Source organism: Danio rerio, chromosome 8 (genome assembly GCF_052040795.2).
Source record: "Danio rerio strain M-AB ecotype USA chromosome 8, GRCz13ab, whole genome shotgun sequence".
Lineage (NCBI taxonomy): Eukaryota > Metazoa > Chordata > Actinopteri > Cypriniformes > Danionidae > Danio > Danio rerio.
In genome coordinates, this window is record NC_141028.1 from 13,705,567 (window position 1) to 13,849,745 (window position 144,179).

At 35.3% G+C, this 144,179-nt stretch overlaps 2 protein-coding genes and 1 long non-coding RNA gene across 9 annotated transcripts in view; all 3 read right to left on the minus strand.

Moving 5' to 3' along the window:
• Positions 1-6,159, minus strand: part of LOC147842588 (uncharacterized) — an 8,101-nt gene extending 1,942 nt beyond the window's left edge. The window contains exon 1 of the long non-coding RNA XR_015497716.1: positions 5,807-6,159. This is a non-coding gene — a long non-coding RNA (uncharacterized LOC147842588). The remainder of the gene's footprint in view (positions 1-5,806) is intronic.
• Positions 6,160-8,546: 2,387 nt separating this feature from the next.
• rapgef1a (Rap guanine nucleotide exchange factor (GEF) 1a) lies at positions 8,547-76,631 on the minus strand. Of its 5 annotated transcripts, XR_015497636.1 has the most exons (26): positions 76,476-76,631; positions 64,922-65,067; positions 64,628-64,806; positions 64,390-64,546; positions 64,164-64,252; positions 63,483-63,638; positions 55,362-55,482; positions 53,019-53,199; positions 50,609-50,992; positions 44,572-44,768; positions 35,754-35,918; positions 32,368-32,460; positions 26,969-27,045; positions 24,972-25,077; positions 24,065-24,140; positions 22,069-22,153; positions 21,881-21,973; positions 21,018-21,203; positions 20,857-20,941; positions 18,742-18,836; positions 16,070-16,148; positions 15,568-15,669; positions 15,157-15,254; positions 14,926-15,054; positions 10,528-13,190; positions 8,547-10,264 (listed from the first exon to the last, which is right to left on the minus strand). XR_015497636.1 is itself a non-coding variant. In XM_087264361.1 (25 exons), exons 1-25 carry the CDS (start codon positions 76,501-76,503, stop codon positions 13,040-13,042), a joined length of 3,258 nt encoding a protein of 1,085 aa, XP_087120487.1. In that variant the 5' UTR covers positions 76,504-76,631; the 3' UTR covers positions 8,547-13,039. The 5 variants fall into 5 exon arrangements, 4 of the variants coding, with proteins under 4 accessions (XP_087120487.1, XP_087120489.1, XP_087120490.1 ...); XM_087264361.1 differs by having other exon boundaries at positions 8,547-13,190; XM_087264363.1 differs by lacking the exon at positions 35,754-35,918 and having other exon boundaries at positions 8,547-13,190.
• Positions 76,632-118,068: 41,437 nt separating this feature from the next.
• Positions 118,069-144,179, minus strand: part of med27 (mediator complex subunit 27) — a 129,619-nt gene continuing 103,508 nt past the window's right edge. For 2 of the 3 annotated variants that reach the window (XM_088651067.1, NM_200660.1), the window contains 4 exon segments: positions 137,198-137,305; positions 128,954-128,995; positions 124,414-124,491; positions 118,069-118,489 (listed from right to left, as the gene is read on the minus strand). In XM_088651067.1, coding sequence (XP_088507193.1) covers positions 118,355-118,489; positions 124,414-124,491; positions 128,954-128,995; positions 137,198-137,305 — 363 coding nt within the window. In that variant the 3' untranslated portion in view covers positions 118,069-118,354. 3 annotated transcript variants of the gene reach the window in all.

Sequence of the window (144,179 nt, forward strand, 5' to 3'; positions counted from 1 at the left end):
CATACTGATCATAATCTGCAAAGGTATTATCCCGCTCCACACTTTGGAACATTAAATCGACGGGTAACCTCGGAATGCGACCAAACATGAGGTAAAATGGTGCAAAACCAGTTGACTCATGTGCGGTACAGTTGTAGGTGAATGTCAAAGTTTGCAGCATACGTGGCCAGTCCTGTTTGGTTCTCGGGGGTAGCGCTCTAATCATGTTACCCAAAGTTCGATTAAACCGTTCTACTTGGCCGTTGCCCATCGGATGGTATGCTGTCGTTCGCGACTTCTGTACACCAGCAATCTGCAAGAGTTCCTTAATCAATCTGCTCTCAAAATTTGCTCCTTGGTCTGAATGGATTCTTTGTGGAAATCCATAGACACAAAAGAACTTGTCCCATAATTGCCGAGCAACTTGAGATGCGGATTGATTCTTGCACAGGAATGCATTGGCCATTTTAGTAAAGTGGTCTGTTACCACTAGAACGTCTACACTCTTGCCAGAAGAGTTTTCGGCAGACCAAAAGTCTATACAGACTAGTTCTAGCGGCCTGACAGTCCGAATACTTTCTAAAGGGGCCCTTCCTTCTGGTTCAGGGGTTTTGCTAACCACACAGCGTTGGCAATGTCTCACATATTCTCTAATGTCACTCTCTTGGCCAACCCATGAAAATCTCTGTCTAGCCAAAGACAATGTTCTGCCTTGGCCTTGGTGACCGGCTTCATCGTGGATGCCACGCAGAACCTCACTGACCAGAGAAGTAGGAACTAAAAATTGGCAACGAGCAACCTTAGTCACAGGATCCTTGCGGATACGGTAAAGTATGCCATCTAACAACTTTAATCTGTCCCATTGTTTCAGCAGTTTGAGCGCCTTGTAAGGCTCCTTTGCTCTTTCTCTCCGAGATGGTCTTTTTCCTCGGCACACATAGAAAAGAACTCTTGAGAGCACATCGTCACTTGTTTGTTTCTCTCGAAGTTCATCCAGAGAGTATACTGGTAAGGGGTTCTGACCTGCAGGCAAAATCAGATTCACTTCTTGAGCGAGCCAGGAAAGTGCTCTACCTTCTGCTCCTTTGTCCCAGTTGGTATGAGATTCAAAGACAGCTGAAACTTGATCAGAAGACAAGGAACATTGCTCAGTTGGATGTCCAAAACACTGACTGTTTGCACTGAGTCTAAACGAATCTTGTACTTTTTCTTCTTGTATCATTTCAGACTGCCTCAAGAGATGGTGATAAGGTTCAGTCACGAGTCTGTCACTCACTTGGACGAATGGCTGACGGCTAAGTGCATCGGCAACTACGTTTTTGGGACCAGGTATGTACTGGATGTCAAATGTGTACGGGGCTAGTTTAGCCACCCACCTCTGCTCACACGCATCGAGTTTTGGTTTCGTCAAAATATAAGTCAAGGGATTATTGTCTGTCCAGACTGTGAAAGGGTGTCCCTTGAGCCAGTGGCTAAATTTGTCACAAACAGACCATTTTAGTGCCAAAAACTCGAGGCGGTGGGCAGGGTAGTTGGTCTGGGCTCGTGATAGTGCCTTACTTGCAAATGCGATTGGCCGCGCCTTCGACTCTCCCACAGGGATTTGAGACAACACTGCCCCTATACCATCTAATGAGGCATCTGTTGAGAGAATAAATGGCCGGGAGAAGTCAGGGTGCGCCAGTACTACAGAGTTCAAAAGAGCAGACTTAAGTTGTTCAAATGACAGGGCACATTCTCTAGTCCAATCTGATGGGCTAAGCTTTCTAAAGACAGCACTACCCCTCGAGTGACCTTTTTTTCCTTTAGTTGCTGCAGTCAATGTGAAGAGGGGTTTAGCGATGCTGGAGCAATTGGGAATGAAGCGTTGGTAGTACATAATCATGCCCAGAAATGATTTAATTTTTCTTGGGGAAGGTGAAACTCCATCATCCATCATGAGGTCTTTTTCTGCAATTGCGGTAATAGCAGCAATTTTGTCAGGATCGGTTGCAACACCGTGCTCATCCACAACATGGCCAAGAAATCGAACACTCCGTTTAAGAAAGTAGCATTTCTTAGGTGCCAGCTTTAAACCGTGCGCACTCAGCCTCTCAAAGACCATCTCCAATCTCTCTAGTGCCTTTTCTTCACAGGGAGCCATTACCAGAAGATCATCCAGGTAGCATAAGAGGGTAAGAAAGTTTTGATCGCCAAACACACTCATCATTAGCCGCATGAAACTAGCTGGGCTGTTGCACAGTCCCTGCGGAAGACGATTGAATTCGTACAGCCCTAGAGGAGTGGTAAAAGCTGTGAATTTTTTGTCTTCCTCACACATAGGGATGTTATAGAAGCCGGACGTAAGGTCCATAGCACTAAACAACATATTTCCTCCCAGAGCAGCAAGGCAATCGGCTTGATGAGGAAGGGGGTGAGCGTCTTTTGTAGTGCGTGAATTCAGCCAACGGTAATCAACACAAATTCTGAGGTCACCACTTTTTTTCCACACAAGTACTAGAGGAGAGGCCCACTCGCTGTTGGACTTGCGAATGATGTCTCTCTCTTCCATTTCAGATAAAGCCTGTCGTAGCTTCTGGTAATGCCCTGGTGGCACACGCCGGTATGGCAACCGGAAAGGTCGGCTGTCAGAAAGATGGATACGGTGTACAAAGTCTTTTGCTGTCCCGCAATCTAGCTTGTGCTTTGAAAACACATGTTCGTATTTCTGAATTAAACACAACAGATTATTTTTACACTGGGTTGATACTTCACAAGAGTCAATATCCAAATCGCTTAATCCCATCTCCAGCAAGGCATCATTCAAATCTGGTTTGAGTGTTTTATCATGCACAGTCTGGCTCTGAATTTTGACAGTTTCGGGGGGACATTTGATATCAGTGTCTAAATCCTCCAATGCAACACAGGGTGAAACGTTGGCCACTTTAGAGTTTCGTCTCAGAGTGATGGGTTTGTCATATGAGTTCAACATACGAATTGGGACCCACCGGTCAGCAGTCATAGAAACCACCACACGTCCTACAATGATGTCTTTCTTATGCGTAGGTGACTTGGTAGGTTCAATCAACACAGCGCTGCCTTCTGAAATAGGAGCTGTAGGGGGCAGTCTAGCCCAAACCAGATGCTCCTGTTTGGGTAACAGTGTAACAGCCTGGGCCAGTTTTGCAGTTCCAATGACATCAGGCATCTCAGCACCCCTCCATCTGTTGAGGCCAGAAAGGATATTGAGGAATTGCTCGATTTCAGCATCTTGTGTTGATTCAGGCCTATTCATAACACGCCAATAAGTGGGGTTCTGCTTAAGCTGACTCAGGATAAATTTAAGAACGTTGGTGCCCAATATCAACTCATCCCGCTGTCCTTTAACAACCATTGTTGGCACACTGACAACATACTCATACACTCTGATCGTCAGCTGGTACATACACTTTGGTGCGACCTGAACTCCACCACATCCGACTAGCATAACATTAGCCTGCATCTCACATGGGTCTAGAGACACCCCAGCATCAAGTAGACGAGATTCAGCGAGTTCACTAATGGTACAAGCCATAGAGCCACTGTCTATCAACGCTCGTACAGGAACAGCATCATTGACTAGAACATCAGTGTAGAAAAGGCTGTCTGCATGTGCTAACTTGGTTACATTTTGAAACAAAATCACATCATCACTCTTCATTGACTTGCAAGTTGCCTCATATATGCTAGATGCATCATCTTGGAGGGTCTGAATTTCTTCACCCGCACTATCCCCTCCACAGTGCGGGTGTATCAGTTTCCCTGAATCTGGGAGTGGCCTCCGCTCTCAGCACTCCTCCTAGGACAGGACCTGCGCTGATGGCCAATGTCAAGACAATTAAGGCATCTTTTCTCTGACATGCAGTGTGACCGTGTAGAATGAGTTCTCTCACCACAGACACGACATCTAGATGGTCGGGACCAAGAGGGCGACTGAGATCTATCAGGAGTAGTCTGTACATTAGTGCGTTCAAGCACTCTCTCCAGCATGCTCAGTACTCGTTCCAATGTACCAGTGTCAGTCGAAGCAACGTGTGGGGATGCTGTGGTGATCTCAGGTTTGACATTCTGATTAATGGAAATGCACGCTGCTGCATTTACTGCAGTGTTTTCCACAATGGGTGTTTCTGTGTTGCTGACAGTAATATTGGATACTTTAAATGAATGGTCAGATTGAGGGTAAGAGTGCTGCTTCTTTGTTCTCAGCTCTCTTTGATGCTCATCAATCGCTTCTTGCACCTCTGCGAATGACCATTTTGTAGCAGGCTTGTATTTGAACACATTAGAAAGTCCAGTATCAGGACAGTTACGGATAAACATCATTGCAACTTCCTGTGAAATGTTATTCATTTGACTACCCTGTTTCAGCAGGTGCTTATCTGCGATTTCAGCTGCATTATTGAGACGGACCCAGTAATCGACAGGGCTTTCTCTGACAAACGGCAGTGTGGAATAGAAGTCTGCAAGTGGGAGACAAGACTCTGGGCTGTCACTGAAATAACGTAACAGTATTTCATAAATAACTTCAGCGGTAACTACTTTATCAGGTGAGCTACTACTTTTTAGTCCTACTTTGACTATGTTTTTTGCTCTACCCAACAGGTAGTTCTGAATTTCGCTGGAGTGTTCTGCTTTCGGGCAGTCACATTTCTCTAAGTATATCTCCATTAACTCAATCCATTCCTGAACAGCAATTTTATCTGTACCATCACCACGGAAAATGGGAGGTGCCCTCTTATCAGAGCGTACAACTAAGTTAAGCTTGGATAAGTCGAGTGTAGTACTCGCAAGCTCACTTTTAACTGCTGAGGGGTCAGCCTTATGCACCACATGAGGATTACGGTCAGCTAAGAGTCTGTCTAGAATGCTATCACCAATTTGGCTACCAAGCTCTTCAAGAAGCTCTGTTATTTGTACTCGGGAGTCATCAGTGACAGGAGGAGGTGTAAAAACAGCACCAGGATTAATATTTTCACCCTCACACGAATATTGCAGATTAGCATTAGGAGTTTGATCATTTTCTTTACGTCTCACCACACCATCAGTACTCATAAATCCTCTACCCCTCCCTAAGACTGGTGTAGATATGTTAAACATCTTGTAAACAGTACTGTATATTCTCATTAAAAAACACAATCAATTGGCCCAGTGTCCTAGTGATGCACTCCTATTATGCAAATGTTCAAATGAAATGAAAAAGTTCAAATGTCTAAATTCAATTGAAAACGAGTTTGTTATTTAGCGCTGAAAGGCAGGATACAATGCTGTGTTGACACTCAGCAGATGACGTAGCTGCTTTGCTGAATCAGTGGAAGTCACGAAAATAGTCTCGCACGGGCCAATCCCCCGGTGATCGGCTGCGGCTGATCAGTTGGATCCTGAAAGGTCACGGCACCAGTTTTATGTAGCAGATCCCAATCTGTACATAACCAATAATCACACCGGAAACAGCAGGACAGCTTTGCGTCATGTATTTATTGGTCCCTGAAACACATGTGGGACACTCAATAAGAAACTCTCCACGCTTTCCTCTCCTTTCACACACACAATGCAAACACAATTGCAGGAGAAACTTTTACACGTCTTTCCCCGTCAGCGGCTGGACTCCGACTGAGGCTGACGCAACTCTCCCGCGCTCTCCGAGAGCAAAGCGTGCAACACTAATTGCGGTCCCACTTAAACAAGTGTCGAAATAAGGTTCCAACGCCCGGTAGGCATATAATACATAAATGAATAGTTTTTTTAGTTTTGGGAAGTTCATTCCCGAATATTATCAAAAAAATAAACATTCCTCTTCCTTACTGGCTACACTCGCAGCGAGGTCCCACTACCGGCCCCCCGCGTTTCCCTGAGGGTCCTCGGGGGTTGTTTGTTCCCTGCTTAGGGCTCAAAGGCCGCCTCGCCCCAGGGAGTGCACGAGAAGACCGGGCGCCAGGCCGTGCCAGTATTCACTGGATGTTGCTCGGCGGCACATTTCGAGCAACAAACACGTAATATTCCTTGCGATGTTACGTTTATGTACGTAAACCACAAGGAACTACAGCACAGACGGGCCCGAGTGAAGCTTCACGAAGCGGACTTCGTGAGATTGGCGTGGCTCCACTCGTACCGTCGGTATTGAACTCACCTTGGTCAAGTACAAACAGCAACACCGAGCGAACTGACAACGCTGACAGAGAGCACACGAGCTTTATAGGAATGCAGATGCAAATTTTTACAAGGCACGTCACTGCTATCTCGTTGTCATGGCGAGCGCTGAAGAGGGCTCACCTGATTGGAGCACACTCGGGAATCTGCGTCACGGCGAGTTGTCGTCTGCCTTACACAAAATTACATTAAATATATTCAATATATATATATATATTTTTACATTTTTGGTGCTGTGTAATATTCTGGGATGCAGTAGAATATGGAGACAGATGAATATAATTGGGTATATGCCGAGCTAGTGTTGTTCCCATTTACTTATAAACTTCCGGTGACCGGTTATTGTAAGTTTTTTCCATTTTATACGGTTCCTTTTACAGCATTCATGTTGTAATGTAATTAAAATACATTCAGTTAAATAAACTTTGGCATTCATTAATAATTAGTTGTTATTAGTTGTTCAAGCGTAAAACGAGACAAAAGGCCTGGTAAAATAAATGCTCACATTATAAAGACATGGCGGGGAAAATGTAATTTTATGCAGTGCTTCTGGTAAAATCTGAGACCCACTTCATATCGGATATCACTCAGCCAGTGGAGATCGCTGATTTGTAAAGAAAACAGACATTAAAAACGTGCAGATTTTTCCTTTGGCATACAGTTCGCTGGAAGCGCTTAACCCAAGTTACTGGCAAATTAAAAGTCCTATTAGCATGCTTCAGCTAAAATCCCAGAATGTCTTTCGAAAAAGAATACGGGTTTAACCCCGGCATCCTGGCCAAATTTACCCACTGGCCTCTGTCGATCATGGCCTCCTAACCATCCCCATAGCATAATTGGCTTCATTACTCTTTCTTCTCTCTCTGTGGTGTGCGGTCTGGTGGAAAATGGGTGCTGTCGCTTCATCCAGGTGGATGCTACACTGGTGGTAGATGAGGAGATTCCTACCCAATATATACCAAACTAGCTAAATTTAATAACAATATTTCCCCTAAATGCTCATTTTGTACTCAGTATGATGAAACTCTAAACCATTTATTTTGGGAGTGTACTTACTGTAAAGTGTTTTGGGTTGACTTTTCCAATTTCATAAAAAAAATCTTATTTCCAAACGTCTGTATTTCCCCAAAAATTGTATTCTTTGAGTAGATCCTTCTCATTGTAAATTTATTATTGATTTATTGCTTTTTTAAACAAAATTTTACATCCATAAATGTAAATTTTCAAAGAAACACCCTTACTTTTTTATTTTCAGAAAGGACTTTGAAATTTATGTGAACTCTTTAAAAGACTCTAACAATTACACTGCATTTAAAATGCTGTCTTAGTGTAAATCATTTAAACTTGTTTAATTTGCTGGAATTCTATTTCCGTAGCGCCGGGCCGGATTTCTATGGTTATCTTGCGCACGTACATCCAAACTACATGTATGAATGTTGATGGCGAAAATAAATAAATTCTTTAAAGGATCCTTTCTTTATACATGGACTTTCTTTTATATATTTATATATATATATATATATATATATATATATATATATATATATATATATATATGCCCAATGGCTCTTTAAAAAATGCCTTTGCCAAAAAAAAATGGCTCTTTGCTAAAAAAAAAAAAGTGATGTATGAGTGTGAATAGGAGTGTATGGATGTTTCCCAGTGATGTGTTGCAGCTGGAATTTGAGTCATTGACTTCAATGAATCACTCAAAACAGTCGAATAATTAATTCAGAAACTAAGCAATTTCATGTCTTTATGAACGGATCACTGAATCATGGACTCAAATGAATCACTCAAAACAGTTAATTCAGAAACTAAGCAATTTCATGTCTTTATGAACGGATCACTGAATCATGGACTCAAATGAATCACTCAAAACAGATGAATAATTTAGAAGCTAAGCAAATTCCTGCCTTCATCAATGAATCACTGAAACATTGAATCAAATGATTCATTTAAAAACAGATTCATTCAGAAATAAAAAAAAACTGCATAGCACTGAAACTTAAAAATGTTTGGCTCTTAACTATTTTTGTTGACAAACAAAAAAACAAAAAAAAAGATACACTATTGTGTCTGAAATGTAATCCGCTCAATATAAACTGTGTAAAATAAATAATGCAACTACAATAGGAAATATGTTTAAAAAAATTAGCTTGTGTAATGTGATGCATCTTATAAGACATGAGAAACCCACACAGGGATACTTTTGCTTTCAGAACCTGAACTATAGAATCATTCAAACTGTTCAAATAGTGACCGCTTTTACACTCTTAAAGACGATTGTTTTCTTCCTCATTAAATGACACTGTCGATTAAGTCAGAGCACACGTGATTAAAACTCACAAATGAATAATATCACACACCCCCCATCCGCAGTCACACAAAAACAGACAATGTTGATATGTATATTGTTTTACCAGGTTTCACAGGGTTATGTTGTGTACAGAGATACATGTCAGTTGTATGACTTGAATGCAACTGAATCATCTTCTTCATCTTCTTCAGACAGTGGTGATATGCGGTCTGGGGTCTTTGGGATTTTGAAACCAACTTCAGTCCAATATGCTCTTAAAAAATCAGGTTGTCATCATCATCATCATCATAAGAATCAATGCAGGGCTCATTTACATCATGTCCACACGTCAAACCCAACAGTTTGTTTCTTACAATCAACTTCAAAGTGCACAATTGATCACATCTCACGACAACAGAGGAAAATCTCTCCGCAAATGTAAAATCCTTTTAAAAAACAAAAGGAAAACTGCATTATATCAAATAAATCACATTGACACTACCTCTTGAACAGCTTCGAGCGCTTAATAGTAGGTTTCGGATCATGAAGAAGGCTCTGGAAACTCTACAATAATGCTGAAAGAAACTCTGTACCTTGCTGATGTGCAAAGGGGAAAATGTTGAAATGTACCAGACAAACAGTTGTAACACAATTCTTAACCACAGGAATAAACGAGAATGTTAATCTATGCACATAAATATACAAATAAATACAGGTAACAAAATAAGCACTTTCCCTGATTATTAGCAATTAATAGTAACTGGAAGACAGATTTTAAATAGGCCTCAAAGAGCTGTGATGATGGATTTCATTTGGACAAAAATGTGAAAACATGGCCGTTGTTTGTGCAATAAAATCTGCACGCTATTGTTTCCAAGAAATTCAGAAGCTCAAATCCAGAAAAAGTGTCTTTTAGGGTGTGTTCACACTTGCAGTTCAGATATGGTGGTCCATTCTGAACATTATTCATAAACTATCCAGAATATGAATCCAGAATACTATCCAGACCAGTATTTATGCAGGCATTATTTTTAAAGCCCGAACAGAACTTAATCATTATCATTCGAAAATCAAAAAGCGTATAAATGTGTAAATAAGTCAAAAAAGCACCAGAAATTCCTTTGAAACACAAACAAAAATAAAGATTTACTGTGGGGAGACACATTTCTAATGCCTGTATTGAATTGAGACAGGTACCATTGTGATTATGATAAAAAAATAAATAAATAAATAAATAAACAGGTATAGTTGAGAATTCTGTCGCTTTTATTCACCTTATTCTTCACGTATGATCTTGCGCAGCCATTTGAATCATTTTGGCTTGAGACTTCCGCTCTCATTCACGTTTTTAGACGTAAAAAACTGACGTTTTCATTAACTGACGTATTATATTATTCCACTTCGTCTGTAAGATAGTCATGAACACACTTTATAGTTTGATCGTTTTCTGTCGTTTATTATTCCTAGTTATTTCTCCCATAAGCACCTAAATCGGAAGTTCTAAAATCGCAAAAAAAAAAACAAAAAAAAACAACAAAACAAAACAAAAAAAAAACAAAAACGAGCACACTTCCGCACCGAGGCATAGTTACATTTTGTGATACCATGTCGTGTTTTTTGTTTGTTGTCCACTGCAGGGTAACGCTCAATTGACGAGGCTTGTCTACTGTGTACTTTTAGTACCTCATACTTTTTTTAGTACCACCTAGGGTGAGGTTTCTGGCAAGCTGTACCATTACAAATTGTGATATAGTTGGCGCCAATAGTGTAGTGATTAAGTGTGTCGACATACCCACTTGTTAAGTCGTGATGTAAGGAATACTGTTTCCGGGTCCAAGCTGCTACTTGTTTGAATTGAGAAAATATTAGTTTATGACCACTTATTAAAGTGTTATTTCAATAAAATCATGGTGTACACCAGAATCTCAGTCTGGACAGACACATATATTTATATATATTTATAATATATATATTGCAATCGTGATTTTCGAAAGTATTACATCGCTTTGTAAACGTTTATTACCATGTATATTACCATTACCATATGTTAAGCCTCGCCATAGAGTTTAATATAGCGATTGGACCCGGAATCAGTTTGTGTGAAGTCACACTTAACAAGCCGATAGCACCAAGGTGCTCACGGTGACCCTAGCTTGATTCCTGGCTCGAAGTCCTTCAATCCTTTCCCTTTCTCTTGGCTCCCCATGATTTTCTGTCAATACTCTCCACTGTACCATCCACTAAAGGTTAAAAAAAAAATAAAAATTTGTGACATATAATGACTGCTTATCACCGAATGGTCTGTGAGAATAGTCACTAGCAGTGTCAGTGGATTTGCAACAAGACACCAAACTAATATACTGCATTTAAATAGTTAGCAGCTGCCCCTGCTGTATTGCTGGTTCGCACGACTAAACTATTTTTATATCATCGTAAGGAAAAGACACCTGAAATGGCAACATCATGGTCAGCAGAAGAGGTCCAGAGAGCCAGAACTAGATAGGACGACCCAAAATGAAAACAACGTCATTGCCGAAGAGGCGCACAGTCAGTACCTGGATACCTAGGTTGCTGCCGGGAGCGGTGTTAGTGAGACCAGCAGGGGGCGTTCAACCTGCGGTCTGTGGGAGTTCTAACGCCCCAGTGAACTGGAGGGAACTAGATACTGCTGAGTACTGCCGTTTTTCAGATGAGACGTTAAACCAGTGGTCTTTAAAAATCCCAGGATGTCCTTCGAAAAAGAGTAAAGGTTCAACCCCAACATCCTGGTCAAATTTGTCTACTGCCATCTGTCCATCATGGCCTCCAAACCATCCTGGTATCATAATTTGTCACCTCTCCACCAATCAGCTGGTGTGTGGTGTGCGGTCTGGTGCAATATGGCTGCTGTCACACCATCCAGGTGGATGCTGTACAATAGTGATGGATGAGGAGATTCCCCCCAATGTGTAAAGCACTTTGAGTGTCCAGGAAAGCGCTATATAAATGCAGGGAATTATTATTATTATCAATAATTCCAGCCACTTTAAGCTGTACTAAACTGCAGTGAAAATGCAAACTGAACCAAGAAAAAAATGAATGAAGCAAGCTCAACCATACAGTACCAAGCAGTGAAACAGCTTTAGGAGTCATTCACATATTGCATCTTTTGCGCACACAAGTTATTTTCAATGGAGTCGCGCGGCTGGTGCACGCATATTGGAAGCGAGGCGGAGGTGGCAGGACACGCTTTTGTTTTTTTCACCTAGTTCTAAAAATGTTAACTTTACAGAATGCCGTGAGCGTACTGCGAGTCAGGAGACAAGAACTGACCGATCAGCTTCATACTCCATATGGAATCTGCATATTTTGGTAGACTTACTTAAGACAAATACAGAGCATGCAAACACTGCAGTGCTTTTGATTTTCTCCATAAAAAAAAAAACTTGTATCAGAGCTGATACAACTGAAAATTGTAAAAACTGTTAATACTTAAGGCCAACTCATACATCTCAGACCCTTTGACCTACCCTGACGCACCCCTCAAAAAAATGAAACACACATCGCAACAAGGCGCAAGACCTGTGATTGTTCGGCCTGGTGAAAGGTGATGAGTGTGGGCGGGGCCAAGAGCTTTGGGGCAGAGCAAGGCTGCACTTTTGCTGCTTGTTCAATCTACTTATTAAAAATGAGCTTCAAACAACACGATTCTTATTTTTTTTGGGACAACATAATCCATTTATGTTCAATCCGCTTACAATTGTAAAGAAACAATAAAGTAAACGTATTAAATTTTTGTGGGACAACTCGAAGGAATCGTGCATTATTTATTAGTTTTTTTTATGAGTACCACAGAGGAGCTCCACACGGATACCTTTGTTTTGTGTTTATTTTATGATTAAAGTTCATTGAGCCAGTTCCCGCCTCTTTCATGAATGAGTGTGAAATACTGCAGCCTCACACACATTTCCAGCGTAAACTTACGACGATTACTCAACGCAGAATTATAAATGAGGCTTTATTCGCACCAGTTGGTTTTAAAACAAACCTGCCAAGTGTGAACACACTCTTAATATTATTTGCGCAGAACAAACAAAATCGTGAAGTGCTATTAATAACCGCATCGTGACCTATTATCGTCAATGCTCAAAGCTGTTCAATTCAGCAGATAAGCGTACAGCAATCCCTCTAAACCCAAAGAGTCTTAATGTGCATTTGTTACATACAAAATAAATAAATAAAAATATCAGTCTTTTAGGAACTTTAACACCCAAAGCGCCAGATCGGGAATTACGGTTGAACTCCAGATCGCACTGCAAACATCCAGATGGCGAGACGGTTCTGGCATATCAGCGTAAATCCCAGGTTATGATCTCAAAGGATTTAATCTCATGTTTGCTGTCTTGGCGCTGTTCCACTTCAAATGTCCACACAGGTTCAGACGCAGTGCAAGTATAAAATAAAATCTAATCATGTTTTTGTTTTGTTTTTTCTTTTAAAAAATGTTCTGTAAACTGTAACAGAAATACAGTATAGTTTCCAGTCTCGTAGCTGCCATTACAGTAATGTTTGATTGCTGTGTTCTGCAACTTCACCGGAGAGCCGTTTGTTTGTGAGCTATGTCTTTTCCTCTCGCTCTGTTTTTCGCCTGGTGATGTTGCGGGGTTTGATCTTTAAGGAAAGCTCCCACAATGCCTCCTCGGCCAGATGATCACTGAAGTCGTTGAAGAAGGAGACGATGTCATCGTTGTGTTTGAGGTCATAGTGCCTGGAAAGATGAGAAGTCACACAAATGACATTTTAATCTTTCTTATTTGGCCATTAAACACAGAGTAAGGTTTAAATATTAAATATATATTTTTAATAAAAATAAATAAAAATAATAGTAATTAGCATGTCAGATTAAATTGATTAGATATTCTTTTTTTAAATAAAGTGTTAATAATGTTTAATTAAATAAAACTAAACCCAACAAAATAAAAAGAATTAGGGAAAAACAAAAAAAAAAATATATAAATAAATAAATAATAATAATAATAATAAAAAATTCTAATTATATATTTATTTTTAAATCAGTTTTCACTGGTTCTCGAATCCAATTGGCTGATAGCTGTGCGATATTCTGCAATAACACATTGTAATCATCTTTGTGTATTACTCCGCCCACATAAAGTGACAGCAGATCAATAAACTCACTACAGTTTGACAAATATTGCAGATGTTGGACAACATAATGTACTTTTGAGTCAAGAATTTAGTTGTTTAGATTTCAACTATGCAGTTTATTTATAAGGATAGTGTCTATTTTAAATATTTATAATTTCGGAGATTCAGCGCGTCCGCGGCCATCAGCCTGTCACACTGAGCAGAGTAAAGACGGTTGATGTTTCGCCACAAGATGGTGACAGAGAGCGCATAATAATCCTTAGGGGAGAAAAACTTGTTTTATAATGTTTTATCAGCTGTTGTTTGAAAATTACACCAAGTAAATTACATTCTAAGTCGATTTCTCTCTTTTGTATGTTGTAGTGCTGTATTTATAACATAGTAATCTGGTGATGTTTGCTTTGCTTCGCTTTGCTTTTTTCATGGTTAATTATTGTGATCTCCCAATTGCAACAGAGAAATACTTGGAAAATCTGATTTTCCATTAAACCTTATAATCTAACAATGTGAACAAAATCACCTGTTTTGTCATCACTTTAGACATTATGCTAGAGAATCATTCAAATACTAGCTCTAAAGTGAGATGTGTGAATGAGCAACGGTTTTTGCTGTTCTGACGGTCAGCTGCAGATGTAAATGAACGGCGGAAGAAAGTAGTTCCTCTTACAAAAGGGTTTTTGAGACTTCCCGTTTTTGATTTTCTTTTTTTATACACACGATTATGCCATCGAACTGTTGTATAAATGCAATCTCACACTCGTAGCAGTGCAATATGGCTGTATATCGGCACTGGCGGGACACTAAGGCACTCGGACTGCAGCCTCAAGCCAACGCACGCCTCCCACCAGTGCCAAAATACAGCCATATTGCGATGCTACTTGTGTATACATACAGTGTGTATACATTGCAGTTTAACTGAATAAATATCATGAATACTAAAAGAAAAAAATGAAAAACAGAATTTAGAAAGAATATATATATATATATATATATATATATATATATAGAGAGAGAGAGAGAGAGAGAGAGAGAGAGAGAGAAATTGGATAAAACTTTCGGATTTCATATAACCCTAAAATGGATTTTTTTTTTTTAACTCGGAAGTTATAAAGTGTACAAATTTCAAAGTGACAAACATTTTATTTAACCATAAAATCCATTCAAAAAAATAATTAATGAAAAAAAGGAAAAGATAAAACTCTTGTCACAGGGCTCTATCTCTAATAAAATCAAAAACAAATTTTCACAATCCAAATTAATTACTTACTGAATATAAAAGCTAAATTATTATCATAAATATTATAAATGATATTTTTTATGTTGGTCCGAGTACTCACACTTGCTGGAAACGCCTCATAGTGTCTAAAATATTAAACTGCTGCCAGCGTTTGGAAAAGTTGATCTTTCCTTCAATGTGGTCAGGATTCCCAAGATGCACAAACGTTAAGTCCTGGAGGATGAGACCTCTGCATTTTTGTGGAAACATAGGAACATTACACACAGAACATGACAGCTAGATTACAACTTAAAGTGTGTATTTTTCTAAAACGACTGACATCTGTACTTACAGGTACGGTATACATGGAGGCTCCACGTCTGCCAAAGCTGCTCTGTACGCCCGGAAAGAGGACGAACTGTCAATTAAAGTGCAATATTCCTCCAAACCCTGTGAAGGCAACATCAGTTACAGTGACCATCATCTGAGAAACAAGGGTCAGTGATGCATAGATGAGACAACACCTATATGCTATATAACTGCACGTTAACTATGCTTATATACAACAACATTAACTGTTTAAAGCTATTAGTTACAAGTTAATTAGTTAAAGTTATTACTAACTAACGAAATTATAGTATCTAATAACACAAATTTTTCCAAATTTGATTTTAATGCATTAATGTGCATGTTTTGTAAAGCTGCTTTTGAAACTATAATTACTGTGAAAAGAGCAATACAAATAAACTTGAATTGAACTGACCTCAGACGTTTGCTTCTGCCATTCCAGTCTTCTGATAGGAGCTGAATCCAGCGCTGATAATATTGCCAAGTATGAGTTGAAGTTATTGAGCTTCCTTAAGTGCTACATTTACAAAGGGACACAAGTTCATTAAGTTTAGATATAGAAATTAAACAATACAGGGTCACACTTTACAATAAGGTTCATTAGTGAATGTTAATTAATGCATTTACTAACATGAACAAACAATGAACAATACATTTACTACTGTATTTGTTCATGTTAGTCAATGTTAGTTAATGAAAATACAGTTGTTCATTGTTAGTTCATGTTAACTCATGGTGCATTAACTAATGTTAATAAGCATGGACTTGGATGATAATAATGCATTGCTAAATGTTCAATTATGATTAATAAATGCTGTACAAGTGTTGTTCATGATTAGTAAATGTATTAACTAATGAACCTTATAGTAAAGTGTTACCCGATACTTTTAGCTTGGATGAATATGCTTAGTTTGTACCTTCATTATTTTGATGAACTTCAGGAGAAGTTTTTCCCGATCCTGGGCTTTCTCCTGCAGGATTATTATGGACCGAACCCTTTAAAAAAAAGATTATAAATAATGTATATGTACAGTTTACTCATAAGCATCCCTAAATATATTTTTTCCTCCATCAACATAAGATTTTAGGTTTCAGCTTTTATTAATTCACAAAAAAAAAATGTGTTGACCACAGATAAAGCTCCTTATTACTATGCGAAAATGGAGACTTATCTTGCATAGGAATATTTTTGGCAAGAGTCAATATAAATTGTATGTGTCAAAATTTTAAATGTACTTGGATTTAAATGCAATTGATTTTTAAAATAAATTTGTTCAGATTTCAAACTTTAAAAATGATTTTCTTTTTTGTGAGCCAAATCAAATTTCAGATTTTCATATAGCCAAATATTTTTCTATCCTAACAAACCATACATCAAAATTATTGATTTATTTTTCACGTGATGTATAAATCTGAATAAATCAATTGATATGATTATAATTAGTGATTGATTTTTATATTTGTTATTACATTGGTTAAATATATTATTTTATTTTATGTAAAACAGTGGCCTAATATAATTTAGCATTTAAATTTTATTATAGTCAACTTTGACTAAAATCATGGGCGTCATGATAAAATCATGGGCGCCAAACAGCAAGAATGTTGCTGGTTTGAGCCTCGGCTGGGTCAGTTGGCATTTCTGTGTGGAGTTTGCATGTTCTCCCTGTGATTGCCGGCTCATTCCGCTGTGGCATTCACAGATTAATAAAGTCGGTAAGGACTAAGCCGCAAAGAAAATGAACGAATGACTAAAATCATATACAAAAAGTAATTTAAGTTCACTACAATAAACACTGGCTAACAAATGCAAAAACAAACATTATATTAAAGTTAGTTGCCAAGGAACTATTTTCATTATCAGTAAGTTTAACTTAAAGCAGGTTAAATATAAATAAATAAATAAATAAACTATAAAAAAATAAATAAAAATAAATAGATCACAAAAGTCTCCACTAATAAAACAATAGCTTGGGAAAAAGATAACTGGTCCCACTTTATATTAAATGGCCTTAATTAATATGTACTTACAGTGAAATTAATAATTCTTTGCTGTGTACTTATTGTGTAAATACATGTTTTTACATTGTACTTATGCTTGATTGAATACCTGGATGTAATTACATCTGTAATTAATTTCTGTAAATACATTTGTAAATAGACTGTTGACCATCCCTTACACCTCAACCCACCCCTAAACCTACAATACCACCAAACCTGTCCATAACCATACCCGTATCCCAACTCAAGAGCACCACAAGTGTTCTCAAATACATCATCAACCCAGTAAGTACATTGTATTTATTTTTTGATGCCAGTACATAGTAGTTAAGAACAATTAATATAAAGTGGTACCAGATAACTGTATGGGACTAAAAATGTTAACTATACTACTAAATCCACGGTAAATATTGGTGTTTGGTGAACTGAAATGCTCTCTAAACTTGATTGTTGCAGTTTTCTCTCCATTTTTCCACTGAATTTGAATGCTTGCTGTGTAATGTCAGTTGCATGATCGAGATTAGTCAGTAAGTAAACTCCTTCACATTAAAGGCTTAAAATGTTGCTGTGTTGTTGTTTTTCAATGAGTTGATAAGTGTGGCTTTCTGTGCAAACAAGAACACTGTTTTGTTCTGCTTTTGCTGTTTAATGCTTCTCATTTGCAATAAAAATAGCATTTTTTTTAAGTTTGGCAAATTACAAGAAACACCAGTGTGACTTCTAATAAAATTCAGTTGCAATAACAGAACAAGTTGCAAAATGTGGTCATTTTATTGCAGGCTGGATCACGAAGACTTCAAGAGCATACTTTATGATATTAAAAGCCTTTCACATTCAAAATTTGACACTGAATTTAAATGCTACTTAATGTTTCTTTGCAATGAATTGTGAAATTTGATAAAAATACTTCTACAACAAATTTCTTTCAGTGTAGTTCATTTTAAAGCTTATGTGAGGTGCTTTGAAATGTGCAGTTTTTATTCGAGGTTTAATGTAAACTCAACTGAAACATGAAGACAGGGCGGGACATACAGTAGCCTCTTCACTTTATCAACTGTTAAATTTCAAAGCCAATAGTGTTTTGTTTTTGTGGTTGAGCTCAAGCGCATCAAATAAAAAGCAAATGAGAAGCGCCTTGAAAAGGGCGGGGCATGTCAGAAACTAGAGAGCATTTGATTGGTCAGAAAATTTGATAAGAAATTGGAGTATGAGGTGATGTTACGAAAATATTCATCAATTTTGGCAAAATATGACAAACTGCAAGCTTTGAATGTTTGTATCTTCTTAATGCATATTTTGTCAGTCTTATGGAGCATGTTAGCTTATAGATATCCTTAACATTAACATCTATGAAATTTCATTTTAATTTCACAGAGCTTTTAAATGTCCCCGTATAGACAATACAGTTTTAAAAAACACAAATACACAATAAAAACAGTGTCTTTGTGGGAAATTCTATCAGATTAAGCATTAATATAGACCACACTTGATGAAGGAACGAAAAGCTTAGTGTTCATCTGACTAGATTGTGTCTTCTAGTTTTAAACATTTCTAGTTTAACAGCAGCTTGACAATGGGAGCATCATACCAGTACGACATGTTGTTGAAGTGCTCTGTGAATTGGGTCAGGTTGGGGCTTTTCTCCTCATTCTGTTCTTTTGCCCAAAGTAAAACCTCCGGGATCTGCAAACAAACAGGAAACATATGTCGGCTAACACTCCATCTTTATTAGTCAAATGTCTGATGTGTGATATTAGAGCGATGGCTCCCAGACTAAGGGGCGAAAAAAAGATTTATAAAGCATCACTCTAGTTTGAGGGTTAAAAATAAAACAGATTGTAATTATAAAACAATTTATTGACAGTTAATGTCACCATTAAAAGAGTGCAAACCTACAGTAATCACTTTCCAGCATTAATCAAACTTCTTACAGAATGTCCTTTCGTTTTCATTCAGACTGTCTGCAGTTTTGTTCAGACCATAGACAGGATCACACAAAATGGAAAGTTCGACTTAGCTTCTTTTTGCCATATTTATTTATTAACATTTTGTGCAGATACAATATAATGTACAGTCGAAGTCAGAATTATTAGCCCCCTTGATTTTTTTCTTTTTTAAATATTTCCACATGATGTTTAACAGAGCAAGGAAATTTTCACAGTATGCCTGATAATATATTTTTTGTCTTATTTGTTTTATTTCAGCTAGAATAAAAGCAGTTTAGATTTTTTTTTAAAGCCATTTTAAGGTCAAAATTATTAGTCCCTTTGAGCTATGCATTTTTTCGATAGGCTACAAAACAAACCATCATTATACAATAACTTGCCTAATTACCCTAACCTGCCAAGTTAACTTAATTAACCTAGTTAAGCATTTACATGTCACTTTAAGCTGTATAGAAGTGTCTTGAAAAAATCTAGTAAAATATTATTTACTGTCATCATGGCAAAGATAAAACGAATCAGTTATTAGAAATGAGTTATTAAAACTATTATGATTAGAAATGTGTTGAAAAAAATCTTCTCTCCGTTAAACAGAAATTGGGAAAAAAAAATAAACAGGGGGCACGGTTCTGCTTTTTCACAACTAAGAACTAATGACCATGAAAAAAACAATATAGTTATTAAATAACAGTAAATGTAAAAATAATACAAAATAAACATATAAATAACAAAAAACTAACAATAAAAGAAATAAATAAATAATAATATTAATGTAAAAAGGCTTTATTCCTCTTCTGCTTTAGATCAAGTGTCAATATAATTCAACAAAGTTTTCCATGTTTTGTAAAAAGATTTTAAAGACCCTTTTAATGTAAACCTCATTTTTCCCAAATATACACAAAAAATGTATTTATTCATCCGTCATATGAAGGTGGAGATGTTTGTTTCCACTTAAGGAGAATAAGCCTTAAGTTAAATGCTTTTTCAAAAGTATCAACTATTTTAGACCCAAACAAAGTTTGACTAAGCTTTTATGCAATACTGCAGATCGAAGATTAAAAACAAACAAACAAACAAACAGATTTTACTAAAAAAATTTAACATAGTAAATCTTAGTAGTCAATGTTTATTAATATTTATCAATCAAACTTTTTTGTTGATTTAAAGAGGATTTATTATGCTTTTAACAAGATGTAAAAATAAGTCTTTGATGTCCCTAGAAGTTTAAGCAAAAATACCCCACAAATGTTTTATAACTCTTCGAAACTGCCTTAGATCCATTTTGGTGATGGTCACTTTAAATTTAAATGAGATTGAGCTTTTTTCAAAAGAGGGAGGAGCTACAAATGCCTATGTGTTAGCATAGTGGCAGATTCAAAAAACAAGACTAACGTAATATGCCGATGAGGGGAGATCATCACCAATGGGTGGTTCATTCACCCTCTGATGACGTGTACAAACAAAGAATGTCAATTAAAGTTAATTAAATTGAATTAATTAACTAATGTTGACCATTAGAGGCTGGATTTATCCACACACTGTTGCCACACATCTGTGTTTAAACCTCTTATAAAGTGATTTTTGCATAATAGGTCCCCTTTAAAGTTGAACGTTTGTCAATTACATTATTTGAATCTTTATGTAATTGTAATTAATAAAAAGCATACGGGTCTGCTAGTTTTTTTTAAAGGGGTGATTAAAGAATTTAAATATTAAATTAGGGATCTCTTGGAAAAAAGAAGATATTGGAGAATCTGTACCTCTATCTTATAAAAGAGCTCTGCATCGAGGAGCGTCAGCTGGTCTGCGATCTCATGGCTACGGAAGTCATGCAATGTGCCAGGCCTGATGATATAAACAGTCAACATCAGGTGGGTTTTCAAAAGCAAGATTTAATAAGCATGATTTAGATGAGGTTTACCTGGCGGCCACACCGCGTGCAGCCAGTGTTTTGAGGGAATTAGTGTACTGCAGCAACTTCTTCTGCTGGACTTTATCCAGGATGTTTTTGCGCAGAACCCGGGCCAAAGTAAGCTCCCCGTTACACAAGAGATTGAACACAAGCTCCATGAGCTGCTTCAGGATGTCTTCCGTCAGCTCCACCAAACTGTTTACACACACAAAAACAGTTTATAAGCAAATATAAAACATCATCAGCAACAATTATCAACCTTATTCTAAAATAAGGCTGCACAATACTGGAAAAATATGCAATATTCAATGTTATTTAGCAATATTTCTCATAATATATGTTTTCTCCAGGAAAATTCTATTTTTATTCGCTTTTTTTTTGTTATTACTTCAAAACTACAATCAAAACTAAAAAAGGCATATAACTGAAACCTCAGAGGGGTCACTGGATTGCTCTTGAGTTTAAGATTTGTCAAATAAATCAAGAAATTGACCCTAAGTAGTCAACAATTTTCCTATTGTAAAAAACAAGCCGTCACCTTGGAATTATAAGGTTCTATCTGCGTTCTGAATGATTTTGAGATATTAAAATAAATATATATTGAGATATTAAATAAAAAGTCTTAAAATGTTAACGATTTATATAAAAAACATCCCATAATGTAAATAAGAAGTCAATTAATAAGAAAATGTTAACAATTTAATTTTGACAAAAATGTCAGATAAAACCTTATAATTCCATGGTGACGAAATACGTTTTATTACATGGTTCATAAAAGACAATAGTCAAAAATTCTCAACAGAGGCATTTCAACAGCTTGCACAAGTGATAAATTTGCCTTTCAACTGTGATTGTAAAGAGTTTCAGCTCACCAAAGCTCATCCACGACACGCACCAGCACGAAGAAGGTGTTTTTACTAGCTCGTTGTTTGATGCTGTCAGAGCTGAGAGAAAATCTGGTATACGTGTTCAAAGTCAAGGGCAAAAAAAGAAAAAAATGCTTGGTGTACAAAGGTTAGATATGCAGAGACTTATAATGCAACCTTCCCAGAAAGGATATCTATAGCGGAGCTTTTTAATGAGGTCCTCTGGGGTTAGAAATGTTCTGTACGTGGTCAAGAAAGCTTCACAGTATAAAACCCGATCTACAAGAGAGCACACAGGGTACATTTATTTAATCAGAATTATAGATCAAGAGTTAACAATGCGACATAAATGTGAAAACATTGTTAGAAATGAATTCATTTGACAGTCAAAGGTCTGGGGTCAAAATCGAAGTTAAAAAAGCAGCAATATTCATTCATTTATTTTCTTTTCGGCTTAGTCCCTTTATTAATCAGGGGTCGCCACAGCGCAATGAACAGTCAACTTATCCAGCATATGTTTTATGCAGCGGATGCCCTTCCAGCTGCAACCCATCACTAGGAAATACCCAAACACTGTCATTCACAAACACATACACTATGGGCAAGTTTAGCTTACCCAATTCACCTAAACATCATGTCTTTGGACTTGTGGGGAAAACCGGAGCACCGGGAGGAAACCCAAGCCAACACATGGAGAACATGAAAACTCCACACAGAAATGTCAACTGACTCAGTCAAGGCTTGAACCAGCGACCTGCTTGCTGTGAAGTCACAGCAGCAGCAGCAGTATTTTAAAATATTATTCATTCATTTTCCTTCGGCTTTGTCCCTTTATTCATCAGGGGTCAACTTATTTAGCATATGTTTTACACAGCGGATGCCTTTCCAGCTGCAACCCAGTACTGAGACGCGCTAAAATATTATTAAAGTTAAAATATTGTCATTTATTTTAAAATGTAAATTATTTCTGTAATGACACCTTAATTTTCAGCATCGTTATTTCAGTTTTTATCTCAGTAGCTATGTATCCATCCACCTATTTTTATGCGCATTTTGGATATGTGCACAAAAAATGGTTGACAGAAACGCCAAGATGCGCATCAATTTTGAAAATGCACAAAAAAAAATGTATGCGCATCTTTGAGTGGAAACATAGCTAGTGACATGATCCTTTAGGAATCAATAGAATACGCTGATGGGGCGCCTAAAGCAGGTCGCACACCAGAAGCGCCATGCCTCGTATCGCCACGGAGCGCTATGCATTTTAGAATTCTAAACATAGGTTTCTATCAGGGTACACACACCTATCAGCGGCGCCCAGCCATGACTCAGGAAACTGTTCATATTTCTGCTGCGCCACAGAGCGTCATCTGAATAGTTTAATTTTAAATACCATGCGAATGAGTGCATCTGGTGTGTGACACTTTCAATTTTTTAAACCAGTAGGCATCTTAATATAATGTCCGTGGGGAGATTATTGCACGTAATGTATGCAATAGTTTTATATTAGTTTATATTGGTTACGTGGCGAATATTACGCTCTTTCGAGCTCTCTTTCTCTCTCTCTCTCTCGTTAACATTAAATACTTGTGCTACATGACAATATAAAAGCTTTTTTAGCCCCAGTGTATGAGATTTAAGGTTTGCAACTCTGCTGAAGTCTGTTTTTAAATGAAAGCGTCAGAGATGACATCATTCAATATGGTTTTTAATGACATGTGACTCGCATTGGCAGTTGAAAATTCGATCTCCCTGCTAACACTGCGAACACGAGGACATGGATCCGATTCATATCAGAAACATTTCCACAAATAAACAAGATCTGAATCTGATTTGTGTAAATCGGAATCCATGTGATTTTTTCCTGCTTACACGTACACGGGCCAAATCTGTGCCACATGAGAGAAATAAAATCAGAATTGAGTCACTTGAACCATGCAGTGTAAATGCAGCCTCAGTAACATTAAATGATTACTATCATATAATTAATTTTGACCAATTTACTGCATCTTTGCTGAATGAAACTATTGTAAATTGTAATAAAATAAATCTCTCCAACCCCAAACTTTTGAATGTCAGTTTAACATCACATTTGAAATCTTCTATTTTGTTTAGCACATCTATTGTTTTTTAAATAAACATTAAACACAATATATCTGACTGGCCCAGATTAGAAGAGATTATTCTTACCTTTGCGGTCGGTTTCAGTGGCATGAACTAATAAAATATCGCCTGATCCCGCTCTAACATCAGGGCCGTCATCGTTCTGAGAAACACAGATCATGAGGTTTTCATTACGTAGGTTAAAGTTAGAGCTCGTCCTGTAACCAGTTCCTAAACATAACTTGCTAAATAATGTTTCTAAAATCCACTAATAGACGGCTTGCTAGTTGGACTTTGAGAAGCATTATATAGTTGGGCTATTTACTGCTTAATAGTCCTATATGTGATCCAGGACAACCAAACCTTTATGTTGCATGGCTACATTTTCACCAATAGCCAAAAATATATTGAATAAGTCAAATTTATAGATCTTTATTTTATGCCAAAATGAATATTAAGAAAAGATCATGTTCCATGAAGATGTTCTGTTAGTGTCCTACTGTAATTTAATGACAACTCAATTTTGTATTAGTAATATGCATTGCCAAACACTTTAATTAGACTATTTTAAAGGCAAATTTCTCAACATTTTGATCTATTTGCATCATCATATTCCAGATTTTCAAAATGTTGCATTTTGACCATATATCCTATCTAAAAAAACATATTTTAATGGAAAGCTCCTTTATTCAGCTTTTAGATAATGTACAAAACCTGATCTCCAAACATTGACACTTATGACTGGTTTTGTGTTCCAGGGTCGCATATTGTCTTATTGTAGAGTGGTCTACTTATTAACGGTCTTGTCTATTTTTAATTCTCCTGACATTGGAGTTTTATATGCGCTTCAATTCATCACTGCAATGGCGTTAAGTCACAGGCAGATGGCAGCAGAGTAAAAACAAATGCTTTCACTATCATCATAACCTATGCATTTCAAAAAGCAAAACTGTATATGTGCATACTGTATGCAATAACGAACGCAAAAGTTTACCTCTTGCTTTAGTGTTATGCGAGACATGATCTCATCGTGGTCAATCAGACAGAGCTCATCCACCTCTTCTGAGGTCAAATCTGAGTCCACACACTTCTGCTTCCAGCTGCAAATCAAAGTACAGGTGATACAAATCTTTTTAATCAGATTTTAATCTCTGAAATAGTTTTAAAGGTGCAGTATGTAAGTATTTGACTCTAAATCATAGTAAATACCATAATATGTTTGAACTAGAAGTTGCTAAGTATTTTATTTCAGTGTGTTGATGTATTTCCAATCACTCAATATTTAAAATGGGATATTGAGTAGGGGCGAGGCTTTCTTTTGCACATCATTCCCTCATAGTAAACTACTGGTATGAAGGGTGTGGTTAAGAATATTGCAATGTAGTTGCTATGGAAGTCCACAAGTTGACATCAACAGAGAAAGACCGCCACTTCAGATGTACTGTAGAAGCAAATGGAAAGACATTGAGTAAGGATTACCAATACAAAGTCTTTTTTTTGTGGATTAACTTGCACTTATGAATTAGTGTAACACACTGTGTAAACATTTGTTTATCTGAAGACTCATGCTAAAGTGCCTTATTTTACTTTGAAAATGTGCATCCCGTGTCAAAATGTCTGTCTTTGTTTTGGTCTCTATAACCTGCCCACTGCCAATTTACACAATTGTATTTATTTTTGCACCCCAGGTTGTCTTGGTTGGAAAACACACCATATTTCATTTCAGTCATGCAGGCTCCCTTTATATATGCGGGTGCAGCCAAAAAGTGACCTCTAGAGGACAGTAGTAGCCTCCGAAATGAGAGGCAGATTAAGAGTTATAAAAAAATCACATGAGGTGGTTTTTATTTTGCAAACAATTGAAAAATTATAAATGTTAACATTAGCTGAGCAGCTTACAGTGTAAGTTTGAAGGGCTGGTGTCTTGCAGAGTTTAGTTCCAACCCCAATTAGACACATCTGAACCAGCTAATTAAGCTCTTTTTAGGTATGCTAGTGTGTTATGCAGGACACTGGCGCTCCAGTTTGGGCACCCCTGGTGTAATGGTGCGTTCACACCAGATGCGGATGACGCGTCCATCGAGAGTGATTTACATGTTAAGTCAATGCAAAGATGCGAATAGACATCCTGCGGCACTATTCCTGCAAATGAGGCAGCACAATAGACTCAGTTTGTACGAATGTGAAAGTGACACAAATTGAGAGTTTTGCGCAATTGAAGTGTGATACGCTCGACTTGGAAAATCTGAACTTTAGCAGACATTTATGCCACATTAAACCAATCAGGCTCTTGTAGGGGCATGATTATGACATTACAGTGCCTGTTGTTGGTGTCCCGGGGAGAAATCCTCCTGGTAACACTGAACAACAGCTTATCAAACTGGGCTTAGCTCAGTCGGAAGCACCGCTGAAAGCTTCCATCATCCAGGTATAGTGTCTGGAGGAGTTGATAAACTCACAGAGCTGAGTGCACCTCTGAAAGGATCTAGTGGACTTGAAAAATTAAATTAACGCTGTTTTTCAGCCTTCATAAAGCACAAAAAGCATTGCTTCTCTCTCAATAAAATCCATGTTAGGCATTTAACAAAGAAACTGAAGTCACTGGGCAGACAGAAGCCCGGCCCATGACACGAATCCTGGCCTATTGAGAAGTGAATTTCACTCTCAAATGAAGCAAATTTGATGCGCGAATGAAAAGAGTAAACTCAAAATGTTCACGCATGAATATCACGATTTATTTGTGCAAGCCGCATCTGGTGTAAACACCCCATTAGGCTTGACCTTCAGGCATGCTTGTGATCTGTTGGCGTTGTCAATCTGGCAACCTCTGTGTCATATCTAAAGCGGAGGGGCCGGATGGAAAAAGAACCCCTGTCCATTGTTTTGAACTTGGACTGGAATATCTATTTCAGCCACTGGGTGTCAGTCCTACATAATGCACTTTTAAAAGAAGAACAATAGAGAGAGAGAGTTTAAATCAAGGACTGTTACCCCTCTCTGTCAGCTGGATCTTTGCTGTGTTCAATAGCGGAGTCCTGGGGCGAATCTTCAGCACCGCAAAAAGAGTCCTGGCAATGACAGAACAAATATTTAATGATTATCACAACTTAACAACAACAATAAACAAAGAGACATTGCTGGGGAAAACATTTAATCAATAAAGGACAACTGGGCTGCATCTTGATATGATGCAAAATACAGGGAAGAGTACAAAGTGGCAGTTAATTTCACAAAATTTTCAAAACAAGACTGGGAAATATTGAAAACACAAGACAATATATTAGATTAAGTTTCACTACATAACAATCAACCATTCAAATGTTTAGGGTTGGTATGACATTTGAAAGAAGTCTATTAAGCTCATCAAGGCTGTATTTGCTGTTAAACAGAAATATTATATAATAGAACTGCAATTTATTAGGTCTTCAGTGTCACATGATCCCTGAGAAAAAACCATTGAAATGAGCAGCTTTGCATTTATTATTATTGTCATTATTATCAGTATTGAAAACAGTTCTTCTTAAAGGGATAGTTCACCCAAAATTATGTTATTCTTTGAAAAGAGGAATAAAATATTTCGTTAATGCTGAAAACCTGTGACCACTGACTTCTATAGTATTTTTTTTCCATACTAAGGAACTCAATGGTTACAGGGTTCCAACATTTTATTTAAATATTTAAATAAATAAATATTTAAATTTAAATTTAAATATCTTCTATTGTGTTCAAAGACACTCAAACAAACAAGTAAATACTATGTACACATACTAATCTTTAGGGTGAACTATCCCTTTAAGAAATCATGTTGCACTGATCAGTTTTCATCCTTTTAAAATATCATACTCAAAGATTTGAATGGTAGTGCATGTAATAAAACCACAGAAAATCAGCTTGACATAAAGAGCATGACATGCATCAATCATGAGGTTAGACAAATCATTCGGTAATTAATGAAATCACACACAAAAGCATCACTGAGGTATCACGAGTGTTTACGGTCTCAAATTATTTTTGCATATTTATCCATACCGGTGAGGTGACTGTGCAACATAACAATACAGTAGCTGGTAAACACTAAGACGACTCGCATCAAGATGATTCTGATGATCTGTTAAGAGGTTTAATAACTACTGCTTCGGCTGCAGGTTTTATTTTTGAAAAGCACACAATCATCAATTCCCCAATTCCTCTTTTTTGTTCTCGGAAGTTTTCAACCAGCTCGATTTCACAACAACATCTACATACAAAGTCATCTAAAAATGAGAAGCCTTTTTTTCGTTCAACTTTTTCCCCCCACACTGCAAGCAAATTTCTGCACAAAAAGACATGCTAGACAAGTGGTTTTCAACCTATTTTAACTCATGGCCCACTAAAACAAACACGTTTCCATGAAACATTTGAGTTAGATTTGAACAAATACATATTAGGGCTGCACACAATTTGGAGAAAAAACCTAAATGCGATTTTTCTGATTAAAATTGTGATTTACTACTGAAGAGCTTCAGTTTTAAAGTGATGGTTTTAACAGCACCAAAGAAAGACACAAAGTATGCTCTGCATGTTTTGGATGTCTTCTTTGTCTGTCAAATTCCTTACAGGTCTTTCGGTCTCTGCTGGTAAAGGAGACATGGAAAATGTGCAGAGCTGGTGGTCCTCCAGTAAGATGGTTGAGAAACACTACTCTATGCTACTGTATATTATATATAAAATCTCTTAAACACTGTTGCCATTTTTTTAAATAAAGTTGTCAACACACAAATTAAGAAAATAACTACAGTATGTTAAAATTATTATATATAAAATCTTCGATTTTAATAATCCATACACACTCTAAACTATTCTTTTTATCAGTAAAACACTGACGATAACCTACATTAACGTTGAAACAAAGACAGCAAACGTGTTGCCATTTAAAGTGCAAAGAACACAAATAATACTAAAGCTAAAAGGTCAACAAGGAAACGTTTAGATTGTGTTACATTTTTCATATTGCTCAGGGTAATGTCTTTTCCAACTGTCTGAAGCTAAAGTGTCAAAAACTAGATGCTTCTTATATTTGATAGTGTATCGAAATAATCGTCGCTTTTGGGATTTGAAAATCGCACCCTTTCAAATCGATTTCTGCTTATAAACAAATAAATCATGCAGGCCTAATGCAAATGTACCCTTGTTGATTTGATCCATTTAATATAACTATTATCTGATCAAAACTATTTAACTACATAATAACACATGCTATTTCCAAAGTAAAAGGGTATTTATAATGCATCCATGATGCATCAGTGAGTTAGATAAATCCCATTTTATTTATTTAATATTTACATGTATGCGTATTCGCCAATCAAATCTTGTCCTATTTGCGTCTAGTTCAGCAAGTGCAGGTAACTATTTTGGTCAAGCATTCAAAACTGACAGATAATTGTCGGACGGAACCCATTGACAGCTATGTATTTAGCAAAAAAGATTTTACATTAGCGGGTTGTAATTTAACTAATTGATAAAATTCAATTGTGAATGCATAGTAACGATTTTATTATTGCTTGTTATTTAATTATAAATCAAATTAGGACTAGACATTTCACATATACTGACAATATTATTTTTATTAAATAACATCTAGCCTCTACCCCCCCCTCCTTCATGACACGCTGGTTGAAAACCACTGTACTAGACCCTAGGGCTGAATGATAAATAGACCTAAAACCGCATTTGTGATAGTCTTGCATGTCATGTAAGGAAAGTATGGTGATGTGATCATCAGTAAATCTCCTTTAGAAGGCCAGAGGGCACCCAAAAAAACAAAAACAGGAAATACTAGTCTACATTGGATATCCTTATACCACTTGCAGGATAAACAGTGTATTAAACTGCTATCATTTTATTAAAAGCGATTGATAAACACATGACCACGACAACATATGATTTTTTATCAGTTCTTCTTGCAATATATTCTTTAATTTTCCAGATTATGGGTTCCCAAAGTACCAGTGGTCCAAAAAACCCCCAAGGGGTCACAGGACAATAAAGAGGGGGGTCGCCTGGAGATTTACAAAAATCAAATTCACTTCATTAAACTATTAGAATTACAATATTTTATCGATAACCTACAGAATAAAAAAATAGTAGCTAATATTTAAATAAAAAAAACAACAACATGTAAATAGAAAGCCATCGACCTTTCATAAAGGCAAATCTATTAAAGACACAGCACATTGATTTTACGGTACCATGTCAAACTTTGACACCATTACAGCACCCACGTACATTAAAAATAAATACAGCCAAAACTGAAAACGGAGGATGGTCTCCGAGTGGCAGTGTTCGAAATTAAATGATGAATAGATTTGGGCCTATTGGTATACAGTTGAAGTCAGAATTATTAGCCCCTGTTTATTTTTTTTCCCCAATTTCTGTTTAACAAAAAGAAGATTTTTTTTCACAACATTTCTAAACATAATAGTTTTAATAACTAATTTCTAGTAATTTATTTATTTTATCTTTGTCATTATAACAGTAAATAATATTTGACTAGATATTTTTCAAGACACTTCTATACAGCTTAAAGTGACATTTAAAGAATTAACTAGGTTGATTAGGTTTATTAGGCAGGTTAATTAGACAAGTTATTGTAAATTGATGGTTTGTTCTGTAGACAGTCGGAAAAAATTACCTTAAAAGGGCTAATAATTTTGACTTAAAATGGTGTTAAAAAATTAAAAACTGCTTTTATTTTAGCCGAAATAAAACAAATAAGACTTTCTCCAGAATAAAAAATGTTATCAGACATGCTGTGAAAATTTCCTCGCTCTGTTGAACATCATTTGGGAAAAATGTAAAAAACAAAAAAAAAATTCAAAGAGGGGCTAATAATTCTGACTTTAACTGTATGTATCCCTCAGAGGATATTGGGGGTCGGAAGTCACTGGTATTATTATTTTGGGGGTCGCGGGTTGAAAAGTTTGAGAACCCCTGTTTTAGATAATAAAGTATGTAATAATGCAACGTCTTTGCCACTACTAAATATGCTGTGTGTCTTATTTTGTGTAAGAAAACATATTGTTTAACAAATTCATTGATTTCAAAACAATCGACAGAAGCTACAAAGTGAGCTGAGTAAAATGCCATTATATATAACGTTGGGGTAATGCATTACAAATAACACACAATTATATTACTTTTAAAAAAAAAAGTAATAATACCCCTGTTACTTGTAACCAGGGCCAGACGGAATCTGGAGACGTTTTTTGCTATTTCTGCTGAGAATTTCGGTAAAAATCTACGGATTTCTGCGGAATTATTTTGGGTGTATCCAGCAGAGTATCATAACTAAAACATTAATATATTAAATAAAAAGTAATAAATTACTGAATAAAAATGAATTAATTCAGATATACACATTTACTCAAGTAAATAAACAGAATTAATAATGGACTGAAAATCTGCAGAAATCTGCGGAAAATCTGATCAAAATCAATGAGGGACCCCATAAGAACAGACACAATCAAAGATGCCAGAGCATTACATTTCTGCGCTAAAAGTGTTTGCATTATTTTGAACGCATTGAAGAAATGAAAAAGGGATTGTCCCAAAAGCCAGTGATTTGACTGAATTAATAAGACAAAAAATACAAAAATAGCAAACACATTGCTTTAAACTTTCATTAATCTGTACATACCGCATGTATAGCTCTAGGGTCAGGAAGCTTTCAAAAGATAACATTACCCTAAATTACAGTTAAGGATAAGTAACTCAATATTGTAGGAAGTCTCTCAATATTGTAATGCATTACTTTCAAAGGTAACTCTCCCCAACACTGATTATATAAGGTATTAGCATGTGCTTTTAGGTTTAACATTAGCAACATTTATGACAATGGGCTGTAGTTCACTGACAAGCAAGGCAAACAGCCGTCAATATCGCAGAAGGATTATTTATAATTTGACTATAACAATGTGATATTTTTCGTAGCTTGTCAGTGACAAGAACACACTAATGGAGATTCACAACTGATTAAAAGAGACGGCTTTATAAACAAATGGGCACAAAAATCACATTCGATTTATCATTCAGCCCTACTAGACACTTAATATCCAACATTTAAAGCAGGATTTTGAACCAATGACATTTCACAAGACGAAGCCACCAAGCATAAAACAATATTGTCTTGCGCAACAATATTGCCAGACGCTGTTAGTTAGGACAGGCTCAGATTAACATGCAAGATATTTCTTGTTTGTTGACTCTTCGCACTCGCAGAGTGCACCTTGGCGGCAAGCGTTAAGTAAAATAGCAATTATCCAGTTTGCATGAAGCAAAGCCAAGCATTACAGTCACAAACAGCACAGAACGCAGCATGTGAGGCCACCGACAGCTGACATGCTGTTACTTACTCCATTGGAGAGAGTCACATCTCCATTGGCCTGGTTGGATGAATACAGATTGACGTATTCACCCTCCCCACCTTCATCATTAGCACTTTCGCTCTACAGGAAAACAAGAGGGAGGACAGCAAAAGCACAGGCAGGCGTCAGAGTAAAGCTGATGGCCAAAAGGGAGCTGAAAAACAGCTCAAATACACTGTTGCTTTTTGGCGGGGTTGAAATTAAAAGACACTTTTTTGCAAAGCAAGATCCTGCATGACCGGCGCCTGGAAACCTGGCAAGAAGAAGAGCGTTATAGTGAGTCTACTACACATGTTGAGTAGTCTGCCAGAAACACACTTAATTGTTGCAAATCCATGGCCTTGAGAGTGCCTCGACTGCAGCAAAAGAAATAGGATGAACAATAACATCACAATAAATAATCACATTTGTTTAGGGCTATTACATTAAACAATTCTTCCAGCAGATGATATCTGTTATTAGCCTAACAAAGTGTCTAAACTGGAAGCAACATTTATTATGCAATAAAACTATATTACTCAATTATAATAAAAGCAGTCGGCTACATTACAAGTGGACTGACGTCAGACTGAGCGGGCCTGTTTCCTGTCAAAACAAGCTGGGCACTGCCAGTATAGACAAATGTAATAGGGAGTTATAACATTTTCATTTAGATGAAAAAAGAAATCATACTGTATGCAGTATACATATTTTTATAATGAAAACAATTTGTTATAAACAAAGACAAACATATCTTTACATTTTTCACCAATTATTTTTTAAAGCATTTTATTTTATTTCATTGTTAATGAGTTTTAATTTCTATCGTTTATAACCATTTTATACTGGTTATATATAACCATATATATATATATATATATATATATATATATATATATATATATATATATATATATATATATATATATATATATATATATATATATATATATATATGGTCCTCCAGTTTCAACCACAGTCCAAAGCCATGCGGTACAGGTGAATTGGGTAGGCTAAATTGTCTGTAGTGTATGAGTGTTTGAGTGTGTGCGCGTGTGTGTGTGTGTGTGCGTGTGTGTGTGTGAATGAATGAGTGTGTGTGGATGTTTCCCAGAGATGGGTTGCGGCTGGAAGGGCATCCTTGCGTAAAAAATGTGCTGGATAAGTTGGCGGTTCATTCCACTGTGGCGACCCCAGATTAATAAAAGGACTAAGCCGAAAAGAAAATGAATGAATGGATATTTATATATAGTTTTTTGTTTGTTTATTTTTTATTTGCTTAATGATTATTTTTGTGTACCGTCTGTAATAATTTTCGTTTTTTTGCAAATAGAAAACTGTTATAAATAAAACCTTTTAAAGAAGCTTTTTAGATGAAACTCTGGTCCTTGGTGATTAGTCAAACCTATATTTAGTAGTCTCTTTCCCAATAAAACATAAAAAAGTGTTGCCTTTATTCAGTAAATAGATGGAGCTCAGCTGACACAAGATCATAACAGGCAGCTCAGGCACATAACGGTGGGGATACAAACGAGACCCTGCGGGACAATGTGTGTTTAACCTGAGCTTTCAGCAGGTCACAGTTGCAGGATCCCTGTGTGGTACAAGGCTTTGACTCTTTAGATCTCCAGTTTAGATCTCTAGAGGTGTGTGGAAAAAATAAAAAAATAAATAAATCACTCAACCCTAACAAGGCAGTGCTGCTTTTAATTGAGGCTGTGAACTATTCATTGCCTACAGGCTACGGCACCTGTGATTCATGTGAGCTATTACCAACTTGTTTCCCCTTGTAGCTGCAGGTAAATGCAGCGACACACGGTCAATAATTAGACAATCAGCACTCTTTGAATGTTTGTGCTACTTCACAGCATGAGAAAAACTACAGAGGTAAAACTGCTGTGCTGGCAGCTACTTGACACTATTCAGTTTAAGGCTGTTTCATAAAAAATTATGATTAAATGCTAATGAATTAAAAAATGTACAAAAATAATTGTGACTATTCATCTGATAATTACTAAGTTGAAATCTCACTTTTTTATTTCACAGTTTTTATCTTCATTTTTTTTTTTTACAAAAGTTATTGAGCTTTTAACTTGGGGCATACTCACACTAGACTATCTGAACCGTGCCTGGGTGTGTTTGAGCTCCATTTCCCAGTTTGTTTGACAAGTGTGAGTACTCCGAACTGCGCCCAGGTGCATTTCAGTTGGCCGGCCCTGGCACGGTTGGAAGAGGGGGTCCAGAGCATGGTTCAGCTGGGCTTGCTTGTGGTGTGTAGAATGCAAAACTCGCACAAGCACAAAACTGAACAAGGTCATTACTTTTATGGACCGTTACCACTGAGTGGTCGGTATGGTACGGCTTTTATGTCCATTTCCACTGTCAAAAGGTACCAAAAAGCGAACCGTAACGATTCGTAACGACGTACCATTTTTTGGGTACCCTTACGGAAGGTTACCTGCACAACAAAAGGGTTCCAAAAGCCAAGACGCACAGCTAAATGCTATTGGTTTACAGAGAAACGTCACCAGCGCATACACAAGCAAGGGAATGAAAACAAAGGAAGCACTATTTTTAAATTCACAGCTGAGACATTACACTATAATAATATATACATATAATAACGATCCATAGACGACCTGAGCTTAAACAAACTTTGTCGTCGTCTTGATGAACAGCCACAAAGGCAAGCAGATGAGCAAAATCTACCTTATAACCGGTAGTTGTTTACAAGGCCGTCTAAAGTGCGAACCGTTTCGCTTTCTTGCGTGTCTATTTTTGAAATAACAAACTTCTTGAGCTGATGATAATAACGTGAGCGTAATTATTAAAGTTCTTCTGACATCATAAAAAAGTCAAGTATTGTGTTGATTCAGCGCATTTTAAATAAGTAGTTTAACAAACTATATTATATTATAGCTCACAATTATTTTTTACTTTAGCTACAGAAAAAAAGTAACTGCGACCTTTTCTTGGTCAATGGGAGCTTATATTATTAAATTTAAATTAAACTCTTGCTAATTTACATATACATAATTCCCATTTTATTCCCTAGAATTTTTTTTTTTTTTGGAAATCTGAATTTAAACATCTTTTGAAAATTCCTCACAAAATAAAAAGCTAATGCCTACTTTATCATAAATTTGTCTTTGATTTTAAATCTGTGATTTTTCATCTCACTGTTCGGACGTTACTTATCAAAATTAGAAGTTTATGACTCTCAACTGTGAGTTTATATCTCAGTTCTTTACCTTGATCAAAAAAAAAAAAAAACTTGTCATACATTCTTGTGCACTTCTGCAAGTTCTGCAGTTTCCTGAATATTAGACTTTGAAGAAGATATTAAAAGGTGAGGAATAAACATGTTAGATAGTGGACAGGCAGCAGGGACTCACCGTAGGGACAGGCAGAGAGCCCTCGCGGTTCAGAGAGGAGTTAGATGCAGAAAGGCTGAGAGTGGACTCTGTCTCACCGGGACCGGGCCCAGACACACACTGCTGCAGCTGACAAGACAGAGACGAGGAAGAGGAGGAGGAAGGAGACGCAGAGTGTGAGGAAGCCTAGGAGAAAAGAGAAGTGCGGAGGAAGGAAGAGAGAAAAGAGGCCGGAGATTCATCATGCACAGTGCAGATGTGTATTGAATGGAGAAACAGACTGAGAAACTGGCATATTCTATTCAAATCAGTCCCTCAATGATTTTGTGTTGCTATGATTGCACAATTGACAGACAAATCAAGCAAATGTAGCATGATGGAGACACTGATGGAGATTTCATGTGACCAGATGCATTGTGTGAATTGAATTGATCTCATTTTAATCTGGACAAAAACATGTCATACTGTATTATTATTATTAGTATTATACTTGATACATCAGACTTTAAATGACTCGTATGATACATAATGGTAATATAAAGAAAAACAAAATGGCTCAGTTTTACTTAGCAAAAATAGCAACCCAGGTTCATTCTGAAAAAGTAGCTCTATATACATTTCTGGAGACCACCAAATACATCCCAGGAGCTATGCTTTTTAGCAGTTTTTGTTTTTGCGAATCCACCAAAGGCCATTGTGTACACTTTTTGTGATCTCAAATTTCTCTTACAAGTGCCGTTTTCGCCTACTGTTCTCCTGTAAATCCACCAGAGGCCTCTGTTGACTGACTGACCCACCCTCCTCTGAGCACTACATTTTCAGAATGAGCCTATGTTGAAGAGTAGCCATTTGAGACATTTATATATAAAGACATTTGGTAAATTTCCTACTGTAAATATATCAAAACTTAATGTTTGATTAGTAATACTCACTGCTAAGAACTTTTTTTTTTTTTTACTTTAAAGGCAATTTAGATTCCAGATATTCAAACAGTTGTATTTCAGCCTAATGTATTCCAATCCTAACAAACCAAACATCATGGAAAAATATTTATTCAGCTTTTAGATGATGTATAAAACCTGACTTCCAAACAATAGATTAGTTGTGTGGTCCAAGGTCACTATCTTTCAACAGTTTATTTCCATACTGTAGAGTCCTTCGTGAATAAAAAAATAAAATCTGAAAAAATCTTGAAGCGACAGATTTGATGTTTAAAAAAAAGACCCTTGAGCCCTGAATGGACCCTATTTTCACTCTGTTAAACATGATGTCTACTCAAGACTCAGGCTACTGTGAAGCAGAAAAAAGCATCAAGTGAAAGAGTTGTACTGTGAAGGTGTAAAATAACGAGAGGGTAACGTTTCTGCTTTTTGCCTGGCAGCTGCTTGTTATTGCAAATCAGAGTGTGGGAACAAAAGCAGGAACTTACTAAGACTAAAAGCACAATTAAATGGCTAAATGCTTGTGCAATTTAGATACTAGCACATATGGGCTACTTAATACCAGAGCACAATACACTTATCAACAGACCTCTGTGAATCCTCCAGCTCAGTCACGTCGAATGAGAGAAAAAAACAAAACAATGGAAACTAAGTCTAATGAAATGAGGTAGATGGGTTAGCAAGACAAAAATGAGAACAAAAGACAGCGCAGCACAAAGTGTAGAAACAGCACTGAAATCTATCTATCTATCTATCTATCTATCTATCTATCTATCTATCTATCTATCTATCTATCCATCCATCCATCCATCCATCCATCCATCCATCCATCCATCCATCCATCCATCCATCCATCCATCCATCCATCCATCCATCGCTTTGAAAAATTATTGAGAACACTTTAAATGTATTATTGATTCACAGAATTTGTCACTAATAGGTGCACTTGTTGAGTAAATTTACTATTTCCGTTTTATTCCATGGTCTGTTGAAATTCTTGATTCTGCTTGGCTGGAGGGTGTGCGTTATCATCCATGTTGTGCATTAAAATCCTTTAATGCACGGCAAGCCGTTGATTATTCCTTACAAAAACTACTGATAACCTATATTAAAGACTTATTTTTACTCTTTTGCCTTTGAGTGATGCATGCATGTTATTTTTTATTATTTGTATTTTAGTATTTTTAAATATATTTCTTTTTATTTTTAATACCAGTTTTTTTATTTTTTTTATTGTCTAGTTTATTTTATTGTAAAGCACTTTGGATCAACTACGGTTGTGTAAAATTGTGCTCTATAAATAAAGTTTGCCTTGCCTTGCCTTTGCCTATATTCAAAATTTCAAATAAGAATATCAGAATTTATTTGCAGAAAAACAAACGACAAAAAGTCAATACAATATTTCATGTCATCAAACCTTAAGTTTAAAAAATAACTAAATAATAATAGTATTATTAATGTTATTATAAATAATAATAATAATAACATTAAAATAATATTAACAATAATACAAAAACACACCCAAATTTATCTGATTACTATAAATCCTATACTCATAATAATTATTTTAATATTTGTTGTATTTTATATCTAGTATTTACAGTACATCTATTTTTTGGGCCAACAAAATTTTAAAACTTGTCAGGCTCATCCTCTAACATTTTAACAACTACACAGCCACTTCACTTTTTTTGTAACTTCAATACTTGTGTGACTATGATCTGGTTATGTAAATTCCATTTTTACATGTTAAATTAGATGTCTTATAGCATTTTCTCATGGATGCTTAACATTTTTTTTTTCTGATTTGACTCATCATTTGATTGGGACCTATTTGCATTTCATTATTCATTGGATGTGTGAAAAACAAAACAAGCTTTTGCTTTGAAAGAAAATTGACCAGGGACGCTGCTTAAAAAATAAATAAATAAATAAATAAATAAACAATCTTTATTTGCTTGTTTCTAATCTGCACAGCTAAAGCTGCTCAAAACAGAAATAGCGCATTACATAATGACTTCACAATCATCTTTTCTTTTTTTTTTCTGAATTAGAGTTCGCATCTTTACTTTGTTTGATACTTTTTAGCTGAATATATATCAGACATGTCTACACAACACACAATGACGAAACAGATGAAGTAAGATTAGCTTTTACTGGCACAGCATGACACTGATCGCCCGAAGCAACACTTAAACTTCAGTCGACCATCAGAGAATAAATACTGTGCCCTAAGTAGAGCTGCCACTACTTAGTAATAACTACGTATACAGTTGAGGGCAAAATTATTAGCCCTCCTGTGCAATATTTATTCTTTTTCAAATATTTTTAAACAGATTTAAGACATTTTCACAGTATGTACAATACTTGTTCTTCTGGAGAAGGTCTTGTTTCTTGTCTTTACTAGAATAAAAGCAGTTTTTAATAATAATAATAATAATAAACATTTTAAGGTAAATATTATTAGCCTACTCAAGCAATATATATATTTTTAATTGTCTCCAGAACGAACCACTGTTATACAATGACTTGGCTAACTTGCCTTATTAACCTAATTGAGCTTTTAAAAGTCACTTAATACAGAATACTAATATCCTGAAAAGTATCTGCTAAAATATTATGTACTGTCATCATGGCAAAGAGAAAAGAAATCCGTTATTAGAAATTAATTTGTAAAACTATTGTTTAGAAATGTTGAAAAATAAGATTGTAACATAAAATATTGTGTAAAAAGTGAAGCGCTATGAATACTTTCCAGATGCACTGTACCTTGAAAAAGAAGACATGTAAACAAGATGTAAAATTAAGAGTAACATAATAATAATAATATTATGAACAAACCTATATGTGTAGGCTTCAGCATATTCTTATTCTTATTCTGAATGGCATTACTTAATTCACATGTCCTTTATGTAACTTATGCAGCTAGCTACGTAAGGAAAAGTTCTTTGAAGGGCACCTTTGGTGAAAAATCTACTTTTCAAGCTGTTTGGACAGACATGTGTGTAAGTATAGTGTATAGACCGTCATATTGGGGTGATATAAACACACACAGTCCTTTTTTTTCAATTGAACAACATAAAATCGGTGGACGAATTGGAGCGGTTTTCAGACTGACCGCAACTTGACTTAGGAGTGCGGTCCCCCTATCCCCCAATATTGATTGACAGACGCGTCACCATATCCTCAGTTTCTTGTTTCACGTCCGCCATTTTTAGCGTGTGTTTGCTCTATTTTTAGATGTAGGGCTCATTAGGCTCAACACAAGACAAATATTCTCCACATTATCGCTCTAATCGGAATTATTGTTTGTACCTTTTGGTAGGTTTGCAAACATGTAGTTTTCATTACGTCTCCTTCACAGGTGTCAAACTCAGTTCCAAAAGGGCTCTGCACAGTTTAGTTCCAACCCTAATTAAACACACCTGATCAAACTAATTGAGTCCTTCAGGCTTGTTTGAAACCTACAGGTAAGTGTGTTGGAGCAGGGTTGGAACTGAATAGTGCAGGGCTTCGGCCCTCCAGGAATTGAGTTTGACACCCCTGGTCTACTTTAAACATCAGCCGTTTGCTTTTCTCGCAAACACAAAAGCTCCCTGTGATCTTAGGTGCAGCTGAAAAAGTGCAAGCGCTTTGCCTCATGTGCGCGTCTCTCCATTGGAAATAAAATAACAAACTTGCCTGCAGGTCGCATACCAGAATCGCCTCTCTGCGTGGCGCCGTGCATTTCGGAGTTCTGGGTGTGGGTTTCTGTCTGGGTGCACGCGGCGGCGCTTCGGGTCGGCGGCTGGACGCCGCGGCCGGCCACCGACCTGGGGCACCGTTGTGTTCGCCCTAGTGGAGGCCTCTGTTTGGAGTTCTGGAATGCATGGCGCTGTGTGGCGCGATGATTCAGGACACTTCATGTTTCTGCCGCGCCACTAAGTGTGTCTGGTGTGCCATGTCGCAGCTTCGAGCGGCACATTCGGTGCCTCACGTCAAAGTTAATTCAGGGTGCGTGGCTATTAGTCTCGGTGTACAAGCTTAGCACTTGAAACTAGCACACAGTTGGCTGTAAAAATATACAGAGACAAATGATTTTGTACTCTCTGCTTGGTCTGTGTCTGAGACGTACATGTACGGCTGATCCTAGCTTAGCTTCTCTCTGTCTGCTGCAAACACAGAGCGTGGGAGCTCTTGGCTCCGCCCCCTTGTTACGTTAGGCAGGAAGCCGAAACTAATTTTCATGTGAAGCAACACACCCCTAAAACAGCGAGCTGTGTACACGCCCCCAACATGACACTTTTGAACACATTATAATAAAATCATCTGAACTGTGTTTTGAACTGAACCTAAACTGGTACACTCAGAAGAACCATAAAATTTATATTAAATCATAAAAAGTGGGTTAACTATGTGCCCTTTAATATAGCACAAGAACAAACAACTCTTCATTCAAATGCCAAAAATTCTCATAAAACACTGAAGCACTTTATGAAATAGGAGTAGAAGTGGATTATTAATCTGAGTTTGTAGAAATCTCTCTCACAACAGTCTCACGTTTGTGATCCCAAACATCTTTATATCTGACCCCGAACACATGACATCGCTTGAGTCTCTTCTGCCCACTCTGATGCCTCCAATATTTATCGAGGAGGAAACAAAAAAAAGCTACACTGGTTTAATTTTGCACAGAGGCCTAAGTTAAGTTGTTAACATTACCAGTGTTTGTGAACTGCACCATATAAATGCACATGACATTCCTTGCATTGGCTATTGAACACCACGTACAACACATGCAATTGCTGTGGTAAACACTGTTACTTAGCTGATAATTATTTTTTTTAATAAAGACTTTTATTTTACTAATAGGTCCAAAATTGTATTATTATTAATATTATGTTTTATATAAAGACAGTCAAAGTAACGTAATATAAGTTGATAAAAAATATCAAGGTATACAGTATACTATTGTTGTCACGATGGAATTGGGTACTGGAATTTTACAAACGTCCATTTTCTGTGAACATTTGAACGCTGTTGAGTGCGTTCTTAAACCCTGCTGATTTGCCATTGTGTTCACATGCTCAACAGAAACAGATACAGATACAGCGACACTGGAGCACTTTAAAGCCATGAAGATCAGCTGATCTCTTTATGAGCAGACATACAAGTGATCTGCTGATGAATTGACTGATCTTCATGGCTTTAAAACGATCTAGTGTTCCTGTACCTGTGTTTACACTCAGTAAATAGTGGTGAGTTCGGTGAACGGATGACCTTCACAGCCAATCAAAGTCATTTCTGCTAAGCATGTGAACACAATGGCAAATCAGCGCTGTTTAGGAACGTGTTCAGCAGTGCTTAAATGTTAGCAAGAAATGGACGTTTTAAAAACTACAGTACAGATTGGTATCGAATTCCAGTATTATGACAATAATAGAATATAGAGTAATCAGAGAGTGAAATTCAATCCATTTGAAGCTCTTTTTTAAGACTCTTTCCATACATTTTAAGATCTCCTCGCCACTTTAGGTTTTACAATGGCGACAATTTAATTTAGTGTAAAAATTAAATAAATACTAACTTCAGGAAAGCACATCTAAAGACGCTTAGCTTGTGATAACTTCTTACCAAAGCAACAGATTTCACAGAAAGTGAAAGAAGAACAAGCTGACTACCTCTATGAAAGTTTCAGAAGAGAAATACAACAACACAATTAGACCAGTAAAAAAAAGCTTCCCAGAGATGGGTTGCAGCTGGAAGAGCATCCACTGCGTAAAAACTTGCTGGATAATTGGCGGTTCATTCCGCTGTGGCGACCCCTGATTAATAAAGGGACTAAGTCGACAAGAAAATGAATGAAATGAATGAAAAAAAAGCTGTATGTGAGGCTTTAACAAACACCATTAAATGAATTAATGAAAATTTAGACTCCCATTTAATACAACTCAACACATTCATCTATGGCTGGGGGATAAAATCGGTATCGATATTTATTGACTGAACATCATTGTCAATATTGATAAAAAAAAAATAGATTTAGAATGTAGTTTAGGTATGAAGCACTATAGTTTTATTAAATGTGGCTGCGCCTTGAAAGCAATGCCAATAAGCTGAGGGTGTCAGTTTGTCATTTCCAATGGAGGCACACGACTTGCACAACACACACATTGAAGCAACTCGCACCTGAACTGTGCATTTTCCAGCTGTACCTAGTTAAAAAACATTTAAACCTTTCTGAATGCCGCGAGCGTGAGTGGAACTAATCAATCTGCTTCACACTTTGTATGGAACATACACATTTCAGTAACGGCAGACTAATAACCTCAGACAAACACAGCACATCCAAACACTGCAGCAGGTTTTACTTTTCTCTATAAACTCGTATCGAACACATAGCAATGGTTTGTTTATTTGTCATCGTCTAAAAAAACGTTTGATGGTTGTTTAATTACAGGAGATGCAAGGGAAGCGCAAGCAAAGTCCATTGTAAATGGATAAGGAATCCACGCGCGCGCTTGTCCCTTCGGGTCAAAATAATAATACATAAGAAAATGAGTGCTGAATAGCAGCAGTGAAGAGATTGTTTAAAAAAAAAAAAAAGGATGCAAGGATGTCGCCAGAGTGGCTTTATTTTTTTTTGCATCCCAGCCACTAGCCCCCATCTGAAAGATTTTTTAGCATAGGGGTAATGTAGTCATTCAACTTCACAGTTTGTAATGTTACAATATGTATTTGAATAGTGATGGTTGGTTCCTTTACTTGAAAGCTCAGATTTGATTCTCATAATTTGTGTTGTTGACAGAGTTTGAGGCTCACTGTATCATTATTATTCACACCTTAAAGTTTGCTTTGATTGTTTAGTATTTACGCTTTACCATTGCACACACTTTGTAACCTTTTTTTAATCAAGTTTAAGAGTTTCTTGAGGACTTGTTTATTTTATTATAAAGATATGAGATATTTTGTTTAAATACTTTTGTTTTTGACTATTAAAACGATTTGCCTTCATAATGGTGGTAAATTAAAATAAAAGGTTAAGTAAAACAATTCTAATATTCCAAAATGTGTTGTTAAAATATATTCAATAATTATTGATATCAAATTATATGAAACATGATATAGTTTAAATTTTTTTTTGTAATATCACCCAGCCCTACATTCATCTATAAAGACACTAAGGCACTGATCTTCAGTTTTTCACGTCTGACTACAATTTTTTTAACTAGCAAATTGGCTGATTCCATATTTCAGAAATTGTAAACCAGAAAAAAATTAAATAAAATTTGCTCAAAAGCAGTGAATAGTTTTTTTTACACTTTATAAAATTTAATACCTGGCAAAATAGCATTTAAGCCTTTTTTAGGGGCATTACATTTTTCTAAATTGAACTAAATTCATACTTTTTAAAGGTCCCATGAAATAAAAATATTTTTTTAGATGTTAGTTACAGTGCTTTAAGTATATCTATAAGCTAATCCGCACCAGAACGGTGACAAAATTAGCATTTATGGTGTATAAAACCCAAAACATCATGTAACGCTTGCAGTTTGTTACTTCCACTTAAATGGATCAACGGTTTTATTTATGCCACATCTTACTTCAGTATCAGACATGCCCCGCCCATTTCAAGATGCTTCACATTTGCTGCTCTTCAGCTCAACTAATCTCACTAGCAGAGCAGTGATAAAACAAAATGGGGGAGGAGCTACACTATGTCCCACCCTCTCTTCATGTTTCAGTTGAGATTACGTCAAACATGCAACCAAGCATTTCATGGGACCTTTAGGACCCTGCGGACACCCTGAATTATTGATGTCGATTATGTTGACTAATCACAGCAGCCCTAGCCATAAGCAACACAACATTGCATCAACATTTAGAGCATGTGGGAATATAAGTGATTGAGATCTCACCAGTTGTCTCTGTTTTGGGGGCAGTGCTGGCGGAGGAAGAGTCTCATCGCTGCTGCTGAAGGAGTCGCTGAGGCCATACACTTCCTGAAATCGCTTCCTATTGCGCTGCTCATAAATGCTTTCACTTTGTGGCGTCTGATAGAAAACGGAAGGCAGCGGCTCTGAATAGTCCTCCATGAACTGCATGTATTTCAGGACTGTGGGTAGACAGGGGAAAACATAAATAGGTTAAATCGGCACACAGGTCGACAGGTGCAAAAAAACGAGCACATGCTTTAAGAAGGGGAAAGGTTATGATGTCAAGAGGCTAGGAAACTACCATGTGAATTCACACTTTTAATTAACAAGTGAATTGTGTGGGGGGTTTAGCTATTTTGTTTTAGATATTTTGAAGTGATTTAATTTAGTTTTTTTTTTTCGGAATTTGTATGCATTACAGAAATTAAGATGTACTGTCAGTATTAGACTAGAATTAATTTGATTTGTATGACACAGTTAGCATATGCATATATGAATCAAAAGTTTGTAGAAAAATGTCTGAAAACCTTTAATATCCAAAATGACATCAAGAAATGCAATATAGAGCTATGGAAATTTTTAAGAAATTATCAGTTACTCTAGATTTACTTCACAAGTGAATTTATCAATTTATTCTGGATATTTTTAAGTAATTTAATCTTGTCATTTTCATATTTTTTATGCATTATGCAAATTAAGATGTACAGCCAATAATAAATTACAGTGCATCTGGAAAGTCTTCATAGCGCTTCACTTTTTCCACATTTTTTGAGTTACAGCCTTATTCCAAAATGGATTAAATTCATTTATTTCCTTAAGATTCTACACTTAATACCTCATAATGACAATGTGAAAAAAGATTTTTTTTAATTGTTGCAAATGTATATATATATATATATATATATATATATATATATATATATATATATATATATATATATATATATATATATATATATATATATATATATATATATATAAAAAGCTGAAAAATCACGAGTACAGAAGTATTCACAGCCTTTGCTCAATACTTTGTTGATACACCTTTGGCAGCAATTACAACCTCAAGTTTTTTTGTATTTGAAGCCACAAGCTTGGCGCACCTGTCTTTGGGAATTTTTGCCCCTTCCTCTTTGCAGTACCTCTCAAGCTCTTTCAGGTTGAATGGGAAGCGACAGTGTACAGCCATTTTCCGATCTCTCCAGAGATGTTCAATAGGATTTAGGTCTGGGATCTGGCTGAGACACTCAAGGACATTCACAGAGTTAGTGTGAAGCCACTCCATTGATATTTTGGCGGTGTGCTTTGGGTCTTTGTCCTGCTGAAAGATGAACTGTTGCCCCAGTCTGAGGTCAAGAGCACTCTGAAGCAGGTTTTCATCAAGGATGTCTCTGTACATTGCTGCATTCATCTTTCCCTCAATCCTGACTTCCAGTTCCTGCTGCTGAAAAACATCCCCACAGCATGATGCTGCCACCACCACCATGCCTGGTTTTCTCCAAAAGTAACATCTGGCTTTCACTCCAAAGACCAGAAAATTTTGTTTCTTATGGTCCGAGAGTCCTTTAGATGCCTTTTGGCAAATTCCAGTCAGGATGCTATGTGCCCTTTACTAAGGAGTGGCTTACATCTGAACACTCTACCATACAGGCCTGATTGGTGGATTGCTGCACAGATGGTTGTCCTTCTGTAAGGTTCTCCTCTCTCCACAGATGTACGCTGGAGCTCAGACAGAGTGACCATTGGGTTATTGATCACCTCCCTGACTAAGGCCATTCTCCCCCGATCACTCAGCTTAGATGGCCGGCCAGCTCTAGGAAGAGTCCTGGTGGTTCCAAACATCTTCTGCTTACGGATGATGAAGGCCACTGTGTTCATTGGAACTTTCAGAGCAGCAAAACATTTTCTGTAACCTTCCCCAGCCTTGCGCCTTGCGACAATTCTGTCTCAGAGGTCTATAGGCAATTCCTTTGTCTTCATGCTTGGTTTGTGCTTTGACATGCACTGCCAACCCTGGGACCTTATATAGACTGGTGTATGGCTTTTTAAATCATGTCCAATCAACTGAATTTATCACAGGTGAACTCCAATTAAACTGCTGTAACATCTCAAGAATGATCAGTGGAAACAGAATTTACCTGCGCTCAATTTAGAGCTTCATGGCAAAAGGCTATGAATACTTATGTACATGTGATTTTTCCAGTTTTTTATTTTTAATAAATCTGCAACAATTTCAACAAATCTTTTTTCACATTGTCATTATGGGGTATTTTGTGTAGAAGTTTGAGAAACGTAAAAAAAAATGAACTTAATCATTTTTAGAATAAGGCTGTAACAAAAAAAAATTTGGCAAAAGTGAAGCGCTATGAATACTTTCTTTCTTGTGTATTTATGTAGCACATTTATTGTGTATGGCCATATACCCAAAGTGCTTTACAATCATGACGGGGGAGGGAGGGGTCTCTCCACACCACCACCAGTGTGCAGCATCCACTTGGATGATGTGACAACAGCCACAGGACAACGGCGCCAGTGCTCTCACCACACACTAGCTATTGGTGATAGTGATAGTGCCAATTCAGTGGAAGGGGATGATTGGGAGGCCATGATTGTAAGGGCGGATTGAGGGACTTTGGCCAGGACACCGGGGTTACACCCCTACTCTTTACGAGAGGTGCCATGGGGTTTTTAATGACCACAGAGAGTCAGGACCTCGGTCTAACGTCTCATACGAAAGACGGCGCCCACTGACAGTATAGTGTCCCTTTCACTACTTTCCGGATGTACAGTAGAAGTATTCTGTATAACAGTCAGCATTTGCATGTATATATACAGTATATACATAAAACATCATATCCAGAATTTATTAAAGTTTTTTGTCATTGTAATTTGATGTTCAATTATAGGTGAATTATTGTTAAAAACATCATTTTTCGAAGGTTTTTATTCCTCCACTTCAGAAAGTCTTTTTCTATGTGTATTTTCTAAAAGGTTCACAATTTGAGTTTGTTTATTTACTGCCACATCAGCAACTTATGGCTTTTTTGCGGCAGGATCAATAAACTCACATTTCAAGAGTTCACCCTTAGCTGATGATTGATTATGAAGCATGTTTGGCATGCTGTCCCGGAAGAGAGCTCTGAGCTTGTGAGATCCTCGAGCCAGAGCAGAGCATTGCAGAGTGAGAGGGAAGTCCGAGTTCAGGTGGGTCTCTGCTTGATAATGTTGGAAATAGATTATGAATGCATGGAGTGTCTATGCTGTCAATTTAGATTTGTCAATTTACTTATGTTACACGTTTTTGGTCTGTGGGTGGAAACCGGAGAGCCCGGTGAAAACCCATGCAAACACGGGGAGGACATGCAAACTCCGCACAGAAATGCCAACTTGGCCAGGTAGTGTCTGAGCTAGTGACATTCTTGCTGTGTGGCAATGATGGTAACCATTAGGCCTCCGTGCTGCCCTGACAAGGAAATGGGAGGAGTAGGGGTGGAAGGGGAGATTCTTCAAGACGAAGATGGCTGAGGTAAGATACTCTGGTTATTTATAGTGGTTAAGGAGTCGTCTGATTGGTGAATCAGTGTTAGCTAATATGGACTAGCTGCTATTAATCATAAGCGCGTGCTACTCTTGAAATTAGTTTATAAATAAACGTCACAACATAATAATAACTTCAATAATAACTACATATTTCAAATTTAAAACACGATACAGGATAAATAAATATTTCATTGGTGGTCAATTTTTACATTATTTCAAACATTTAGCAAACACAAACTGCACATGTAAACGCAGTGACTGCAATCCAAAGCCAATTTAAAATTGTAAAGAGCTCAACATCCCCCGTGTGGCCTCACATCAACTCCTCTATCAATCCTCACAGTTGATGTGTGGATTATGACATGATTCAGAGGCTCCTCCCTTGCAAACAACAGTCTTTCAGCACAAGCTCATTTCCTGCCGGTTTGGGTGAGGCCTTGAGCTGCATTGAGCCAGAGATTTCTCCAACAAAGCCATTATTCCATCTGACCTCACACTGCAGCTGACATCACTGTTTCCCAACACTGAGAGGCTTTACAGATGAAAAACTAGTGAAAAACGGGCTTTGCCATATACTGCGTCACACAGCACGCACATTTCACAAGGAATTCAGTGAACTGTGCAAACAGCTTAGTCTGAAGACAAACAGAATTGCTATGGATCAAACTACTAGCTTGGACATACAGTAGTATTTGAAGATGCATGTTATGAATGCATGTTATTATGAATGATTTATCTGTTTAGTTCATTACAAAAATAATGTTAATAGTTGTTCCAGCTTGGTCCTGGATACTAATTCTGGTCAGCACATTGCAGACCTGTATTTTCTGTATGTGTGTTTTTTTTGCTGTTAATATTGTTGCATGTTTTTTTGGTGTCTTTTATTTTGTATCTTTTTGTAATGTTTTTTACAATGTTTTGTACATTTAAATATAAGAATAATAATAATAATAATAATAATAATAATAATAGTAATAGTAATAATAATAATAATAATAGGTTTCATTTATATGTATATCACAATATGGAAGATATGGAAGTTTTATTATTATAATTATTTTATTTAGAAAAATTGTCATTTATGTATGAATTGTTAATAAAAACATTACATCATTTAAAATGTTTTTCCCACCTCAGAAATTTATTTTTTTTAATTTGTTTGTTTTTTTATTACTATATCAGCTACTAATGGCAATATCAATATACTGTAGATAATAACATGAGTAATTACTTCAATAATAACTTCATATTTTAATTGAAAATGATACAGAATATATATATATATATATATATATATATATATATATATATATATATATATATATATATATTTTTTTTTTTTTTTTTTTTTTTTTTTTTTTACAAAATTGGATGTAATTTTTTAGTTCAACTTTTTGATAAATAACTTCGAAATCTTCCTGGTGATACATTTTTAAAAACATCCAAGTGCTTTAAGTAAAAAAATCTTGTCTACAAGATTTAAAAATTTCATGTTCTAATAAAATGTGTTTTATGTTGAGAGAGGCCTGACAATGATTACAAGTTGGTGGTACAGTACATCCTTTTTCAATAAATATTAATTTCATGGAATTTTTTATCTGTATAATTGTCTAGGTCAGGGGTGTCAAACTTGGAGGGCCGAAGCCCTGCACAGTTTAGTTCCAACCCTGCTCCAACATGCTTACCTGTAGGTTTCAAACAAGCCCGAAGGACTCAATTAGTTTGATCAGGTGTGTTTAATTAGGGTTGGAACTAAACTGTGCAGAGCTGTGGCCCTTTTGGAACGGAGTTTGACACCTGTGGTCTAGGTACACAATTTAAGATGCGTTTCATTCATTTTCTGCTTTTCTGCTTAGTCCCTTTATTAATCATGGGTCGCCACAGCGGAATGAACCGCCAACTTATCCAGCATGTTTTATGCAGCGAATGTCCTTCCTGCTGCAACCCATCACTGGGAAATACCCACGCACTCATTCACACACATACATTACAGCTAATGTAGCTTATTCAATTCACCTGTAAAACATGTCTTTGGACTGAGGGGGAAACTGGAGTACCTGGATGACCCCGGATGAAGCTGCGTTCATACTAGAACTACAGAAACTGTATTATGCTTTGAAAAAAAAACGGCACAGTATCGGGATCAAATCTGTATCGGTCGATACTCAGAATTTTGGTATCGGGATCAGATCAGTTCTAAAAAAAAAATGGTATCGGTACATCCCTAGTTTTTTCAGTTTAAATTATTCATGACTTCTTTTTTCTGCAACTCTACATTTTTGGCCTTATTTGCATTTCTTGGCAAAAAACGGAACCAAAAATTGTCATTACAGTAAACTAAAAGGGAAATAAAAGGGAGAGAACCAGAATTGACAGAAAAGACTTTCACCAAAACATGCTGTATTTCCAACTAGACAGGTCACTGTAACCCAGTGATTTGCAGTCCTCTAAACAACCCATCTGAATTCTTTATACTCACTATGGCGACTCTTCTTCTCCGGCAGGGGTGGGGGGCTCTGGGGGATCTGTGTGTTCTCACTGGGACCGAAGTTCCCCATAAATACTCCAGGGTTTGAGGGGGGGATTGCACCGAAGAGAGGGAAGGGTGGAGTGTGCATGTCCTCATCTGGAACGTTGTCATATTGAGAGTAGAGTCGTTCCACTGGAGGCAGAGGTGGCCGCCGTTCCTTCTTCGGGAGGGCAGGAGGCATCGACTGGTGCTGGACTGGAAATGAGGACGATTCGTGGAGAGATTCGGGGAGGGGGCTCAGACAACCCCCTGTGTGTGCGTGAGGGATCTGCTCAGTGCTGGACAGGTCTTGATGCAAGAAGTCATAGTCAGGGTCGTAGCTCTCTGCTGTGTCTGAATAAGCCAGGAAAAAAGAGAGAGAAGATAAAAATCATTCATTTTTTTGAACCGCTATTGCGGCAGGCAAGAAACAAGGGAAGGGTATCGATTCAAATGGCCAGATTTGATTCATTTTCACAAGCTTTTGATTCAATAAAAGTTTTTGTTCAATTTTCTATTCAGTGAATAGAGATATAATCCAAATGCTATTGATATTTCTACGATGATCACTAAGCACCATTTCAGGTGCATGGGTCAAATCGCATAATCTCATATGCTGATAAAGATATATATTACAATATTGTACCACACAATTTAATCAATCAATCTATTAATCTATCAATCTATCTATCTTTTATATTTTAAAGTAGATACTCAGAAATGTACCCATTCATATCACATTTCTCACTTTATTCACAACTTCATGACAAATGTTTGATGAAAATGCTGAAATACAAAATAAATATTTATAAAATACACATTTCAAAAACAGTATATAAAGTAATCAGAGAGTAAAATTCAATTCATTTTAAGACCATTTTAAAGACTCTTTCTTTTTTTAAGACCTTATAAGCACTTTAGGTTTCAACAAGAAACATTCCAACATTTTAACTAGCAGTATATTTACTAAATATTAACGTAAGACACTAATCATAAACTATAACATTATAACATACTGATTAAAAATATATAAAATCTAGCTAATTCAGCAGGTTGGCGCCTAAAGAACTGCTGAAAAACCGATGATGCCTTGCTACTGCAGAAAACAGAGCAGCATATATTTTTGATTTTAATGATTTCATAAACTACAAAGCATCCTGATATTCACAAATCAAATTCAGGCAAACTTTAGCATACAACAAAACATTGCATAATAAAAAAATTATGTAAAATTTAATACATTGCAACATAACATTTAAGACTTTTTTATACTTTTTAAGAGCCTCCAAACTCTCTACATTGATTTATCAACTTTTTATACTTTTTAAGACCTCGCGGACACCCTGAAAACGCCACAACTGAACATAAAAATAAAAATATAGCTAAATAAAACTCAAAATCTAAACATTGTGCTTTTAAGACTGCAACTTTCTAACAATTCTGTTATTTACATTTCTGTCTGCATCCTCATAATGGCTGGTAAACTGTAGTCAAATACATCTTTTTTCACATTATTATGTCCTTATGGGATATTGTGTGTAGACTTTTGAGGAAATAAACAAATTTAATCCATATTGGAATAAGGCTGTAACAAAAAAAAAAAAAATGTGTAAAAAGTGAAGCACTATTATTACTTTCCGGATGCACTGTATATCCCCATATTACACTGCCCTAAAAATAAACTCTCTATTTCATAACACAAACAAGTATTCATAATTTGAAATATGGCTGGTATTTTTTAATGTCAAAGACAGTGGGCCTTGCTTTACACATGCATAGATATACATGGATTTTAAATAGATTAATAAAGCTCCTAAAACATTAAGTCATGAGAAGTGGACTTTTTTATCTTCGATCATTTTAAAAAGCATAATTAGGCTGTTGTCACTTTAAGACATTATACACTGTTAATGTCTCTGAACCTCTCTGTTCTGCTGACATGAATATTCAGCGAGATTTGGAAACACAAGTTTGTATTTGACCGGTCCAGCTGCAGTAAGCTTAAAAAGTGAAGTGAATTTAGCTTTCAGACACTAAGGTGTCTCATTCTGACAGGTCACCTTCACATTACGTTAATTACTCATCAGACGTGTTAAACTTTTTCTTTTCATTCATTAATGCGTATTTGATGCTCAAATGTTTATAAAGTGCATAGATTTAACTGTCTGTTGATTGAAATTATGATTATATATTGTCTTTCCCTAGAGCTTATAACCTGACAAGCTCTCCCCCTGGAATACAGAATATAAAAACAAATCAATTCAGGGCCTATGAAAATCAATATCAAATCAGCCAGGTTTCTTTAATCATTAATTGAAAAATAGATCTTTGTGCTCAGCACTACAAGTTTCCATCCAGCATTGTTTGAAATGCATCTCACCTAGAGTCTCACAGCTGGTGTTACGAGAGCACTGTCCACTGTCCTGATCCAGAGAGGACAGCTGTTCATCCGACTTGCTCAATATGCCGATGCTGCCACATGGGGACAGTCGTGGCGATTCTCCTCCATATGAGTGACTGCCTCCAGAAAAACGCCTTTGTAAGGCATCTGCTTCATACTCCTGAAAATAAGAACAGTCAACCTTGAGGGACTATCAAACATTAAATAAAGGGGAGTCTCATGTTGCTTTGGACCCAATGACTTTCATTTTATTGGTAAAAACAGTTCACATTTCCTTCAAAACATTTTTTATGCTCCATGGAAAATGGGAGGATTAGTAAGAAATACAGTATCCTTTTAAAAATTGTCCCAGTTACTGATAACTGAGTGACCTTATAAAACATCAGATTTCTGATGAATTCGGAATGGTTACTTAAGAACAGCTCATGGGGAAAAAAAGAATGTAAGACCTTGAGTCAAAGCAGTCAGTCATTTTCAGGTTTAAAATCTTCTAACCCAAAATGGGTACTAATGAGGTTTAAAACCCTTATTTGTGATTTAGAACAAAATGTAAATATGAAGATTTTTTTTTAAATATAATACAAGATTCAAAAAAGAAAATTATATGTATTAGAAATTTAGTAGTTTAAAGTTGATCAATAATGTTTTTCAAAATTGTGTTAAGACAGGAACGGATGTTTTATATATATTTTTATAGTAATATAATACTATACAATGTACAATACAATGTTAAATTGTGACACAACGGTGACGTATGGAACACGGTTTCCGTGTCTAAGTCGCTACTCTTTTGAATTAAGAAAATGCTCATTTATGACCACTTTTTAGTCATATCACACATAAGTGAAGTTTCATAAACTAATTTCGAGAGGAGCACGTGATATGATTGTGCACCGCTGGCCACTCATCCATAATCAGTAATAATCCAATCAGAATGATCCTAGCTTAATATAAATGGATCACTTTCTCCTTATTGCTCTATCTTCGTTTTGGAAGAATCCCCCCTTCCACCCAATCTCCTCCTTTTTCTCCCCTTCTAAAGAGGGAGCGATCGAGACCTACCTGATCTCGGATTTTCTGATATGCTTCTAGACCGGGCGGGAGCCCTGGGCTCAAATATCTCCGAGCTCAGGGTTCTCTCCCGGGACAGCATGCCAAACCTGCTATAAATGCCAAGCATATCTAAGTGGGAACTCTTGAAAGTGAATTTTAGATAAAATCATGGTGTACACAACAGTCTCTGGGCTTGCTGCATCGAAAATACCAAAATTTTAACAATTTATAAAAAACGATTCACTTTCTGGCCATCTAATATTAGGCATGAATATATATTGCGATCATGATTTTCAAAGTAATACATCGATTTGTAAACGTTTATTATTAGTATTTGATAAGTCTTCCTATTCAGTTTAATATAGCGCTTGGACCCGGAAGCCCTTTCGTGTGACGTCACACTTAGCAAGCCGATATACATTTTTTATGACGATTAAAAATCTAGTGTTTTAGACCCCAATGGCAATTTCAAGAAATAACACAAACATGACCTCAAACAATGACCTCTTATTTAAATAAACTTCAGATGAATTACGAATGGTTATTAAAAAACACTTTTAGAAGGGACTATAAATTGGTCATTTAATGCAGAATTCAGACTGCAGGATTTTAGCCCCAATTTTCACTCGCCGACAGGTTTTGAAAAATCACAAATGCCTGAAATCAAAAGCAAATAAGTGCTTGTTCATGTGAGTAACAATCACACAGTGTGAACTACCAAAGACGCGATCTGAGAAAATTGCGATGAGTCACTGACACCTGTCTGATATTTGGCGTGCTAAATATTTTGAGCTGTCAAAGATTCAAATCATGCTGTGTAAAATGTGTTCTGATTGAAAATAACATTGGCAATCACCTACAGCCAATGAGAGAGCAGCATCCACTAGTATGGGTATCTTCAGGCCAGCGGGAAGGTTGGGGGGGGAAGTTAAAAGGGCTCATTTTCAGTTTATTTGTAACCAAGAAATGGAGGAAAAACAAGTGGAAATTTGGCAGCAGCACACGTGTCTGTTTGACGTGTCTTGTGAGCATTATTACAACCATGTCAAAAAAGAAAAAAAGTTGAGGAGAAATTGCTTATTCCCTTTAAACCTAGGTGAGAAAATATGTACTTTTTCTACCCCATGAAAGGCCCAGATAATCATGCGGTGTGACAACATCTGTGACGCAACTACTTTGAAAATTCTGCTGTCTGTACTCAGCATAAGGCTTACATGAATTTCATAAGCTGCAGGATGAAGTGATGAAGCATCAAGATCAAATTCTCACCTGCCGACAGATACCAATGGGAAGACTTGATCCACTTGTGGTGCGACTCATTGGCGCAACCACAGCAATCCTGGTGGGAGACGGTGCCGACTGACGCTTCTTTGGAGGGAGAGCGGGTGGACTGCGAAGAGAGTGTTTGTGTGTCAAACTGATTAATTGTAGCCATGAATAAGTTTTATAAAAGCTGTCAAGCTGTCAAGCAGACACATTTTGAGTTAACAGTACACATGAAATCAAAACTAAGTTTTCAGATTACATCAGTCTGAGATAATGGGCGTGGTTAGCATACTTAACTACGCCCCAGTCAGTTATAACAACAAACAGAAATGGTGTTGAGGAGGAAGTGTCTATTAAGTTGTAATAACTTTCTCAAAACTCCTTTTCCAATGAAATGCCTACTTTACTACATCCAATCAGCTCGCTGTAGAAAAAAACAAGCCACGCCCACTGTTATCTCATTTAATGATCAGTTTCATAGGAACTGTGTCACAACACACACACACACAAAAAAAAAAAAAAAAACAGTCACAGCTTCCGGTTCATGCAGACTTTAAGTAAGACCGTAAACAATCCTAAGTCATCAGGAGCATTTTTAGCAATGCGAAAGTGGAATCCAGCTCTGGAACCACAAAAACCACAACTTTATAAATCAGTCAGCCTGGTGAGCTGCTCCGTCGCCCCTAAAACAGCTGCTAGTAGTGAAGTCATGCAACCCAGCGACTAGCAGAAGAACTGACTCATAGTGAATGTAGAGTATATGTCTGGCTGACATTTGCAAATACTGATTATTTTCTGAATAACCAGTCTCAGCATGCCAGGTCAGATAGATTTTCTTGACGTATCAAATTGTTTCAGCAGGCGAGAGGCTTGGAATGAGATTAAATCAGGTTCTGGCTATGAAAGAAAGCTATTAAACACCTGGAAGACCTGTCTTAGTCTTAACACGGTCATTTATTTGAGCGGTCTGATGGATGGAAACCAACTCAGGGCTGCTGGTAAAAGGATAAGCCACAATATCAGCTGTGAGCTGAGCGAATTTGGCCATGAAAGCATCTACATGCCATTTCAGTGAGCTAACTGTGCTTCTGGGATGCTAGTGCTGCTCTGACCACTGCAAACAGGCAACAACAAAACTCATTAGCACTCAAAAAAACTCCATTTTACATGAACTTTTTATTTCAGAAAAATTCCATTAGACAGTTAGAATTTAACATTTACCTTATTAAGCTTAAACCCATATTGTACATGACGAGATACACTTCAGGCAATGTAACAAAAAAAGTGTTTTGGATGTTACCATGCTATTATTTTGCTTACCCCTTTAAAAAGTAATCAAAATCAGACTAAGAAATTTTCTGACATCAAAAATCACACAAGAACCAAATCAAAAAAATAAATAATAATATAATTTATCTTTCTGAATCTATATCTACTGCTTCATACATACTGAAGGTCCAAAAGTAATAAAAAAACTGTCAAAAAATTATAAAATAAATAAAATAGTAATAACATTTTTTTTAAAAGGACAGTTCACCCAAAAAAAAAACGATCATCATTTCTCTCCCTCGAGTGGTTCCTGTCCAGTTTGAGTTTCTTTATTTTGTTGAACATAAAAGCAGACATTGTGAATAATGAAAGAAATCGGTGGCCAGTAGCTATGTTTCCATCAAAGATGCAAATTAAAAGTATTTGCAAAAGAGGAATATCTCTTAAAAGACATGCGAATAAAGCAGCATTTATGTCCAACAAGTCAAAGACAACAAAAGCGTCACTTCCTGATTAACTGGCACCAAATATCAACTTGGGTTGCACGGTTTACCGGTACTATGGTAGTATCATGATACTATGGCCCCAAACTGTCGGTGCTGCTGTAGTTTGTAAACGGTAGTATTATCTGTATATAATATAATATAAGTATTGTCATTACCGGTCTATCTACAATACATAATGTTACATGTGAAAAAGTCACTTAAATGCTCACACGCTTGTGCAACAATAAACCATTTTATTTTAATAGTCTGTGGAGCCCTTTAAGGTTGCACGTTTTCTGATGTTTCGAACGCACATATAAATCAGTTTATTTCTGTTTCTGTCAATATCATTTAGTAGCTACAACCACCGCAACTCACAAAGTGAAATTTGAAATTACTTTGGATTGTTACCTGATAAGACTGGGGGGAAAACAATAGATGGAAAACCCATAATAGCAACAGGAAACAATTTTTGACAACTTCATAGGGATTAATTGTGTTGGAAAAATGCTCTTTTTGTATCAAATTTCATTTGGTATAATTTGTATCTTCATTTTAAAGTGTCTTTTGTTGGTCAGTTATCTAAAAAAATGAACAAAAAGATCTAATGGATTTTAGTTAAAGTGATGTGCAAATAATACTTTTTTCAGTAATAAGAGACTTATGAATTAACTTCAAGTAGGCCAACTGTAACATTTTAAATATAGTATTTCTGACCAATTTCTTTATAATTTGAGTTATGACTAAAAGTATCGCAATGTAACTTGGTATCGTGATACTTCAGCTGGTATAGTATCATAATGTGAATAGCGACAAACCTAATATCAACAGAATAACAGAATTTGTTGCTGCAGGAGAAGCTGCGTGAATCTTTTCTTTATTTAATAAATGACTTGCGCCTCAGAAGACAGCATGTCGATGTACACGCAGTGGCGTTTGAAGGCGTAAGATGCAGAGCACAGACGCTCTAGACAGTTCTGGAGGTCATTAATAATATAATAACACTAATACTGAAATGGTTACGGCATTTAAGAATGACCAAAACAAAATTTCAGATGTTTTACAGTGTGCTTAGCCTGCTGGTTTGTTCATTCACACACATTTTCATCACCACATGATCTCTTGTAACAAAATTACATGACCTTTTTTAATGCGCATACTGGAATTTGTTCAGTAAAAGCGTTTCTATCGTAGTTTATGCGCATCTTTTCTTATCAAATAAAAAGTTTATTCTACTCAGTTATGTGCATTTTGTATGCGCATTTTCGAAACAGATTCGTATCATGGCGTTTCCATCAACCATTTTGTTATGTGCATATCCTAAATGCTCATAAAATAGGTGGATGAAAATGGTACTACTGGCTACAATGCTAGAAAAAGTAAATACCAAGGCAGTCAATGGTTCCCGATTTCCAACATTGTTCAAAATATATAATTTTGTGTTTAACAGAAGAAGAAACTCAGACTGCTTGAGTGAGCATAAAAGATTTTTCGTTCTTGGGTGAACTATTCACTTAAAAATGAAGACCAAAAAACATTTGATAAAAAATTATGGAAGATTTGTTCTCTCACTAATAATATTCATTTTTATTATGCATTTTTGAGTCTCGTTGAACTCTGAGGGTTAATTAAGTTGATAATAATTGATGTACTATGTCTTTTAAAGTATTTCCATGGGAAATTTGATTGCTGCAATAGAGTAAAAATGTACAAAAAAATGTGTTGCTAAAACACTTCAACAAAAATTCATGTGGTTGAGATGTTTTAAACCACAATACAACTTTGACTTCATGTTCTTATTAATTTAGCATGTCTATTTAAAAAATCAGCTTGCTGTAAGAGGAAGATAAATGCTGCTTTAGTTCAGTTTCATATTAATGTGAGCTAAAGTGACAGTTTACACAAAAATGAAACATTTCTGTTTATTTACTCACTCTAAGGCCGTCTAAATGTATTTTTAGTTAAACATGATTCCACTTACTTACTTACTAACTTACTTACCTACTTACCTACCTACCTACCTGCCTGCCTGCCTGCCTGCCTGCCTGCCTGCCTACCTACCTTAATTAGTTAGTTAGTTAGTTTGTGTCTACTTTGGTGCGTTACAAGTACAGAAATTTGTATAATTACAATTACTATAACCGAGGTATTAAAACTGCGAGGTTGTTTATGGGAAAATGCCTTTTGTCCTTATAATTCAAAATGCAACTTAATGGTGTCTTTTGACATTCAAAATTTGCCAAAGGTTTCCTGTGAGGGTTAGGTTTATGGGTAAGGGTGGGGTAAATCAAAGTCAAGTTAAAGTCAGCTTTACTGTCAATTTAACCACAAGTACAGGAGAATCAAAGTTGAGTTACTGTCAGACCCTAGGTGCATCACAGATAATATTAATACAAAAAGTAGAATTTTAAAAAGAAATAACAATAGATACACTTACACATACAATATAATCTAAAAATATAGGTAAAAATTCAAAACAATGCAATTACATATTAGTGCACATGGCAAAGAGTGCAAACCAGAGTTGTGTTTTTTACTGTATAAATTACATTACACCAATGGAGAGTCCTTGTAAACCACCAATACCAACATTTAAAGGGCACCTATTTACCCCTTTTTTAAGATTTAAGGATGCTTCTGTGGTTCAGTTCATTTAGTCCAGACAAAGGGCAACACATGATACATTGAAGCATTTTTCTGACATTTTGGGTCCTTTTCACACCACACTGATTGCTTTGATCCAAACTAGATGAAAAGAACCAAAATGCAGTCATGTGACAAAATCCATATCACTCATTGGCCAGATGTTATTTCCTAAACTGCTTTTCGATTGGTCAGAATTAATGTACCGGAAAATGCCAATGGAACTCCCACAAGTAAAAAACCAGCAGACACTTTTCACTATGGAGGGACGACTGCGCTGGCTGATTGTATCCCTGGTCATAGTATACTATTTAGTTTGTATACATCACTTTAGACAAACTATATCTTTCGAGAATGAAGCACGGCTGCAAATGGCGAAAGCACATCGCAAGTCACTTCTGGAGGAGGCCTGAATTAATTTAGCTAATATGGTCATCTTCCAGGAATATTACCAACGATCTATCAGGTGATGTTTTCCCTCTCACTCTCTTAGTTTAAATTTGTTAGTAAAGCGCTGTCAACAAATATTTTTCCTCTGCATCCCATAATGCACTGGATTGGACTACGGCAGCTGGATTAGTCCAAAAAGTCTTTTGTGTCTCCAGAATGTTCTGTAAAGTTTCCGCTCAAAACACCCAACAGATTATTTATTATACCTTTCAGAATACTGGAATTTTCTGCTCTGAACACAATGTAGCTGTTTTTGATGCCTGTGCCTTTAGTTCTCCCTAGCCACCGTTTCCACGTGCCTGTCAGAGTGTGCCCCAATCTCCATTTTGGCTGCATCAGATAAACAGCACAGTGACAGGCATAAAGGAAGTAGATACCACGTAACGTTGTGAGACATTTTACAGTAAGAACTTTCCCATTGATTATTTGATGTATGTGTTGTGGAGTTAATTCAAGCTTTTCTGCAATGACGAGTCACACACAATGTCGTTACAAAGTTTAAAGTTCTTTGGACGGCAAATGTGACAGGATACACGCCAATATCCTCTGCTGTATGGACATCCGTTATGCTAGTGTACAAAATATACCTGATTTAACGTCCACAAACCGCGATTGAAGCTTCTTCTTTTATAACTGTACTGAAATGCAGCTGTGGTAATGATGTACAGTGATTTTATATTTATATTTCTTTATTTTATAACTGCTTTAAAACATTTTAAACTTGTAAAACTCATTCTTGATCACATTTGATGATGGTTGATGATCACAGAGCGCTCAATAGATCTTTTAATCCTGGTTGCTTTGCGCACGTCCTGTCTTGTTGATATAATTATACACGTTACTGCGGAGACATGTTAATACGCAGCTGTCAAATGATTTGGTGGGTGGGGAAACCGCACATCTATGTCACGTTCTGATGGGCCTTGAAATTTAAGGGATTTGGATCCTATTTTAATGCCAGGAAATTTAAAATAAGAGATTGTCTTTATATGACTCCAATATGACTGTGGACACACAATACCTACACACAATTCTGTCCAAACAGCTTACAAAAGATGATTTTCATCATAGGTGTCATTAAGACAGGACGAAATGAAGGGATCATGTGGAACCCAGCATTTTTTACAGTGAATCAAGTTGGCTCTAGTTTATATCCCTCCAAATTAAAACAAAAAAACAACAGCAGCAGCAGCAATCGAACCAAGCTGTAGAGTGAACAGACCAGGTGGCAGGATAAACTTGGCATCAAATTAATCTCCAACAAAAAGCTCACATATCAGAGACACAGACTGGAAGCAGGCCAATATGGAAATGCCAGCAAATAATTCAAGGCACAAAGTGAACTCTCTTTTATGCCAGCAGCACAACTTAATCCTCTCGTCTAGACTCGGTATCAGAATATCTCTTCTCGCCGCTTCTCTCTCTCTATCTTCCAGTCTTCGGATCAGAACTGACACCGTTCAGTTCATTTCTCAGAAAACAGCCCATATGTCAATGACTCTCTGCAAGAGGAAGCCGAGTCTTCGGTGTTGCTGCTGCACCCTACAAAGGCCTAAATTCTCAAGAATACCACTATTTATATCTCTCCTTCACACCTTTTTTGTTCAGGCCTCCCACAAACCATGATGGGTCTGTGCAGTCATCTGTAGCCAAGCACGGCACCGTACTTTAAAATAGAAACGACATGTTGCTGCAAACTGCATCACCTGTGATATCTAGATGTTTACTGAATGCAAACCTGATGAGATGGCATGTTATGATAACACAGCCTACTTCACGGTTTCTTTTATAAACTGCTTGCTTTGTGCAGTACCGTCTTTCATACTATCACACTCAGTTTTTCCACTTCATAAAGCTTGTAAATGTTGTAAACAGCAGTATCAGTTGGGCCTGGCACTTTCTGCTGTTTTCTATAAGGGTTTGAAATGATGTAGGCTTATAAATCTGTAATATATCTTGTCGCAGTTTAAACCCCAGATTCCAATAAATTCAAGTAAAAAAAAAAAACTTAAATAACAAACATTTTCAAATATACACCGTGTCTGAAAAAATCCAAGCAAAATAAACTGTCAGAATTTCATCAAAGTACCTCCAATTTTAAATATCTTTTGTAATTAGATGGCAAATTCATAAAATTAGATGATATGTTTATACGCTTTCCACCTTACCTGATTTATATCACCGCATTACCTTGTTAAACAATGACTTTGTTTACATGGACATCAGTAATCGAATAATTTGCCTATATATTTTTATTTGTCAGAATAAGACAATAATACGCTTAAGGTGTTTACATGAGTTGCTTTTTGATTGTTTATTTCTTGATGCCATTTTACATGTTATAACACTTAATTCGGTTAACGTTATTGCGTCCCCTCGCTATCCACATTTCCACCGGAGTTACATGTAATTTCGGGTGTTTCATTTTTCGACTTTAACTGCAGTTCGGCAGTTTCACTTTCATTCAGGAACATTGCATGGCTGTCCCCTGTGACAAACGAGATATTGGATGCAAGTATGAACTGCTGGAGGAGTGTTTGTTTTAATGGAATTTGATACCGCACGCTATATGGAAAAAAAAAACAGCATTTAGTGATGGGGATGTCTGTGGTCCTTCATTGTCTCGGTAGTTGCAGAGAATATTGTCAAAACCGCTGTGCGTGTATAGACTATACAGTCGCAAAATGCGGTGAAAATCCTCACACATCTCAGAAAGTTTTGTTTTAAGGCTTCTTTCCCCAATTGTGCAAATAAACAGGTGTTGCACATTTACGCAGCTAAACTTAAAAAAATAAAATAATAATGATATTTTTAATTGTTTAACTGATACCATAAATTGGTTAGAAAAGCACCCTTTTGGTTAACGGTTAATCGGTTATTATGAGCATCCCTGCAGTACATAATATTTTACTAGATGTTTTTCAAGATACTAGCTAAAAGTGCCATTTAAAGTCTTAACTAGGTTAATTAGGCAAGTCAGGATAAGCTGGCAAGTCATTGCATAACGATGGTTTGTTCTGTAGAAAAAACCTTTGCTTAAAACGCTAATAATACTGACCTTAAAATGGGGTTGAAAAAATGTTAAAACTCTGTTTATGTGGCGAAAATAAAACCATAAGACTTTCTCCAGAAGAAAAAATATTACTGGAAATACTGTGAAAAAATCCTGCCTCTGCGAAACATAATTTGGAAAATATTTGAAAGAGGAAAAAAAAATAAAATCACTTATTGTTTTTGAAAATGTTATTGTGGTGAAAGTCAAGTAAAGCTTACGTACCAGTGTTGTTCAGGCACTTTGAGTCCAGGTAGAGGGGGTTTCGGAGGGGCTACTTCCTCCTCAGGTACATCATTTGGGGTCTCAATGTTCTCAGCTGGGGCAGGGCTGTCATTCAAGATGGGTTCCTTCGTCTCAATGACAGGGGGCTCAGGGACACTGCCATAATAATGTGGTAAAAATGAATAACAGTATTAGTGCTGACACATCACAATACACAGCATGTACAGGTGGATTTTATCCATATTATTTGTATTTAAAAAGAAAGTTCACCAAAAAAATTAACATTATGTAATTTACTCATCACTTGTTCCAAACCTTTATTATTTTATTTCTTTATTAAATATATTATTAAGAAAAATGAAAACCTGAATCCATTAAATTCCATAGTATAAAACAAATATGATGGCAGTCAATGGTTACAGGTTTCCAACAATCTTCAAAGTATCTTCTTTTGTGTTTAATGGAAGACAGAAAGTCAAACAGGTTTGGAACAAGTGAAGTGTGAGTAAGCAATGACAAAAATTCATTTTTGGGTAAATTAACCCTTTAATTAAACACTTTTTTTTAATGGAAAGTTCACCAAATTTTTTAAAAATGTAGTTATTTTTCCAGTGCTGTATTTTCATTTTGTATGAAATAATTCCAAGCACAATGTTCATTAGCATAATTCTTTTTATATACCGCTGTGGGCTGGCGACTGGAGGAATGGTTTTGACAGGTGTCGTAGGTGAAGGGTGCTCCTGCTTCTCAATGGCAACTTTAACCAGCTCCTGCAGGAAACCACAGAAGCATCAACTAAAAACAAAGCCTGTGGCTAAATCCAGCTGGATTATGGGTGGAGAATAAATCGACACATCAGCAGCATGTCAAAAACAAGCCCTGACAGAGTTCTACAGAACATCAATACCTTTACACCATCCAGCACTGCTTTGATCACATTTGTGACTGTTGTTATTGTGTCTTTATCTTCCAAATTCACACCCTCCAGCATTACTTGGTCCGACCAGCGAATGAGGTTTGCAAGGCTTTGATAGAGTCGGTTGAGACAGGAGGACACCCTTGAACTGAAGACAAAAGGAAAAGGAAGTCAAATAAGCATTGAATACAAAAAGCAATAAGATTAGAGACGCTTAAAAACATTTTACCTGCTCAGTATCTTGCTATCTAGTTGTACCAAGCCTGTGACAGCCTCCAAAACTTTACTAGCAGAACCAGGAAGCATTTCTAACACCTTCTTGTCCACCGCCATCTTGTCGATAATGGTCTTGAAGTACCGCAAGGCGCTGACCACTTCTTTCTCATGCTCCTCTAATCGACTCAGACTCTAATGTGGTCAAAAAACGTTACCAAGAATGTCACTGACAAGTAAAACATAACTACATGTTTATTTGGTTTTAGACCTGCCATGTTTTCAGACAACTAAAAAATCTACTCCATACCTTAGTTACAGTTTTCTCTGGGGACTTTACGGGTTGTTCTGGTGGTGGTTTGGACTTTTTGTTTGATGGTGTCCTCTTGATTTTTGGAGAGTGGAATTTGTCCTTTAGTTTCATGGTGAAGGATGTCAAGTGGGAGCGCTGGGACTCTGAAGGGAGATAAAAATAAAGTTAATTTCCTCAGGATTATTAAAATACAAAGAATTTTTGCGGTGAATTCAATAAAATTATAATTTTGCACATCATGACTATAATCTAAATTCAAACTCATTTTGCATAAATCCCATTCATAAATGTACTCATTTCGGAATACACAATTCTGGTCATACTGAATAGGGTTGGGCTGATAAAACGGTATCGGTATTTATTGACCGAACACCATTGTCAATATCGATAATAAAAAAAATTTAAGTGTGAAGTTTCGGTATGAATTGCTAAAATTTTATCAAAACGCGGCTGCTGAGCACGCGCCTTGGAAGCAATACCAGTAAGCTTAGGGTGTAAGTTTGTCATTTCCAATGAAGGCGTGCGTGCAACATGCAAGTGGCGTGCTCGCAACACACTCGCATTTTCCAGGTACATTTAGTTGAAAAACATCTGAACGTTTCCGAATGCCCAGAGTTAACCACAATTTATGCAAGTAAAACTAACCAATCTGCTTCACACTTTGTATGGAATATGAACATTTCAGTAAAGGTGGACTAATTGCCTCAGACAAACACAGCGTACACAAACACTGCAGTGCTTTTTACTTTTCTCAATAAATTTGCATCGGAATGGCAGCAATGGTTTTTCCGTTTATCATCCTCTGAGATGAGAGGTGGCATAGTTTACGAGAGACGCCATAGAAAATGGTAAAGGAAAGCACACACACACTTGTCATTTCAGGTCAAAATAACAAAACACGTAAAAATGATTGCCATATAGCAGCAGTAAGAAAACTGAAAAAAAAAAAGGATGTAAGGATGTCGCCAGAGTGGCTTTTTGGTTTCTTTTCTTGTGCATCCCAGCTACTAGTTCCCCATCTGAAAGAGTTTTTAGCAAGGTGGTAATATAGTAATTCAACTTCAAAATTTGTTATGTTGCAGTGTGTATTTGAATAATGATCATTAATTCCTTTATTTGAAAGCTCAGATTTGATTATTAAAACTTGTGTTGCTGGCAGAGTTGACACCTTACAAATGTTGATCTACCTTTACCATTGCACACACTTTGTAACATTTTATTTATCAAGTTTAAGAGTCTCTTTAACACTTAATTTTCTTTTGTTATAAAGAGATCAGATATTTAAATTGCCTAAATATATATTTTTGACAATTAAAACTATTTGCCTTGGTAATATTGGTAAATTAAAATAAAGTGGTTGAGTAAAAAAATAAAAATCCTAATATTCCTAAATGTATGGTTAAAAAATATTCAATAATTATCGATATCAAATGATATGAAACAGGATATCGTGATCATTTATTACAATATCGCCCAGCCCTTATATTGAAACAGAGTTAATTTTTTTTTCCGAATTTTTATTTGTATTATTTTTGTTTTAGTGATTTCTTCATGTTTTGCAGCCATTATTTAATAATTATTTTACCACTAATTAAACTTGTCCCATTAAAATAAGCTGCCATGGCAACAATTCTACTTTTTTGTTCAGGTAAAGTTCTTACATCTAATATTTATAATGCATTATATCTTTATTACAATATGCCAAATGGTTCTACCCAGGTAGCAAGGGATTCTGGCCCAGATTTAAAAAAAAAAAAAGGTTTTGACATTTAAGTAAAGTAATAATGTTACACTGAAAATAAATTACAGAACAATGAATAAATAAATAAAAATAAGAACTAAAAATAGTCTCGGTGTACAAGCTCAGAACTTGAAACCATCGCACAGTTGGCATAACTTTGTTAAGTTGCAGCACTTTTGTTCCGTGCAGAAACGCGGTGTTGAGAAGCCTTTATGATTAATCAAATGTGACGAATTAACGCACGGTTAATAGTGAAATTGGTTAATCGTTGCATTCCTAGGTGGCACCGTCTTTAAGGCAGCACACAAGACATGGGCCAGATGTCAAATGTAGTATTTGGCCCAGATGGAAAATATTGATATGTGGGCCATGCAAGTTACAAATACATTTAAATTATTATTTGAGTAAAGAAATATTTTAATACACAAAGTTATTTCCATCTTCCTGTTTGCATCTTCTAATGCCTTCATTTTAACCAAGGAGTCAATCATCATTTAATTATTTGAAATATTAAACTATTGTTTAATGCATGTTGCAAATTAACTGAATTTAACATACATTAGATATATTTTATCAACCAAATTTTTATTTTACAAATTATATTATTATTATTAACCATTAACATTATTATAGCGCCTAAAGCGCAATGCTTCGTGGGTTTATCAATTTCACTGCAGTTGTGACACACCAAGCCTGGCTTCCAAACAATGGCCAAACATGGGCCATATCTGGCCCAGTTATAGGTTATTAACTAGGCTGAGACTTGGCCCAGATATGGTCCATGTTTGGTCCTTGTCTGGAGGCCAGACTTGGACCATTTATATAACATAAATCACTGCGGCATGTGGGCCAAGAAAAAGCTGATTGTGTGGGCCAGAGATTTTTTACTATGTGGGTATTTTAAACCATTCTAGTTCACTGTGATATTATTTCACACCAACCTTATTCTGTATCTTGTAAAAAATATACAAGATGAAATGCAGGCCTTGGTGTACAATAAAATTGTCTTGAGCTACAAACTGTATTGGTCACAGTTGGACTTAGTGCTCTCTTGGAGCGTGGCGCTCTGCAACGAATTATGGTGATGACACTATTGTGCAGGCCAACAAACCATTTAGGGGCCATTCATCCTTACACACATAAAGGAATGAAGTGCTCTGGGCTTGTGAGGATGCTCTGTGAATTTTCATAAACATACAACACAGAATATTCTACTATAAAAAGTCAGATGAGTGCGTTTAATGGGGTTGTGTCAGGATGTTTGACTCATGTGAATATACAAGCTTTGAAGGCTGGGTGTGAGCAGATTAGCACATAAGTACATGAGACATGAAGAGAATCACATATCAAAGACAGAAGCTCGTTTTTGTTATGTTGATGCATTTCCTTTTAAAACAGGAAACGGGGGCAGGATCAAATGGTTTCAAAAACATTTAACAGCCTATGAGCTTAGTTGAAATATAAATCATGAATATGATTTACCAAATGCTGTTGCTAGTCAGAAACAACCGATTTAGGCATAAAATACATTCTCAATGTTTACACAATCAAACATTTAGGTAAGAGGAGCCTAAAAATAGCTTAAAAATGAAACTCACTAAGCGCTAAAATGAGAGTAAAAGTGTTGGCGAGAATGTAAACAAACAGTGTTACTCTGCAGCTTGCTGGTAAACTTTTAAAAATGTATTATAGCAATGTCTGAAAATACAATATGGCAACTTTAACATAATCATAAAGACAGTAGAAGTAGCTTATGCTTTCATCACATTTACTTTTTTTACAAAGTACCGCACGTAATGAAACTCCCCTTTTCGTGCAAACCCTTCCCTCTTTTGCCACTTGACACTCTCACTTAAACAAAGCTGGACTCAACCACTTTTAAGGGTGTCACGCTCCTCCAAATCCTCGATTCGATTACATTTTCGATTCTAAAGTCACGGTTCGGTTTTCGATTATGACTAATTAATTAATTAATAACCAATTATTTATTTGTAGCCTACCGTTTAAACTACCCGACCCGCATGGTCTTTGCTTTACCCATAGACAAATCATACAGTAAATGAATAAAGGCAAGATACACACATAATTACCACCTGTCAATCACTTTTTCTACGGGACTCGTGAATAGGCAGTGATCTGTGTCGTTATAATGGCGTCAGTAAAAAAGGTGCACAACCAACAGGAACCAGCTAACAGTATCTGAGGTGTTCGCTAAAATGACCAAGTGTGAAAGTGAAAGATTGAAGCAGTCTACTGACCCGCTGACTGCCTGGACCCGCTGTCTCGAGCGCATGAATGTGTGTGCCTCAGTGTCTGTGGTCACGTGATGTATGTTTTTAGCTGAAGTGAGGAAGGAGGGCTGCTCAGAAATGCTACACGCAAGTGTGGATGTAGATCGTTGTTGTTCTAAAATGCCATTAAAAAGCAAAGACCTATTAGTGTAAACAGGGCCTGAGTGAGTATTTTTCGTGAGCAGATTTGCAACAGGGACGAGGCAGAGGATTGCGATGCGCCCATCGTCTATCAGCCCAACCATAAATACAAAGCAGAGCTAGCAAACTGTGTTTTTTTGTCGACAACACGAATGTTGTCAACATAACTCACTGGAAATCCAAAATACTTCCACACCGGCGACTTTATTGAAAGAGGAGAGGGTTTAAGCTCTGTCGACGGGTCTCCTCGACTGCACTTCACTTCAACAAGCTTGTTTTTTTCCCGCTTGGCAAGCCAAGCTGACGTGACATGGGGACATGGCAGCATCGACGATTCTATTTTTTGATTCGATAATCAAAATTGAGCATAAATTTCAATCGATTTCGATTTAAAAAATCGTGACACCCTTAACCACTTTCCTGACTTTTTATAAACTAGAGGGGTGAAAACCCAGCTGAGAGAAAAAAAAGTAAATTTCTAAAGTCGTTGGCAATTGGCAGGTGGAGTAAAATATCTTTTTAAGGCCGTGTGGGTGACAAAAAACATTTACAAAAACAAACATCTATAAATAATGTTTTTTTTATTAATAAACCAACCTTAAATAACAAAACGAAATAAAAAAAAAAAACGGCAGGAAGTACAGAACCTGATACAGTTTACTGAAAGTTAATACATTCAAATATGTGCAGGAGAGTAATTACTCTGTGGAAGTGCAAGTCTTATCTGTATTATCTTATCTCACAGTAACTGATGTGACTGCTAATCTGAACAGGTTAAATTGCCCATGAGAGCCAACTTCCTGAATGACTGTCTAAGAAAACGCGGCACTCTGCTAATGAAAACACGCCAAACCAATGAGGTGTGCTTTCGTCTTTAGAGGATGTGATCTTTCCATCCGCTACTCACATATGTAGTGGGAAGTGCTGTCCCCTAATTCAGATCCTCTTTTTAAGCATGTCCTCTTCTGAAACTAACAAAATAATCAACCACAACCTCTGAACACACACCACATACTCGAGAAGCATCCTCCAGCCACAACAGGACTCAAGTTTCCACCACATAGATGAACTAAGGTTTTCACATGTACAGACTTCAGTACAAATCGATAGTGAAGTGTTGAAAATAAAACAATTATACTGTACCAGCATTTCCTGCTTGCATTATTGAACACGGCTGATAGGCTACTAGATCAAATTTTATTTCACAGTATGAGAAAGTTTATTTCACAATAACCAAATCTTTAACGATATAGTTTTATTTTTTTTTAAAGGTTCATATATTCATTGGTCCCTCTTTTTTTTTTTTTAACAATTATTATAGATTTTTTTAAGGCTGTAAAACCCCTCACTACACACTTCATACACTTTTCTCAGACAGGCATTAACATTTTCACACTTTTCTCACTTGTTTAAAAACTCTTAAAGTTCAAACCTTAGTTAAGAAAATAAGTCCAGTATTATGGAATGAAATCAAACATCAAAACCATTTTATTTTCCTTTGTTTATTCCATTATGGCGCCCTACAGCCGCGTAATATCTACCTTCCTTTAGCATGTCCAGAAGTTCACACTTTTTTGTGCGATGGTTAGCATCTTCCTCTGCCTTTTGGGTGCTACCACAGGTGCCTTTAATGGTGCAGAACGTTTCGTCGACATTGTGGGGAGGAAACATATAGTTCAGCAATTCAGAGTCACACTACTAGTAATCGAAAGTTTATATAAGTTTGACAAGCTGAACACATTCTGTGCTGTACAGGAGACATAGCATAGAGGAGATTGACTGACAATGGTAAATAGACAAGCAGGACGCAGAACACAATGTGCTAATCAGGACGCAGAACACAATATGCTGTAAAAAAAAAAAAAAAACAAGTCAAAATCCCTGTGGAACTGTGAGGCCGTGAAAACTGAACCAGGTTATAGCGAGGGAACACTGTAATAAATAAGCTTGAATATACGGTTGAGCCGATAAATTATATCATATCGAATCGTGATGATAAGCTCTGGACATTTTTACTCGATATTGATGGTAACTGCCAATCACACATCAGAAATATGCAACAACAGGAATGTATAATTGTGTTGATATTAAAAATTCACAACATTTTTGGCCACTTAAAATTATCGGCCGAAAATAGGTCATGCTGCGTCAACCAGGATTGGTTAGCGTCCTCATTTCACTTTGCCGTCAACAATTCATTTCCCCCCCAGTAGTATCCCCCATCAGTTATGGTTATGAAACTCTTTTAAAAGTGGAAACATTAAAAACTTATATAAAAATGCATATCGTTATGGTTCACTATAGAAAAGAATTATCGAGGAGATTGCATTTTTGCCATGACATGATCTGTGTCTAATTTCACAATTTTATATAGACAGACCTTATTATTATAAGCTTTTCTCAATCAACATATTCTCACAGATATAAAATATGCCCAAGTAATAGCAGGAAAATAAATCAAACTGTTTTTTTCTTTAAAAAAAAAATATATATAAATTATTAAAATTCTTGTATAGATATAAAAAATAAAACTGCTTACGAAATCAAACACTTCCGTGCTATATAGTACACTAAAAACGAGTATGTGGGCCAAGAAGTATGTCCGAATTCAAAGAATTCGAAAAAAAAAGTATGACCTTCTACTTCCGAGATTCTGAAGTGTGCATCGGATGGACGCTACCCTATGCCATGATGCACCTGGACAGAATTCATTAATGGGAGTGAAGCAACGCAACTGACGCAGAAAGGTCACGTGATGATGAAGACAAAATGGCGGATGTAGTACGTCGGAGTTACATTTATACTACTGAAATTCATACTGTATAAAACGTTTTTTTCTAATGATCAAGTAGTACATTTAAATTCAAATGCAGTACCTACTTAGTAGGCAATTTTGGAACCAACCAAACAGATCACATTTTGTTGAAATATAAACCATTTCAATGTGGTGTTGCCATTGGCCTATGAACATTTTCTGCCTGTTGTCAAAGTATTTTAATAACTGTAACAAGAGGCAATTCAATCATATCTCTACTTTAAAAAGCTATCATAATGTTATTTATCGATATGTGGACCTTTCAGGATTCTTGGGAGCTATGCAAATTAAAAATGTAAAACAGCAAATACATTAGGACCATTGTTATTGTTTACATCCCTCAAAATGGTGTATAAAGCAATTGGCAACACCTTCAGCCCACTTATTTACATTTCATATATAAATATGAATAAAAAATATTTTAGGGTATACATTTCATTCAACCGTAATGATACCATTATACCGCCCAGCCCCATTGGCTATGTTGTTTACGCTTTCAAAAGATGTGACTGTGATTGGCTCAACAGAGTTCAAAATGTTCACGGCAAATGGACGTTTTAAAAATTTCAGTCTCAATTTCTACCAAATTCTGCACTTTCGACAGCCCTACTAATAATAAGCAAGAGTCTAGTTTAAAAGATCCATGTATAAAGCTTCATTAAAGTTATCTGGTCAATAAAAAACAGCAGTTTTTAGACTGCTTAAAAATGTACTGCATTTTGCATAGACTTTAATCCTCTTTCAAAATAATCACTCTCAATCAAACAGATTTGTGCAACTTGGCATTTCACAACAGTGCTAAATTTAAACCCTAAAACTGTAGTGCATTGAAAAGTCAGCACAACCTGATAAACTTGAGAAGAGCAAACAAAAATGAAAAAACACTTTCCTTTTCAGTTTCTTCTGTTACTAAAATAGCATCAAATAATGCAAACATCTCTAGCAGCTACAATACCAGTAAAAGAGATACATCTGACAGCAGAAGACATTGGCCAACATGTTCCTGCGCAAACCAACATCTACTTCACAGGCCGGTTAAGAGAAAAACAGCTAAACTTCTGAAAAGCAGTGCACCGCTTACCCACAACTGATTCAAATTTCTCTGAACACTGAGAGAAAGGAAGTGACAGTTTTGGCAACCTCACAGGGTAGAGTGAACAGACATATTTCCTTATTCATAAAAATGCAGTCAATGAATGCAATCAACTATAAAATAGAGATGCGAGAGGCCATATCGGTATCGCCCAATACATTCCAATGAACTAACTACTCTTCAAGCTTGGAATTTGTAAATGATTTCACAAAAGGTGTCGTTTTTTTTCCTAGTTTGAAAAAATATCAGTTTATCGGCTTCAAAATAAAGTTATCGGTTTGCAGTGTTTCCAAAAATGTCATATGCATAATGAACAATAACGCATCACTACCTTATCTGAACCAAGATAAATCAAGTGAGTCAAATCTTTCAGAATCTGAAATAATAAAGATAACATTGTATGAAAAGCGCTGTGTTCACACAACTCCTTCATGCTATCCCAACACAAATTGATTTAGTTATATTAATTGGTAAATAATTAAGTTGTTCCCCAAAAAAAGCTCGGGAATTGTGTAGATTCAGCTCATTTTAAAATAGTAGTTTGAACAACCAGCTAAAATGTTTTTTGGAGTGTATGGCATAGATGAATATGGAAATGTTGTACTGTTCATGAGCTTCAAACACCATTCCAAATACAGTTATCGGTTATCAGTGTTTCCAAAAATGTTCGTATTGAACAACAATGCATCACTACCTAATCTAGAACAAGATGAATCAAGCAAGTAAAATCTTTATGAATCTGAAAAAATAAAGATAACATTGTATAAAAAAAATGTACACCTTTGGCATAGATAAATATAGAAATTAAAGTAGTGAGCCTCAAACACCATTGAGTCCTCGCCATATAAATCTCATTTGAGCAAAGACCACTGCAAAACAGGTGAATCAGAACATAACCCTGACTGTGACATCACACTCGGGAAGCAGTATGTTTTATCCAATTCTCAACTGCTGAAGTAATATCTGTTTTATTTCATTATGTCCTAGTGAGATAACAACATTGATGACTTAACAATAATTATGATGACACTGGTGGCAACCCCTGATTAATTAAGGACTAAGGCAAAGGACAATTAATGAATGAAAGATGACACCGAATGCAAGGTATTACTAAAATAACCTTCACATAGCTAGGCAGCAAACTCCAGCTATATCTTGAATAGACAACTAAACATTATAACAACCTATTTACAAAAGGTTAATATTACTTTCTGCTTGCTTTGTCATACGTTAGATCTAAAAATACAACTGTAGATACATCCATGTCAGACCCTTTTGTAGAGTAGAATTATAATTTAGCCTAAATTTCATCAACAAATTATAACTCAGAAGTCGATGCACACACAGTTTATTTTTGAACATTTTTGCATATTTTGCACGCTTGTAACGAACCTTACAAATATGGCAAAAACCAACCAAATCTTTCTATTATACTGATTGTGCTTTTTTAACACCACTTCGTGGCAATTCATAACTTTATTTAGTGGCTAATCTGTGTGAAATTGTACGATCTCATTTAAACAATTTAGTACGATTTGCTTATCCCATAATGATAGTTGAGTTTAGAGGTGGGGTTGGGTGCCATGCCTCCTTTAAAAATCTTACATTTTCATACATATTCGTACGAATTAGTGACTAAACTGACAAAAATTAAAATAGTAATTATTTCCCATGAGATCAGGCTTGTTTTTTGCAACTGCAAGGTGCCTTTTTCTATTCGTAGCAAGTTTTTGGCCGCCTTGCGTTCTAACTACATGCAAGGCAATTTTGACAGAGGACTCTTTTTCAAAAAAAGTTCAACACTGTGTGGAAAAAGCACTCGACAGTCATTGAAAAGTTACATATAGAAACTGGCAATGCATTCCCCGATAAACAACAATATAAACACAAAGAAATCAATAGCACTGATTCAAATAATAATCACAGATGAATTCAAAAATAGAGAAAATGCAACAAATCTTTGCAAACATTTTACAAATTGCAAAGTGCTCTCAGATTCAAACAAGTTCATTTAAACTACAATAACACACACGCACAGATGTGTTATTGCAAATTAAGGTTAATAAACAAATATCTTCTTTTAAAAGGCATTTGTGAAAATGAAACTTAATTTATAGATAAAATAATATTTTACTGTCATTCAGCATGACAAATATATTTGTGCTAAAATCAAACAATTGTGTTATGTTCTTGTTAATTTGATATCATACCACATTACACAGTGCTGTTTTAATTTATAATAAAAACTTATTCCTGACAAATGGGTGAAATTATTGGACTGAATGACAAAATCAAAGTATATGGTTTTAAAATAACAACTAACTCATAATTATGCTGAAGCTGCACATTGAATCCTTCAATACATCAAATGATTCTTGTTCTAATAACCTAGACACCTGATAAGATTTGTTTTGATACATAAACTACTGTCACACTTAATGACTACTAAATGACATTTGAGTAGGTTTAGTCTATATTACATGGTATGATGAGTCACTGTTTGCTCAGAAAAAAAATCCTTCTAATGTACAAAAGAAGACGTCATTACTCATTTTTAACCAAGCTTTTATCTTGACCCACTTACAGTGCATAACACATCATTCAAAAGTGTCAATCTTTCTCTCTACCCTACATCTTTGTAGGAAAAATTTGTTAACTCATAGCAAATTGCTCTGTGTTTATCACCTCCAAAAAGAAAAAGGAAAGGAAATAAAACTGGATGTTACCAGCTTAACTTTGAAATGTTCATCACAGGTCACCGTAAATGACTATAAATCTAAAGTTATCAGTGTAAATGAGAAGAGGAACTTTTTCCTCAGCACCAGATTCCACATATATTTTCAATTTACATCCCTTATGAATATATCCATCTATTAATCTATTCTAAATACACAAGTACACAACATAGTTTAATAAGCTAATGTAACCCGTAAAAAAAAATCACAAATGTTCAGTAATTATTATTACCTTTAAATGCAAAATATAATAAATTTTGTTTACAACAGACAGTTACAACAGACCAAAACAATGCCAGGAAAGGCCAGACAGCAGCACAAACACAACAGTAACACAAACCCCGTTGAAAAGGCGTAAACACACAACACAAAACACACATTTAAATCATGAAAACAGCAAATATGAGAAAAATGGGTGAAAACGAGAAGTGTGACAGCTAGCTGAAGTCAACAACAGGGCTAACGTAAAGCAGCTCCGTCCACACCCAAACACAGCTGTCTGGGGCGAACTCATGTAGACATTATTATTATATCCCTCTGATAGATGCATTTAAAGACTTGGATATCCCATCTAAATCCTTTATTTGTCTGGTTTGCCTGTTAAAAATAAGATGAAAAAAAGATGCTTCGATCCTGTCAGTGGCCTTGAACCTTCGACTAACGCTAATGCTAACGCGGCTAACTCAAGTTTATCTTCGTTTCATTATTAAAAGCCAAGCAAATATAAACACTCACCTTGCTTACTGTCTATTTTCCCAGACATCTTGCTGACAGTAAGTGAGCTGGTCACGATCGACAACCGAAAGATGTTGGTTTCTCGCCGTTATTTCAGCATCTTTAGGAGACAGACCGGTCGGTGTGGTCCTGGTCTGTGTCTCTCTGTGTATGTGTGTTTGACTCTGCCTCCTCCATCCACATACACACACACTCGATCAGACTCTCTCACACATAGAGACAGCCCAGCAGCTCATAACGATTGTTAGTGAAAGTGTGTGATTTTCGCAGTAATGCCGCCCCCATACGGCACAATGTAGTAGCGGTCCACTGGGTTACATTGTACTTGGCGGTCGAAAAATTGGCAAATATTCATTCATTCGTTTTCTTTTTTTACGTAGTCCCTTTATTAATCAGGGGTGACCACATCGGAATGAACCACCAACTTATCCAGCATATGTTTTACACAGCGGATGCCCTTCCAGCTGCAACCCATTACTGGGAAACACCCATTTACTCTCATTCACACACATACACTACGGACAATTTAGCTTGCCCATTTTACCTATAGCGCATGTCCTTAGACTGTGTGAGAGAGCTCCTGGAGAAAAACCACGCGAACACGGGGAGAACATGCAAACTCCACACAGAAACGCCAACTGACCTAGTTGGGGCTCAAACCAGCGACCTTCTTGCTAAGAGGCGACAGCGCTTGGGCAAATATGACCTTTTTTATTTCAACCAAATAAAAGTTGGATAGCTTATTTTATATATTTTATATATTTAATTAATGTTCAAAGTGAAAAAAAGGAAATTTAAGTTCACATTTCATTTTATAAAAAAAGACTAAATAAATAAAATAATAATTTCCAAAACATGATTTATTTCCAAACTGAAAAAAAATTATACAAATTTACACTGTAATAACTACGCTAACCGGCCACTTTATTAAGTACACCTTACTAGTTCCGTGTTGGACCCCCTTGCCTTCATAACTCTTAATCCTTCGTGGCATAGAATCGACAAGGTACTGGAAAAATTCAAGGTACTGGAAAAATTGGGCCATGTTGACATGATGTCATCATGATGCGAATCTCCCGTTTTACCACATCCCAAAGGTGCTTAATTGGATTGAGACCTGGTGACTGTGGAGGCCATTTGAGTACAGTGAACTCATTGTCATGTTCAAGAAACCAGTCTGAGATGATTCATGCTTTATGACATGGTGTGTTATCCTGCTGGAAGTAGCCATCAGAAGATGGGTACACTGTGGTCATAAAGGGATGGACATGGTCAGCATTAACACTCAGGTAGGTTGTAGCGTTGACACGATTCTCAATTGGTACTAATGGGCCCAAAGTGTGAGAAGAAATTATCCTGAAAATATGGCTGATTAGAAACTTGTGATAACAAGCTTTTGGACAGGTGTACCTATTAAAGTGACCAATGAGTGTAAATAAATAAAGGGTATTTTTTTCAGAGGAAATTTATTAAAATGTAACTTCAGAACATAATAAAACTTTACACTATAGCCCAGCCTACTTGGTGGTAAAAAATGACCCTTTTTATTTAAACAAAATGAACGAAATATTGTTCATTTTCTTGTCAGCTTAGTCCCTTTATTCATTCAGGGTCGCCACAGCGGAATGAACTGCCAACTTATCCAGCACGCTTTTACGCAGCGGATGCCCTTCCAGCTGCAACCCATCTCTGGGAAACATTCACACCCACACTCATTCGCACTCATACACTACGGACAATTTAGCCTACCCCCAATTCACCTGTACTGCACCTCTTTGGACTGTGGGGGAAACCGGAGCACCTGGAGGAAACCCACGCAAACGCAGGGAGAACATGCAAACTCCACACAGAAATGCCAACTGACCCAGCCGAGGCTCAAACCAGCGACCTTCTTGCTGTGAGGCGACAGCACTACCTACTGCACCACTGCGTCGCCATCTACAAATTAATAACTGAGTAAATAAAGCGTATACATTTATTTTAAGGAAATGTGAGTTATTTATAACATAACTACAGAAAGTAATAAAGTGTAACAGTGTACTTTTGTGGATGATCAGTAATGACCCTTTAGTTGACCTACTTTATTTTAGTTTGTTAATGTTCAAATTGAAATTAAAAAGAAAAAGTTGTTAAACAAAAAGACAAATCAAATTTTATTAAATTATTCTGTCCAAAACTGAAAATTCTTTACAATTAAAAAAAATTACTTCTACAGCTCATTAATAGACTACGCAAATAAACAAACAAATAAACAAATAAACTAAATATTATAATAATTTTAAGGAAATGTATCCATAAAAAATGTAATAACTTTAAGATATAATAAATTGGATTAAAATAAAATGTTTATGCAAAAATATGTTTTTGCATTTCTTGGGAAACAGGTTTAGAAAGGCTACAACACACACCACAAAGATATACCAATACAACACTTTTACAAATATTATCATTATGAGAATTTTTAAATGATGCCTTTCTTGGTAACCAGGTTGAAATTAGAAACTGCTCATTCAGAGGTTGCTCTTTCAGGATACTTAAAACAAGTAAAACAAGACATTTACTTCATAATTAACATAATTACTTACAAATAAGATACTTCATTAGGTTATATTGTTTGTCATATAAAAGAGATAAAAACAGGCTCATATAAGTCAGTTGTTGACACATCAACCTTAAATAAGCTACAGCTAAGAAAAAAAAAGTAAAATTTCACTGGTAATTGATTAAATAAATCTCTTTTGGTATCTTGTTCAAAACTCGAGAGACTTTTAGTAAGGAGAAAATTAATTTAATTTAATTAGTTTTATCGTATTGATATGAATAATTGTTAGAGATATTGATAGATATAACTTGATTGTGAATTTTCTGAAAAAGTTATATTTTTAAATAATTATAATAAGAATGTTGGGCAGTTCATTCCGCTGTGGCGACCTCTGATGAATAATTGGATTAAGCCGAAGGAAAATTAATGAATTAGACCGTGATTGTGAAGTAAACCTAGTGTTCGTTGTGATTTGAGTGTGTGTCCAGCAGGGGACGCGCCTTCCCCACATCCCACTCTCCTTCCCGCTCAAACTAATGACATCATCAGGATCAATACCCATCGTGCTCACAGAACATGAGGTAATGTTGAATGCCAAACTGTGATGTTTCAGATGTTAGTTTTACATTTTACACTAAAATGACTTGTTCTGTTGATGCCCTGAAATGTCTTACACATACGATTAAATAGAAGGAAAAATATAACCTGTAACCAAAGGAGACTGACTAAACCATGGATGCCCAAACTCAGTCCTGGAGAGCCGGTGTCCTGCATAGTTTCGCTCCAACTTCCTTCAAAACACCCATCTGGAAATTTCTAGAATAGCTACCTAGAAAGAGCTTGATTAGCAGGTTCAGGTGTGTTTAACTGGGCTTGGAACTAAAATATGAAGGACACCTGTCCTCCAGGACCGAGTTTAGCCACCCCTGGAGTAAACCATTCTTCTTACCGTATTTTTGTGTATAGTTTGTATCTTGTCATGTTTAGGGATGTAGGAATGATCTTAAAACATGTTAAACAAAAGTTTGCTAAAAGTTAGCTTGAACCAAAAGGTGCTGAGACTTTTATTTCAGTATGTGGATGTATTTAAAAAAAAGAAACGGGACTTTCATTTTGCGCATGTTTCCCTCATAGCTAACTAAGGGAAAGAGGGGCGGGGTTAAGAATATTGTGGCTGAAGCTGTTAAACCAGGGCTCACCAATCTTGGTCCTGGAGGGCCGGTGTCCCTGCAGGGTTTAGCTCCAACTTGCTTCAACACACCTGCCTGGATGTTTCAAGTATACCTATAAGACCTTGATTAGCTTGTTCAGGTGTGTTTGATTAGAGTTGGAGCTAAAATCTGTAGAGCACCGGAAGCCAGAAGCAAATGGTCTGATTTTGATTGAAGATCACCAAAATAAACATTGTTGTTCAGTGGATTAAATTGCACAGATTAATTATTCGCCTAAAGAATAATAATGCATGCTAGCCAAATAAACACTGTACATTTTGATTTCACACAGACTTTAAAGTCAAAGTTCAAAGGTGGCTATTCAAAAACTCAGTACACAGATTTAACAAGATGTTTTTTTAAGCTAAAATACCCTGAGATGATAATGAGATTAGAAACAATGGGCAAGTTTTACGCCGATATAGGAATAACATCTTTCTATAGTAATAAAACTCTGAAGTGTGTAAGTAAACACTTTCTTTTCACCCAGTGGGCCCATAACTAAGGTGTCTTGGGTTAAAAAAAGAAATGAAATATGCACTATAATGTTGTTAGTGATATTTAAAAAACAATGTTTTAAATGAATTGTAAAAGATTTTTTTATTTTAGGTCAAGTCTAATAGGCTAGCTCTGGTGTAAACAACATGCAAATATAATGCTGAAATTAATTCTAAGCAAATAACATGATTTACCCATTTATTCCTTAACATGGATTAATATACGCTAATTATGTAAAAGTATAAATGACTGAAGGAAAAAAATCTAAACAAGAGGGGGATATCAAGGTCATTATACTGTACAGTGCAAGCAACAGTAAGTAAATCATATTATACTGAGGGAATTTATAAAATATACAGAGAACAACTGAAAAAAAACATGTTAACATTGTTAAATTGACCCCAAATAAACACCTTTACAGCACTTTAAAATATTTTTTAATGTCAGTGCCAATAGCCTAGTGGTTAGTACTTTGACACTGAGATGCTCACGACGACCCAATGTTCGATTCCTGTCTCAATGTCCTTTACCACAGAGGAATGAACCGCCAACTTATCCAGCCTTTGTTTTTCACAACGGATCTGCAACCCATCACTGGGAAACATCTTTACACACTCATTCACACACATACACTACGGACAATTTAGCTTATTCTATTTACCTATAGCGCATGTGTTTAGACTGTGGGGTAAACCGGAGCACCCAGAGAAAACCCACAAGAACACAAGGAGAACATGCAAACTCCACACAGAAATACCAACTGGCTCAGTCGGGACTCAAACCAGCGACCTTCTTGCTTTTAGGCGATAGAGAGCCTAAGTAAAAATATTATTTTTCAGCATAATTGTTAAATGCGTTTGAGCATCAGATCATCATCATATTATAAATGTATAAAAATATTTATTAAATAATATTAAGCGTCTTTCAGCCTAATGACAAACACTTTTGGGCATTGGATCATCATGTTATTCTGAATCTTTAAACAATATTTATTAAATATTATTACGTGGCATTAATAAATTCTTTTGTGCATTAGATAATCATTTATGATTTATTTTATATATTTATTAATATATGATAATACGACTTATGAATAAGCAAGACATGTGAATTGATGATCCTGTGAACCCAGCTTTGAATCACAGAAATAAGCTACATTTAACAAATATTTTGTCGTGTAAATGTGTTGGTGCTCTTTAGCACTCAAAAAAGACATTAAAAAAATTTAAATAAAATAAATATTTTTTTTTAATTTGCAATAATAATATACATATATATAGTTGAAGTGTCAGAATTATTAGCCCTCCTTTTTATTTATTTATTTTTTATTTTTATATTTCCCAAATTATGTTTAACAGAGCAATTTTCACACTATGTCTAATAATATTTTGTGTTCTGGAGAAAGTCTTATTTGTTTTATTTTGGCTAGAATGAAAGCAGTTTTTAATTTTTTTATAAAGCATTTTAAGGTCAAAATTATTAGCCCTTTTAAGCCAATTTTTTTCTCGATAGTCTGCAGAACAAACCATCGTTATACAATAACTTACCTAATTACCCTAACCTGTCTAGTCAACCTAATTAACCTGGTTAAGCCTTTAAATGTCACTTCAAGCTGTATCAAATTATCTTGAAAATATTTAGTCAAATATTATTTACTGTCATCATGGTAAAGATAAAATAAATCAGTTATTAGAGATATTGAGATACAGAGTTATTAAAACTATTATGTTTAGAAATTGTGGTAAAAATCTTCTCTTTGTTAAACAGAAGTTGGAGGAAAATAAACAAGGGTTTTAATTCTAAATATATATAACTTATCACTTTTTTCTTTATTATTGTTTATTTATTTTATTATTTTTACAGTATAATACTGTATATTAATGTGGGCAGAAGCAACATTTTTATTTTAAAATCTCACCAACCCCAAACGATGGAACAATATAAATGTATATTTCATTATTTAATAATTCAATAAAGCTGCTTAGTTCTTGGTCTCACGGGATAGAAAAGTATTCACTAGCTCACGCAATCTCAATGCATGTTTTTTTCTTTAGCATACTACAGTATATAGGGAAGTACGTTTCCTATTTCAATAGAAAATACATCAAAAAACAATATTGATGAATCAAGTTCTATCATCATATCATCTAACGCTATTTATTTATCATTTTTTTAGCTTAAAGAAGCACTTCCTGTTATATTTTTGAGCTTGCACCTCAGTATTGACCAGGAAAACAGCATCAAATGTGTATTTTTTCTATTGCAACTCATATTTTTTTGGGTGAAAGCACTACTCGTAGTCTAATGAAACTCTGTCCTCTGCTCCACTTTGAAAGACAGATAAGAGGCGGATGCTCAAAGGTTGCCTGTGCTTCTTCTGCAGTGGGAATATGTCTGTCAAAGCAAATAGACAGCTGGCCTGTACCGCTCATCCATCAAGCGCTGCCACGTCCACTTTGCACATCTTGATAACCGGGGAATTAACAGCAAGCTCAGAGATCAATGCATTATTTAAGAGGCGGCATGCTGATTGCTGATGAAAATGAATGAAGATCCCGTTCTTTCTGGCCCCGTTTTCTGCCGCGTCCCTCAGGTACCTGCTCGCGGATCCTGTTGAGAATGTAAAAACTGATTCCAGTGCGTCTTTAATTAATGCAATTTCTGACACACGGTCGGTAAACTACACATGAGAAGAGGGGCTTAAACAACCAGTTAGTTGTCAGCTTCATCTAAATATACAGAATTATTAGCCCCCTGTATATTGTTCTGTTTAACATAAATTATTTTTGAACACATTTCTAAACAATAATTTAAATAACTCATCTCTAATAACTGATTTTTTTTGTCTTTGGCATGATGACAATATATTGTTCAGAAAATATTGTTCAGCTTACAGTGCAATTTAAAGGCTTAACTTGGATAATTAGTAAAAATCATTATATAATGATGGTTTGTTCTGTAGACAAACGAATATATATATATATATATATATATATATATATATATATATATATATATATATATATATATATATATATATATATATATATATATATATATATATATATATATATATATATATTGCTTGGGGGGGGCATATCTATCAAAATCAATTAATTATGATGCCATTTACTTTTGTAATGTTATAAAAAAATCATATGTCATTCTTTTGAACACAGAATTAGTTTAAATAAAGAAAACAATTAAGCAAAAGTGTAAAGCAGCACAACTATTTTAAACATTGATCATAATAATAAATGTTTCTTGAGATCAACATATTAAAATGATTTGTGAAGGGTCGTTTGACAGTCTGGAGCAATGATGAAAATCACTGGAGTAAATTATTTTAAGTTTTTTGTCACCAGCTTCTAAATGTGTATTTTTTTTTACCTGTAAATTAATTTATTACATCAGCAAAGAAATGTCTGAGGTCAGTGCACTTACTTAAAAAAAGTCATCTTTTTTTATTCATCTGCATTAAATTGTATTAAGATACATTCAAGTGTTCAAATTTACTGTAAAATAATGTATATTGTGAAAAAAAGAATAGATTTTGTTCATGAGCGTTAAATTGGCTGATAACAGAATTAAATTGCACTTTAGTTTGTGTTTGTCAACAGCATCTAAATATATGAATGTATTATACTTCATAATTTATTACAATGATGTTAAAAACTGGGATCAGTACATTAAAAAAATAATTTTATCAAATAGTGATGCATCACATCACTACTTTCTCATTTTTGAAAATGAAACAGGGTGGCGCAGTGGGTAGTGATGTCACCTCACAGCAAGAAGGTCGAGCTTTGGCTGGTTCAGTTGGCATTTCTTTGTGGAGTTTGCATGTTCTTCATATGTTCATGTGGGTTGTCTCCGGGTGCCCCGGTTTCGCCCACAAAGTCCAAAGACATGCAAATTGGGTTAGCTAAACTTCTTTTTACAATAAAGTGTATGAGTGTTTCTCAGTGATGGGTTGCAGCTGGAAGGGTATTCGGTACATAAAACATATGCTGGATAAGTTGGCAGTTCATTCCACTGTGGCGACCCCTGATTAATAAAGGGAGTGAGCCGAAAAGAAAATGAATGTATGAAAATGAAACATTTTAAATTTTAGTTATTAAAGCAGAAAACGCTGTTTAGATGAATAATCTTAACATTTAATTCAGTATGTTTCTTGACATTTCATTTATTAATTTCAATTTACAACCACTAAAAAGAGCGATCCTTTAAAAACACACTCTTGAAATAATAATTAGATTTAATTTGGGTAAAAATGGACAAACTTCTGGGTTATTTTTTTTAATTACTATTATTACTATTCTATTAATTTTTACATTTGCATTTTTTATAAAGTTTTAAAAGGTTGAAGTCAATTTTTTCAACATAATAGTTTGAATACCTCATTTCTAATAACAATTATCTTTTGTTTTTGCCATGATGACAGAAAACAATATTTTCATAGTTATTTTATAAGATTTTAAGATATAAGATTAAAGTGTGATGTAAAGACTTAATTAGTTAGGGGTTAATTAGGTTAACTTGGCAAGAAAGGACAATTAGGCAAGTTATTGGACAACAGTGGTTTATTCTGAAGGCAGCTAAGAAACAAAAATCCTAAAGGGGCTAATATTATTGATCTTAAAAAATATATTTTAAAAAAGTTTTTATTCCAGCCAAACTAAAAGAAAAAATATTAAAAGATAAAAAATATTATAGAAGTTACTATGGAAAAATTCCTTGCTCTGTTAAACATCACATATTTGAAAAGTTTATAGGAGGGCTAATAATTTTCACTTCAACCAAATATACAGTTGAAGTCAGAATTATTTGCCCCCGTTTATTTATTTTTCCCCTCATTTTCTGTTTATCGAAGAGAAGATTTTTTTTCTACACATTTCTAAACATAATAGTTTACAAACTCATCTCAAATAACTGATTTCTTTTATCTTTGCCATGATGCCAGTAAATAACATTTGACTAGATATTTTCAAGACACTTTTATACAGCTTAAAGTGACATTTAAAGGCTTAACTAGGTTAATTAGGGTTAACTAGGCAGGTTAGGGCAATTAGGCAAGTTATTGCATAACAGTGGTTTGTTCTGTAGACTATTGAAAAAAATATAGCTTAAAGGAGCTAATAATTTTGACCTTAAAATGCTGTTTAAAATGTAAAAACTGCTTTTATTCTAGCTGAAATAAAACAAATAAAACTTCCTCCAGAAGAAAAAATATTATCAGACATACTGTGAAAATGGCCTTGCTCTGTTAAACATCATTTGGGAAATATATATACATATAAAAAAAAGAAAAAAATTCAAAGGAGGGCTAATAATTCTGACTTCAATTGTATATACAGTATATGTCAACATATATAAAAACTAATATACACCTTTTAATGCAACATTAGGTATCCTGAGAGCATAATTACATAGAAAAGACATTATGGAAAAGATACATCACAAATCCATAAATTCAGGAAGGTTTCACGCAGAATATGAATTATGTTAACAAACTGTGCCCACTCAAGCAAAAGCTCTGTATAATAATCGTACATTCTAAAGGTGCAGATCTTTAAGGATTCCTCCGCACTGTGATTACAGTGTGTAACTCCATCAGATCCATACTGAAGAGTGAGCGGGGAGTAAACGCAGCCCTGCAGAGACGGCTTTCCAATGAGGGCGAGTCATTATTAATTCTTTTTGATAGGAAATGTATTTGAATATCTTTCAAGCTGTCCCACTCTCTCCCCACACCTTTCATTTTATATTTTAACCTTATTTAACCGTAAGTTTGGTTGATTTCGCAGTGTACAAAGAATTCACGTTAAACAAGTAACTTCCAAAAAAAGAAGAAAATTACCTTTTGGCCTCTCTTATACATCTGAATATGGTTATGATGTGAAAGCGGCCGCCCACACCGTCTCCGACTGTGATTTTAAACTTCAGGAGATGAAATGTGGGATTGTGGGTGTTTGGATTAGATCCCTGTACACGTGTCTATTCTTGTCATTTTTAGCTTGCTAAAAACAATCATCTAAATGATGGCATCAATGAAACATTAGGTAACGTTCACACTACCGCTAGTATATTAAGGTAGTGTAATAATAGCAAAGCTATAGCACATGTACTATACTGTGTTTTTTTCATATAAATATCAGTCAGGCAAGATGAAGATATTATTAGCTACATTAATAAAAGCAAAAAAAAAAAAAGACAAAAGATTTGTTATGTGTAATTACAGTAGCACAAGAGAAAAGTCCTGAACTACTCAAATGCATTTAATACTTTATATAAAAGGCTTTTTGGGTGATGGCAGCTTAAAGACGCCTCTCATTGAATGAGAATGAACTCTCATGAGTTGCTCAGGTGTGAGTTTTAACAGAGTGTAAAAATCTTGTAATTCTGTGGGTCTTGTTTATCAAATCTGATCTTTATTTTGTATTTCCTATTGAATTCAAGTCAGGTGATTGGCTGGGCCGTTCTGCAGCTTGATTTTCTTTCTCTGAAAGCGCTTGAGAGTTTCCTTGGCTGTGTTTTAGATCACTGTCCTGCTGAAATGTCCCCTCTGGTTTCATCTTCATCATCCTGATAATGTAAATGTCGGACTGAAGCAGCTGATATTAATTTACAAAGAGCAGAGAGCAGGTTGCTTGAAGAACTACATAGTGATTTCAGCTGCTGTCTGGGCTTTTACTGCCCTTTTACACCTCCCTTTCTTCATGTGTTCTATCCTTTTTCCCTGCGTAATTTTATTTTTATTATTTTATTACATATATTATTATTACATATAATTAGTTTTGTTTTCTTTGCATATATGGATTACTTTGGTTGTTTACCATCATCTGGTGTAAATTTCTAGTCAACAGCAGCTTTAGAAATTTGTTTTCTGAGAAAAACGATGACATGTTTAATACTTATTTTCCCCGCTGTATAGTTATTACTATCAAATCAGTTTATTAAATCAAGGACTGAAAACATATTTTGTATTACAAGATTTCTAAAATAACACCCAAACGATGCATTATTTGATTAAGAATGCGCTAATTTGCATCAATTTCTATCACAAGTCAGGTTTAAAATACTTTTTTTTTTGTACAGATTAGAGTTTTTTTTCAAAAGAAGTATAGGGAATGTCTTTTTTATCACTTTGTTATTCAGAAAATACTGTGAACAACTGGAGAAGAAATACCTTTTCACAACGTTTTGCAGAATAAAATTTTTTATTGTCAGACAAATATTGCATGAACAAATCTTTTGAATATAGAATAAATCTGCCAATTGTGGTTTATGTAGCTGCAGCTAAAAGGAGATTTATGGTTTGGGTAAGCAGATACAAACAGCCTGTAGTATGTATTATAATTAATGCTTTCAAATGATTATATAAATATTTATTTAAAAAATATAAAAATGTGTGTGTGTGTGTGTGTGTGTATGATTAATATATAAATATGTTGACATGGAATTACACTATAATTTACTTGCTTATTACGGAGAGATTTCAGCTGCAGTCTGGGCATTCACTGCCTTACACCACCTCCCTTTCTTCATGTGTTCAATACTTTTTCCCTGCATCATTTCATTTTATTACGCATAACTTAATTTGTAAACTAATTAGATTTGTTTTCATTGCATATATGGATTTCTTTGGTTGTTATCAACATTTAATGAACATTTCTAGTCAAAAGCACCTGTAGAAATATGTTTTCTGAGAAAAAAGGGCTATATGTTTAATACTTCAATACTTATTCCCTCCACTATACTTTCCTCAATACTTACTCCTTCACTGTATATAATATATAAAACTGTCAATACGTTGTATTGTACAGCACACATATATACATTATGTAAATGCAAGCTTTTATTTTGGATGCCATTAATCAAAATTAATTTTTGATAGCACTAATTAAAATCTACAGACACAAATTTATAAAGTGTGATCAAAAATAAAAACAGTTATGAGTGTGTTTGGATGTTTTCTTCACATATGACTCAATAGCCAAAAAGTCCAGCATTTCTGGATAAAAAAAAAATTACTTGCAATGTCTCACCTCAAAAAAAAGGCACTGGTAAGCGTATATATATATATATATATATATATATATATATATATATATATATATATATATATATATATATATATATATATATATATATAAATCACCCAAGTAAACATGCTCGAAATGGTAGAAACCAAAAGGCTTGCCTACTGTATGTAGCTGTAGATTTTTCTGGGGGCTGGTCATTATTGGAGGATTGCATTCTGGCCCTGCGTGCTTCTCTTTAAATGAGCCGCCCTGTGGATCTGTGCTCTCTGTCCTTCCCAGAGTTACTAAAGAAGCGCTTCTGCTCTGCCTATCAAATCCTGTTTAATCTCTCTTTAAGAACACAGCCTTTCATCTCCGCGGCCCCTTGTGGGAGAAGCCCATTTAGGAGCATCAGCGAAGGGTCATTTCTTAAGGTCAGAGAGGACGTGCTGCTGGAAGTGACAGTGTCCCGATATTAACCGAGGACAAAGACACATCTGAAGTGTCATTGGTTAATTCTGATGGAGGAAAGGTCACTGTGGTGCAATGCATCAGCTGAAAACGGCTGTAGATATTTATATTTAGATGCCGTCGACAAACTTAAACTGACATGCAAATTGGTTTTGAGGCTTTAGAAATTCAGGAAAATCTGTACTATTGTGAAACATTGTTATGCTTTAAATAATTTGATTTAATAGATTTAAGAAATTGTTATTTATTCTTATAAAAAGCTGTATTTTTAGCATAGTTTCCACTGTTGTGCCTAAAGCAAGCATGCCAGTGCAAGCCAGGGCCAGTCATGTGTCCACCACCGAATACCATGGGCCAAAGAGGGCCAGCTGGGGCTTCAGGGCGGAGTGAAAGAGGTGGAGTTTGCACGCTGGTTTTTCGATCGCACACGAGTATATGCACAAAAAATAAATAAATAAGGGAAAAAAAAACATATAGCTGGTCAGTTTAACCAGCTGGTCAGCCTAAGATATTCCATAAAACAAATGATACTGTAGCATAGGTCTCAAACTCAATTCCTAGAGGGCTTTAGCTCTGCAAAGTTTTATTCCAACCCTGATCAAACACAGCTAATCCAAAGACTACTAGAAACTATTAAGCAGGTGTGAGTTGGCGGTGGTTGAAGCTAAACTACGCAGAGCTGCGCCCCTTCAAGAATTGAGTTTGAGATCACTGCCTCATAGACTAGGGGTCTTTTTTTGCTTAAGATTGCCCTTTTGCTTTCCTTTTAAATTTAGGAGTGTTGCATAAAATAATAAATAAATAAATAAGTTATAATTTTGTCACATTTTTAACTGTCACATGATGCTTCAGAAACTTTATACAATAATACAGAAAAGACATCATAGAAATTACATTTGGACTTCCATTAAAATGAAAACAACATGCAAGAATTCCCATACTGGGAACACTTTTATAAACCATTTATATATTTTAAGGTACGATACTGCAGAAAATAGTAACACTTTACAATAAGGTTCATTAGTTAATGCATTTACTAACATGAACTAATCATGAACAACACATGTACAGCATTTATTAATCATAATTGAACATTTACTAATGCATTATTAACATCCAAACTCATGCTTGTTAACATTAGTTAATGCACCGTGAGTTAACATGAACTAACAATGAACAACTGTATTTTCATTACCTAATGTTAAATAACATGAACAAATACCATAGTAAATGTATTGTTCATTGTTTGTTCATGTTAGTAAATGCATTAATTAACATTAAACAATGAACCTTATTGTAAAGTGTGACCCAGATAATGAATAATTACATGATAGCCTAGTTATCACTATAAAAAGAGGGTTAAAGGGCTGACAATTCTGTCATTAATTACTCCCCCTTGTGTCATTCAGTTCAATTTATCTTATCTTATTATTTCTATAGCACTTTACAAATTAGATTGTGTCAATGCAGCTTAAAATAGAATTGAAACTGTCAGTCCAGTTTTCAGAGTTAACGTTCAGTTTAGTTCAGTTCAGTGTGGTTTCATTTTCATTCCATTCCCATAAGAACCTTAGAATTATGTGAACACAATTTAAGATAATTTAGATGAAATTTGAGAGCTCTCTGACCCTCCGTAGACATCTAGCTTCACAAAAAGTCTAGCAAGACAGCAAAAAAAAAAATGTCAAAACAGTCCATGTGTCTTTAGAGGTTTAATTGCAATGTTATAAAGTTACAGGAAAAAAAAAATCTGAGAACAAAACAAAATAAATAACTATATGATGTTCATGTATACTTACGATCAGTGAAGTTTGGGGTCAGTATAATTTTTAACAGTTTGTTTTTATTTTTATATTTAATTCTCCTGCTCACCAAGATTTATTTATTTTTTACCATTTATTTAATTAAACATGTGAAATGTTATTGCGCTATAAAATAACTGTTCAAAAGTAATTTATAATTTGATTTGATTATTTATCCCAGTGATTTTAAAGATGAATTTTCAGCTTCATTACTCCAGTCTTCAGAATCATGATCCTTCAAAAACACTCTAATATTATTATTATTATTATTATTATTATTATTATTATTATTAGTAATGGTAACAGTAATAAAAGCAATAATGACTGGAGTAATATTTCATCTGATATTACATAAAATAAGAAGGCAGTTATGTAAAATTTTAATTAATATTTAACAATTTACTTTTTTAAATTTAATAAATGCTGCCTTGATGAACAAAATAATAATAATAATAATATATATATATATATATATATATATATATATATATATATATATATATATATATATATATATATATATATATATATATATATATATATATATATATATATATATGACCCCAAACTTTTGACCGGTATACATGAACAAAGCATCATCAATTAACACCAAAGAGAGGAAAGAAGAGGTCAAATATAATCATTATTTTGATAAAAACACACAGACTGTTTTGACAATGTTTTTGGTTCATTTCATTTAACATTTTGTGGCCCTTTCTGTCTATGGGGGATGAGAAAGCACTTTGATTTAATCTAAAAGAACTTCATTTGTGTTCTAAAGATGAACAAAGAGTGTGTAGCTAATGATATCATTTTCATTTTTGTCCCTTTTTAAAAGATGTAAATTAAGTTTCTGATTACCCTCGAGTGTGAATGTGAAGTTTCAGCTCAGAATATCTCACAAATGTCAATCTTCAAACTCTTTGAAACTGTTCCTTTTAGGCTTTAAAGCAAATAGTGCAGTTTTGTTGACTGTGGCTTTAAATTCAAATAAGATTGGTGGAGTTGCAGTTAACGGCAACTTTAGATAGTAAAAGTAAAAGCCTAATCCTGGCCATTTTAAGAGACTTAGAAACTACGGGCAGAAAAAGTTTTGAAGTCCCAAAAAGGCGCATCTTTGTGAATCTCTGCAGAGCACTTAGTGACTCACTTTTAATTTGAATAAGATTGGAGCAACAAAGTTCTGTGTGTCAGCATAATGGCAGATTCAAAGACGGCTGCTTCTCACTAAGGGCTGTCTATGCTATTGAGGGAGAGATTATCGCTAATGAGCGGGGGCCCCCCCCCAAAGTATCATTACTTTGGTGTCACAAGGTTATGATACGGTTATCAGAATATGATGATTTGCTGCTCAAGTAACATTTACATTACCAAAATATATATTTGTAGGGGTGAAGTTGAACATTAAAGCATTATGGCCACAGCCATATCACCCTGCAGACCAAGACTGGTTACTTACTGAAGCTAAGCAGAGCTAAGCCTAGTCAGTTACTGGATGGGAGACCACATGGGAAAGCAAGGTTGCTGTTGGAAGCGGTGTTAGTGAAGCAAGCAGGAGGCGCTCAACCTGCGGTCTGTGTGAGTCCTAATGCCCCAGTATAGTAAAGGAGACAATATACTGTGTCTTTTGAGTTACTGTAGCCTTTCTATCAGCTGGAAACAGTCTGGCCATTCTCCTCTGACCTCTGGCATCAACAAGGCATTTGTGCCCACAGAACTGCCGCACACTGGATTTTTTCTTTTTTTCAGACAATTCTCTGTAAACCCTAGAGATAGTTGTGCATGAAAATCCCAGGAGATCAGCAGTTTCTGAAATACTCAGACCAGCCTGGCACCAACAACCATGGCACATTCAAAGTCACTTAAATCACCTTTCTTCCCCATTCTGATGGTCGGTTTGAACTGCTGCAGATCATCTTGACCATGTCTAAATGCATTGAGTTGCTGCCATGTGATTGGCTGATTAGACATTTGCGTTAACAAGCAGTTGGACAGTTGTACCTAATAAAGTGGCCGGTGATTGTATACATCACACACAAATAACTTTTTCAAAAGCAGAGCTACTGAAAGAATCCAAGATGCCAGTCCACAGCAAGAAACGCCGATCTAATTCTTGCGTTCGTTCGATCAATTCATCTCTCCTTCCCAAACAGCTCCAAGAAGCAGAGTGTTTGTGGTTGTCATAAGAGGTGACAGGTGGAGGTCATCGCTGTCAGCTCTTCAGCAGGCCTGCTTTATGGAGGAAAACACTGAACTCAGCACAAACTCCTAAACGGCCCCATTGCCTCCTTTTCCTGACAGCCGGCCAGCGTTTAAGGGATATAGATTAGTCTGTTATAGGATGTGACTGCCTCTCTTACACACTTTAACAAATGTATGATTACATTCAATAGCGCTCCGCAATTTCATCCCGTTTCTTTAAAGGAAGAGAGACGTATGGGAAACGGTTGCCTGCCGGCGCGCGGTCACCGCTCAGCTGATTTTATTTGTGAGCTTTGCCTTAGATTAATTCGTAGCTTTTCCTTTCTCCAGCCTGTCAGGTCAGGGATTAGGTCTTGTTTTTATTGCGCGTGTGGGGTTCTTGCATTTGTCTTCTTTTCCTTTTCAAGGGAATGCGCTTTCGGCAGGAACTCTGCAGAAAATGGAGTGGGTTACATCATTTTTGGGAGAGTTTTTAAAAAAGGAGGATTAATGTTTCACTCGGAATCGATCAGCATGTCAAATGAGGTTGAATGGAGGTACAGATTGGTGTTTAAAAAAGAAAAGAGGAACTCAAATAATGTGAAAAGGCAATGATCAAAATGAAGTTGGTACATGCTGAGGTCAAATGCTGCCTGGCTTCAAGTCATTGACGAGAAAATGGAAAAAGTATTTAGATAAAGCATGGTTATTTCATGTGATATGCACACTTTGCGGGTAACTTGGTGGTGTAGTGTGTAGCACATTCACCTTACAGCAAGAAGGTCGCTGGTTCGAGCCTTGGCTGGATCAGTTGGCATTTCTGTGTGGAGTTTGCATGTTCTCCCTATGTTTGCGTGGGTTTCCTCCTGTCAGACATGTTCATTGAGCATCAGCCTGGTCGGTCTCTTCGGTCATCTAACCAGAGATTATTATGTATCCCTAAGTCGAGGTTGAAATGCAGGGGTGACCGTGCTTTCGCAGTAGCTGGTCTTAGGTTATGGGATGCTCTGCCTCTCTGTATTAAACCTGTTTCATCTCTTTGGCAAAAAAATCCTTATATTACTAAATATGTTAATTTGGAGCTGTTTCATTATAAATAAACAGTTGAATGGTCAGTAATATGTTTTATTATTATTATTGTTTACAAAAGAAAAAATACAGTTACCCCCATGCAATACAAGAATTACATTCAAGAGGTTCGCAACTAACTTACATTTCCTGACTCCAGCATATAAACACAACTGATAATAACAGGTGGAGTTTTGGTTTAACGTCACTGATCAGTCATTCTACCGTCCCTTGGCTCTTTGTAACCCCTAGACATACTTCCTCTTTCTGCAACCCTTCTCTGCATACCAGAACTGAACAATTACGTTCATCTTTAATATATTTCATAACTTCTACAATGATCATGCTCCTTATGCCATGTCCAGGCAGCAGTCTGGAACAAACCTAAATTTATTCTTATTCTGCTTTTTCCACTAGTCAGCAGTTCTTCTAAAAAGTATGCAGCACAGTAAAAAAAGAGGAAGTGTGTCTGGTCAAGATGTGTTATAATACAATAGAAAAGATTGATTAATCTGTTGTTAGTCTAAACATTTTTCTAATACAAAAATAAAGACCCAAAAGTAATAAAAAATAAATTCCTTTGTTCCCACAGCATTTTATCAATGAAAACTGACAATTTTAGCTATAGTTTTATTGTTCTTCGTTGTGATGTGTATTTTGCAGCCCATTGGTCAACCTCTGGTTGTGTTTAATAGTGTCATTTAAATAAAACTGACATTGACATTTCTGGAGACCACCAAATATGGCCCAGAAGCTATGTTTTTTGCAGTTTTTGTTTTAGCAAATCCACCAGAGGCCACTATGAAAGTTTTTTTGAGATCTCAAATATCCCTCACAACTGCCATTCGCGCTTGCTCTTCTAAATAAATCCACCTGAGGCCGCTGTCTACTGACTGATTGACTGACCCAACTGACAGTTTTAAAAAGCAGTCCTGAAAAATGCCTTGTCTGATTCTTTTCCAAGTTTTCAGATTTTACTACATTCTCACCCTGTTATTTAATTATTTTATTTTTTGGCTTCTGTTTTTGGCTTTCTCACTTTTATGGAACTGTTCTTCGTTGGACTCAAATCCCTTCATCGTGGTCAACTCCTCTCTGTGTCTCAAGTCCTCCGACATACATAGCGAGCTACTGTACAAACTGGTAACAGCGGGAAAGCCGTCCATATGGAGGTAAGCGGTCAGCTGGTAAGCGCGAAAAGGAACAGTGTCATACATCCCCGTAGCATTTATAAAGACTAAATGCAGCCTTATGTACATCTGGCTACATAATTTGTGATCTCCAGAAATGTATATAAGGCTAGCTTTTCAGAATGAGCCGTTGTTGCAAAATACTTCAAAATGTCATTAATTTATTTTCATAAAAAAAAAAGAAAGTCAAAAATCTGGAAGGAACTTATTTTACAGAATGTTGGTAGCCACCTGTTTCATTTTCCTTTGGCTTCCAATCTATTCAAATTTTAATATGTGCCTCAGCATACATTTTTGTGAAATATAAAACATGCTGGTTGCTCTGTGCACATTTCAGATGAAAAATGCACTAGAGGGTGCTTTCTATCTTTGCAAATCTGAAATATGTTACTTGCGGTACGTTTTGTTGTACGTTTCGGATACACGTCCTTCTTAACATACAGTACATATTAACTAGCGAACCACTGACTTAAACTCTTCCCTGTAAATACTGAGCATCCAAGCAAACTGACCCCACCAAAATAATTGTCCATTGTCCATACTGAGATTCAATTACAAATATTAGACACTATTAAGTTGTTTTGTGGTATATATTTGGTGTTGTGCAAAGAACGTCATGAAAAAAAAAATTGTTAGAAGTTGTTGTCCCTTTACTTATCATAAATGTAAAAAGAACAAAAGTTGTTGCCGTCGATTTCCCTTGTAACGTTCCTTTTATCTAATATATATATATATATATATATATATATATATATATATATATATATATATATATACATACATACAGTTGAAGTCAGAATTATTAGCCCCCCTGAATAATTAGATCGCTTGTTTATTTTTTCCCCAATTTCTGTTTAATGGAGAGCAGATTTCTTTAACACATTTCTAATCATAATAGTTTTAATAACTCATTTCTAATAACTGATTTATTTTATCTTTGCCATGATGACAGTAAATAATATTTTACTAGATATTTTTCAAGACAAAAAAAAAGTGACATTTAAAGGCTTAACTAGGTTAACCAAGTTAGCTAGGCAGGTTAGGGTGATTAGGCAAATTATTGTATAATGATGGTTTCTTCTGTAGACTATCAAGAAAAAATATGGCTTAAAGAGGCTAATAATTTTGTCCCTGAAATAATGTTTAAAAAAATTAAAAACTTCTTTTATTCTAGCCAAAATAAAACAAATAAGACTTTCTCCAGAAGAAAAAAATATTATTAGACATACTGTGAAAATTTCCTTGCTCTATTCATTTGGAAAATATTTTAAAAAGAAGAAAAAAATTAAAAGGGGGCTTAATACTTCTGACTTTAAATGTATATATATATATATATATATATATATATATATATATATATATATATATATATATATAGCCTTACATTTAATTGTTGTATAACAACTGATTAAACATTTTTATTAGCATCATCATCAGGGTGTGGTTTTATCCCAGTGGAGAAACACTATTTTCAGGGTCTTTAATATAGTAAACCAAAACAGAGATAATAACATACTTTTAATAGTTAATAATCGAGTACCTTGAAATGGATAATGAATTCTCTTCTGATAATTGACAATAAAAAGCTTCTGCTCCCGTCCAGGATGACTTCTTCGTGACTAAAGAAAGAAATGTTGTGATCAAGCCAGCGCCCTCAAGCCAATAATAACCAATAATGCTCCTATTCCAAACTTCTTGGGGAAAACCAGCAACTTTCGGAATAAGATGTAGCATATTTATGTGTCTTTATTAGTATGTAGATGTTACAATACAGTTTATTAGCAAAAGGACAGTGTTTTAAATAAAAAGACAACATACCTAAACCAAGCCTGGACGTGACAAGAGCAAATATGCACGTAGCACACCGGAAATGTCTCTAGGGGACCCAAAACCATGACAGACCCTGCTGAGATGTGGGTCTGTTTTTATATGTCGTGCAATCAGGATATAAAATAAACAAAAATAAAACATTTTACCTTTTTAAGACAACCATGTTACATGCATATTTGCAAGTGTTGTGACCAATTTGCTGCACATTTCTTCAGTTGTTTGTGTTGTGACCATGTGCTGTCAAACTGATGAAGATTGTTTCTTAATTTGCTGGTGTTTTTTGTAATCGCATGTGCTTTCTTAAATTGCAGAGCAATTAAGCTCTATCGGCCACCGTAAATATGACATATTTGGTGCTTCATTAAGTCTCTAATTCTACAATTATAGCCTGTATTGAATTTAGAAAACATACTGGAGTCTGAAAGAGCAGATTTATTTTAGTTATACTGTCATTTTGCTACACAGAAAAGCTGGAAAAACAAATATAATAAATGTGTATTGGAAAAAGTGAATACAGTTTGCATGATTATAAAAATTAAGTCAACTTAACAGCTCCAAGTTACAATGGCTTTTACTTGCATTATTTTTGTAAAGCCAACTTGTTTCTTTTATGGCAATTGGTTTTCTCGCTTTATGTAACTCAATTGTTAAAGTGCAGGTTTGTAATGGCAGAAGAATGAGAAGCTTAAAACAGGATTTTTGTGAAGTGCATGATGAAGATGTATAGACACGGTAATACGCAAATGTTCTTTCCATCTCTCTTTGTCTTTGCAAACTTATTGGAGCAGCAGTTGAAATCCTTCCCTCCAGCAACAGAATCAGTGTGAAGGAAAGTAACAAACGGAGTTTAAAGCCAGGGCAAGAAGTCTTGCAGTTTCTCACGGCACTGCTGCTGTTGGGCACTCTGTGTGCTTGCCAGCTCCAGCAAACATTGATTGGCTGATTAAGCACAAATTGATTAGCAGGCTCTCATTAGCATCCCATTAGGAATGACCTATACCTAGCAAGACACACCGCACTCTGACTCAAATGGATTAACAAGCACAACAATCCCGGCACAGACAGAAAATCTGTGAACACTTCTGGAAAAGCCAGAAATCGATGGAATTCACATTATTAACCCCCGTCGGACATAAAACAGCGCTCTAATGCCGTATCATGGGTGCAAAGCCCCATTTTAATATTTGCATTTATTTACATTAGCAATAAGCCGGCCAACCTCTGTGCCCTTGAATCAGTCCAAACACACCGTGCGGCTGCTATTTCAATATTACAATCCGTTCCATCAACAAACAAGCAGACATTTATTTCCAGCAGAAAGACAAGAGCAATGTACCGAGAGCATGCGTTGCTTTTCAATAGCTAGGCCTAGGGGACTTTCATTTGAATATATCTAATAAAACAAATTTTCAGACCAACAACAAGACAAGGCTGATATTTTCATCCGCTTGGAAATGAAAGCTGTAATATGCTGGAGGATGACAGGTCACGCAGTCACCAGCTGCTAATGTTATTATACGTGAACGTCTTGAGCTTCATCCTCTCAACACAATCCTACACTCTTTAAAAAGCTCAAATTGATTGACAAGCAGTTTTTGTGTTGTGTGTTTCTATTTTTAAAAGTTCTTAAATACAGATGTAAAATGTTTACATTCATTTATATATAAAATATAATTTTTCAAATTAAAATAAAAAGGAACTAAGCTGACAAGAAAATGAATGAATGAATGAAATTAAAATAAAAAATAGAATTAATTTTTTGAACACATTTTAAACAATAATTTGAATAACTAAACTTCTTAGCTATTAATTTCTTAATCAATACAATACGGTCAAACAATATTGACTGTAATATTTTAAAACTACTTTTATTCCAGCAAAAATAATAGAAATAATATTTAAGTAAACTAATATATATATATATATATATATATATATATATATATATATATATATATATATATATATATATATATATATATATACATTTCTAAACATATTAGTTTTAATAACTCATTTCTAATAACTGAATTATTTACCATGATGACAGTACATAATATTTGACTAGATATTTTTCAAGACACTTCTATACAGCTTAAAGTAAATTTTAAGGGCTTAGGTTAATTAGGTTAACTAGGCAGGTTAGGTTAGGTTAGGTTAATTAGGCAAGCTATTGTATAACTGCATTGTTGTGTAGAGACTTTTGGAAAAATTATAGCTTAAAGGGGCTAAAAATTTGACTTTTAAATGTTTCTTAAAAAATTTAAAACAGCTTCTATTCTAGCTAAAATAAAACAAACAAGACTTTCTCCAGAAGAAAAAATATTATCAGACATACTGTGAAAATTTCACAAACATCATTTGGGAAATATTTAAAAAAGAAGAAAAAAAAATCTAAGGGGAGGTAATAATTCAGATTATAAATATATGCACACAGGGCGAAGCAGTGGAGCAGTAGGTAGTGCTGTTGCCTTACAGCAAGAAGGTCAATGGGTCGCTGGTTCAAGCCTCGGCTCAGTTGCCGTTTCTGTGTGGAGTTTGCATGTTCTCCCTGCGTTCGTGTGGGTTTCCTCCGGGTGCTCCGGTTTACTTCACAGTCCAAAGACATGCGGTACAGGTGAATTGGGTAGGCTGTATCCCAATATGTAGTGTGTGTGTGTGAATGTGTGTGTGGATGTTTCCCAGAGATGGGTTGCGACTGGAAGGGCATCCGCTGCGTAAAAACTTGCTGGATCAGTTGGTGGTTCATTCCGCTGTGGGGACCCCGGATTATTAAAGGGAGTGAGCCGACAAGAAAATGAATGAATGAATGAATATGCACACACAGTATATATTCTCACCGGCTACTTCATTAGGCACATCTTACTAGTGCCCGGGTGGACCCTCTTTTGTTTTCAGAATTAATATTAAAAAAAAAAAAAAAAAAAAAAAAAAAAAAAATATATATATATATATATATATATATATATATATATATATATATATCCCCGACACCATTACACCACCACCAGCAGCCTGAACTGTTGATCCAAGGCAGGATGGATCCATGCTTCATGTTGTTGATGCCAAAGTCTGACCCTACCATCCAAATGTCACAGCTGAAATCGAGACTCATCAGCCCAGGCAATGTCTTTCCAGTTTTCTTTTGTCCAATTTTGGTAAGCCTGTGCGAACTGTAGCCTCAGTTTCCTGTTGTGACAGGAGTGGCACTTAATGTAGTCTTCTGCTGCTGTAGCCCATTCGTCTCTAGGTTGGACGTGTTGTGCATTCTGAGATGCTCTTCTGCATACCTCGGTTCTAACGAGTGGTTATTTGTGTTACTGTTCCCTTTCAATTAGCTCGAACCAGTCTGGCCATTCTCCTCAGACCTCTGACAACAACAAGGAATTTGTGTCCACAGAAAGGCCGCTCACTGGATATTTGATCTTTTTTAGAGCATTCTTTGTAAACCCTAGAGATGGTTGTGCATGAAAATCCCAGTAAATCAGCAGTTTCTGAAATACTCAGACCAGCCCGTCTGGCACCGACAACCACGCAACATTTAAAGTCACTTAAATCTCCTTACTTTCCCGTTTTGATGCTCGGTTTGAACTGAGATCGTCTTGATCATGTCTACATGCCTAAATGCAATAAGTTGCTGCCATGTGATTGGCTGATTAGAAATTTGTGTTAACAAGCAGTTGGACAGCTTAATAAAGTATAAAGTATTATTTTCTATTATAAGAATAAAGTATTATTTCTTTTAGTCTGGCTGGCATAAAAGTAGTTGTAAAATCTGTAACAAAAATGTCCTTGCTGCAGCACATGGGTAAATCTTTGGGGAGGGGGGATAGGTTGCCTACTATTTTTTATCTTCAACTGTATATAAGCTTGTATATCATTTCATCCTTAAAAACACAGAAATTAGTAGCCCATCAGCTCTCAAAAATGTGTGTGTGTGTGTGTGTGTGTATATATATATATATATATATATATATATATATATATATATATACATACATATACACACACACACACAAAAATGCAATCAGTTCATGGCCTTCTATAATGCACTCAACTAAAACACGCTCTAATTATCCAGAAGATATTAGCCTCGTCCAAAACAGTAAATAAAAATCACAGACGTAGGGTGAGAACACCTTCAACTCGATGGCCGCTGAGAAAACACGTCCCGTCCAAACAGGGCTTTTAAGGGGTCGGCTCTATCCTCATTAGTCATGACAGCTTCTGCACGCATTTGCGCAAAGTCAAACATCCATTAGCCTGTCACATATAACATTTAACTAAAACCATGAGTAATGCTGGCACAACTTTGCGCCTGGTCTCTGCGACTTGCGTGTGCAACTTCAGTGGATGAGAAACTTCTCGCCATCTGCGATAAGCTGTTAAAAATTCTGTCTGTATAAGTGCTAGAGTTTTCGAGCATCTGATGCATAGTAGGTCTTGTTACCAGCTCTAGTGGGTGGCGATTCAACATGCCAAGAGGGTGAGCTCCATCGTTTCAGAGCGAAGCGTGAATCTCAGTCCAGTGACACATCAGCGCAGAGCGACAGTTTGGTGCCAGAGAATCGTGCGAATAGATGCTTGTGTGTGTCTGTTCTTGTTAATAATGTTTAAGCTGACTCTTACAATGCTCTTCAGGAGATGTATGCAGTAGCAACAGAGATTTGTTCATCACTTCTTTGAACTTAAATAACAGGGCCTGATTTTGGACACATCACTGAAAAGCTAGAGCTCTGTTTGTCTTTACAAACGGTTACATGGGTCATGAACTGCAAAATGAAAATATACAGTGCACCCGGAAAGTATTCAAAGCGCTTCACTTTTTCCACAAATTTTATGTTACAGCCTTATTCTAAAATGGATTAAATTCATTTATTTCCTCAAAATTCTACACACAATAGCCCATAATGACAATGTGAAAAAAGAGTTATTGAAATTGTTGCAAATGTATTATAAAAAAATAAAAATAAAAAAAACCTGAAAAACGTACAGAAGTATTCACAACCTTTGCTCAATACTTTGGTAATGCATTGTGAATTTTGTTTCTTATGGTCCAACTCTCCTTCAGATGCCTTTTGGCAAATTCCAGGTGGGGTGTGGCTTCTGTCTGGCCACTCTACCATACAGGCCTGATTGGTGGATTGCTGCACAGATGGTTGTCCTTCTGTAACGTTCTCCTCTCTCCACAGAAGAACACTGGATCTCAGACAGAGTGACCATCGGGTTATTGATCACCTTCCTGCCTAAGGCTCTTCTTCCCTGATCACTCAACTTAGATGGCCGGCCAGCTGTAGGAAGAGTCCTGATGGTTCCAAACATCTTCCACTTTACTGATGGTGGAGGCCACTGTGCTCATTGGAACTTTTAGAGCAGCAGAAATTTGTCTGTAATCTTCCCCAGCCTTGTGCATCAAGACAATCCTGTCTCTGAGGTCTACAGACAATTCCTTTGTCTCCATGCTTGGTTTGTGCTTTGACATGCACTATCAACCCTGGGACCTTATATAGAAAGGTGTATGCCTTTCCAAATCATGTCCGATTAACTTCATTTACCACAGGTGAACTCCAGGTGAAACATCTCAAGAATGATCAGTGGAAACAAAATGTACCTTGGTCAATTTAGAGCTTCATGGCAAATGCTGTGAATATTTATGTACATGTGATTTTTCAGTTTTTTTTTTTATTATTATAAATCAGCAACAATTTAAAAAAAAAATTCACATTGTCATTATAGGGTATTGTGTGTAGAATTTTGAGGAAATAAATGAATTTAATTCATTTTGGAATAAGACTGAGTTACATTAAAAAAATGTGTGAAAAAGTGAAGCGCTATGAATACTTTCTGGATGCACTGTAAGAGGTCATTATACTATAAAAACTTTCTGATGGATTCATGACTCAAATATTTCATGCTAGTATAAAATCAGCTTATATTGAACTAATCTGCCAAAGTGACAGGTTGTGGGATGAGCATCTTTATAGTGTAATACTGTGTTTAAGCTCCACTTCCTCATAGGAAGTTCACCGCCTACTTCTACATCAATGCCTGCTTAGCTCCGCCCACCCATTCACACTGTATTAGGTAAATGACAAGAGGCAAATGCAGGTCTACACAGAAACCAAATGATTGCAGAGGCAAGTTGTGGGAAAATGACTTTCTTTCAATCCTGATGTAAGGAAAGAGTGGATGAACTTTACTCTTACTGAAGTTTTAAACTGAGTTTGTAAGACAAAAACACGATATGATATATGTTTATCGCTATATATACAGTCATGTAAACTGTACTATTTACTTGACAATATTTTCAGCCAGAAATATAAAAAATTATTTTGTTATGTTTGTTTACATGGCAACGTCATACATTTGAAAACATTTTTTAAAGTGGAGGTTATTGAAAACACTGTCATTGTCTGTGTAATAACCCAGGAAAAAAAGGGTTTTGAAAATGATGACAGCAGTTCCCTACAGGTACAGTTTACTAACAAGTTGACAGCGCAAAATATTGGCCTGGCATACAGTCAAGCCTGAAATTATCATACCCAAGGGAAAACTGGGAACCCTAACCTCTAGGGCAGGGGTTTTCAAACTTTAAGACACAAGCCCCCCAAAGTTTGTCCAATTTCATTCGCACCCATGCAAATGCAAGGAAACATGAAAACTCGACACAGAAACATAACCGGCTCAGCCGAAGCTCAAATCAGCGACCTTCTTGCTGTGAGGCAACAGAACTACCTACTGCGCCACTGCGTCGCCACATGTGCAAACATCATTCACATATCACTTGCTGCATTTAAAGTGCATAGAATTAATTACATTGAAACAAAAATAAAGCTTACCTGATTCAGTGTGATGGGTGAGCCTTTTTCTGAGAGGACAACAGGCTAATCTGTGGTCAGATTCCTAACACAACTAACCATAAATCATCTTCCACTTTCAATAAGTGCAAGCCATAGCCCAACTGGTTGTACGTACATACAGAATATGCTGCTTTGCAAAGCCAAGTTCGCAGAGCCCTATAGTGTGGTTAAGTCAAACATTGAGTATGTTTACAGAGGCAACAATACTTTAATCTGATTTTAATACGACTAAGACAATACTCTGATTAAAGTCTACCATGTAAACAGTGTATATATATATATATATATATATATATATATATATATATATATATATATATATATATATATATATATATAATTTAAATAATGCTTTCGGCGTATTGTAACAGCTTGTCACCCAGTGATAAGCACAGTTATTCTGCAAAATTAACGTTAAAGTGAGCGGCGTTCATCTGACAGATCCATTTGCGATAGCATCTCCTAATGGGTATTGGATAAGACGAAATGACCAAGCGTCCAACCCCAAATAAACAACTCATTGAAACTCCAAGTGATTTTACGAGAGAAGTTAAAGGCCTACAAGTCTTTGGATGCTAACAATTTTGTTCAGTGTGGTCATGTGCAATAAATAATGTTCCATGATTATCAGATTCAACACTATGTAGTGCTAAAAACCAAGGTTCTGCCTAGCCAAAGACAAGGAAAGAAGACAGAACTGTACAAGGCCTGGGTAATCAACAAGCAAAACAACTGCATTCTGATAGTGAACTGCACCTGTACGGCAGGGTGTGTGAACTTACATTTTTACATGTCATTCTAAGCATTCAGTGTCCGCAGTTTGATTAACTATATTTAACTGTTTTTGCTGAAATCATTGCTGCAATCAAAAAATGAGTAATGTGTATGATTCAGCATAGCGTGAACTTACCTGATATAACATGAGAACTACAGAGTCGAGCATTTTTAATTAGGCCCTCACTCCATTCAGCTTTTATGTTGGCTGTTAGCCAAAGACATCTGCGGTTGGCATTTAAAACAGTGTTGTGTACAGTAGAAGTTAAGTTTTCTATTTTTGGACTTTCTATTTTGGCATTCTACTGCACAACACAAAATGTTTGCTATTGCAACCGGCCTTTTTTGCAACCGGTATGTGCGGTTGAACTCGTGTGATGTCATGTGTGACGTAGGTTGGTAATTTCTCTATTGGATCTGACAGTAATGTCACACATGCAAAAGTTTGCCTGGCAAACAAGCTTAAAAAATATGCAAAGAATAAGCATATCACATTAGTGGGGGCACTTCTAAATCTACAATCTGTCACACCTGTTCAAACAGTGTTCTGACAAGGGCACCAATACAAAGCATAAGTAGGCTATAATAAAAGTGTGTTCTAAATGAGCAACTGTGCCATTTGCATAAACCATGCCCAAACTATCTCCATGTAAGAGGTTTCCACACAACTTTTTCCTTAAAGTCTGCATGAACCAGAAGCTGCAACTGTTTTTTTTCTGTATTGTAACGCAGTTGTTAGAGAAACAGAAGATTAAATGAAAAAAGTGAACTTGTTTTTTCTACTGCAAGCTGATTTGATGTAGTAAAGTAAACTGACAGTTGGAGGGGAGTGGCTAACATACTTAATACAGTACCTCAGACAGACGCAATCTGAGAATTTAACTGTACACAAAAGGATGTGCTTTTTCAGATTTTAATTTCAGATTACATGGGCAAACGATTTGTTTGCTTAATGACCTGCACAGATGAATTGTTCACCACAAAGTTAGCAATGTGAGCTAACACAATCAATATGGTTAGTCTTGATTTCATGAGCACTTTAAGCCTTCCAGCATCCAGCACAGAACTCATTACATTGCAAACAACATTTTTCGTGGACCTCAAAGAATGACACAAATAAACAAAAATGGCAGTTCACGACTCTTTTAAACGTCACAGAGGCAGTTTTCAGGTATGAACTGCAAAGCGTGAGGCATTCGGCACAGTGTAGATAAGATGAGCAGGGAACAGATGGAACGTGGATGTGGCCTGTGCCTGAACATGGTGCCGATGTACGCACCTCCTACATAAGCCTGGGACTGTTAGCATGGAGATCTTCCAGAACATTCTTGGCATGGAGAGAGATCTAGTCACCATCTGTCTCCCAGGACAACCTCCCAACATAGACCTTCCCCGCCTCCCGGCACCCCTGTGCTCATCAGCACAGGCACTCACAGACGCCTGTCAATGAGATCCATGAGCACATACGACCATAAGACAATTCTATTCGGATCATCTGCACCACCTGTTAAGTCTCCGAAAAACAGATGACGGCGCGGTATTGTTAACAGAAGACGTTCACTTCGCCAGACTTGTGTGAATCAACAGGAAGATTTCTATATGCACACAACGAGCAAAGCCAGAAACAAGGCCATTGATGAAGAACACAAACTGGAGTCGGTTCGCTTTCAGTGTGTGAATGCTTTGAACAGTTCACTTCAATACGGAGTTTAGAGTCAAATGTGGATGACAAATCTGTTTTGTATAAGATACAGGGCTCGAAATTAACCTTTTTTTCTTGGTAGCACCGGTGCTCCTAACTTCAAAAATGTAGGTGTACCAGACAAAACTGATTTTTTTAAGTCACATGACTGACAGCATCGTGGCGATTAAATGGATTAAATAACGTTAGAACATCTCGTGCTTAAAATGTGTAGATTCAGTGCCAAACACTGTTACCTGAAAACTCCATCATACCAGCTTCACGGTGAATGCTTTAGTAGTCAGTTTCATAGCGGACTTTAAACACTGGAAGTCTTTTATTCACTCTTCGAAAAGTGTAAATGCTGGATTGACATTCATTGATCACTAATCAGATGTGCCATTATTTGTAACTTTTGGTGGTTTCTAAAACTAAATCCGTCAGTGTTGTTTTTATTCTCTCGGATCCAGACCTTTACATTTTCGTGGCTGTAACTCCCTGTCATCGGAACTGGGATTGACAGTGATTGGCAGCTGGTATGAATCAATCCAATCACATTCTGTTCTAGCGCAGTGGGCCAATAAGAAGACCTTGAAGGCATTGCAGGATTTGTTTACTGCAGCAAGTTGACATATAAACTGTTTTAAACCATTCCTGACCGCTGCGTTTAGTGTATTTAGTGTTGAAAAATAAGAATCTTTTTTTATTATTATTTTTGTCTCTTTTTCTTTTAATCAAACAATTATTTGTATTGGTCATGTAAGGGTCATATATTAAACTGAACTTCTGTTGTGTGTGAGTGCTGTGCATACTAATTAGCATTTTTGCAGAAGTAGATAGATGCGGGTCCAAAATTAAATTCAGCTCTGCAGAAACTTCCTGTCTGAAGAGAGGTGTTAAAACTGAACACAGAGCACAGAAAGTTGTATGCTTTTTTTGTTGTGCAGGGAATTCGTAGAAAAAGTGGAAGTATGTCTAAGGTGCGGCCAATGGAGGACTGAACAATGACTGACAAATGACAAATTTCATTAAACTCCACCTGTTAATATCAGCTGCCTATAGAAGTTTTGAGCATTGCACTGAGGATAACAGAATTCTGTGAATCGAATTATTTATTTGTATCCAATAAATTGTTACGATTTTTGACATTCGATTTTTTAAACCTCATTTTACTTGTTACAAAGCACATAATGTCTGATGGCAATTCATTCTATATTTTCATTCCTCTATACATCGCGGTATGTTGCTTTGCATTAATTTTTGAAATGGGAAGCAAAAAATTTCCTTTTGATGCATGCCTGGTGTTAAAATGATGACTAACATTACTATATAAAAGTTAACAGTACAATACACTTGGAACTTTTGACACAGAAATATTTCTTATAAAACACAGCAGAGAAACTATTACCCTATCCTTCACCATTAACCAACCTAAAGTTTTATGCATTTTCATAATATTAACTCTTCTATTGCAGTGTAAAATGAGTCGTGCCGCTTTATTCTGGACTAACTGTAATTTATCTAAGTCTTTACTTGATGCACTCGACCATACCATTGAACAGTAATCTAGATAAAAAAAGAACAATTGCCTGAACAATTTGAAAAATACAGTACTGAGGTAAAATTCTACACATCTCTTAATAATTGATAAACCTCTCCCCATAACTATTACCATTTTATCGATCTGTTTTGACCACTTTAACCTACTATCAAGAACTCCAAGAAGCTTAATTTCCTCTACCTGTTCAATAGGCACGCTCATTACAGACAAATTTAACTGTGGTTTATATTTAAATTGAAAGTTTGATCCAAACACAATACTTTTGGTTTTTGTCAAATTTAAAACCATCTTATTATTCTGTACCCACTTTACCACTAATTGTAACTTCTCATCTAAATCAGCAGATATTTTTTCTATCGTTGCCGCTGGTAAATATAATGTTATATCATCTGCGTACATAACTGCCCATGCTTGATTTAAAACCAAAGGAAGATCATTGGTAAGAATAGAAAATAACAATGGTCCTAAACAACTTCCTTGAGGCACACCACATTGCAACTCTTTCACTTCCGAATAACTTCCATTTTAAAATACAATTAGGGACCTCCAACCAATGCCAAGCCTACATTAATCATAATCATATATTAATCATACAGCTCTTTTATAAATTTTCTATCAAATGTTTTAAAATCTGCCTATAACTGTTAAAGATTTTAACGTTATTAAAACAAAGGGCAGGCCTCTTTTTGTTTTATTCTTTTCATTTATTTTATTCTTTTTTAAGCTGTTGGATAAGCAGGTGTGTGAAGATGTTCTGATGTTAATGTTTTGTAGCTATGCTGTTGTTGGCATGTTAAAATATATCAGTAGAGCCTGATTAAAAATGCAGTACGTAATGTATCAGACACAAAATTGATGTCAATTAATTTTTAAAATGAAATAATAAATCAATTTAAATCTGACCAGTTAACAGTTAATATTCGGTTAACTAGCATCGGTTGGGAAAATGAACCAAAATAAGCATCTCTGAGGGCCCCATACCTGGAATTGCTAAAGGCCTCCAAATCCCTAAGTCCGCCCCTGCTCTCTACATACATATTTGTAATAAAAATAACAGAAACAGTACCAATATTGAATGTCCTCTTCATCTTTGTGTAAACTAACATGTCACTGTTAATCATACATAAATTCACAAGACCTATTCACAGTTTATTAAAAGTGTATTAGCTCTTATAATAGAATGATTCTTATATTACAGTATATAATGGGAGTTTCAAAACTATGAAGCAAAGCATGCAGCATCATTATTCAACATTTAAGTGGCTGAAAGTAGTAGCTGAGCAGCTGCCATTGAGACGAATGGGAATGCTAATGCTAACAGGCTGCTACAACAAACCACCCCGGGACTGCTGCTTTCACAGTTAAACCTGAGGAAGTCCGCTGGCGCTGAAATAAATACTGCGATCACGTCTCAAACCCGCACGCTTGAGCTGAATATAAGCGTGCTTCTGCTTTTGCCTACTTGGCAGAATTGCAGCAGGGCAAGGACAGGGAGCACCTGGTCTAGAGATCCATCATTAGCCCCGGTCGAAGCGGTAATTAGGCGTTCAGGAGGAGCGCGCGGGACGAGGTGACGGAGAGCCGGTAATGAGGCCACGGGCCGGGGAGGAGGAACGGCCGCGCCGCGGGACTCCTCACAATTACACCGCACTGCACACAAACATACCGTTCAACACGCAAGGAGGTCAGGCTGAAAAATGTGCTGCAACACAGACGACAGTCCAACAAAGCTTTGAGAAGCGAGGCGCTATTTTGGTTTTGGTAGTAAGTGAGGTAAAGCAATGGCCCGTCCTTCTGTTAGACCGCGGAGGGACTTTCTGAGGAAATGTCGAGTTGTTCTGTTATTTCAGTGTTCATGCTTCACTTTTTAGATATCATTTTCTATTATTTAGGCCTATCTGTATTATATATTATACGTTTTCTATTATATATCTATATTATATATATATCTATATTATATTATATTTTCTATTATATATATATATATATATATATATATATATATATATATATATATATATATATATATATATATATATTATATATTATACGTTTTCTATTATATACCTATATTATATATTATTATATATCTATATTATATATTATTATATATCTATATTATATTATATTATATTTTCTATTATATATATATCTATATTATATATTATTCGTTTTATATTATATATCTATATTATATATTATTATATATCTATATTATATTATATTATATTTTCTATTATATATATATCTATATTATATATTATACGTTTTCTATTATATAACCATATTATATATATTATTATATATCTATATTATTCGTTTTATATTATATATCTATATTATATATTATTATATATCTATATTATATTATATTATATTTTCTATTATATATATATCTATATTATATATTATACGTTTTCTATTATATAACCATATTATATATATTATTATATATCTATATTATTCGTTTTATATTATATATCTATATTATATATTATATATCTATTTTAAATATTAGCCTATATTTTCTTTTATATATCTATATTATATATTATACGTTTTCTATTATATATCTATATTATATATTATTATATATCTATATTATATTTTCTATTATATATCTATATTATATATTATACATTTTATATTATATATCTATATTATATATTATGTTTTCTATTGTATATCTATATTATATATTACACATTTTATATTATATATCTATATTATATATTATACGTTTTATATTATATATCTATATTATATATTGTTATATATCTATATTATATATTATGTTTTCTATTATTTATCTATATTATATATTATACATTTTATATTATATATCTATATTACATATTATTATATATCTATATTATATTTTCTATTATATATCTATATTATATATTATTATATATCTATATTATATATTATGTTTTCTATTATTTATCTATATTATATATTATACATTTTCTATTATATATCTATATTATATATTATTATATATCTATATTATATCTATATTATATATTATACATTTTCTATTATATATCTATATTATATATTATTATATATCTATATTATATCTATATTATATATTATACGTTTTATATTATATATCTATATTATATATTGTTATATATCTATATTATATATTATGTTTTCTATTATTTATCTATATTATATATTATACATTTTATATTATATATCTATATTACATATTATTATATATCTATATTATATTTTCTATTATATATCTATATTATATATTATTATATATCTATATTATATATTATGTTTTCTATTATTTATCTATATTATATATTATACATTTTCTATTATATATCTATATTATATATTATTATATATCTATATTATATCTATATTATATATTATACATTTTCTATTATATATCTATATTATATATTATTATATATCTATATTATATCTATATTATATATTATACATTTTCTATTATATATCTATATTATATATTATTATATATCTATATAATATATTATTTTTTCTATTATTAGCCGCAATCCTTAAGTAGGTGAACATTCTTGCCAAAACTAAACAAAAAATGCTACATTATTTGGTCCAGTGCCCCGACATTTTATCCTACCCCTCTAATTATGCTACCACACTGTTTGTGACTGGTTCTGAAGTTAGAGTTAGGGATTAGGTAAGGTAGTGCGATATTACAGCTTCAGCTTCGACTCCACATTCAAATTTACACTGGTAGCAAAATTTGATGGATTGCATACAATGTTAGAAAAAGTACTGAAAAATCCCTCAAGTAAAAGTGCCATTACTTGCCTAAAAATGTAGTGCACGCAGAGTAAACGTATCTGTTGTAAATATTACTCAAAGTATTAGTAAAAAAAGTAGACATTTTAAAAGTACCCAAGAGAAGTGAGTATTACGCTGTGAAAAGTTGATGCATTTACATGCAGTCGGTACAGGGATGTGTAAACGTAACATTCTGTAGTGCATTTAGTGATCTTCCTATATTCATTCCTTCCTTTCATTGTTTGTTTGTTCCTTCATTCATTTTTTTGTTCGTTTGTTCCTTAAATAATTTTGTCCTTCCTTCTTTCGTTTCTTCATTCATTGACTCATACATTTGTTCCTTCATTCTTTTGTTGCTTCCTCGTTTGATTCCTAGTTCATTCATTTATTCGTTCATTCTTTCCTTCGTTTCTTAGTTTGTTCAGTCATTCCTTAAATTCTTCCTTCATTCATTTGGTCCTTCCTTCATTTGTTCGGTCCTTCCTTCCTTCCTTCCTTCCTTCCTAAAGTTCATTCTTCCATTCCTTGTTCGGCCCTTCCTTCATTCAGCCCTTCCTTCTATTCTTTATTTGTTCCATTTAGTGATTGTTTAAGGCTGTTTGGCGATTTCAGACACCATACAGTCGGCATCCTTCATTTTCTCATCGGTGGCATGCAGTCTGTAAGTATGCCGTCTCCGGGTCAATGCTTGTAAAGATTTTACAAGCGATTTACTTTCTATGTGCGATTTTAATTGAAGAATCACAGGACTGATTTTCTACCTTAATCACTGTAGACAAGAAAAAATAAAGTAGTGACTGAAGGTTAAAGGAAAGTAGTGGAGTAAAAGTACCGATACTGCACTAAAAATGTACTCCAGGAAAAGTAAAAGTACACATTTTTAAAACTACTTAGTAAATTACAATTTCTGAGAAAAACGACTCAATTACAGTCATTTGAGTATTTGTAATTTGTTACTTCACACCACTGGTTGCATATTGCATCATCAAAATGTGCTACCTACTTTTGAATGGGAGGTAGGACAACCTGACATGGTAGAACAAATCGACAGAACACCGGTCCAACAGTCCAGTCGAGTTTAATAAAGTTGAACCTGGATGAAGAGGTTGATCAGTGCTGATTTTATCTATATAGAGACATTGAATAAAACAATATTTTAGTCACCTAACAAATTTAAAAATGTTAAGATTTACATTTAAATCCATGTGAGATATTACAACAACACACACACACACACACACATATATATATATATATATATATATATATATATATATATATATATATATATATATATAATTTTTTTCATATATATATGTATATTTATATATATTTATATTAGTGCTGTCAGAATTAGTGCATTAACGCATGCGAATAATTTGAAATATTTAACGCGTTTAAAAAAAAAAGTTGCAGTTTTTTTTTTTTTTTTTTACTTCATGTTGTGGTGGACGTGTTCAGCAGGCAAAGAAATATGGATAAGACCAGGAAGCACTTTTTGCGGAGGAGAGGGGTGTGGACTGTCTTAGCAACTGGATGAATGTAAAGGAGGACTGAGCAAAATTGTTTCTACTTTATAATTAATGTTCTAACTCACAGAAATACAACTTTACAATGAGTACAATTGTTTGTATTTAGTACTTTATTATTATTATTATAATTTTCCATATCTGCAAAGCCTGTATTTTGGCTTTTTTTTTGCAGTCCACTTATCCAACTTGGAAATCCTTTTTTTCTTTATTGGTATTGATTGTTTTGAAATTCAAATGGCACTAACATGCCTGTGTTTTTATTTCTGTAATAAATATGGCCGTCAAGTCAGGATTTTGACGGTTTATTGTGGGTATGTTGTTTACATGAAGAAATCTGTGTTACAAGTTAAACAAAAATTCTAACAAACAATTATATTTTGAATTTAAATAGTTTTTGTCTTGTGTTTACATTAATTTTACACTTGAATAACCAAAATGCCAAGTTTCAGTCTTTTAAATGCGATTAATCGTGATTAGTTTTTAGAAAAAAAAGTGCGATGAATTAATTTTTTTAATCGATTGACAGCACTTGTGTGTACCTGTATATGCTGAGCACTGTATATATATATTTTTTTTCATCACATTGGTTATTGTACATTAAGTACAAGTTGACTCAAATCATACTTTGCAAGTACTTTAAAATTAGGCTAAATTACAATAAACTGACTTCAAACAGCTTGTATAACTTTAAAAAATGATCTTGAAACATGGTTAACGTTAACCATAACATCAATATTGTTCAATTATCATGGATTAGTGATATAATCTTTTACAGTACAGTCTCTAATGTACGTATATGCCAATACTGAAATCCCCATCAAGACTGTTTATTCGAGAACTGAAACACGAAAATAACATCCACTTAAACCTGTTAGCCTCTCTCAGCTTACAAAAGACAGCAAAAACTCAGAAGAGTGAAGGCTGAACGTGTATTAAATATACAAATGCAATGAAGACTGGTGCTCACTAACTGTTTTGGGGGAGCAGATGCTCTTTTAACCAGGGAGTGAAGAGTAGGTGTATGAATTAGCCTTCGTCGGAGAGAAAAAGCAAGAGCGAAGACTGTGACTTCAGTGCGGAGCTCCAATCTCTGCCGCGATCTGAAGGCAATGATCATTTCACTTGATCAAAGCCCATCATGCAAAAACGGCGCAGCTCCTTGAGTTCTTCAGCAAAGCTCTGAATATAAAGTGAAAGTGAGAATATACGCCTGCTCATTAGGACTTTCAGATGGTTTGAACTTTTAGACTGCTATATATGGCTTAGGACTATTGCAGTGCTCTCAATGTACTACCGATGTTCTTCATGCATGAAAGTTCTACAGTTAATGAAGCACAAAGCTAGTAAAACACATGCTCCATATTTTGTGGATATTCTGAGATCTAGAAAATGCTATGAAAAGGTAAAGTTGCACTCAAAGAAATGACCATTGCTGCTTGTTCAGACTTTATTTAAAATGAGCAGAAACAACACAAGTTTTGTATTTATTGGACAATTGATTTGTTTTATGTCCAATCCACTTATATTTGTAAAACGAAAAAAAATATTTAATTGCTTTGAGTTAGGACAACATAAATGGTGTTGGTGTAACTGCACTACCTCACAAAAGCCAACAAATAATAACTTGACTTCTATAGTCAATTATTTGGAAAAGTGGCAGAAGGCTGATTTTTCTGATGAATCATCTGTTGATCTGCATCTTAATCATCACAAATACAGTAGAAGACCTACTGGAACCTGCATCCTAAATAAAACAAATACATTTATACATATGGTATATAAGTATTTATAAAACAGTTCTGTTTGGTTCTTGAATTTTTTTTAGATTAATTTATTGTGATTTCCTGATTGCATTAGGGATATAGTGAGGGGAATCTCTGTAGACTGATGGCATTTCATGCCGTTTAGCCTTATAATCTTAAAACATGAGTAAAATAACCTGTTTTGTATTTAGAAATTACACTAGAGAATCATTTAAACACTAGCTCTAAAGTGATATTTGCAAAGTAGGAATGGTTGCATTCTCTTAATGAGAAAACTGCAGATGTGAAGGAATGGCGGATGAAAGTAGATTTTCTGTTTTACACACACGATAATGCAGTCGAACTGTTGTATAAATGCAATATCACATGAGTAGCAATACGATGTGGCTGTATGTTGTCATATCCGCTTGTTAAGTGTGACGTCACATGAAGCGGCTTCCGGGTCCAAGTGCTCTATTCAACTGAATGAGGAGACTCATGAAATGGTAATAATAAACGTTTATAAAGCGATTTAATACTTCCGAAAGTCACGATCGCAATATACATGTCCATGCCTATTATCCAATGACCAGAAAGAGATTCATTTTTTTATAAATTGTAAAAATGTTGGTATTTGTTATGCAACAAGCCCAGAGATTGTTGTGTACACTATGACTTTATGTAAAATTAACTTTAATGTGTGATATGAATAAAAAGAGATCATAAACGAATGATTTCTCAACTCAAATGAATGACGGCTTGGACTCGGAAACAGTATTCACCAGTACTCACCACTTAACAAGCGGATACAGCCAGATTGCACTGCTACCCGTGTGATATTGCTCGGATAAGAATTTTACTCACCTGGGAAATGGAGGAAACTTGAATGGTTTGAGAGCACACTTACTGTGTAAAGCCACATAAAACAACAGAAAAAAACATTATGAATATGCCAATTTCAGCAGCTAATCAGCTGGAATCAGCTGATGTGACAGCTACCAGGGAGACCTAGCTGTCACTCAAGTGGCCACGCCCTTAATTATGCAGACTTAAATGAAACGGATGAGTTATAAAAAATCTCCCACCCCTCATAGTTGTCATGAAGGATAATATTAGCTATATACACCAAATCCGTTCTTTATACCAGGCTGTAAACACCCTTTTTTCTGCTGTAAAGTTGGCAATTTTTACAGTGGGGTCAATAGAAATGTGCTCTATTTTGAAGTTACTTCCTTATTATTAGGTTCACCAGGGAGAGTTTCCGCTTGGTTGAAATGCATGTGAAGCTCTCTCCGAGTGCATTAGTACAGTATAGGTTCTTAGCTCCAGTTGATGTAAATACATTACATCTAATCTATGTGGCTCCATAAAGATCAAATTTAAACCATAACGCACATATTACAAACATGAAATAAGTAATAAGGTAACACTACATTGAGGTTTCTAGATAAACATACAACACCGGCCTGGCAACCCCAGTGCTGGTTCTATTTTGAAAAGTTGGACTTTCTGTACAGTTCTAATGGTCAATGTGAATAACTGGTGCCTAAAACAAAAGCGTTCAATAATTCAGACTTGCATGTATAATGTGTTGTTGCAGAAGTGAAATCATGTCAGGTGTTCTCCTGCGAACACTCACTGAGACTCACTTTGCCACTCTAAAACTTGCATGATGAGAAATGCAAAAGCAACGGTGATTTTGCGCTATGCACATTTATGAATGTACTCTGAATGGCAATGCATTTTTAATGAACTGCATATGTACATTTTAAATAAGCTTCGGAAGTTTGTAGACGCATATTTAAAAAGCTGAGAAAGTTTCTGCTGATATTTGCAGAAGTTTTATTGAAAAAAAAAAAACAGTAAACAGCATTACCTGAGATAAAGAAATGAACAAATTGGGATTAAAAAGGGTAACACTTTATCTGAAGGGGGTGTTCATAAGACTGTCATGAAAGCTTTATAATTATGACATTACAAGATTTTATGCATGCTTATGAAAACTTTTAAATAAAAATTTGGCAAATACATAACCAGTCGTTGGGCTTTATTTTAACAATCTAGGCGCAAAGTCTAAAGCACATGACGCATTAAGGGCGTGTCCGAAACCCTGTTTTGGATTCACATGATCTAACAGGGTTGAGCTTATTTTCTTAATGAGTTGTGGGTGTGTTTTGAGCATAACATGCATTAAATCAGTCAGAGTCTCATCTCCCATTCCCTTTAAGAGTCAGTTGTGTCGCGACATGGCGCATTTGCTATTTACTGTACATGGCAATTTATGCAAGTGGAAAAACTGAACGCTTTATTAGCGAGAAAACAGTTAAACAGAGCATCTGCAGCGTGAGGATGAAGAATGAGCCTCCTTCATTCGGCCTCTTTACTTTTACTCTTTACTCCTTTACTTTCGTGGATAAAGAAACGTTGTTGTACGCACTCCACTGAAGACATCCATTAGCCTACATATTTAATTTTGTTTGTCAAGCACAAAGATTTGTTTTAAAACTATTTCTAAATTCAGTTCTAATTTCCAGCAAACTATTCGTATGCCTCATACGTCTCCAAAACATGACAGGTTGACAAATCTAAAACTGTTTTTATTAAAACAAATATAAGTATGCATATAATAAATACCTCTACAAGTAATAATAATATTATAAAAATGCATATTGTCATAAATAAACTGAAAAAAAAAAACTTGTCATATATCGGTCATAAACATGAGGCTTGAGACTTGTGTCAGGTCATGATTATAACGGATTATTAACACCCGTTGTAGTAAAGTGTTACCAAAAATTAGTTTTTGTGTATACATTTACAATAATTTTGAGACAAAATTTGGAAAAACAATATCGAATCAGTTTATTTAAAAGTGAAAATTGTCAGGTACAGCTCAAGTACGGCATTAAAGATAGTGACCTACTAATGGTTTACAACTTGAAACACTTTTCGTCCAAACAAAGTCAAGTAAAAATATGATGGAGAATAATGTTCTTCTAAATGAGAGTGAAACAAAGCTGTAATCGTCATGTCCATAACAGATATCTGCAAACAAATGAAGCTGGAAACTGCATCTTTGAGTTGTCTAGGCCAAGCCATGGAAAGCTGTTATCCGGTACAGAGTCACTGCCGGCAGGTGTCATGGAAAGCCTCCAGAGTTCGGAAGTCCCTCCATGTAGGAGGAAGACCCTCCTGCAGGTATTTGCCACAGCGCTGACACGGGGTCTGGAAAAGCTTGATGTAGCTCCTTAACCAGGTCTGGTAAAAAGAACAACACACAAATACTAAAAGTAGAGCCTTATATCTCAAGCTGAGTTTTCATGTCATTCTAGTTGTTGTGACACTTAAAATATATATATTTATTACACTCACTGACCACTTTAATAGGCACACCTGTCCAACTGCGGGTTAACCCAAATTTCTAATCAGCCAATTACAGCAACTCAATGCATTTAGGTATGTAGATGTGATCAATATGATCTGCTGCAGTTCAAACCGAGCATCAGAATGGGGAAGAAAGGTGATTTAAGTGACTTTGAACGTGGCATGGTTGTTGGTGACAGACGGGCTGGTCTGAGTATTTCAGAAACTGCTGAACTACTGGGATTTTCATGCACAACCTTCTCTAGGGTTTGCAGAGAATGCTCTGAAAAAGAGAAACTATCCAGTGAGCGGCAGTTCTGTGGGCGCAAATGCCTTGTTAATGCCAGAGTTTAGAGGAGAATGGCCAGCCTGGTTTGAGCTGATAGAAAGGCAATAGTAACTCATAAAACAACCGAGGAGTGCTAAAGAGCATCTCTGAAAGCCCAATATGTCCACCTTTGAGATGGATGGGTTACAGCAGCAAATGACCACACCAAGTGCCACTCCTGTCAGCTAAGAACAGGAAACTGAGGCTACAACTCGCACAGGCTCACCAAAATTAGACATAAGATTGGAAAAACATTGCCTGGTCTGATGAGTCTCGATTTCAGCTGCAACATTTGGATGGTAGGATCAGAATTTGGCATCAACATTAAAGCATGGATCCATCCTGCCTTGTATCAACAGTTCAGGCTGGTGGTGGTGTAATGGTGTGGGGGATATTTTCTTGACACACTTTGGGCACATTAGTACCAATTGAGCATCGTGTCAACATCACAGCTTACCGGAGTATTGTTGCTGACCATGTCCATTCCTTTTATGACTACAGTGTACCCATCTTCTGACAGCTACTTCCAGCAGGATAACACACCCTGCCATAAAGCCTGAATCATCTCAGACTGGTTTCTTGAACATTACATTGAGTTCACTGTACTAAAATGGGCTCCACAGTCACCAGAGCTCAATCCAGTAGAGCACTGCAGTATCTGCGGTAACTATGTGATGCTATCATGTCAATATGGAGCAAAATCTATAGGAATATTTCCAGTAGCTTGTTGCATCTATATCATAAAAGATTAAGGCAAAAGGGGGTCCCGGTACTAGTAAGGTGTACCTAATAAAGTGGCCGTATATATATAATATATATATATTTTTTTTACATATAAATTATACACTACTAACTGTACATATATTGGAAGAAATTTCAGTTGATGTAAACATGAACAGATGTAGTTCTATTATGGGCTGTTGAATGCTCGATTCTGAGTGGCTGATGAACGTTCGAAGGGCTCATTCAGAATGGGTTTTTCCATTTCAATGCATTACTAATCCTTTGTTTTTCAATGTAGCCTGTAGCTTTTCAAAACAGCTTGATGGAGGTACCTGACCATTACACTCTCATTTTTTTGTGCAGTGTTTTTTTTTGCCATGTTATACTGTAAGAACTTTATATAGAGTGCTACTCATCACTGTCAGTTCCAAAGTGGACCAATAAGAATAGCTTGGAGGGTGGGCAAACACCACAAAGTTTCTGATAACAGGCATTTAGTGACACTCTAATACTCTACATCATGTGTTTTTAGATGGAAAGACATATTCTGTGTGAATGAGCCCTAATGTGTGCAAATTTTATTATTGTGAGCATTTATACTTCTGCGTTGTGTTGCACTGCAATAACACTTCCAAATTGCTAGTAGGGACATAGTTTCTACGCTCTGCTATCAAGATTTTTTGACGATGTTTTAAGATTTAGACAGAAACTTGTGAACGTTACAACCTTAGTCATTTAAAAACATAACAAATGCATAAATCTGATGCTCTTCTGCAGGTCTAAGGACTTGTTTAACACTCACACCACTGGTTTTGCTCCACCCCACAGGTCCTGGTCATGCCTCCACACTTGTCACTGTTAACAAGCTGACCCATCACAGATCTCATACTCTGCCTTGTCACAATTTTGTTCGAAGGCATTTGTACCAAGTTCATTTGATGCTTAGACGCTTAAAAACCGTAGACATTTATTGAAATACATCATCTAAAAATGATGTGTTTTATTAGGTATAGAAAATGACAAGGCACATAATTGACTCCAGCTGTTGAAATGTTTTATAATAACATTGTGGCTGCGTTACAACCTTCATGGATTACATTCGAATATTTCAATGGCCCGTCCTTAATTATTCCTTACAAATAGAGTGTTCGTAAGTATACTTTTTATCATTATAATTTATAGTGGTGTAGTTGAATATGTTCATCGAGTATATCTTTTTAATGTACTTTCTGCAATAATTTAATCTCAATATAGCTCAGTGGAAGTAAACAAACTTCAAACACAAACTCTTAAAGACTGGATGAACACAAGAGACTGCCTTGAACTCATTTTGACCACACCGAAGCATAGGAGAGCTTATTTTCCCGGCTAAAATGCAGTAAGTGTGCCAGCGGATGGCCTCACCCTCGGCTGGCCTCATTGCATTGGCATTGGTGGTGTGAGATCAGCATGAGGGTCTGTGGGTCTCACAGCGGTCACAAGCAGACATTGATTTAACAGCAGGAGGAGTGTGTCTGCTCTCCTCTCCAGCCCGTCTTCACTGGGCCGCTCTGCACAGCCGGGGTTTACTTGCACCTGTCAGGACGCATTGTCTTTCCTAATTCATCTGCCGACTCAAACCACCCTCCACTGATTCCCTTCCCTGTTATTCATACTCCAATTAGCACACACAACAGTCCAATTTATTATGTTCACCTTGCTAGTAACAAGCTGGGCCCCATTTTTAATTTCCTTAATTCTTTGTGGCATGGATTCAACATGGTGCTTCCTTAGTGATTTTGGTCAATACTGACAAGATAGCATCTAAAGCTGTGGATCTGTTGACTGCTCATCCATGATGTGAAGATGTGAATCTCCCACTTCTAAAGGTGCTCAACTGGATTGAGATCTGGTCACTTGTGCCTCGTTTCAACTGAGTGGTACAGTTTGGTACAGTACAGGTCACCTTTATAAGGCTTGTGTCTCCACTGCCAAATGGTACCATTGGTAGGAGTGGTGTATGACAGAAAGTTGCAGTCAATGTCATTCTCATTCGAAGAAATGTTAAAAAGCAAAGCTGTACTGGTCATTCACATATCATACGGGAAGCACTTCTCACAAAACAGATGCTTAATACACAAATAATTACTGAACAATTACATACAACTCAGCTTAGACCGAATTTGGGTTCAAAAACAAAAGAAAACATATAGCCTAGTCAGTACAAACATCTCATCTGTATCTTTAATCTTCACCAGCACATGTAACCTATTGTTAGAAAGCAATTTTGTCATTCTGGGTTCATTATAGTCCAAAAGGTGATGATAATAGTTAAATACGGCAGTCTATTCTTGTTTTAGGTTGCTGAAAGAATCATTTGTTCGTTTGTTTTATCCTGCTTCACTTTTACGCTTGTGCGTTTCTGAAAGAATGTAAAAATCAGTGATCACGCGCAGGTTTTCAGCATGAGCTTGAGTTCGTTATTTCAAAGATAACAAACTCAAGCTCATGTGATCTAAATCATTAGATCACTGATGTCCATGTAAAGGTAGTCACAAGCCCCAAACCCAGAAAAAAGGTGTTCTCTGATTTTAATGAAAGCCTTTCCACAGGTTAGTAGTAAGCTAATTTAATGTTATTAGCATAATGCAAATCTTGTGTTCATGCTAGCAAACAAATGATCAAAAAATATATATTAATGCAATTCAAATATATAAAATATAAATTGATGTTTACTTTAAACTTATTATAAATATATATTTATATTGTTCATTTATAACGATTAAAATATATATTGTTTGTCAAATAATTTTGACCATTTTGGCACCAGTAACGTTTTAAAAGTATCGATTTAGTACCAGTATCGAAATAACCCAAAATGATATCCAACCCTAATTATCATGATGTAATGTTTGTGTATTTAAATATGGTGCTTTTTTGTTTTCATGCTCATGGCTTGTCGCACACGCTAGTGATGTTTCTCTGTGAACCAATAACACTCTGCTGCGAATCTAGCAATTTGGTAGCATTTTGATTTCCTTTTGAAAACATACCCAAAAATTGGTATGCTACAGTTCACTTTTTGGTACCTTTTGAGAGTAGAAACTGACATAAAAGCATACTGAACTGTACCGTACTATACCGAAGCACTTAGTGGAAACGTGCTATTAAGTAGACTTTTGATGATTTAAAATTTTCTTGTGATTAATTGTGAAAGCTTTTATCACGGTATATGGTATTATCATGATATTGTCCTAAGCTGCAAAAAAGTTTACCTAACAGGTATAATAAGTAAAAAATATTATTGTAACAGTATTTAATAAGCTGATTGTAACTTGTAAACTTTCGGTGTTAAAGTAGTGAATAATATGGCATTGATTATGCACTACTACATAAGAAATGATTGAATCTTGCATCTCAGAAAGCCCATTTGTTGTTTATGAATCCCCACAACACTCTATATCAAGAAAATGGTGCCATAATTGGGGGAAAATCATGTAGTCTAAGCCGGGTTTTACTGGAGCCTTTCTATGAGCTCAAATCATTCTGATCATCCTCCGACCTCTGGCATCAACAGCTCTTTTTTTCCCACAGAACTGCTGCTCGTCGGATGTGTTTTCAGACCATTTTTTGTAAACCCTAGACATAGTTGTATATGAAAATCCCAGTAGATAGTCTGGCACTAACAACCACACCTTTATCAAAGTTATCTTTATTCATTATTCTGGTGCACAGTTCCCATTCTTTCAAGTCTTAAGATGGGCAGCAGTACAGGGTCTTCGTTGTCGGATTTTGCACTTTAAAATTTTCACATTCTCTATTGGAGACAGGTCGGGACTACAGGCAGGCCAGTCAAGTACCTGTATCCTCGTCCTCCACAGCCAGTGGTTTATAATGTGTACATAATGTGGTTTTCAATTGTCTTGTTAAAACATGCATGGGCCCCTGAAAAATATGTCACTTCAGCAGAGCATTTTGATAACGTCAACATGCCCTAACGTACTCGGCTGCTTCTATTTATTGGCAATATAAATTTATCAACCAATGTCAATTCATTACCAGAATGGCATAACAAAAACGTAATGAAAAAAGGGATCATAAAGCAGTATTTGGAGAGACTAACAACCAGTGGTGTTTTATTTTATTTATTTTTTAAATTATAAATATGCTGTGCCTGCCGGGGATGGCCTTGGACTGAAGTGAATCAATGGTGTGTTTAAATCCATGTACACGGGAGAAAGCCCACAATTCCAGCCATGATCAGAATAGCTCCACATTGATCTTACTGAGAAGTAATCAATCATTCCTCTCTATTCCAAGCTTGGAGCAAAGGTCGGCTGACTATTTAAAGACAAACCTTACTTAAAGCTTCATCACATCAAAAAAATGCATCTACAACAAGGTTAACTTGTTAAAATGTTTACATTTTGGTTTGTTATACGAGTGAGGTTTCTGTGTATTTTCATATATTAAGGAATTCTTCTTTTATTCAGAGGTACAGTAATGTTTACAGTATACTCTGTCGATTCATTTTCACTATGTGTGTTCTCGTGAAATTAAACCAATGACCTCAGTGATGCTTTAACCCTCCTTTACTGGTTGAGCAAGAGAAATATTTCCTTTTTTGATGAGTCCAAGTCTCAGCTTTTGGTCTTAAATGCATACTCGTGTGCTAGCTTTTAGCCTTTAGTTAAGCAGCACCCCATAGCCAAAGGAGGAAAGTCATATTTGCATGTAATATTTCTTTGCTAGCGTCACTATAATTGTAAAAGTGATGCACTGTACCCACCATGAAGGAGCGAACCACAACATCAGGCATCTGCGGTAGCTGGTAATGCAGGAGGGCTGTGGTTGCATGATCAGTGACCTGCAAGAACAAAATCATCACTAAAAACAATAACATGACTGGCTACATTCACAAAACCAAATGAGAATATAAGGTACCAGACAACAATACGGTCATAAGAACAATGGGTTTCAAGTGACTGAACTATTGCTTCTCAAAAAATAAAAATAAAATAAAGAGATTGATATATTTGAATGATTTGCATAAATTCAGATCTTTATCTATTTTGTTGTGATGTCTGAAGGGAACATTGCCCCGCCAACCTGTTCAAAATAGTGTAAGTTTTCCGTTGTGCTGATTAACACTTAATGCATGTTGTTGTTATTACTAGGAGTTATGGGCAAGAATAGAGCAATCTGCTATTGTCTAACTGCATTGCTTTATTGCATTCCTGCATTTGCACATATACACTGTACCATAGCAGCTTGTTGCTTCAACAATGTCTTGATAAGGCATGATGGGTGTTTTGTTTTCAACTTTCAACCAATCACAACAGACTGGGTCATCGGACCAATCGCCACAGATTAGTGTAACGGAAACCAAACTATGAAAATAATTATATAGCCAGTATGACATATTTACAGTCTGTAACTAGGAGAACATTTTCTGTAAGTTAAACTAATGACATAAAATGCTAAAAGAAAATACTAATAAACCAATTCTTATTTAAGGAAATGTCAATTCGCTGCATGTCGTCATACCTTTTTTCTTTTTATAAATATTTATAAATTCTGCTCACTAATTCTGCATTATTCGATCCAAAGTACAGCAAAAACAGCAACTTTTTGAAATATTTATCTCTTTTAAATAGCTGTTTTCTATTTAAATTTAATTTAACAAGTCATCTATTCATGTGATATCAAAACTGAATTTTTAGCATCATTACATTAGTAATGTGATACTTCAGAAACCATTGTAATAATATATATATATATATATATATATATATATATATATATATATATATATATATAAATAATATTATAAATGACCTTTTCACTTTTGATCAATTTAAAGCATCTTTGAGAGATAAATAAAAGTATTATTTTCTGTAATTTCCTTTTCCATTTCTGTATATCTTTTCTTTTCTATTTCTTTTTAAATTATTATGTTGAAATCAATCTCAAAACTTGCAAATAGAACTTATTTCTAAAGCACGCCTCTATTTTTCACATTTCTACTGTTTTTGAAGTACTTTGGATTAAACAATTGCAGGCTTGGTTAGCTGAAGAGACTTATTTAAATAGATTAAACCTATTTTAAACATCTAAACCTTTTGACTGGTAGTGTATATATAAAATGATTGTATTTATTCAATTAAAAACATTTTAACAATTCTAATTATACAATCTACAGTGCACAATGCTACAATGCAATACATCTTTGTTCTTGAACTTGTGTTTTACACTTATTTTAGCATTTCTTTCATTGCATGCACAGGCACACATTTGAAGAAGTCCTAATTAAACTCCGCTTCCAGATCAATCTACCTACACCCAGATTAACTCCAAAGTCCAATTTTCAGAAGAACACTATAACCTTATTACTTTCCCTAAAATCCCATCTTCCATCACTAATGTAATTATAGAAAGGGACTAAAAAGCGAACCGCTTCAATCTCCAGTCATCACTTCATTACACTCCCAAAAGTCTGACCACAGTGACCAAAAGTCCCTATGGAGAAAAAACAGAGAATTTTACCTCCCGGAAAAGGAAAAGAAACTCAGACAGCTATTGTTGCAAAAAAAAAAACAAAAAAAAAAATTATAATAATATTAAAAATAAATAAATAAATAAAATTTGTAAATGGTTATTAAAGGTGTTGTATGTGAGTTTTTGATTCTTTTAAAGCAGTGGGACACAAAGTAGGGGTCGGGACCCCCTGGGGTAAGGGGTAGCTTGGTGATTTCTAAAAGTTAAATAAATGTTATTAAACTATTATAATTACCATATTGTATCCATAACCCACAGGAGATAATAGTAGTTAATATTTATATAAAAAAAGCAACAACATGCTCATTAAAAGCCATCAGCCTTTACATTTTTTTTTTTTAAAAAGGTTTGTGTGTTTACGTTAGATAAACAACACAGCAATAGGGTCAGCTGCAACAAATTGATTTTGTAGCACCAGGTTAAACTTTCTGACACCTTTATGGCAATCAAATACATGAAAAATAAATACAGGCCACAACTGAACATTGAGGATGATCTCTGAATGGTGGTCTCCAAAATTAAACCAAGACTATATTTGAGCTGAAAATATTGTGCCCACCAGTCTCATTAGTTGAGGTAATTATTTAATTAAACAAAATAATAAATGACTGTATAAATTATAGCCTATAGTCATTAGACTGTTGCACTTTGTCAATATGCTTGTGTTTATATATGTTTATTTTTGTGTGTGCAGCATTTCTATATTCATAACCACCTCCGAGCAATGTAGGGGTCGTGAGTCACTGTCATTTTATGGGTTGTGGGCTGAAAAGTCTGGGAACCCCTGTTCTAAAGCATAAACATATTATCATATGTTTTTAAAGATATTTAAGAAACATGCTAAACGAACATTCTTGATTATCTAAAAAAACAATGCTGAAGTCAGATATTCTGCTTTAAAAATGTGCTGTCCGTGCCAAAACGCTGTCTTTGTTTTGGTCTTTTAACCCGCCCAATGCCAGTTTAGCCAATTATATTTCAGCACCCCGGGGTTGCCTTGTTGGAAAACCACATATTTCATCGATTCAGTCAGGAAGTCTCTCAAAGTGTGCGTCCGTGACTGAAATGCAACCTCCGATGGACAGTAGCAGCCCCAAAATAAGACACAGATTCAGAGTTCCACCTGAGGTGGTTATTTATTAGCAAATAATATAAATATTATGAACATAAACATTAGGTGAGCAGGTTATATTGTAACTATGTCCTAACAACACGCTAAGTGATGAGATTTGCAGTGATAAGCAATTTGGCTGTTTGCACCAGACGAAAAATCAGCCATTCAGAAGCGCAGAATAGTGCACTCACTGAACTCCAACAAAATGGTACATTAATTCATATTAAACCACTTTAACATTATTAAATGTAGATGCTAAATCACTGCTATGTGTTGGCTTGCACCGATTCACAGTTCTGAAGTTCAATTTCAAATGCTTTATTTTACTTTAAGATCTGAGGTGAAATATCTGCTGCTGCTTTCAGTAGTATGTCAATAGGTGCCATGTAGAATGGCATTCAAACTCACATTATTAGCATTTAACACTAAATAAAGCACATGAGGTGCACCTGAGGTGATCATTGTGATCATTTTCTGTTTCTAAAATATAAATTTCAGGTGTTAGTAAGAACAAAAACTCAATTTAATATGGAAAGTATTCCTTCTATCGCATGCTGTTGCTTTTATTCAGAACATGGTTTAAAGCAGCCTAAAATCAGCCTTCAGGCTTGACAGTCAGGCACACTCCTGTTGATGTTGTCAATCTGGCAACCTGTGCTTGCATGTGTTTTGAATGAGTGTGCAATAGCTAGTTCAACCACTGGGTGTTAAACTTACATACTGCACCTTTAATGTATTTATTAACATGAACTAATTATTAAAAATACTTGTATAGTATTTATTAATCCATTAATAACACAAAAATTCATGCAAAATAAATGCATCAACTAAAATGAACTAACACAACCTTATTGTAAAGTGCTACCAAAAAAAAATTGAGTAATGCATTAACAAACACAAAAAAACATCTGTGTGGAAACTATCGGACAGCGGGGACGTGTGAAGAGTAAAGAACGATTAATTAAGCGAGCACAGAAAACGGGAATGCAGAAGTGACAGCTGGGAGGGGAAGATGAGAGGCAGCCCGTCCCTCCAGTTTCGGGTTCAAGAACGCGTTTGCAGCCGGAGAAAAGCAGAAATAAACAGGTCTGCGCTTTGATCAGCCCGTGCCGATGCGAGCAGCTCAGTTACAATGCCAGCCGGGTTCCTGCAACCCCTCGCTTTCAGTTCCAGGCAGCTCCTCGTACACATTCTCTTAAGTTTTTTTCCTCCACGCTCTTTCAAAGGTGCATCAGCATTACCCAGAATGCATGGTTTCATCTGCCTCGGAGGCTTGACTGCTCTCTAATTCCAGTCTAATGAGATTCGGGCAGGCTGGAGAGAAGACGCCTGAGCCCAGATGTTTAGAGGCTGTCAAATGAGGGCCAAGTGGAAATGAAATCAAAAAAACTAGCACGCAGACAAATGATGTCTGAGGGATGAAAGGCTGGGATTGGAGGCGGAGAGGTGACAAAAAACGCCAGCGTCATTGGGAAGATCTTATTAGGATTTCACGGACATTCTATGCAAATGTTAGTTATTAATTTATTGCACTGCTCAAATGGAGAATACAAGAGCAGGGTGGTTTAATTACACACTACGGGTAATGAGAAAGACACGGTCTGTTGACTACAGTGAGTTTTGTGTATTTGTTAGGATGTGTTAAGATGTTACCCACCTTTTGAAATGCTTGATAGTTGGACTTCGACCAGATGTCCAGCTAAAAAGAAAAAAAGAGAAGTAGATTTCAATCATTGTTAAGCTCCTTAAAACCCAACTGGATAGTCAGTACACTGTAAAAATCCAACTTAAAAATTGTTAACTCAGTTTGAAATTGTAAACTAGGTGGACATATTTTTGAGTTTAGAGTTGAATTTACTCATAAAAATGATTTAACTGCACGTTTAGAACTGTGTGTTTAATCAAAATAAAATAAATCACTAGAGGAAACTTTGAATTTTGATTTCTTCATTTCAGCGTTTCTACTGTAAAAAAAAATTGAGTTAATTTAAAATTGTAAAGCAACCAGCTGCAAACAAACTGAGTTTATTAAGCTTCAGTGGTTGAAGTTGATCCAAATTATTGCGTAAAGTATACTTGACTTAAACCTTTTCAGTCAGCCTTTTCAGTCAACTTAAAAAAATAATTTGATAATAATTTTGATACAATAACCTATGCTGCAACGTGGGATTTGCCGGCTGTTTGCTATTAAAGAAGGGAGAAGCAGACACTATTATTAATGGGACTTTGTCTGACTTTGACAGGGACTTCTTTCTCTGGATCATAACATGTACGTGTAATTAAAATTGTTGCTGTTTTTGTGTAGTTTGCAAAAAGTTTGTTTAATTTTTGTGTTCTAAGTTGTAATCACTCCGTGCGGCGTGCTTCTTCCTTTATCGAATTTAAATTAGTTTCTGAATTCGCGATTCTTTGCTGTTTGCCTTTGCTATGGCCACCATCAGCTGTTCCTACACACACGTGGCGTGGTCAGTTTTCAAAATAGTTCATCTTTTGCCACTGTGTGGATTAATACTGAATGTGTGTCGTTATTACTTGGGGTTAGCGTTAAAAGTAGAGTAATATGCTGGTGTTTAACTGCATTGCTTTATTGCATTACTGCATTGGGCTCTCACATACTTTCTGCTACTTCATAGTTGTGGTGGGCCTTTCTCTCCGTCTCATGCTGAACGCAGTCGACCAATCATAACAGATTCTGTCATCGGACCAATCAGAGCAGATTAGCTTCCCGCTAAGGAGGGGTTTGGGAACAAATGAATTGCTGAACAAATCATATGGGAGTCGTTGGGATAATTAGGTTAAAATAAATGCATATTTTAAGACAATGAAAGTGTTTTTTGACCTTGCATGCATATCAGTATGTTGTTGAAGACTCCTAAAATCGACCTTTTATAATGTATAATAGGGGCTTTTTAAATAAAAGGTTTTAAGTAGTATTTTGAAAAAATTGTATAAAAATGTATAAATAAAATAACATAATAGGTATGTTTGTGCACTCTGGCAGTTTATATAAGAAACTTCTGACAAATTAACACTCAACACTACCTTTAACTTTAATTTTAATTAATCAGCATGCATTTCCAACACACAAAGGCTCATTTTATTTAAAAACGTACAACCCCAAATCAGAAAAAGTTGACAATGAAAAAAATGCTAATAAAAAGAAAGTAGATATTTCCAAATTTATTTTGACTTGTAATTTATTGCAGACAATATAAACACATATTATTTCATGTTTTGCCTGGTCAACTTCAATTCATTTGTAAGTATAAATCCTTTCCTGTTATTCAGACCTGCAACACATTGCAAAAAAAGTAAGGACAGGAGAAATTTAGGGCCAGTAATCGTGTAAATTGGTTAAATAATGATGTAATTTGAAACTGTTGATGTCACCGGGTGATTGTAATAAGGAATTGGTGCAAAAGCAGCATTCCAGAAAGGTCTAGTCCTTTAGGAGCAAAGATGGGCTAAGGATTACCATTTTGCCAACAAATATGTGAGAAAATTGAAATGTTTAAAAATAATGTTTTTCAATAAAGATATAAAGACATTTGTATATTTCACCTTCATCTGGAGGAGTTTCAGTGCATGCGCAAAGCCTATGCTGAATAACCTTTATCTTGGATCCCTTAGGCACTGCATCAAGAATCGACAATCATCTATAAGCGATATCACTACATGGGCTCAGGACTGCTTTGGCAAACCTTTGTTAATTACCACAATACATAGTTACATCCACAAATGCCAGTTAAAACGGTACTGTGGCAAAAGGAAGCCCTGTGTTAACAGTGTCCAGAAGCGGCATCGACTTCTGTGAGCTCGAAGGCATCTGAGATGGACCATCACATAGTGGAAATGTCTTTTTTTATTTGCAATTTCCATACTGTCCCAACCTTTCTGATTTCTGATATTAAAGGGATAGTTCACCCAAAAATGAAAATTGTCATCATTTACTCAGCCTCCTCTTGCTTGAGTTTCTTTCGTGTGTTGAATACAAATAAAGATATACTGAAAATCTTTTTTTCTTCAAGCAGCCATTGACTTCCAGAGCATTTTTTTTTCTATCATGATTGTCAATGGCTGCTTTCCCCCCAACATTCTTCAGAATATATCATCTTGTGTTCAGCAGAAGAAAGAAATTCACAAAACTTTAAAGCTACTGAGTAAATAACAAAGAGAGTTTCATGTTTGGGTGAACTATCCCTTTAGATATACAATACATTGAGATAAATGACATATTGTTGCCTTGAGTTTTTCTTTTTAAAGGAATGACTCTAAGATACTTTATTAACTGGGAAAACTGGGTATTTTAATTAATGCTTTGAAAACAAAACCAAGCAATCCGCATAGCTTTTGTACTTCATAGCATTCAGTGTTGACTCAGCATTCTTTAAAGTGTACGGTCTAGTCTTGTGATCTTCTAGTGGTGATTTTCGCTGCATGTGTAGATGAGTTTGTTTTACCTGTCTCAAACAAGCACTGTGTGATCAGTCAGTCATGGATTGAGCTCAATGGATTCTTAAACCAGAACATTTAAATCTCCACTGTTCAACATTTATTTTACCAACTGGGTAGAGGGTGCCTGTCTTTCATTGAATTAGGCAATTTTGTTAATAATCTTTAATCAGCTGCAGCCCAAAGTAGTTTTTATAACAACGTTCCAGTTATAAAACCTGGAAATTTGATATTTAATTAAAATATTACACATCACCTAGAATTAATGAGTCCACAGTTTCCAGAAGATGAAACAACAAAATATAATGTCATACATAAATATAAGATTAAATAAAATAAATAAATGGTAGGCCACCCCCTATGCCTTAATCTAGCGATGCATTGTACAGTTTCAAGCATGACTTGTTAGAAAGCCAAGGGTGAAATCACAGAGATCTAATTGTGCTAGATTTTTGTGAATTGAACACAAAACAAATAAGTTTTGTATCTGTGTATCTGTGGTTACACTCAGTAAACAGTGGCGAGTTCGGTGAACTCTCGACCTTCACAGCCAATCACTGTCATTCCTGTTAAGCACATGAACACAATGGCACATTGGTGGCATTTAGGGAACATGCTCAACAGTGCTCAAATGGGAAAGAGCCATATTTTAAATTTTAATATTGATTGGTACCCAATTCCAGTATCGTGACAATCCAACTTCGCTAGATGTTATTTGACAGTGTAAAGGTCAGTTACGTTGAGCCCTGCGTCAGGTTGTTGTGTGAGGGCCTAAAAAAAAAACTCATTACTAATCAAGCCATTGAGCGAAGGTCATCAGAAGAGTTTTCAAAGACGACAACAAATCAAAATGTTCTCCGAGTCTAATATCAAACAGGCCCGGTGTCAGCATTTATCAGAGAAATCAGACTCCATCTCCCCTCTGTCCTCAAACCCACCTCCATACACTGCTGCCCTTTGAAGTAAAAAGAATGCCGGATAGCAAATTACCCAAGAGATGTCTGAGATAGTCTTTGAAGCCCTACTTTGATAGCATAGTTTCCCTTCTCCTACCCCTTCCTCTCCCTTTTTTGTGTGTGCTTGGGGGTTCAGGCGAGCTCCGTTGGACCTCTTGCATATGGTTATGGTGAGCTATGTGGCATCGTTTGGACTAGAGGCGCCGTTTAAAGAAAAACACTGTCAATATTCTGCTCCTGAATGAACATTATCTCGCACAGTCATCAAATTACCTCTAAATTATACAGGTACAGTTGAAGATGATTATTAGTCTTCAGGTGAAATTTTCATTCTATCAAATATTTCCCCAAGTGGTGTTCTTCTTTCCACACATTCTTAAGCATAATAGTTTAAATAACTAATTTGTTTTGTATTTGTCATGATGACAGTACATAATATTTTACTATTTATAAAACAAGATATTAGTATTCGCCTTTAAGTGACATTTAAAGGCTTAACTATTATGTGTGTGATAAGATGCTTACTGTAGGAAACGAGACGAAATGAAACACATTGGGTTCACAAGAACAAGATGAGGCAAGATTTTTATACTATTTTTTGGAATCCTCGATGAAATTTATGAATGGAAAATATAAAAGTCTTTTATTTAACTGAATTGTAATAAATTTTATTTTGCTTTTACTTTAACAAATTATATGCTGTAAAAGGCATGCAAACGACGCTAAATATTTGCTAATATACAAATGGAAAATAGATTTTTACAAAAAAAAAGAAAAAAGAAAACTGAAAAAAGACTATTTAGATGCTTTTAGTCAACTTGCAATGAATATTTTACTTTTATTTTAATGAATTATGCCGTAAATGACATGTGAACGAACACTGCAAAATATTTTGCTAAAAACTTTACTGACTGGACAAACTCTGAGCTACTGGATGCGAGTATGGACTGATAGGAGAGAGCCGTTTTAATGGAATTTGACAGCGCATGCCGAATGAAAAGAAAACTTCTGTTTTTTTTCCGGACGGCATAAATGATGGCGATGATGAAGGGTGTGTGTGTCTTCAGGAGTTTACTGTGTGTGTGAGTGTGTGTGTGTACTCGGAGGAGTTGTGTGTGTCTGTGGTGCTTTACTGACTCGGTAGGTGCAGAGATTAGTGTCTTGGCTTATCCCGTCACAAAATATGGCGAAAACTCCAACACGATGGTTTGATTATGGAGTTTATATGTCTGTACAGCACTTCAATAATATGACTAAAATAGGAACACTCCATGTATTAATTCCATTGGTGTTTATGACGACTCATATCTTGCTATTCCATCACATGGTTAACTTGTGTAGCAGAAGTTGTAGCCTTTGCTTTTGGACGTGGCAACTTTTTTAAAGAAACTGTTACATTACACCCGCCCAAGCAAACAAGTGACCAAAAAGCAGACCAAAAAAAGTGTACCAACACCTCCTTGAAGAGGTGGTCTCGGTACGATTTCAAACGAACCCTAGAGCAGTTTGTTTGTGGTGAGAACTTGATCAAACAAGAACAGACCCAACCGCAAAAAGTATTGTGCCTATTTGGATGATCCAGCTGCCGTAGTAGAATGCACAGTACTATATTATGGGGTGTGGAGGAAAAACACTCTTTGACAGAGCTTTACCAACAAATTTAAACAGAAAGAGAGAGGGAAAAAAAAGGAAGATGACCATGTCGCAGTTTAGCTAAATTAATTCACGCCTCCTCCTGAAGAGACTTGCGATGCACCTTTGCAACGCATTAAAACATTTTCCAGTCGCAGCTGCGCTTCATTCTCGAAATGCATAGTTTGTCTAAAGTGATGTATACAGACTTTATACAGTGCTATACTATGACCAGGACCCAGTCAGTCAGTCGCTCCATAGTAAAATGCAACATTTTGCCACTTTGTTTACTTGCGGGAGTTCCATTGTCATTTTCCTGCACATTAATTCTGACCAATCGAAAAGCAGTTTAGGAAATATGTTCAATAAAATCTGGCCAATGAGTGATGTGGAGTTTGTCACATGACTGCATTTTGGGTTTTTTTAACTGGTTCGGACCAAAGCAATCAGTGTGGTGTGAAAAGGACCCCAGAACAGGAGAAAAATGCTACAATGTATCATTTGTTGCCCTTTTTTCCGGACCAAACAAACCGAACCACAGATGTGAAAGCTCCCTAAGATCCTAAGTGATTCTGATTGATTTCTGCTCAACCCCAAAACTTATTTTTAAATAAGCAGTGTGCTTTTTTAACATCCAGAAAAAGCTCATCTAATTTTAAAGCTTCCCAAATATTAAATCTATAATGAGCTTTAATTAATGACTGTTTGCTGTTTTTGAGAGTTTGAGTTTTCTTCCCAAATAAACTTGATCTCATTTCTGTTGAGTTGCTCTGTAGTGTTTATTTATAACAGAATTAAATATAAACACAGTTCAATATGAACACAGTATACAGTATATAAGCATCAAATCAACATTTTATCTCAATTAATGATCTCAACATTGCTTATTTATATTGACAAAAGTACTTAATGAACTTAAATCCCCTTTTCTCTCAATACCCCAAGCAGAAAATCATCATTTTATGTTGTAAAATGTTCATTAACAGTTGTAGAACTGTATATTTTAAAAGAAATGGCCTGTAATTGTGATTCATGGATGTTTTAAGGCTGCCTGATATTGTAAAAAAATTACACATTGTGATATTTTTTTTATATATACTATATGATAGACTTGCTTTGTTTACTAAATAAGTGGATCTAGATGAATTAAATCGTAAACTTATACGATTAAAAAATAGTTAAAAAGCTACTTTTTAAAATTTTATTTAAGTTTTTAGTTATGATACATCCAAAATGTTTATTTTTTACAGATTTGCCTGCAGAAATAACAAAAAAATGTGCACAGATTCTGCCTGGCCCTAATTATAATCCAGACTCCACATTGGGTATTCTCGTGATGTGACTATAGCGAATGATCACATTGCAATATCGATGTTAAAACGATATATTGTGCAGCCCTATTTTCCACTTAATTATGTTTTTGGATTGCATTATGGGACCTTGATCTCTGCTCTGACAACCTCTAATGGTAAACATTGAACTTAGCAATTAAAATGTCACACAGTCTTGGTTCATGTATGTTTTTTTTTTGTTACCAATTTATTTTCTTTGAGAAACACTAAAACATTCTGAAATTACTAAATGTAACGATAGATTAATATTTAATGCTATTAAAATATGTACATTAAGAACAAACAATAAATAAATAGCACAATAAAAACACTAGAAGACAATGGTTAAATATAAAAATAGAAAGAAAATTAAATTAATATAAGCAGTTTTTAATAAAAAAAAACATTTTAAGCACAAAATTATAAGCCCCTTTAAGCTATATTTTTTTCCTACTGTCTATAGAACAAACCATTGCTATATAACATATTATATACACACACACACATACATTCATACATATATAAATAAATAAATAAATAAATAAATATATATATATATATATATATATATATATATATATATATATATATATATATATATATATATATATATATATATGTATGTGTGTGTGTGTGTGTGTGTGTGTGTGTGTGTGTGTGTACGCATACACACGTTACTTTGAACAATAAATAAATGTCCTAATATTTATGGCCCAAATGAACTTTAAATAAAAGTACATGTTTGGATATTTAGACAATGTAATTTTATATATTTTAATTTGTAATAACCACCGTTTTATTTTACCTTTAACAAAGTACACTCGCAAAAAATTGCTATAAACAATCTGCCATAGTAACTATAATTGTTAGCAACAAAAATTACAAATATATCCGTTTTAGCAATATGCAGTCAGCAATACGCAAACACTTTATTTCTCATCTACACTACCAGTATCTATCAGTGATCAATCAATGTTTTTTCACCGCAGTAATAAGCTCAGTTTGGTCGTCACTGCTGATATCCCGGTTCGAGCGTTGCTGTGACAGTCAGTTGCAGCTTTCTGTTGAAGAAGCGGAGGTTAATTTGCGATTGCTCACCACACACATTTGGACGCAGAGGCCCAGCGGCGCGCAGCACAAAGCACCGGCCTGGCAAGCAGTTCAGAAGATTCACATGGGCTGCCATAATTAACTGTGATCAAGCTCCTCTGCAGCTTTGATGGCCACCTCATATTAGTGTCACCAAAGAGTGTTCAAACGCTGCGGAGTCGTACAGATCGCTTCACAATGAATGAGAGGAAGCTGACACGGGGGACGTGAGGATAGAGGGTATCGCATACGTACATGCTTTTCATGTTCAAGAGAGAGCCCGACTCGTCATGTGAATTATTAAACGGCTGCATAGAGACTTTTATCAATAGATTCAAAATACGGCCATTTCACCTTCTTACCTAAGCCAGATGAAGCCTACTCGAGCTATGTTTTAATGTTAAACTATAGACTTAAGAACTGACTGAAATTATGTTTTACCTTTCGGTCCTCTGTGTATATGTTCTCGTGGAAACCTCTGACAATCGTGCGGTCGATGAAAAGGCTCCTCATTACCACGATGGCTTTCAAAACCTTCCCCAGAGTCACCTGGAATGAGAAAAATTCAAGCTTCACTTAATATATGGGAAATTTAGCTTTTTTGAAACTCTGTTTATGCCCAAATGTGTTCACAAAAACAAACTTCTAACAAAAACAAACTGTAATAGCTTAAAATTAAATGGACTATTTACAAACTGAATATTTTAGTCTTTGAAAAATACTGAAATTGTTTGTAATTACTACATGTAATGAGGAATTTATATTTTAATCCTGATAAAATATAAATGAAATATGTACAAAAAATAGCATAGAAAAAAGCGAGAAAAGATAGTGGCTGACTATGATAATAAAAAAATATATAAATAATAATAGAACAACCTAATGTCTTTTTCCTATAGAATTTTAAGATTTATTTTTACAGTTAATATTTTTTTTACCCCATCCCCCTTTTCTTTGTTCTGTATATAGTTTCGATAAGCATGATATAAAATGAGGGAAAGGGATATGTTGTTCTGTCGCTGTCAGGAGGAAATTTCTGTTTCCTTTTTGATCCTGGAAAAGCTGGAAAAATGACGTCTACCGAAGCTGTGAATTGTATCTCTGTGCGATAAAAACTTTTTAAAAATAATAATAATAGGAAAAAAAAAGAAAAAAATGAAACTAATAAATAGTTTAAAATTAAATGGAGAAATTATTTCTCTAGCAAATAAAATAAAATAAAATAAGATCTTATTAACCTTAAGATGACTGAAAAAATGCTAAAAATTATATATTTTGTGATGGCTGTACCCTTTTTAACAAAAGCAAAAATAAATAAAAAAGATGTGCATGAAAACATACAAATTTGCAAAAATAAATGACAAGTTCAGGAGAGGAAAAAGTAATCTGAACTCCAATTTATATTTGTTAAATTATATATATATATATATATATATATATATATATATATATATATATATATATATATATATATATATATATATATATACATACATACATACACACACACACACACACACACACACACACATACACATACATTCATAATTTTTTTTTTTTACTTTTTGCCCTCATGTGTTTACAAACAATTTTCTGAAGTAATACAGTTTCAAATTTAATGGAGAACACATTTCTATAACTACAACAAGATAAAATAAAAACTCTTAATAATAAAGATCTTACAAACCTTAAGATGACTGCTAAAGGTACAATATTTTGTGATGACTTTACAATTAAAAAAAAAAAAAAAAGCAAAACGAAATGAAAAAAATGTGCATAAAAAAACAGTTGCAAAAAATAAATGACAGTTCTTGTGAAAAAAAATTGAATATGAACTCCACAAACAAAAATAAAACTGTTTACTTGTTAAATTAATAAATATATATATTTGACCAAAAAACTAAATAAAAGTATTTTTTTTAATTGTACAAATTTAATGTGTATGTAGTTTATTTTAGAATAATAGCTGTGTGACTGAATAATAATGCACAAAATACACTAATAAAAGCTTTTAACAATCTGCCATATTAACTATATTGTTTACTTTTTTTAACTCATTTTTTGCCCTCATGTGTTCACAAAAACAAACTTCTGAATTTACAGTTTAAAATTAAATAGAGAACACCTTTCTCTGGAAAATAAACTAATGTTAGCACTAGGCATAGGCCACATTAAGATTCTAATGATAAGATAACCTTGAATAAAAAAAATCACGGTATTACAGTATTGTAATTACTACTTTAAAATATATTGTTTTTAAATGTCTGGGTGAAAACCCATGACTGCATTTAACTGAGTATATTTTTAACCAGCGTATTCATTTTAAATATTTTGGAACAGTAGCTTTCGATATGGAGGGTCTTTTTCAGCTGAAGATACAGTTGCCCTAAAAAACTAAATTAAATATTTGTAAAAAAACATGTGTATGTATGTGTGTATGCAAGCATGTATGTATATATATATATATATATATATATATATATATATATATATATATATATATATATATATATATATATACACACACACACACACATACATACATACATACACAGTATATATATATATATATATATATATATATATATATATATATATATATATATAAACTCACATACACCATAGAAACGGTATAACAGAAAATTTTGACGGTTTTAAAACCTTGACTTTTTTAAACCACAGTAAACCAAACATTGAAACTGGTTATCGTCCCATACCTAGTTAGCACATCAACAAAGTACACCAAATTACTTTATATTAATGCAAAAAAAAAGAGAGATCTTCATCAGGTACAAACCTAGTAATGTACTTCCATTAGGTGTATAACCTTGTATATGTGAGGAAGAATAATTAATAAAAAATAAATAAACTAAAATAAGACCGGTAAATTAATAATAAATAATTAAATGAACTTCAAATCAATACACAAAGCCTCAAAAATTATTTAAATGGCTTATGATCTCATTTAAAATAAAAAAATTCAATATTTTATGATTGATTTACACATTTTAAGACTGCAATTAAAACCAATGCACAAATATAGCAAAAATAAATGTCAAATGCATTGTTAAGTAAAACTCGACATGACCTTCGTTAATAAAAATAGTTCATTTACAGATAAACACAGTAACAGATTAAAAATCCAACCCAAACATCTTTAATTTAGTATTTAATTGCGAATCAAAAACAGCTGCTTTGCCCAATTTTTCTCAGACACTGAAACATACAGCACAAAACTCTCGTCTCTCTTCTGAGATCTTGTTTCTCCTTCATGCCAAAAAAAAGTTCACACTCCAAGCCTGAAGCCATCTGCTGCCAGGAGGGGTTTCGCTAGAGTCTTTAAGCTTAAGATGGGTTTAATCAAAGGCAAAGGAGGAAATCCCAGTACAATATTCTCAAATCCTCACATTCACTTAGGTTTCCTGTGTACGAACACCTCCAGAGAAACACTGATACTGTAGAACGGCGGGCCAGGCAGAGGGGTGAGGATCTCTGAACCAAACCCTCGTTTTATTTGCTAAAGCTGTTCAAACATCAACACCATCCCATTAACAAAACGGCAGTGTGTTTGGGCTGAGCTCCACTTGCTGAATCGTTTGGGCATCGTGCACAGAAAGGGATGCTGGGGAAGAATGGTCAGGTCTGAATGCTGGCAGGATGGGTGATGGCTGGTTTTGTGGCCCCTGAGATCTAACCCTACCACTGACTGTGAAGGGAAAATGCTCAGATGCCCCGGGATAAAACACCAGGACAATGGCGGCCAGCGGGAGAAAGTTCAGCTAAAATAACACCTGAGTGACAAAGTCTGAACCAAAAAAAAAAAAGAAAAAAAAAGAAAACTCAGAATGCCCCTTATGGCTCGTTTTATGAGAAACAGCAACTCCTTATAACAACCTCACTTACTTCTAAATTTGTACATTTGTATCTTTGACACATTACCATGCTATTATATATGATATGATTTATGATATCATATATAATAGGCATATGAGCTGAAATATGAATGATATAAAATATGGATATGATATATATAATACATGGATAAGATATTATGAGATATGATATTAGGTATCATATTAAGTATGATATAAGGTATGACATGAGATATGAAATGAGGTTTGATATGAGATAGGACATGAGGTATGATACAACGCATGTTATGAGATATGATGAGATATGATATGAGGTATGATATGAGGTATAATATGAGATATGAATGATATGATATATGGATGATATGATATATTGATAAGATATTATGAGATATGATATGATGTATGCTATGATATAGGATATGATATAAATGAAATGAGATATGATATGTATGATATATGAGGTAAGATAAGAGGTATGATATGAGATATGAATAATATGATATAATATGAAATATGATATTATATATTTATAAGATATTATTAGATATGATGTGAGGTATGATATGATATGGGATATGATATAAATGATATGAGACATGATATGTATGATATATTAGATATGATATGAGATATGATATGAGACGAGATTAATGATTTGATATATTATGGATGATATGATATATTGATGATATGATGTGAGGTATGATATGATATAGGATATGATATAAATGATATGAGATATGATATAAATTATATATGAGATATGATATGAGATATGAGGTATGATATGAGATATGAATGATATGATATAATACGGATGATATGATATATTGATAAGATATGATACGAGATAGAAGATATGATATGTGATATTATGAGGTACGATATGATAGGAGATGATAGGAGGTATGATGTGTGATGAGATTTGGATGATATGATTTAATAAGGATATGAGATATGAAATGACATGACATGCGATATTATGAGGTATGATATGATATAAGATATGATGTGAGGTATGATATGAGATTTGGATGATTTGATATAATATGGATGATATGAGATATGATACATAGATAAGATATTATATGACATGGTATGATACGAGGTATAAGATTATATGAAATATGAGGTATGATATGAGGTATGATATGGGGTGAGATGGATGAGAGGATATAATATAGATGATATGGTATATGGAGAATAAGATGTGGGATATGATATGAGATATGCTACGAGGTATAATATAAGATGATATGAGATATAATATGAGGTACGATATGATATGGTATATATATATATATATACGAGCAATATCACACGAGTAGCGATGTGTACGAGTGTGATATTGCGTTTATACAACAGTTTGACAGCATAATTGTGTATATAAAAACAAAATCAAACATGGAGAGTCTCAAAAACCCTTTTGTATGAGGAACTACTTTCTTCCGGATTCAAATCATAAGCTGACAGTTAAACAGTTGAGCGTGCGCAGGGTTCAACGCTAAGGATTTTTTCTACTGGCCCGATTGGGCCAGCGGTTCAGATTTTTACTTGCCCGGCCAATATTTTCACTGGCCCCACCAAAAAAAGAGTTAATAGCTATTTCTTAGCCACATGTTTTTAATATTGTGTCAAAAATGTGTTTGAATCTAGAATATTTTTAAAATGTTAAAAAATGTATGAGCATATCTTCGCATTGTACCCATGTAAATGTTTGCTTCCAAGACATTATTTTAGCCTTATAAATTCATTTTGCTGTACTGGTTTTTACCAGGTTATAAAAAAACGACATGCTCACAACATCCAATCAGATAGAAGGAACCAGAAAGCAATATGGTGTTTACAGCATCATTGAGAAGGTAGAATTTAAAGGCTTAAAAGCACAAACTGTTTCTCGATTCGAAGACTTTATTCATATGCAATTGACAAATAGTCGCAGACAAATTGAACTTTTGTGACAAGGCACTACGAATCGGGCCAGTAACAATTCTGTCTACTGTCCAGAGCACCTCGCACGCTGGCCCCGGGCCACCGGGCAGTCCTTATTGTTGAGCCCTGGTGCATCTTTTAAACTTTGGATCTGTAGTGTGTGCTTTTCGCTGGCTGTATGTGGGCGGAGTAATACACAAAGGGTAAAGAGGCTGTAGGAGTTCTGATATTGCAGAACAATCAGATTTGAGAACCAGACAGAACTGTTGTGTGTATATATATATATATATATATATATATATATATATATATATATATATATATATATATATTATAACAGTTTAACATAAGTTATGTTATTTATAATTATTTTAATATTCGTTTATTTTTACTATTTAAATAAATAAATTTACACTCTTACACAATCTGCCATTTCAAGCATGTACATTATGTACTTTTTACTCAAGAAGCCCTCTCAAAAAGCTCAGAATCAGAACAAATAAAATATCGGCACATTTGAGATTTATAAGAGATTTTTCAAGTTCCTCAGCACTCCGTTTTTATAAATGCCAAACCAATAATGCAATATGGAGAGGACTGCTGTTATAGAGTTTATTTTGAAGTCTCATAACAATAGGAGACAGGGAAAAAGAGAAGTAAAAAGAGACTTCACTAGCATTACAATAAATGGATTGTCTTTCAGCCAATGAAGCAAAGCAAACATGTCACTGAAGTCCAGAGACAGAGTGTGCTGAGGCTCTATGCATAAATGAATAAATATATGAATGGGAAATTATTCATTGTTTGGGTGAAAGAGGCGATTGTAAACACAAGCCATACCCGCTGAAAGAGATGCCACTGTTACTGAATCAACCGCCTGGTAATTGGAGAACTTTTATGGAAAATAGAATTTAGTTTTGGAAAAATGGAGATGAGCCTTTTTGGACTTACTGTATGCAAACGAGGCATCCAAATAAACGAGATCAAAAGAAATCCAAGTAATCTGAACGCAATGCTCAGCTAAAATTAATTAATTAATTAATTTTAAATGAAGATTCAGATTCAAAATCTGAATCGAAAGTTAGGATTTCTGTAAGTGATGATGTCATTATAAATATTATTATTTTGTTTATTTATTTAGGTTTATTTTACATCCAAATCGCTTCACAATCATGAGGGGTGGGAGTCTCTTCATAACACCAGTGTGCAGCATCCACTTGAATGATGTGACGGCAGCCACAGGAAAAGGGGCCAGTGCACTCACCACACATCAACTATAGACCTTTTTCTTGGAACGCAAAATTACCCCATTATGCTTTGCGTGTATGCGCAAGGAGAAAGCGAAGAACTTCCGGTCGGCAGCTGGAATTTGCACATTTGGACAGCTTTGAAACGATAGTTTTAATCTATTTTACCTGCTTTTATCCTCTTTGAACTATTACTGTTGTCAATCAGCACCATCTCCTGGACTGATCATTTGAAGAAATGCGATCTAATAGGATGGAAAACAGCTGCTGTGAGGCATTTTCTCCTCGTTGTCAGACGGCATCTTCTGCAGTTTAAATGAAGCCTCGTCATCGCTAAAGTCAACATTTTCTCTTTATTTCAAATATATA

Bases quoted from the DNA above. Each gene is read 5' to 3' on its own strand.
- rapgef1a (XM_087264361.1), bottom strand. From the start codon at position 76,503: ATGTCTGGGAAAATAGACAGTAAGCAAG. The intron at 50,993-53,018 runs GTGAGATGCATT...TGGCTTATTCAG, and splicing joins CACCAGCTGTGAGACTCTAG to ACACAGCAGAGAGCTACGAC. The intron at 18,837-20,856 runs GTACAGATTCTC...GTTTGTTTGCAG, and splicing joins AGCTCTTTTATAAGATAGAG to ATCCCGGAGGTTTTACTTTG.